The 114,893-nt window shown below is 49.1% G+C and overlaps 2 protein-coding genes across 9 annotated transcripts; both read right to left on the bottom strand.

Moving 5' to 3' along the window:
* Nucleotides 1-2,731: 2,731 nt before the first annotated feature.
* LOC108932815 (ankyrin repeat and LEM domain-containing protein 2-like) lies at nt 2,732-13,068 on the bottom strand. Of its 2 annotated transcripts, none has more exons than XM_018749409.2 (13): nt 12,737-13,068; nt 10,736-11,152; nt 9,981-10,157; nt 8,421-8,614; nt 7,563-7,751; nt 6,720-6,842; nt 6,200-6,263; nt 5,938-6,119; nt 5,637-5,743; nt 5,216-5,379; nt 4,514-5,099; nt 4,227-4,358; nt 2,732-4,074 (listed from the first exon to the last, which is right to left on the bottom strand). In XM_018749409.2, the coding sequence occupies exons 2-13, from the start codon at nt 11,139-11,141 to the stop codon at nt 3,903-3,905; spliced, it is 2,496 nt and encodes an 831-aa protein (XP_018604925.1). In that variant the 5' UTR covers nt 11,142-11,152; nt 12,737-13,068; the 3' UTR covers nt 2,732-3,902. The 2 variants fall into 2 exon arrangements, with proteins under 2 accessions (XP_018604925.1, XP_018604933.1); XM_018749417.2 differs by having other exon boundaries at nt 8,421-8,596.
* Nucleotides 13,069-13,835: 767 nt separating this feature from the next.
* LOC108933130 (autism susceptibility gene 2 protein-like) lies at nt 13,836-97,101 on the bottom strand. 7 transcript variants are annotated; one of them, XM_029253097.1, is made up of 20 exons: nt 96,428-97,101; nt 95,606-96,236; nt 64,171-64,377; nt 57,149-57,250; nt 56,298-56,333; nt 41,416-41,445; nt 25,687-25,735; nt 22,707-23,082; nt 22,288-22,547; nt 21,528-21,763; nt 19,889-19,936; nt 19,477-19,572; nt 19,080-19,151; nt 18,848-18,877; nt 18,585-18,656; nt 18,306-18,459; nt 17,626-17,703; nt 16,864-16,947; nt 16,147-16,384; nt 13,836-16,058 (listed from the first exon to the last, which is right to left on the bottom strand). In XM_029253097.1, the coding sequence occupies exons 2-20, from the start codon at nt 95,885-95,887 to the stop codon at nt 14,972-14,974; spliced, it is 3,537 nt and encodes a 1,178-aa protein (XP_029108930.1). In that variant the 5' UTR covers nt 95,888-96,236; nt 96,428-97,101; the 3' UTR covers nt 13,836-14,971. The 7 variants fall into 7 exon arrangements, with proteins under 7 accessions (XP_029108930.1, XP_029108931.1, XP_029108932.1 ...); XM_029253098.1 differs by having other exon boundaries at nt 18,324-18,459; nt 95,606-97,101; XM_029253099.1 differs by having other exon boundaries at nt 21,549-21,763; nt 95,606-97,101.
* Nucleotides 97,102-114,893: the final 17,792 nt, after the last annotated feature.

The following is a 114,893-nucleotide window of genomic DNA, read 5'->3' as shown; positions in this document are numbered from 1 at the left end:
GGCAATGTTATAGGGTACGGGCATTCTCCCTGATATTAGGAACCAACTGGGCGGGCTTTGCCAGGGCTCTCGCACAGGCGGAAACGGACCGGGACCACGGGGCGGGGAGGAAGCCCACTGCCTCCCAACCACACCGGGTAACAACGGGCCGGATGCTGGGATACCAGACCCCCCCCGCGACCATCTTGTGGCTGGCGCAAGGTGAGTGACTTCCCCCTTAAGCGGTTCCGGGATGATACGCTACGTCACGCGTGCGAACAGATAGAAAAAATAGATGGCTGCTGTCCGGGCTGGACCGGCACGCCATCTTACCCCTACTTTTGTATAGTTCGCGATCGCTACTACCGCGTGCATCGGGACCCAGACACCATGGAGGAGAACCTCCAGTTGTTTGTACGCTACGGTCGCTGGGAACCATTGTTCCGCGGAGCTCATTCTAACCCCCTGGCGGGACACCTCAAACAGGATAAAACCCTAGAGCGGCTCTTGGCGTGGTTCTATTGGCCGGGTATCAGCGGGGATGTCCGTCGGTGGTGTGCCGCGTGCCCAGAATGCCAAAGAGTAAACCCCCCTGCAGTGCCGCGCGTGCTGCTGTGTCCGCTCCCCCTGGTGGGGATGGACATCATAGGGCTTTCAGAGCGGAGCGCGCGGGGCTTCCGGACTGTATTAGTGGTGGTCGATTATGCTACGCGGTACCCCGAGGCGGTCCCCTTGCAGAACATGACGGCACGCACGGTGGCAGAGGCGTTGTTTAAAATATTCACAAGGGTGGGGGTTCCAAAAGTAATTCTCATCGATCAGGGTACCACATTTATGTCCCGCACCCTTATGGATTTGTATAAGTTATTGGGCCGACAGTCTGGTGGAACGCTTTAATTGTACTCTGAAAAATATGATTGCAAAGTTCGTGGCTGAGGACCCCAGACCCTGGGACCAGCTGCTAGACCCCCTGTTGTTTGTGGTGCGCGAGGTGCCCCGGGCATCCACGGGGTTTTCCCCTTTTGAATTATTATACGGGCGTCGTCCGCGCGGGGTCCTGGACATTGTGAAGAAGGCGTGGGAGGACGGTCCCAGCCTCCGTAAAAACGAAGTATAAAACGTCCTAGGCCTGCGAGAGCGGTTAAACACTCTCGGGCGTCTATCACGGGCACACCTCCAACAGGCCCAGAAGAAACAAGCGCGCACGCATACAACAGGGGGGCGCGGCTACAGCGCTTCACCCCGGGTGAGAAAGTTTTGGTCCTGCTTCCCACCTCGCAGTCCAAATTACTCGCGAAGTGGCAAGAACACTTCGTGGTCACACAGCGTATCGGGGCGGTCGACTACGAGGTCCTCCGACTCGACCAAGGGGGCGCGCGCCAGATATACCATCTCAACCTCTTGAAGCGTTGGCAGGAGCCTCCGGTCGCCTCCCTGGCCACCACGGCCCCCCGCCCTAAACGAGAAGCCTCTTTCCGTCAACGTGGGCCCAGGCCTTACAGAGGCCCAACAAAGGGAGGTCGAACAGATGCAACAGGAGTACGCTGATGTGCTCTCCCCTCTGCCAGGCCGGACGTCCCTTGTCCAGCACCGAATACAGCCCCTCGGGGGGGGGGGCGCGCAGTGTGGAGCCGCCGTACCGCGTTCCTGTCCGCAAACGAAAAGCGATACAGGCTGAACTCGACAAAATGCTGCAGATGGGGATCATCGAGGAATCCCACAGCGACTGAAGCAGCCTGGTGGTTCTGGTCCCGAAACCGGATGGCTCCACTCGCTTTTGCGTAGACTACCGTCGGGCCAGTGCGGTCACCAAGTTCGATTCCTACCCCATGCCCCGGGCGGATGAGTTCGTAGTACGGTTTTTACTGAATGTCTATCGCCAGCTCGCCATCGTAAAGTCGAAAAGTCGCCAGTCCAACCATCGTAAGTTGAGGAGCATCTGTACTGGAGTGCTACTGCTTGGGTTCGAATGGCAGTGCTTAGTGGTGGTGCTCTTAATACAGACACTGGAGGAAGACAGATTTCCTTCAAGTGGTTTTATTACTGTGGTCACACTTCTTCCTTAACTATATACTCCCTCTGTGTCATATGTCATATTGACATAAAAAGAAATCACAACTGAAATAGCACATTTAGTACAGCACTAGTACTAATTCTTTTATCTGACACTTTTCTCCAATTCAACTTAGTTTTTAGGTACTTCGGTACCTAAAAGGTAGGTAAGGTGACCTTCATCAAGGGCATGACGACGGAAGAGGGATGTGAACCCCAACCCTTGCGGTGCAAAACTAAACATTATGCTACCTGCCACGTCTCAGTGCTGACTTTAAGGGGTAAAATAGTGTTCACGAAACCAAGGGGCAAACGCAGTAAATTAACAGTACTCCTAGCCGGTCCAGAGGTTGTGTAACGTCAAACATGGAAGGGCTGTACACCGTTACTCATACAACGGCACATGTTTGCATGTGCCGTGAAGTCAAACACACAAGTCGTGATCCCTCAAACACCCATGAGCCACATTATCGAAGTGTCTCCGTCCAGCGTGTACCCTGCCTCGCACCCTATGCTCCTGGTGTAAGCTCTTAACCTCCATGATCCTGTACTCAACAAGGTCTGTCATAATTATCACTCTCTCACCTAACCCAGCAACACAGGGCATAAAGCTGGAGGGGGACACACCCAGGACGGGACACCAATCCATCGCAAGGCACCCCAAACGGGACTCGAACCCCTGACTCACCGGAGAGCAGGACCCGGTCCAACCCACTACGCCACTGCACCCCCCTACTCAACAAGCTGTTACTGATAATTAATGAGTGAGTGAAAATATATCATTAGAAGAGAGCAGACATAATATTATTAAACAAGTATCATTGTCATTATTTAAATTTTTTAAGAAATTGTTTTTTAATCTTAACTGATTTTTTTTGCAAGGGAATTCTTTTTTTTTTTTTTTTACCTACCACATGAAATAATGGCAAATTAGTCCCGTCAAAAAAAGGAATTCACCTAACAGTAACTTCATGAAGCAAATTAACCCATTAATTGAGGGACAGGTGTTTGTCCTCTTCCTCAAAATAAAGCTCACCGCTGTCACATCTAAATGTTGCACAGAATTTTGGGAATAGTGGAGGACAGCTGTCTAAATTTGTGATTATACTTGCAGCTCACATACATCTATTAAAACACAAAGTGCGCTGTAAACAATACTTCCATTAAGGTTGTATACGTGTTTTCTCACTATAATTTTACTCCTGACGTCTTCAGTTTTGATGCGCAACTATGCGTATAATTTTCTGAGATTTATGAAAAGTTACCGTAACCGTTCCTTATCAGACCAGCTACAAGACGGAACGACTACCTATTAACATTATGTTGAAACGTAGCACTCAATCAAAACCATTTCCACGGGTCTGGGCGGTACAGAAATGGTAACAATGGGGTATTTCCGCACTTACTGCCATACCACTGTAGGCAAGGAGCTCAAAGTGGCTTGTGCTCCTTGGTGTGGCTGGGATGGCTGCTGCCCACAGAGATGTTCAGGGTCTGCCAGGTGCCCGCAGGTCTCTCTCCACTCGCTATGCTGCTCAGTACAGCCTGCAGCCAGGGTCTGGCCTCCCGCAGTTGGCCTCCTACCGACCTCCCAACATTCCAGACGCTGCATCCGACTCTTAACATTTTTAAAGAAACTGATGTTTCTGAAATGGATGTTTCTGCCTACATTTTATATGGTTTAGTCTGAAGAAATCTTTGTCAGAGTGAAATGATGCTCTTCTGAGCATAAAGCTTCTTGAAACAGTTGTGTAAACAAACACAAGTCACTACACTAATACACAAAATGCTGCAAGCGCATGAATCGCGATCGCTGGGCATCCGAGACAAATGCTGTCAGGACTGCGGATGTCCGCTGGCTTGAGCGTACCTCATGGCCAGACCGAGGGTTTACTATGGTGGTTTTGGCGAAGGCTCTGGATGAAAACGGAACGGACGGGACTGTAGCGCCTGGGGCGAGGGCTGCCACACGGACGGACAGGGCTGCTGGGAGAACGTGGAGCCGAGCCGGGGATCTTTCCCGCACATCCTGGGCTTGGCCATCTGGAAAAAAAACAGCAGTCAAAACAGTAACAAAATCACTATCCAAGAAATTGAGTGAGTGCAGATAGTCTCGATGGCCATAAATCCTTCATAGGGCATTTGATGCAACAGACTAAAGAGACAGGATAACGGAAGGAATGAAGTTTGCACACCTTTGCATCTGGGGGGGACTGTAACCCTGGACTGTACTCTTCCACCTTTCAATGCAAGGGTACTTCTGAGAGTCAAACTCCACAGTTTCGATCTCAAACAGGACCTCGCAGTCCAGCTTGGTCGGAGACTCCCTGGGAAAAGGAGACGTGACGTTCTGTTATTTTACTGCACTTTCAATGGCTCTGAGCGCCAGGTTGCTAGTGCCTTTCCGGTAACGTTACCGCAGGAGGACACTGCTGGTTGAGTTCATCTTAATCACACAGCTACTGGTAGCCTGATGACTCACCCGTCGATGAAGGGTCCCCTTGCGAGACGTGGTGGAGTCTGTGGCCTCAAGTCCTCCTCGGAGCTTTGTAGGGACTTGTAGGAGGAGGAGGAGGAAGAACATGAGCTGTCAGGATCTTTTTGCGCCACGTTCCAGAACGCAGACCGGGTCCCAGTCATCCCAGCCATATGACAGATACCCTCCTCATCACTCTCGTCAGCTGTGAAATACTCCTCGGAGCTACTGCTGCACGTCTCCTCCGACTCCGAGTCCCCCTGGCCCCTCTCATGCGTGTTCCTTCCTGACGCCAACACCGAAACCTTCTCAAATTCATTCATGAGGTTGGACACTGGAGACGCATGATCTCGACCGAGCCTCTCTGCTTTGGGACCCCTCTCCTCCTCCAGTGGGGAGCACAGCCAGTTCCGACGCTGCTTCTCAGAGCGGCCCTCCTTCAGGCTATCGGTGGCACACGGTCCCGGTGTACTGCTCAGAGAGTTATTCTGCTCGTTTTCCAGAATGTCTTCCCCCAGGTTCAGGGCACTGCCATCCTCTTCATCTAGAAATGCCCCAACGCTAATGGAGTTGCAAACGTTTCTGGGTTTTCCTACAAGACAGGGTGAAAACAAACTCCGCGATTTGACCAGAGAAAGGCAGATACTGCACTCATGCCCCATGCCTCTCAACAAGCAGTCTGGGTAACACAATACAACAGAAAGTTACCATTCCTCTTTTTCTTGGCACCCTGCAAATCTTGTTCGCCACACTCCTTCCTGCTTAAGTATTCCTCCAGCAGCTCCAGGCCATCCTCAGTAGACAGGTTGATGAAGGTGTCCAGAAACTCCCAGTACTCAGCCCAGGGATATCCCAGCTCGTGGGCCAGTTCCCTATTAATACAGACCCAATAACAAAGTGGTACGAATGAGCAACCTGGCACACGCTGCTGGTACAGGGTTTGAGTTTGAAATAACATGAAGTTCATGTCGACATGATATTGCTCTGACTAATCCATCCTGAGCTGCAGAATGGCCACAACAATGGAATAATAACAAAAAGCAGGGTGTCTTCTTTAAACTTATAAGAACACGTACAGCGCTTGCAGACTTTTTCCAAAAGCCCTGCGTCATTCCAAGCGTCTACACACCTGCCGACTCGTTCGGCGCCACGGTCAGGATCAGATTTGAGAATGTTGTGGAAATACGCTGAGCGTTCTTTGGGCGGCGTCTTCCACATTCTTCGAAAATCCCGTGCCTGCAATACAAATACGTTGCACACCATGAGGACCGTACAACATCACCACCTGTGCTTAACCCTCGTACACGTGACAGGATGTACTGTATTTTTACAAAGACCCACAAAGAGCTTCCTGAAACCAACTAAAAACAGAATTTTAAAAAGAAAAAGAAAAATCCTTGAGTCCCTGAGCGAAAAATAAAAGATGGTACCTTAGACTGGCTGAGCGGGCCAACAAACGCTCTCACTGTCATCACAGGATCCTTGGGACTTCCTGAAAGTCCAGGACCCAGATATCTGGGAGCAGCCTCCAGTTGCTCAGGTGACCAAGGGGCTCCAATAACAGGCTGGGCCGAGTTGTCTGCAGCTCTCAGTACGGGCACGTAGAATTGATCTGCATTAACAGCAAAACATGAGCCCAGACAGAGAATACATTAAATACAACATCCGCTATTAAACACCCCTTACATTTACCTTCCAAGTAGCCTTTAATCTTCTGTTTTATTTCTTTGCATTTGTTCTTCCGTTCACAGATGATCTGTCAAAAAGTAAAAAACAAACTTGATAAATCTGTCACCCTGAGCTATAACACATCAAAATTTTTCAAAGTTCTTAGTGATGTCGATTTTTATGTTGATTAAGATGAGCTAAATTTTACCGTTTACAAAAACACCACTAGTTCTTCTAGAGTGTCGGTTTTAATTTGGGACTTTGCGGCCATTGGTAGATTCTAGAAGGCCCCAGAACATTCTAGAAAGCATCTAAAGCATCTACCTAAAAGGTACCGGAATGTTTGGTGCTTGGAACCCGGCGCCAAAATTTGCCAATTTCAAGAATGTGGAATACTCCTCTAAAAACTCACATAAAATACGAACTAACGCCAAAAAGGATGATTAACAAAACTGAATGCAAAATGAGGGGGGAAAAAAAAGACATAAGAAAATTTCTGTGACATTGCGTTACAGGCAAAGAGAAAAAAGCCAATCTGACTTACACTGACAGGCTTCTGATTGTACTTGTTTTTGCAGTTCTTATCGGTGTCTGGATGCGAGCACAGCACGTTGACCACTTCTGCATTCCCGAACTTGCAGGCAAAGTGCAGCGGAGTTTCACAGGCCTACAGATACAGAATTCCTCACATGTCAACGTGCTTTACGTGCCATAACCAACAGAGCTGTGACACCAGTACTCCACGATGACGGAAGCTGATGACTGCGTGACACATGGACGAGACCTGCATACATGAACCGGCACCTAAACTCATCAATTTATTAGAGTCTAATGATTCATGTACCTGTGTTATACATCACTTTATAAGTTGGCTTAAAAGTCTTTTTCTATCTCCAAAGCAGTAGGGGTGGGCAGACACTGGCACTTGGACCCTTAGGGGTTTATATTTCTCCCTGGTTGGGAGTTTTTCTGCTCCGTTCCTCCTTGGACAGTTTGCTTACTTACAGCTTTAATACCTAGTGCAGTTACTGTACTGATTTAATGTGTAGCCAAACTTTTCTTTGCATTACATCTCCTGAGGGGGGAGGGGGGCGCAGCGGGTTTGACCGGGTCCAGCTCTCCGGTGGGTCTGGGGTTCAAATCCCGCTTGGGGTGCCTTGTGATGGACTGGCATCCCGTCCAAGGTGTGTCCCCTCCCCCTCCAGCCCTACGCTCTGTGTTGCTGGGTTAGGCTCCGGCTCCCCGCAACCCCGTATGGGGCAAGCGGTTTCAGACAATGTCTGTGTGTGTGTGTGTGTGTGTGTGTGTACACATCTCCTGATCCTTTCTTCAGCATTCTGTGTTATTGTGTGAGGAAAAACGGGAGCAGGTACTGCTGAGTACGTACCACTTTGTCGGGAGTGTTGAGGTACAAGTCCACGATGTAGCGGATGCGTTTCTGCAGCATGTCCTCCTCATCCTCAGGGTACATGAGGCGCATAAATTCGGGGTCCTCCAGAGTGTCCAGGAGGAGCTCGGCAATCCCGGGCTGGTTCTCTTTCGCAGCCACGTGCAAGACATTGTACCTGCAGCCTTCCTTCAGATATGGACACTGCATTTTACAGATAATTCCTGACCAGCTACGGATGTGCATTAATTACCGCAACCATCTAGGCATCAGTTCACTTTGGTTTTACTGCTTATAATCTGGCAGGGGGGCATGGTGGTGCAGTGGGTTTGGCTGGGTCCTGCTCTCTGGTGGGTCTGGGGTTCGAGTCCCCCTTGGGGTGCCTTCTGACGGACTGGCGTCCCATCCTGGGTCGTTGTCCCCCGCCCGCCTTATGCCCTGTGTTGCCGGGCTAGGCTCCGGCTCACTGCGTCCCCGCTTGGGACAAGCGACTTCAGCAAGTGTGTGTGTGTGTGTGTGTAATCTGGCACGTGTCACCTCCGTGTAAATCTCCATACTGAACTAAATTGTCATTTTTTTTTGTTCCTAAACACCCTTGTATTTCCTATCAGCTCTAAAGGCAGTTCCTCATGTTCATGTGCACCAGCAAAAAACAACAGTATTGGACAAATTGGCTGTGCTTCAGCAACTGTGTCTCTACATCCATACCGCTTTGTCTCTTGTGGAAATGCACTTTTTTTGCTTTGACTTGTGTGTCATTTTGGAGAAAATCATCTGCTCAATGAATAAATGTAAATGCAAATGCTAAAGGTAGCAGGACCATCTGCACAGTAGCTACAGCAGATGGGACTCATGTACCTGCACTATAGTGGGGTTGTCCCCGGAGCCAATCAGATAGCGCGGGTTGCTCCACACAAGTTTCTTGAAGGCTGCCTGTTCCCCATCCTCCACGGCCTTCCTTAGCTTCGCTGTGAGGTCTTGAGTGCGTGGGGTCTTGTAACTGTTGGCCCGCTCACCATTCAGGGGTTCTGCCTCTGGAGAAGTAAGCCTGTCTGATTGGACAGGAGCATCGTTCAGGGGTGCTGACTCCTCGCACCCGGCTCTACGACTGTGACCACATTTCTTACTGCTTTGTGTTCTGCTTTCTCTCTCGGTCATTTCCAGCTCGGTATTTCTTGCCTTTGGGTGCAGACACACACCTCCCAAGTCTACCAAGTGTTCCTCTGACTCACATCCCTGCCACTGCTGCTTCTTTTTACTTTGAATATTACCTTGTTCTACAGAACTTGAGACACACACACACACACACACTTTCTGAACCGCTTGTCCCGTACGGGATCGCGGGGAGCCGGAGCCTACCCGGCAACTCAGGGCGTAAGGCTGGAGGGGGAGGGGACACACCCAGGACGGGACGCCAGTCCGTCGCAAGGCACCCCAAGCGGGACTCAAACCCCAGACCCACTGGAGAGCAGGACCCGGTCCAACCCACTGCGCCACCACGCCCCCCTACAGAACTTTATATTCTACCTATTCGTAACTTTATTAATTCATTTAAAAATATTACTTTACTGTATAACAACAGGGGACACGGTGGCACAGTGGGCTTAGCCGGGTCCTGCTCCCTGGTGAGTCTAGGGTTCAAGCCCTGCTTGGGGTGCCTTGCAATGGACTGACGTCCCATCCTGGGTGGGTCCCCTCCCTTCCAGCCTTGTGCCCTGTGTTGCTGGCTTCTCCAGTTCGCTGCGACCCCACTTGGGACAAGCAGTGTCAGACAGTGTGTGGGTGTATAATAATAATAATAATAATTATGTTCAGTTCAGCATTCTTCTGCCTGTCCTGGTGAGGGTCACAGTGGTAGCAGGCAGAGCAAGTTGGCTCAAACCTTCCCCAGCGACGAGTTCCAGCTCCTCCTGGGGACCTTCAGGCTTTTTCAGACCCACCATGAGTTCAGCATTTCTTGTATTATTGTCATCATCATCATGATCACTATTATTAATTAGTATTTAACAGATGCCTTGGTCCTAAGAAAATTACAGTGCTGGATACACTACAGTAAACTACTCATCCACACAACAGAGCAAAGTAACTGACACAGTCTAACAATAAGGACAATTTAGGTTCACCAGCTGACAATTTTATAAGTTGGCCATGTTAGTAAAGACATCCGATGCACTCAGCAAACCTCCTCTGGGATTTAAGCCTGCAAGTCCAGTTCTACACTCACTACGCTCATTACTCTCCCAATGGTCATGTAAACAGGTCAATGCTGAAACATTAGATGGGTTCTTACAAATAAGATATTTTTAAAATCCAACAACGAGTATGCAGCCGATGGTTAAACGGTAGCAGAGATCACATAACAATCGGTGCATGTTGAAATCAAAGAACGGTAAGCAAAGTCCTCACGAGGCTGCTCACCTGGTTTCTCGGGCAACCCGTCTGGCGTCGATTTGCAAGGCGAAGGACACGAATCACAAATCCCTTTGGAAAACTTTTCTGCGTCTTCTCTGTTAGAATATATTTTGAATCTGGCTCCTCTCATCCTACTCATGGCTTTCATGGCGTCGTTTTTGCTTACGTACACGTGGACATCCTCTGCAGGTCAGAAGCAACGCAACGCTAAGCTCAGAAGACAGTATCGAACAATGCAATGAAATGATTCAGTTGAAGACAGAGCTCCAGTTCCCTTCAAAAAATCTGAAATGGTGAACTTCTCATACTATTTAGGTTAAAATCTTCCCAAAAATCCTAGTACACACTATGTATAAATCCGGTCTTTCAAATGACCTCTCTCTCTCTCTATATATATACGTTAGCTTAACAAATGTCACTTGCAAGTAAATCAGAAGCTATTCTGCGCTACACTGATATTACTGTGAAAAATTACATGTAGGGGGCGTGGTGGCGCAGCAGGTTCAGCCAGTGCCTGTTGTGTGGCGGGTCTGGGGTTCGAGCCCTGCTTGAGGTGCCTAATGACGGACAAGGTATGTCCCTTCTCCCTTCGGCCTTGCGCCCTGTGTTGCCAGGTAGAGCTCTGGCTCGGCGCAACCCCACTCGGGACAAGCGGTTGCTTACGATGGATGGTTGGAAAATTACATGTAAAATGTATGCACCTGTGGGATGTTTGTCTATTAGTGAAGTACAATGAAGGTGGGGGAGCAATGCAGACTCACCCTGCCCAACCAGCCCATCCTCATCAGGACAAACACCATAGAAGAGGGAAGGGGGCTCCTGTGTTGTCCTCGGGGAAGGAACCACACCCTCAGCAGTCCAGCTGGGGGCATCAGTCACTGTTCCTGCTAAGGCTTCCTCTTCTGGAGGGTTGAGTCCCTGGCCGTAGCCAAAATCCCCCTCCTCGCCAACCTTTTCCGTATTAGACGCCTTTCCGCTCGTGCCACCATCTGCGTCGGAAACCTCATCGCTGCCTCCCTGGTTCTCCAAAATGGTGAGCGCCAGCTTCTTCTCAAAGAGCAGCCTGGTGGTGCTGGTGATGGGTCCACACTTGAGCCCTGCCCCCATGATCTCAGCACGGAGCTCATCCGGGCTCAGAGCTCGCAGCCTGCTCAGAATGCTCTCCATCACTCTGGGACCTGGCGGGCAGAACACTTGTATAAAAACACTGGCCCAAGACCAATGAGTCCAAACGACGCATCCAGAACATTCTTCCCTGAGCCATCTGAGTTTCGAATGTTTTTCTTTGCCGTACAGACAAATTTCAACATCCCGCAATCGCGCGCATCTCACAGAGCGGCTTGAGTCATGAGAGACCAGATAAAACCCCACACCAGGGTGCACATTTTTTCAAGGCTGTTCTGTTCAATTTTAATACCATGGATGTTATGAAAATTGTTACTTCCGGGTAACAAATTCTCCGAAAAATTACGACCAAAGAAACGTGACAGTAAAAATCAGTGGTAAATCAACTTGTCAGGTATTACAAGTAATGGAAAAAAATAAATAATCATCAGCTATAATGGAGTCAGTGGAGTAATATACAAATATCACCATATTTCTCTATCAGGTTTATAAATAGCTAATTTATCTCCACTCTCTATAGCCCATCTATGGTCTATAATTCTTAAATATGTACATTTATTCATCTAGCTGATGTGACTTACAAACAATTTTGAATCACCTACAATTATCCATTCATGTAGCTTGGTAATTTTACTTGAGCAAGGTACTTACCCTAGTATTACTCAAGGGTACAAGAGTGAAGAGAGTTGGAAGTGAGACTTTAGCTCGCGAACATCGGGTCCAAAGGCAGCCGCTCTAACCATTACTACACTCCTCATCAGCCCCCACCTTATTCACCGCAGTGACTTACACTGCTAGGTACACTACGGGGTCACTCAATGAAACAGACACTCTTGAAAACACAATCCACCTGAAAAGCATGTCCTTGAACTGTGAGAGGAAACCAGAGCACCCAGAGAACACACAAACTCCACACCGACTGAGCGGGAATCGAACCCACGTCCGATCGTACCACCACCAGGGACTGTGTGTGTGTGTGTGTGTGTGTGTGAGACAGCAGCGCTACTCGCTGGGCCGCCGCGTCGCCAAATTAATCTCTTGTAATGTTGCAAGATGCACGCTGAACACTAAAGGAGTCGTTACAAGTAATAAGAAGAATCACGGTCACGTTGCGAAGGAAGACGAATGAAACTGTCAAGTTCCGCTTGCGCGCAACGCGCATGCGCACTGGTGTCCCGTACCGCTCCTGAGACGCTCTGACGGTCCTCTTGCTTGCATAAAACATTTAACGACAGGGACAGAGTGCCCGCAGTACCGAATTTTGTCTTTTGGAATACTTCTGGTAATTAACTCTTTTCGGCTTCATACCTTAGATATTTCTATGCGCAAGCCAGGACGCTGAAGTCCATTTGCTAAACACAACACAACAAGCACCGCACAGGCACCAGACGACTGGAGTTTCAGGCCAAATCTGTTCGATCCGCCCAGGAAAATTTAAGATGCTCATGTGTTAATCGATTAAGTAAGGAGTATATAAAACTTGACGGACACGACATGATTCCCGCCCCACTGACTCGTCAGCCCTGAGAGATCATAGACTCAGCTCGGACTAACAACACCCCACTTATTAAGATCCACTTCCGCCTGCAGGGACCTTTCACACAGTTTGTAACAGTTGCAGAGTCGAAGTGTTTTACCCCGCCGTCCGCTTTCTACATGTCCTGTCGTGTCGTGTCCCTCTTCCTCTCGCTTTTTCCACGGTGACGTTTCTACATTCCTGTGGGAACTCCGCTCCACACGGACGGGCCGGCGCGCCCCCTGCAGGCAGCTCGGCGTCCGCTTCCTCCGGAACCTGGCTTTCCCCGCAGCCCGAGTCAACGCGATTGGGCTTAATAATTCACAAATCCACAAGTTTCTTTTTTCTTCCTTCTTTCTTCTTGTCCGAATTCTGTGCAGCGTTCCCACTCCACAGATTTCCCAAAGTAATAACCAGCACGGGGAGAAAGGTTTGAACGGTGCCGACTCAAGTCTCAAGGCGACACAGTTGCACTAAAAAACATGGCGATTCCAGCAGCTGTTGGCACAAAATGGCGCCGTTGGGGCACGTGTGTGTCTGCATGACTCATGGTCTTTTCCACCCCTACAAGAGCAGCAGCTGTTGCCTCGCACTGTCCATACAGCCATTACATCTTGTTACATATGCAGAGCTGTACTTCCCCTTAGGTTGGGGGAATAAATGCAGAAAACAATGTCGTTTTCCTCATGATTTGTAACACTCCCACACCTAGTGCCTTATTAGTGTAAAAAAAGGTTGCTCCTTCCACACAAATTTGCTTTGTAAAAGAGCAATCCAAAAGCAAGTATTTAAATTGCAAATTAAAAGAAAAACTCAGATCCCAGGCTGTTTGGATAGATCGTCACGAGGTCTTCTGTTAAACGGCAAAAACGATTTCCGTTCCACAGCGTCTCCGCAGCAGAAAAGCAAAGGGTTCGAGTAGCGATGGCAAAGTGCTGCCCCTTTTGCTTGTCACTGGTGGAAGTATGAGGATCACCCAGCTGCTGGGATGAGGTTGCGGTGGGACTTGCTGGTACCGATTTTCTTCCATGCTGAAACCCAGGCTGCACCTGGAACCGGAGGCACCTACAGGAACCGCAAGGCCCGGGAAAGAGCTCAACATCTCCACCATCCTTCACCCCTCAGGACTGCAGTTACAGACCACAGATGTCACCCAGTTCTCCTCCTCCGCTGGCACCCGCCTTCAACCCAAAGCACCACGCAGAGTCATGACGCAGATCTTAAATCAAACTTTTATTTCATCGTCACCATCATTTTTTTTTCCATTTTTTGCCGTGTAATTTCCTTTAGTTTTTTTTTGCACATCTAAAACTCGTATACAGGAGTCTAAGCAAAACACCACAAAACCACAAGGTCGACACAGAGAGTCTACTGCCGCTGGACCGTTGGTGCCTCCCTTCGCTGTCTGTTCCTCTGGGACTACAAGGGTGTTGGTTTCTGTACAACTGCCTCCATGGCCCGGAAGTCCATGTCACACTACTATCCTTCTGTGATACACCAGATTCACAGAACACGGGCATCCTTAATCGCCCTGCCCCTGTGGGGAGGGTCTCCCCATCATCCCCAGCCAGGGCTTTTCAGTGCTGCTTTGCATAGATCAGAGATTACGTCAAACAGTGGCTCCTTACACCCGCTCTTCTACTGAACCCAAGTTCCACCATCTGCTCTCTCTCACCATAGCGTTCCGTTAGGTGATTCCAATTGGTTTTCATCTAGAAACAATTAAAAAGCCTAATCAACGTAATTTGTAACTATCAACAAGATATTTACATTTTCGTGTTTTTACAGAAACTAAATAAGAGACTTTGTAACATAGATTTGTCTGCATATCTAAATTAAGCAAAAGAAAAACAAACAAAAAACTCTTTACTTTGTTATAGAGTATTTCCAGGTACCAAACATGGTAAAATTGTCAGAAATAAAAATAAAACCATTGCCCATGGGACAGTGTCTCCCTTGGATAAATAAAGAAAGATCTTATATTAAACACCAAAATAAAATACAGTCTTGAGTGAATCTCGCAAAAAAGTACAAATTCATATAAATGACTGTACAGGGAAGATAAGAAATTTACAATATTCAGTATTCAGAAATTCACGTAGCATGTGAAAGATAAAAAAAAATGCCTTAATGACTGATATATTACTATCAAGAACTACTCCTGCAAAGAATGTATTTTCAACTCAATGTTTCTGCAGACTCTCATGCCCAGCAGACATGTCTTGGTTACCTGTGACGTGGATTAGTAGCGCGGTATGATTTATGCCAGCCTCAAAAAGGTGCTGTTAATGTCTGTCAAAGCAGTACGTTGTGCCATTAAAACATTATTAAAATGTGTCGTGTTGTTCTGCGGAAGCTACCGGGCCTCTACCTCCTTGTGGTTACGGGAGGGGGAATAGTCGCGGGGGTCCGGGACTGTCCTTCGTGGGGAGGAGGGCCGGCCGCTGCCTGCGGGAACCAGGGGTGGAGGTGCACCGATCGTGGCAGTGGGGGGCGTTCGGTTCAGAAGCCCACTGTGTGGGGCAGAGGGGCTGAGCCTGGGGTAGTGGAGGCTCCCCAGTGGGGACATGAAGGGGGGCATGTGGGGCAAGTGGCCCTCCATGGGTGACTGGTGCAGCTGGTGCAGCCGTGCACGGTCCAGCTCCTCTCGGAGCCTCAACCGCTCCCTCTCGCGTTCCTGTTCCCGCCGTGCCTCCAGGAGCTGCTGCTCGTGGTGGGCGTAATCGTGCGGCTCGCGGTCCCGATACGCCCGCTCGGGCTCGTACAAGCCTGGGAAGCGGTGGCCCGGGAGCTCCAGGCGGCGCTGGAGGTCCAGACTGCGGTAGGCCTCCCGGATCGGGTCCCATGGGAAAGCCGAATGGGGCAGGCGCTCGCGGCTGGCGCCAAGTGGGCTCACCCCCAGGAACGGCGGCGCGCGACTGCGGTCCAAGCTGCTCAGGCTGCCCATGGGGTGCATGGCACCCATAGACAGAGTCAGCGATTGCGGCAAGTGGGCCCCGTGCAAGGAGCCCGAGACCGATGGGTCGCTGCAGCGAGGGGAGGCCTGGGAAGGATGAGGCAGCAGGTGGGGAGGCAGAGGCCGAGAGGCCGGTTCTGAGCTTGCCGCTGCAACCTCCTGGTCATCCTTGCGCTCCTCTTTGATCTTCAGCTCGTGCTTTGCATAGTGCAGCATTTCTCCAGAAGGCGGCTCCTTGGCTGCGCTGTGCGGCTCATTTAGGAGGGGCTTTGTGTTGGGCGACGGACGCCTCTCCTTGCTCTCTTTCACTTTGACCTCCAGCTCCCTGTGGCGGTCCAACAGCGGATCCTTGTCGGCTTCGCGGAGCCGCTCCACGCTACCACCCTGGTGGCGGACCGTGTCGCTGGAGCTGCTGCGCATGAGGCTGCTGATCTGGTAGCTAGCTGGGGCAGAGGCGGGGGACGAGCGATTCGAATGACGGGACTCCCTGTGCAGCAGCGAGAAAGAGGGAGAGCACGAGTCAGTGCATCCAACAGCAGCCTGCAGGACAAGGCTGAGGCTCCTCCTTTGCTCACCTGTCTTTGTCCCTCTCCTCCTTCAGAACAGCCGAGTCCCTTTTCTCCAGCTCCCTCTCTCTCTCCTTCTCCTGGTCGTGACCTGAGCGGTTGCGCTCCGTGTCTGAGGACTTGGGCCACTGTGGCGGGGTGGGGAAAGATGGTGGGGTCCGATGCAGCCGGTTCCAGGGGTCGTGGTGAGGGCTGCCGAACCCTGGCAACCCGGGGCCCTCCTTGGGTCCGAAAACACCACTAGATGCTTTGAAGAAAGACAACAATACTGTCAACATAAAACCCGTAGCGAAGCTACACTGGACAGCTTGGCAAACACCTACACCTTCCTAGGGAACCATCGACTAATGCATTCCTGCTCGTTACCATGGAGAGAGACACTTTCTGTACATTTACCGCTGCGGAGAGCACTGACAAACAAGTAGGTAGCAGTGCAAACGGGCACGGCACATGACCTAATGTTACAACTGACATGTTTTCTGCAGCTCCCAGACTTCACTTCCGCTCGGGACCAAGTTGCGGGGACCCTCTTCGACTGGACACAGTACTTGGATCCAACTGACTGGTTAACTGTATGATGAAGGCCTGATTCGGAGGGTGGCTGGCTCGTAAACTGGATAAAGTCGGGCTTCGGCTTTTGGTTTGCACAAGTCTGGCATGCCCATCTGCACGCCTTCACAAGGAGCATGTTGGCCCTGGGTACCTCATGTGAAGCGGGGTGCTTACCGAGGGAGGGGCTGCCCAGTCCTCCAAACGCACCGCTCGCAAGGCCGCCCAGGCCACCAAAGGAACTGGGGCGACTTAGGGGATCTGCAAAATGCCAGACAGGGATTAGCTCCTGAGGGTCCACTCAGCTTTTTACAAGCGAGTTCCTCCTTGGTTTTCTAGGTCTGAAACACACACCCCTGCACAATTTACCGGAGCAGTCCAACCTGACTCTGCTCCCTCACAGAGACTAGGATCCCATTCCAAAACGACATCTGGAGACCCTTTTGCACGAGTACTATATTTCACAAAGCCAGACCATATCGGAACTGCCAATCTCAAACCCGGTGAAGGCTTTTAAATTTAAATTTTGTACACTTCAACTTAAATCAGTTTCACTCGTGATAAGCATCTTGCCATCAAGTCCTACTAGGCCCTGGGTGCGAACTAGCGAGTGTGGCGCTGAGGTAACGAAAAGAAAAACAATCGTTTCCGCTGGGTTTTTACGGAGAGCTTGTTTGAGGATCGCAAGAAAGTAGCACAGACCAATTACCGGTTTCTCGCAGTGACCTGAAGCACATAAAAACGGTAAAACGGTGATAAGAGAAACTGCTTTACCTGCCAGTAAGTTACATATGACTGACCTTTTCATTATGGTTATTAATTTTAAATGAACACTAAATCAAATCCAGTCGTGGTTGTTCATCACAGCAGTAGTGTCCAGCGCACAAAGACATGACCATGTAGCAAAGGGGAGCATCGTGTATTCTGGAAGAAACTCACCTCCCAGTGGGCCGGCAGGCAAGAAGTGGCTGTGGTGGGGGGAGGGGCCATACGGTGATGCAGCAGGATGGCCGGAACCTGTCGGAAGAAAAGTCAGAGCTCATGAGTGTGCTACAACAGGAAAAGCTCTTGTAAATGATGCTGTTAGAGATCAGAGTGTGGTTTTGCAAACAATGTCCATCATCACTCTTTCACTCTGCAAGACAGAGGTATTCAGAAAGATTTCAACTGACCTAAAAAACTATGTACACTTTTATATACCTAGTACATTAACAATATATTCAGCAAAATCATGTAAATTTGGTGCTAAATTGGCTGCTAATAACAGCACCTTTGAGCCCTGGTCTAGTCCCAGCCAATGGGAGAAGCAGCAGTCCCTCCCTGAACAGTAAAGCATTCTGAGATTATCGAACGCAAAGAACAGCAATAGGATCAGAGCTTAAATAATGAGAATCCCTTTTCTATAAAAAGATGTTTAAATTGTAGACCAGTTTGAACTGTTCTAAGGACAACAGTGACATCACTTTCAGAGTGAAGGACACACACATTCAAGCACTCCAGTGGAGAGACCATCTGCAAAAGCTCAGTGTTTCTTATTAAAAAGAAAAAACTCAGTGCGCTTTGTGGAAAGGAAGTAAAAACAGCACCAGCTAGTAGTGGACTGCAGGGACGGAACCTACTGTGTCTGGACCCCTGACCTGAGGAGGAAAAGAGGGGTCGGGCCAGGTCGTGGGGGTACGTCAGGCCGGGGAACATGCCCTGGGGGCCCGGAGGGCGGCTCAGCAGATCCAGCTTGCCGCTTGGGTCCAGTTTGTGAGGGTCCAACTGCATCTGCTGTTAGGTACGGGTACAGGAGACGTTAAGGCACAGGAAAGGTGACGGCAAAATGAACAATCAGCCCTGAGCTGCTGTGCGCTCCACCCAAAATCCATTAGCTACCAGCATAAACCTCATCTCACCTTCATCTTTTGCTGATGGTGATGGATCTGCCAGGCAATTTGCACATGGACAGCACACCACTTCCCAGGCTTCTGATGGAGTACAGAAAAGCAAAGGTCAGCTAGCTGGTAAAAACACTTGAATTTGCGGTAGGACAGGTTTACAGGAGGCATTTAGCAAGTCAACACAGAAGGTAAGACCACAGTTAGGGCTGCAGGGCTACCAGTTACATGTTACAGGTTGGCAAAAGTGCCTTTAACCATGACAGCAAAGCTGCCCTTACCCTGACCAGTGTTCTGAAAGGGTCTGAAACCTGCAATTGGAAAAGGAAAAAAGGCATTTTAAATTAAAATTTACAAATGAGTTAAGAAATAGCAAGTTACAATATTTGGATTTTGAAACTGTTAAAATATAAGGAAATATCTATACCTCTACAAAGCAATAGTTGTCATGGCAACACCATGTGATCATCAACTGATGGAATAAAGAAGGTGACCTCAAGAACAAGAGCTTACCCGAGGGTCCTTCTGCAAGAGGGCATGAGGATTAGCCCCAGGGCGCACAGCAATGTCCAAGGGGTTGGAAGACTGGGTCACACAAAGGCACACACGAGCACGCGCGCACACACACACACGGATTACACAGATGACACGTTGCCCAGTTCATTGGCACAGACAGCTTCATTTATACTGAAAATGCATAACCAGTGCAACTATAAGATGCTTAAAAACAATCATACACATTAGCAATAAACGTCCATAGAAAGAACAGCATCTGAACCTGGTCGAAATAGTAAATGTGCTTCTCCAGAATGTTGGAGAAAATGAACACTCTACAGGCTATAAACAACCTGATCTGAGGGGGAGGAGCCCTTTACAATTAGCACAGAGGAGCACATCTGGTTCTTCTCACCTTGGGCTGAAAGGCTCCTTGCAGTGAGCTGAAGGGCCCAGCATGAGGCAGCAGAGGGCCCATGCCTGGCATCCCTGGTGGGCAAGCAGGGAAGAACTGGGAGGGAAGGAGGGAGGGAGACAGAGAGAACGAACAGTGTCAAAACACTGCTGCCGGGGCTTGTGTCCCTCAGGACATTTTGGCAAACACAGCACTTATTTCTCCAACAAGCTCTTCCTTCGTGTGCATCATTTACACTGGTGCACTTGCTTTGACATCGCATTCCTTTCACCACTACCTACACCAGAGAGCATGGGAAGAAATGGAAGCTGATCTTTCTACCGCGCTGTTATTTACTACGGTGAAATGCCGGGAAGGAGGGCTGCTCCGCTCCGCTAGGGAGCTCACAATGCCCACGGGCCTGCTGACTCACACTGTGTCTGAGGAAGGGGTTGTCCAGCTTCGGCGCAAACTTGTCAAACTGAAAAGAGAAAAGTACATTGTCAGCAGTATGTCAACAGACCGCGAGATTGTAGAATGCAAACATAGAATGTGGCAAGAGGGTGAAATACATTGTATTTTTTATTAAAGACTCTCAGGTTTCCACTGTAATTATCTGTGCCTGATATTTGAGTCATTTCCTTGGCTCAAGAAACTACTTCAAGACTCCCACCCACTGCAGACAGGCATGTGGCTATTGAGATGCTGAAGCAGTTATGTGTTGAAAACATATCATGCAGTCTAAACACAATCCTAGCAAGAACAGAGTTCCCCCTCTTCTGTTTTCAGAGATAAGCAAATGCCATCAATCTGAAATAATATAAAATAGCTTCAGATGGAAAAACACAAGACACTGCTGTTTGATTTATGCTGCGATTATCAGAACATAACGGTGCGAAAGAAAAGGTGCAGGAAGAAATGCGTTCTGCTACACAGTCAACTCTTAGAATGGGAACATTTAAATCGTTATTTTCTCCCATTAGAAAAGGTAACATCTGACATGCATCAAAACGAACTCCTTACACGGTGCTGGACATGATCACCTGACAGCTACGATAAACTTTTGCCCATGTGCTGTTTTCTTGTGCTTAGATGCATCTGCATTTTCTGTTGTTTCTAAGGCTCTGTGCTCTTGTGACCAAGTTCTGTACAACAAAATAACAAAATAATGAATTAACACCGCCCTGCATCTGTTTTGCTGACTCAAAACTGACACCTGTTTTCCCATAGTTTTGGGGCGCTGAATCTGAAACAGCCATTTTTGTCTAGCATGTCAAGTTTTTCACAACTTATACTATGCAGTTTTTGGTAATTTCTTTTTGCCAACAACCACTGTGGGAGCAACGACCAGAAGTTTGTCCCCTTTTCAGAGTTTTTGCCAGAAATGGGTGACTGATCTTCCAGTGAGCCAAGTGATATTAACAGAGTATCATCTTGGGTTCGTTTTCACAAGGACTAATAGTGGAATAATAGTGGCTCATGTCTCCCTTCTGTCATCTGTGTAGGACAATATGTCCAGTGCCACAAGAAAGTGCATGGATGATCCAGCAAATATGCAATTTTTGTCTTCATGTCATTTGTTTATGCACTTGCAAGTGTCACACCAATTTAGAATAATATAGAACATATCTGGAAATATGAGAAACCTATTTTGTGCTAGAAGGCGCGGTGGCACAGCAGGTTTGGCTGGATCCTGCTCTCTGGCGGGTCTGGGGTTCGAGTCCCGCTTGGGGTGCCTAGTGACAAACTGGTGCCCTGTCCTGGGTGTGTGTATGTATTTTGTGCAAAAACTTGGCATGATACAATTTTTTTTTTATGGCATTTTTGATATCAGCAGCTTCAAATTAGGTAAAAGAACAAAAACAGTTTTTCCAAGAGGCAGGACAGTGTTAATAAAATGGGAATGATGTGTGTTCACTTAGCCTTACAACCCTTTCAAGTGGGTTGCCGAATGAAAGGCAGTGACCATTTTTAATCGAGTTTTACATGAATGGGTTGCTGAATGCCGATGTTGGTTCTTCTGCGGTCTGTGGGTGATGGGGGTGGGGTGGGTTGGCGTTACTTATCCTCACGTTTTGGCCTGGGGTACGCACCATGGGCGGTGCGGTGGGTGGTGCCATGATGGCACCTGGCGGCAGGCCGACAGGGAAAGGTGTGAAGGTGTGCTGATGCGTGTGCTGATGCTGGTGCGTGTGTTGGTGCTGGTGGAACTCCGTCCTTAGGAGGGAGGGTGCCGGCGGACCCCCGCCTCGCTCCGAGCTCTGGACCAGGAAGCGGTTGTTCAGCTCCTGCCGTAAGAGGTCATGCTCTGAGAAAGAGAAGGTGAGGGATGAGGGGAACAGTGACCGAAAAAAAGAGGAATGAGGGTGAGGACAAGAAAAAGTTGTCAAGCATCCCAATTCTCCCGTTCAGGTTCAGTTTTTGTTTTAATTAATAGAGAAATTTAAAAAATAATAATAAAAAAAAAGTCATCAGTGATTCCACGAGCAGCTTCCAGTGCAGCGACACCTGACAATGTTCAATCAAAATCCCCCACTGACAGACAGTAGGAAGTGGACTGTCTCACACCATGTTTTCACTCTGCTGCTCCTTGACTGAAAGGGGGGGCTGAAGTAGCAAGTGCTACCAACCACACACACACACACACACTTTCTGAACCGCTTGTCCCATATGGGGTTGCAGGGAACCGGAGCCTACCCGGCAACACAGGGTGTAAGCACTTACACTTAAAAGCAGCATCTGGGCAGGGCCTGGCTGCTTATCGCCATGACAACAAAACACCAGCTGTCATTCTGTAAGGCAGTGTGGCATTTCTGCCGAGAGCCTTCTTACCAGGATAGCCAGTTCCAGGGTGGTGTCCCACAATGCTGTTAGATGGCAGGGATGGAGGGGGTGGCAGAGGGGCGGGGCTTGCGAACATTGCCTGGTGACGGTGTGCAGGGCTTGGTAAGGTATAGTGTGAGGCGGAGAGGCTGGAGATGGACACAGGCGGGGCAGGAGAGGGGGTTGCCCGGCTGCTGGCGTGGTGGGATGCAGAGAGCTGATGCCTGGAGAGGGCGTGGCTGCTGGCAGTGCTGCTGCTGCTGCGGCTGCTGCAATGAAAAAGCGAGATGGGCATAGTAAACTGTGAGCAAGGTGACACGGGAGGAAACAGTTATACCTGGTTGAGTAGGAAGTAAGTAATGACAATAATTGCTGGGGACCATTTCTCTTAAGATACAATAGTAGCTAGACCGTCCCCTCACACTGACCTGATGCTGTGCGGACTGTCGCACGGCCGCGAGTGATACGATTGGTGGTTGGCTGCGCCTGGGGTGTGCCTCTGCGGGGGCGGGACTCGTAACTCTGGTTGAGGCTGAGATTGGACCCTCAGCAACGGAGGCGTGGCAACCGGGGGGACTGTTTCTGTCTTGATCGGCCGCGGGGATGGCGAGGCAGCACGGGCACTGGGGGGTGGAGCGGTTGCGGCAGCGGGGGCCGGGGATCCGGCAGGTGGGGACGCGGGAGTTGGGCTGGCAACAGGTGGCCCGAACGGAGCCTCGCTGCTTTGCTCCTGGCTGCGCTGAAGGCCAGATACCCTGCCAGAGGTGCACGTCTTGGAGTCACGGCTCTCATTCGCGGTCAGGCCTGCGAGTGCAAAGATGAACAGGATCTTAGGTCAATAAAATCAGAGGAGGAGCACTGTAAGCAGCAAAGTAGGAATGAACCAATAGCGAGGAAAGGCACCGTGTGCAGCGTTTAGGTGTGTAAGACTGAGACCTGAATATGTTACACTTCCCTTGCATACCATACAGCTGCACTTGCATGTCAAAGGCAGACACATTGGAGACTCTGCCATCAAGGAGCCAGCTACCTCGGGTTTTACAAACCCAAACCCAACGAGCAGCCTGGAAAGAAGCCTGTTTATGGCAACTGGTCAAACAGTTGTTGAACAAAACCCAAGTGCTGAGAATACAACTGGGTGCTAAATATGTGGCTATCTTCAGTGATCTGAGAGACGAGATATCGGCTTTACTGCTGTCTAAGCTGCTCCATCTTGTTTACTTTGTTAAAAGTACAGTGACAAAACCTCAGGCAAATGCTTCAAGTTGAACCTCCCCGTGCCCAGCAGACACGTCCTTGGCCAAGTAGCTGTGTGCCTTAAGAGGGTGAGCAAATACATGCCCTACTTGCCCAAGAGGATCACTGGTGTCTCAATTAAAAGCCTCCAAAGCTCAAGAGCTCCCATCGTGGTCACCTGTCCCCGATCCCTTAATAGCATCAAGAGCCCTAACCTCCCCAGGCTTAGGGGACCTCGATTAAAGGATTTGGAAAGCAAGCACTGGCTTGGAAGGAGTCGCCCCATTCATCAGTACTTCACAGCACTGCTAAAAAGCAAAGTTTTGGCACAAATTATATATTTATTTTATACACAGATACCAATGGTTTGTAGTTACAGGTCATCTTCAGGTGCTCAGCTGCTCTCTGGTTCTTCAGTGCCACGCTAAACACAGCCCAAAATCATCAAGGCGCTGGCTTCTCAACATACGAATGCATCCAGGACCAAAAGTCCATTCCTAACTCAATTTGTTCTTAGACGAACACTAATTTACAACCAACAAAGCTTAGCAATGCTAACATCATAATACAAAAAAAAAAAAAAAAAAAAAGTTTCTACAAACTTCCTGCAGTTGAAGAACCAGCGTAACAATGGACAACTGCAGATCACCAATAAAAAGTAATGAAACCATAAGCAGCACTAGATACTTCCTCAATTTGCTCCCCAGCAGACAACACTGAAGGACACGTATGTAATTAACAGCCAGGAGAAGGTTCTGTGTGTCAAGTCACATGCATGGTATGTCTGTCACTACAAATACTGGAGGGACAGTTTAAGTAATTTATGACACAAACCCTTTAACTGTGGAACGGATGGCCATGGTGCATGCTGGGAAGGATGTAATTGCTTTTCCTCTCCTCCTGAGCTCAGTCTCCTGACTTCAATCACAGGAGGCCATCTCCCGTTAATAATTGAGCGTGCTGCCGCCATCATCCCCCCTCAGCTCAGCCATCCCCGGGCGAGGGGCATACTGGAGGCCATGGGTGGGAACGGGTTCGCAGCGGTCGACTGGCGACAGTGACGGGAATCATCAGAGACTGCTATGTGTTCCAGTAAGAGGTCTTCCATCAAGAGCGTTAAAATCAGTGTTAAATTTACATTCTGTCCAACCCCGCATTGAGATTCGGAACGGAGCGAATGTGAGGACAGGGTGAAATCCCACATCGCCCGGAGCCCACACGACGGTAGCCTGGATACCACTACCACCATGTTTACAGGGGAGGTACACGGCTCCAACTCAACTCTCTCAACTCCTTTTGCCCTCATTATGTGTGTTTGCGGATACGAGGGGTGCTAATCAGCTCCAAATGAAACAACCTATTAAATGCCATCTGCTGCTAAGCTTTCTCAACTTCCCGGCACAGTCCCTAGGAGATGGCACGTCTGAAAAGCACACGATGCTTCGAAATGAAAACCCGGGAACACCAAGCCAAAAATGCTACTTTACACTAAATGTCCCTCTCGCACCATTCCTGCTGAAACGTGCCTTCGCAACCATCATGCCACGCAGGCGGAGCCAAAGAAGCGCTAGGAAACACAGCACACCCAGCCAAGGCTGCCCCGTAACTGGCCCACGCGGCTCGTATGAAACGAGAGCGGCATCTCCTGCAGTGTCAACTTCAGGACAAGCGACTCACACAAGGGACTAAGTAGTGACACCTGATGAGGAGCAAGGAAAACCAGACAGAAATGGCTTAACAGTGGAAACACACGACTAGGGAGCAGTGCACAAAATATGTTTCTCCTCCGAACTAGGAGACAAATATTACAAACACCCTTTTACAGTAACTCGTTATAAAGATGGCATTAAACAGGGCATTTCGAAAGGCTGAGAACTGAGATTTGCATATACTGTTTCTAAATGTAGATAAAAATCCCTCTTCATACCCAGAGGATTTACATGACAAATCAGAGGCGCAGTCTTGCCAAACCATTGTTTGCATTTACTGAAAGTTTAAAACAGAACACTCCCACAACCATGTGAGAGACTCCAGAGTGTCTTATGGCACAGATCCAAAAGTTCCAAAAGCCTCGGTCCTGGGGATGAACAGACATGGACAGCATGTTTGCCCCACTCTCGTTCGACCCCAGAAAACGGTACCCTTGCACAGCAGTGCTGCATGGACACCTACCTTTGTTGACATTGGGGGAGAAGAGCTTCTCTGATCCGCCATCTGAAGCCTGGAAGAAAAGAGACAGTAGGACCATTAGTACTCAGGCAGGGACACAACACGTTTGCTTGCTGCGGGAACCACTTGAAAATAAAATTGATGAGTCGGATCTTGTACAGAAGCCTTGTTCCAAGGGAGCACAGGAAATCCAGCCCAGAAGGCAGAAGCCATGAGGGATTCCTCCATCAAACCCAAACAGAGTTGAGACCCACATTCACCATTAGAATGGGAGAGTGAGACTCCCACTGGACTGAGTCAGGGTTCGAACGCTGCCCTAACCTGAACCCTGTTCCATCCTCAAGCAGACCACCTGGATGGTTCAACTTGAGCACCTCTCCTGTGACCACCGGGGGGCAGTGTTGTACCATCCATGCCCAGAGCCCACATCTGCTCGCTGAACACAAAGGAATCGGGGGTTGGGGTGTGGGGCATCGCCTCCCCACGCACAATTGACTGCTTTTCTCCTACATCCTGAGGCTTGGGTCAAGGACTCCTTGGAGCTTCAGGCTTGCAGGGACGGAGTGTACACACGACCGACATTGCATTCACACACCGCACACTTACGACCGCATTGTTGAAAGGAGGACAAAGAAATGCGGGACTTATCCGGGCTGTCGTTCAGCGCCCACCCGGCCGGCTATGAATGCATGCCATTCTAATTTTTAGGGATCATCAAAGGAGATCTGCTAACAGTGCCTCTCAAAAGGTTACCCGGTGGGGTACACGCACACGGGCACCGCACCGCGCGTAACAACGGCATCGCTACACAAACAACACACTACGGCAAAACCCTCTGTCAGGGGTTCTGGGGGAAGTTTTTTTTTTTTTTTTTTTTTTTTTTTTTTAAAAAATCACCTGTCAGGATTTCAGTCATCGAGTAGCTTCTGCCACTTCCTGTGTGGGTGTCCCTATTAGTGACACGATTGGTTGAGATCAAGGGCCCAATTCAGCGAGCCCCACTCACCACGCAAGTGGGACGTGCAAAAGCAGGGCGGCGCTTGAAAACGTCCCACGTACCTTCATTTTGCCCTCGTGGACACGAGTGAGACAAAAAGGAACCTGGACGCAAAGGACAAGAGTGAAGGAGAAGCAGAACGATGGTCAAACGTAACACACGGGTCACATGAACTCAAATTCCTAGACTAAACTGTGTGTGTGGTGGGGGGGGGGGAAGATCCCCTCCACTCATCTTGAATTCATTACTCAGTTTTGGCAGAACATCTGAAAAACCTCAGCAGAGAGGACAAGTAGACACGAGTGTGTGTTTAGCGCGCGGATTCACACACACCGAATGGGAAGACCCTCCTGCCAGCATCTCTCAGCTCCTCCAAAGGAGAGTGACTGCTGCCTTGAGACTGTGCTGCATTCCTAGTGTGACCATGTGTGTAGAAAAAGCGTTGGAAGGGGTAAGATGTGTGTGAGAGGCACCTGGTGACAGAAAAACAGCACTCGCTCCACGCTTCTTCGACACAGATCAAGTGAACGTGAAATGTAAAATGTGTGAACGTGAATCATTGTCATATAATTTTCAAATCTATCTTTTTTTTTTTGATCACCAGTCAATCATTTTTAACAAATTTAAGTGCCATATTTTTCTTATGTATTTTTCCTGCACAGAGAAAATAAGGAGTCAGACCTCCTTGCACACATCTGGTGTGTGTTGTCCCAGTTTACAAAGCTTTCGGGGGGGGGGGGGGAGGGGGGGGAATGTAGCCGTGCCCTCAGTGACCCTGGCTGACGTTGCGGCTCATGGCGCTCGCACACCAAAATATTTCACATCCCCCGAGGCTGACCTTTCACCTCCATGACAAAGATGGACAGGAGCAGAAAAAGAGGAGGGGAAAGGGGGGGGGGGAAACAGCAAAGATTCATGTTTTCCAAGGAGGAAGTGGACAAATGCAAACGTATGAAAAGAGAGGAAATGCCAGCCATGCTGGATGGGCCTGGGGAGACCAGACGCCCTTGGACAAGGTGGCCGGAAGCCTGACCTTCAGGGGCGTGTGCTAATTGAGCCTGAGGCTTCCCCCGAGAGCCATCGACAGGCCTCTACTTTCTTCCCTCGCTCTGCTCATTAGACACCGTTTTAATGACTCCGTTTCCTCTGGACCGCTGGGAAATGGAGCTCTAGCTCCAGCAAGAGAAGAGCAACGATCCGATTTGGGTCAGCCAGTCAGCACCGGGGAAGGTGTCACACGCTGACCAGGACAACCCCGAATACCAACCACCACCAGAGGAAACCACAACCACGCAATTTTTCCTGGGGCATCACTAGCAAGCTACTGAAATCTTGCAAGGAAACCAAAAAAAAAAAAAAAAAAAAGCATTGTACTGATTCAGAAGTGAAATACTTTCAATGCACCAAACATTAAGAAATAATATTGACATTGCAAGAGTCATACATCTTTTAAAGTTTACTAAAAGCCGACGCTGCGTAAAAAGCCGACAATAAGGGCTGTCGTCAGCGCAAACACACACCGCCTCCGGCAGCTCAGCTGTGTGTTTTCATTAACATGACCTTCTCGCGTGTATTTATGGAAGGTATCGATCGGTTAAGGATTTCAACAAGTCATGGCAGTCAATAGCGATCTTGTTTCAATTAACCCTGTTCAGTTACTGCTCCAGGTTTGATGCCTCAAGTTCCAGGCCGTTCTATAGGTCGGTCTGCGGCCATTTAGTTTAGTCTTGCTGAACATCCTGAACCACGTGAGAGTAAACCTCTGTACTCAACGGGGCAGATGATGAAGCACGATTTCAACCACAGGGCCACCTGTACGTGGGTCAGGCTGGAGCATTTCATGATTTAAAGCATCTCTCTGAGCTGAATTAGCAGCCATCTTTGGCACCATGTGGACTCAAGTGTTGGACACAAAGAAAAACCTCGCTTGGCTGTCAAAGCTCCGTGTGACTCCTACAAGAGAGCTGGAGTACCTCTGACTTCAGGAGCCATGTTCTGCTCCTTGGTGCACTCCCTTGGTGCGAAGGACATGGATGGTCTCTAATCTTACCAGAACGCTAGGAAGTCCCACAAATCAAAGACAAAGTAATCCTTGAGGGACCAAAAACAGCCACAAATCACTCCGTTGATGATCCTGTCATCTGTGGAGGTCTGAACAAAAGGCTTAGAACAACCAGATTGAGGGAGATGGATACCAAGCATTTCAGAGAAGAGCAATGAGTGACAGGCTTGACACAGGTGCGCAAAGGCCACGCTCATGTCCCTCCCAGGTGAAAACCACACACCTGTCGAAACACGACGTGTCTAACACAGGAGATTTGTTGCAACGCCACCAGCACCCCAATCCCGCAATCCCACGAGGCCATTAAAGCTCCGTCAGTAACGCAAGTCCATTATTCTGTTCAGAGACACCCTTGTGGGACGGGTAGCAAAGGTTAGCAGGAAGCACCGCTCGAGGACGGACCTTCTTCTCCATACATTAAAACTTCATGAACAAGTTAATGCAACTGCCTTTTAGCCAATGTGCTTTCCAGCCTGGAAACAAAAACATGACAGCCAAAGCCATCGACAGACCGACCCCCCTCTCTCTCTCTCTCTCTAAACAAACAACCTTGTCAAGAAAAACACCGCATGCCATTAGGGACTCCAGTTAGTTTTTTAAAACTCTGGCATTTCCCTGCCCGTCGCACAGCATGGCTTTACCAAAATCTGAAAGCCTTTAAATATTCCCTGCAAGCCCAACTCGCTCTGCTGGACATCTACAAGAGAGGCTGGCATGCTGCTGGCAGGTTGCCGGTGGCAACAGAAAGGCCGGTTTTCCGCACAGCTCAAACAGAAGCCTTCCCGTTAGCCTGGCAGCCAAAAACTGACCCAAGTCCTTCGTCACATTGATTGTTTAGTTTTGAAGGCGGTCCGAAACAAAGAGCGTGGAGTTAGACAACAAAGAAACGTGACAACTGCCCTCTTCAGTCCTGCTCTGCCAAATCCTGAATTATATGGCTGAGTGACTTTTAACCCCTTCAGCACTTGTGGGTATAAGGGATGCGCCATCGCAATGTTCTGCTGTATGAAGTGGCAGAATTAAGGGCCCTTTATTGGGCAGAGGGAGGGGTTGATGCATGGAAGAGAAAACCACTGGGTTGATGTTTCATAGGAAGGAAGGGAAGTGGAGGGTCATTTTGGAGGACATTTATGGTGCCTCCATGTCTCAAAGACAGCCCACATCACAAATCATCACAATTCAATGCCAGTAAGACATGGCAGCCTTAATCGCCAGAAAAGATTTATTCTGCATTAGACAGCGTGTGTGTATTTCAATAGCAGACATATTTTGTGTTGCTGATGACCATAAATGTCGGTAACGGACAAGTTAACGGTTCGAAAACCACCCAAAGCATGGTTTGAGCATATAAGCGACAACGTTCCTTGGATATATGATTATGAATGAGTATGGAAAAATTTCATGCACCACTGTTACATTTACTGATTTAGATGACACTCTGCCCGCCCCCCAAAGTGACTTACAATGTTAAGCTACTTAGTTATTTACCCCTTTATACAGCTGGGTCATTTCACTGGAGCAATTCAGGAGAGGGACCTTGCTCAAGGTTTTGGAGGGATTCAAACCTGTGATCTGTGGGTCCAAAGACAGCCGCTCTAACCACGCTACCAACTGTACTGTTCCCCTCCCCTCCCCACTTTAACAGGTAATGCTTCAGGCAAAGGCTGAACAACTCAAACACCATTACTTTCACACCAATTTTAAAAAGTCACCTTTCACCTCACATAAGTTACTTTATCTGTTACGTTATGATCGGCTGACATGTACATCATTGACAGTACCAGCAGAAAGCAACACGTTGGTCGGGGTGATGCGGGAAAATGTTTAGATTACAGCGGCCCTGGGGGGGAGGAAGAAAACATGTTCCGCTACATGACATAGGTCACACGGAATCAAAGCAGACAACACGAATCCCGCGCTCTTCCAGTAATTGGCTCGTCTACCTAATGATCCGGTTATCGGCGTTGAGCAAGTCCATCCGCACAAGTTCCTTCCCTCAGCTTGGCCTCACGTAACCACACCTTAGAAAGCCCCCCCCCCCCCCCCCCCGCATTCTCTGCGATCAGCCATAGAAATCGCCAATAACAGGGAGGCCGTTTGCCCGCTTATCAGCCTTCCCACGCAGACCCCACGCTTATCGCCATGCCGAGGGAGATAAAAATAAATGAGCTTTTGAGAGATATGAAAGAGCTTTTCATGCGGGCAATTCCAGCACTGCCTGGGCGGTACCTGGAGACAAGCGCTCGGCTCAGACGATAAAGGCGGCGACGGCAGCTGAGAGGAGAGCGAGCGAGTGAGCGAGCGAGCGCATGCACATACAGGTATGGCCCAGCCAGGTGACACACCATTTTGGTATAGTATTTTCATGAGTGGGAATCCTTAACGGTGCAAGATGGAGACTGCTACAAACCCTCAGGACTGGGAACATTCCAGTAAGGAACATGATGAGCTGAAGGGGAAAACAGGGAAAATGAATGAATTAATGAATGAATGAGAAAAATACCGAAAGAGGATACCAAAGTATGGCAAAAAGGGAAACTGACAGGCCCATCCAGGAGTGTTCATATTTCATGTCACAAAAGGCCTCTGCGCCTCGGTCACCACCCTCCCCCCCATGCATTTATTACTTAAACAATACACCGACTGTACTTTTAAATAACTGCACGCGATCTTATTTCTCTCCGGAAAATCCGATTAAAACCATCGGATTTAAAAAAAGAAAGAAAAAAATGCCACATTCTCACTGCGCGGTGTATCTTCGTCGTCTGGGACCAACTTAGGCCAACAGAGCAGGACCCTCTGGACACCGGGGAGGAGGAGGAGCGCGCGCTCCCGTGTGCCCCCGCGTGCCAGCTGAACGTCACGCAACTGAGCTGCGCGCTTCCCCGCGCTGAGCTGCACTGCACGCGGACGGGTTTCCCCCTACAACCGCCCGAACTCACAGCTGATCCGGGAACGGTGTCCAGACGCCCAATTTCCCAGCGGAACACACACACTTAGTGCGAAAACGCGCGGTCGACACTTATTAAAATCATTCAGGGTTGAGGTGCAAAGTGTGTAAAACGAAAGGTATTCGAAGAGCGTTCTTCAAATGGGGACTCATCACACATCATCACAGAAACCACTTTCATTCACAGAAAAAAAAAATATATATATATATATTTTACAAGATAGGTGAGTTTTTTTTTTTAATGTACCGCTAAGTCGGGCCTCAGAATTTTTTTTTTGTGACTACTACTAGTATTTTTGCAAAAGAACCGTCGTCTTCGACCGCCACAGCGCCCCGCTCCCAAAATACTCACCAAAAAGATGAAAATACTGTTCCCGTTTGCGTACAAAAAACACTCGCAAGCCGGTAAGTAAAGAAGTTCCGAGCAGCCCAAGAAACACAAGACCGGAGACCATGATTCATGATCTTACCGACATGATCTACAGCGGGGTGACGTGCGTTTCCAACACGAAATCCAAGCAAGAAGCAGCAGAACGCAAACATGACAAATTCCAGTGGAGCTCCTCACAAAAGGCTTCACTTCGAAGGCTTTACTCCGAGACTGAGGCTGGGAAAAGCGAGCAGAGACTGAGAGCCCGCAGAGCGAAGGAAGGGACACGACCACCGTCGTCCGTGGGAGTTCACATTCACATCATCATCATCATGTCATTCCGCGTAGAAAAGCGTTCAAACAACAACGTTTACCACAACCATGTTCCAATGAGAGTCTTCATCCACTATTTGCCGCGTTGCTTTTTTACATTGGGTTAAAAGGAAAATACATTTTTAAAATCTTCTATCTTTAAGAACTCAACAAAACAAAAGCAGGGAGGGACTGAGTGACCCCGGATTAGCGCTGAATCCGAGTCACACGACACTCACCCAGCCCGCTCGCCAGATCCTTATCATTCCCACCGCAACATAATCGGATCATTTTCGAGAACAAAAACAAGAGCATCCAGCGATCCTGGACTCAACCGTTTCTTCCCGCTGCCGTCCAAACTGCTCGGTTTTCAACCTGTAAAATCCACCATCGCCCGCGCGCGCGCCCCTCCGCTTCAACACACCCGAAGAGCTCGCGAAAAGAGCCCGGAGCGCGAGCACTGTGGCGCACGGGGCTCCGGGCGCGCGTACGGGAGCGGAGACAAGGACCAGACCTGACTAATCGATGCCGGAGAAGGCGACGCCGCACCGCTGTCCCTTTCAACTTGACAGTGACTCGTATTCAGAGCCCGAGGGGCCGCGTCGCACGTGAACGAGCACGGGAGCGCGCGGAGTCGCCGGATCGCAGCGTCGCCGTTACTATTGTCTCGGCGGCAATCAGAACCAGTTTTTATAAACGCAGCATGGAGCTAAAACCCGCAGCTACAGCGCACAATTTTTTTTTTTAAAAAAAAAAGAAAAAAAAAAAAAAAAGCACGAAAACAACATTCCTCCCACGTTTCTTTTTATGGCATGAATGTTGCATTTATTCAACCTGTTTTAAGTCTGGGGGGGGGGGGGGGGGGGGAATCAAAGTGCTTTCCTAAATCCCTTGCAAAAATATAGTAAAGATTGTTAAAGAACATATTAAAAACAGATTATTTCCAGTATGATGACAGCGCTATATGAGCACTCGCCGAGGTCCTCAGATGTTCCAGCAAGATTATTGGATAAGGACTGCTGGACTTTACTGGTCCCAGTGTGCTAACAAGTTCTCTTACTGCTTTCTTTCTGATCATTCTGAAATACTTCCCTTAAGGAACTTTTGATGAGATAATTATACTTACTCATGTAGCCTGAGCTTTTCTCCAAAGTGACTTAGAATGTTAATCTACTTAGTTATTTGTCAATTTATACCATCTGAGTAATTTTACTGGAGTAATTTAGGGTAAGCACCTTGCTCAATGGTACTACAGCTGGAAGTGGGATTCGAACCCATGACCTTTGGGTACAAAAGGAGCAGCTCTAACCCCTGGGATACCAGCTGTATCATGGCCCATTGGCACGCAGTGAAGGATCCAAAATGCTTTTTGGGGCCATTTTCACCAGTCTTCAAAAGCCACAATAAGAACACTGTTTGAAGTAAATGATACTGGAAACGACACAGGTTCGAAAAGACTACACAATTCTGCCATGAAAACAACCCAAAGATGTTCTGGATTGTTAGCATCATTCGAGATGGTCACGCAGCAACAGGCTTCGGATCTCTTTGGAAACGTTCCCACAGTTGAGGGAACGTGGACCAAGATTTGGACTCCTTGCTACGTCAAAGTCCAGTCGTGAGCTCTATGGTCAGACATGTGCTTTATGATGTTTACCGAAGCCATGGGAGAGGAGGTCAATATCAGAATCAGCTGAGATCCTCACAAACCTTTAAAAAAAAAATCCCATATTTGGGGGGGGGGGGGGGGGGGGGGAATCAAAACTTTACTGTTAAATTTTTAAACTTTAAATTTGTTAAAATCACTAATAAACACAGACACTAATATGCTTGTAACTTTTATATAACGCTTTAAAGAAGTGACCCTCTGAAAAAACCAATTTTGTGCAAATCGCCACATTCAACATTGTTTTTGAAGCCCTTTTACAAACAACCAATCTCCCCAGATGCCAGAGCCCAAAATGTGAGCGGTAATAAAAACAAACGAGTACATTCGCTTCGAAAAGTGTCTTATAATTTCATCTCACAAATTAAGTCACCACTGGCACCGAAGCTGAACGGACGCACAATGGGAACACACACAACTACACACAATATATAACCCAGTGAGACAATCCTGCTGGAATATCGCGGTTCAGCCATCACTTCCTGGTGTGCAGAGGTCTGAGAACTAGAGATGCCAGAAAGGATGTGGAAGGCTCTAGAATGGACAGATCTTTCGTATGGATGTCCTAAGATACTAAGCAAGGAAGGTGCAATATGATAAAAACACATCTGAACAAGGCAGCCCTCTGTATTCACGATAGGAGCAAAGATGGAGGAGGTAGGTGGGTGGGTGTGTGTGTGTGCTGCCCTACATGTTACAGGATGAAAGCAGAAAACTCCTGTGTGGAGGAGGACTCATGAGGGGTCTTCACTGGCCTCCCAACACAGCACAAGGGAGAAGGGAGGAGGCTGGAAACAGAAATTAGATTGCGTTCAAGGAACGGGACGCCTGCCAAAGCCGAAAAAGGTCACTCGACCGGATCCTCCAAAGTTTTTGATGTCGGAACAAGAAGCAAGGTCTCGGGAGCGGAGGGGTGGTTTCACTTGTGAAAAAGCACATTGACGGGGAGCGAATGACGTCGACCGAGTTAGGAATACCGAATCGATCGTCTACGTGTAGAGCGTTCAGTTACTACTAAAAGGAGGACTTTTACAATTTACATTGATGCTTTTTCAGTACTTTTGGGATTTTAGGTCTAGACGACATCTCCACCCCTGCACAGGCAGATGCCAACTGGAACGTACAGTCCTACCATCTCCATTTTCAATTCATTTAGCTGACGCTTTTCTCCAAAGCATCTTATAATATTAATTTCATACAGTAAGTTACTTATAACTGTCTATTCATTTATATAGCTGGGTCATTTATTTTTACCGGAGCAACTTTACGGTAAATACCTTTTGCTCAAGGGCACTACAGCAGGAGGTGGCATTCGAACCTGAGTCCTTTGAGCGAAAGGCAGAAGCTTCAACTACTCCGCCACCTGGTGCCTGCATCATTTTCCCCGTTGTGCCTTTGACAGTCCTGATGGCTTTGACAGAGAAGGAAGCCAAAGCTCAGCTTTGTCTGGTAAACACTTTATAGGGAAATCAAATCCAATTGCATTCAGAAGGCTTGAAACTAAGTGTTTGCATGTGGTGGCAAATTAGAACTGGCTGACATCTGCAGGAAAGGGGGTAGGTGGGTGGGTGGCTGACAGACACACACACACACACACACACACACACACACACACACACACACCTGCTCTAGCTGTGAAACTAGGAGGTAAGATATGCAATTGCTGTCTCTAAAAATAAATCAAGAAACTCACAAATGTGGTAAGAAACAAGGAATGGTGGAGACCCATGCCACGGGCTCTACGGTAGTTCTCGTGCTGCTCAAGTCGTCCATATGCATCGCCTCCTGCTTTTTTTGGACGAAACGCTGGCTGCGCTCACGTCGGCGCTCAGAGCTACTCAAAGACCTGCCGGATCCCTTCCAGGTTGGAACAGATCGAAGCTCTCCTGCTCCCTCAGAGTGACAGCCGACAACATCGACGACTCGGAGGCTGAATAACGTTCAGAAACGTGCGATGAATAACCTGAGTGCCGGTTGTGTTGACAGAGGCATCGGGGATCTTTAGTGAATCTTGCTCTGCCAAATTCCTCACACACGCGCACACACGGTCATTAACATGGGAGGATCAAGACACCCAAAAGAGCTAGTGGTGGGGAGCCGTCAAAGCTGTTGATCTAACTGCGACGTCTATCGTTCGGTCGACAACTGTCAAAAGTACAGCGGAATTACTACTTTTAACGCAGAGTTGCAGTGTGTTCGGCGGCGGGATGATCACCTGGACAAAAAGCTGGAGTGGAACCAATCCTTGGAAATGTTGTAGAGTGAATACTCTATTTCTGCAGCCCAATGTGCAAAATTACTGGAGTATTAACTCTTCAAAACATTAATGAATAAAACTTGTAAACAAAAGTTTAAAAAAGCATGACAATCTATGGCATAACAATATTATTGTACATTAGCAATATGATATCCGATTCCAAAATCGGCTTTCAGGAAGCTGCGATTTTCCAACACAAACCCCAAAAACTCTAGATGAGCTTCACACCTGTTCTTAGAGCCCCTGCACATGGAATTTAAATAACTCTAAATAACAAAAGCAAATCAGAATAATTTTTGCAATTTTTTTTTTTTTTATATTATATGGAATACGTTGCATGTGCTCTGTAGGGGGGGAAAAAACACTATAAAGACTTTTAAAAAAAAAAAAAAAAAAAAAAATAATTTTGTAGCTTCAAAAGTCTCCTACAAACTCAATGATCACATCCTACAAATGTCCAGATTTTAATCTTCCGAACAGACAGCAACCGTTTCCACAGACTTGCATGTGCAGCGCAGTGCAGTTGTGTGGAGCTCCTCACAAAGGCTTCACTTCGAAGGCTTCAGACCCCCCCCCCCCAACCGTTCCATACGCGCCTCTCCACTGGTGTGTGTTGGATCAACTGCTACTACCCGCTGGTCATCAACCAGTTTAAAAGACCACAGGTCTCGCTCACACACAACTGCCCTACAGACGGAGGAAACATCCCGGGAAAGTGCCATCTGAAAGCTGGCATAATTGCAGAATACACTCAAATCTGAGAGCATCATCTGCCAAAAATGGGTGATTAGCTTACGGAAAAATGAGAGAACCCAACTCACAATAATAATTAAAAGTCCATTTTTGGTCACATGCACAAATGCTTTGCGGTTTAAGACCAACCCCCTAGTAGTGTGTACGCTGCATGCTAGAGAGTAAACTAAGGAGCAGCAAAGAGAGCCAGAAGCAGAGGTAAGGACACACTGCACAACATTGAGTGACGTCTCTATAAAAGTCATCTTCAGTTTACCCTAAAATTTACTATAACAACTAATAAGTTACAGGGCAGCTGGTAGTGTAATGGGTAGAGCTACTGTCTTTGGGCCCAAAGGTTGCAGGTTCAATCCCCACCTCCAGCTGTAGTACCCTTGAGCAAGGTACCTACCCTAATTTGTTCCGGTAAAATTACCCAGCTGTATAAATGGGTAAATAACACTAAGTCGGTTAGGAAAAAAGCATCAGCTAAATGAATCGATGTAAATGTAATAACTTGAATGAATTCACTTTGCTTACAAGGCTGCAAGCGCACTCTAGCGAAACCTTCACTGGTATCTGCGGAGTTTATTTCTTGGGAGACACAGAAAGAGGGAAAAGGACACGAATATTTCAAACCCGCGCTTTGCGGCGTTTCAACACGGATCCGCATTGGCTCCAGAAGTGGGATCATTACGGATCGCTCTTGTCTCCGCACAGCCCTTTTACCCAAATTACACCAAGGCCTGTGCCTGACAGCGGGAATTTTAGACCTGAAAGGGTGTTTGGTCAGGCTCCACGAGCAGGACGGAGTGAGACACCCCTCCTTACCCGCTCAGCCAGACAGCACCTGGGCCAAGACGACTTTGTCAAACGCGATCCAGGCCCTGAAATTACTTCCCTTTGACACAGGAGCCCAGTCTTTTCACGGTAGATTAACCCAATTCTGAAACGGCTCTTTTTCCATGCGCTCAGCCTCTGTGGGCGTCGCTGCTGCTGAGACACAAGGGCGCTACTGTCTGCCGGGCTCCCGCAGGGATGTTTAGCATCCCGCCGCTAACCCCACGGGTGGCTGTGCACTCATTAATGAGGCCCGCAAGAGATTTGGTGGAAGCCAGCATTCAGAGAGCGCTTGATCCGGCCCGTTCTAAGAGACGCGGGGCCAGCTGAGCGAAAGCACACCGTGCCGGCGGTAAAACCCACCGGTGGTCGTATGGAACAGCAGCACCGTCTGGCTTACGAAGGGCACGGACGCGAGGGACAGCCACAGCGCACCAGGTGTTGTAGGAGGAGCCGCCTTCCAAACATCTCAAGAACTTCCTGAGGGAGTAACATGCACCTTGGGTGGAAAATCCGACTCCCCCGTACCAAGGAAATAAGGCAGGAATAATTTTAGTAAAATATCAGCCATTGTATGACGGCTTGTCGAGTTTGTTGTCGTCTGGTCGTTTAGGGATGTAGGTTTAGTCACAGCAACGCAAGTTTGGACTGGGCTCACATGATGCGGCCAGGCAATAAGATCATCATCACAGCAGGATGCCAAACAAGCAGGCCCTCCACAAACAACTCGTCGCACTCATAAAAAAAGAAGAAAAAAAAAAAGGGGGTGGGGGGGCTGCCTGACAGCCGCTCTGCCGCCTGCCATATGGAGCCTCTTTTCGCTCCATAATCCACCCGTCATTAAAACGCTCCATGGCAGTTTACAGCTTGTTTTCCCCGCACAGATGTGCTGCAAATCTTCAGATGCTCCCTGCTGATCAAAGGGCTCCAGCTCTCCGTCTCTCGCCCTCCTCGCTCCGTAGGACCCGAGACGAGCGCTGCGTCACGGCGCGGAGTTTCCACGCGGGGCCGCTGCCTCGTTTGCCCACAGGAGCCCTCAGTCCATCCGCAGGATGCTTCTCCACGGAGACGAGCAGTGATTTTGACAGCTGGAACCAAAATCGCGCCGCAAGCTCTTCGCAACTTTGGACTCCCCTGCCCTCTCCAGAGCTCGAGTTCTGCAGCGGTCAGCGAACCACGTCCAAAATACCAGGGTAAGGCAGGCTGCACCTACAAGCACCCTGATTTTTTGCAAGGGGTTGCTGCTGTTACACCACCTGCCCGCATCAAACTCCAACACACAACAGGACTTGACACAACTATCTGAGTCTTATTTACCGCTGTGCAAAGAGCAAAAGGTCAGCTATGCTGCACAGAGACATTTCTTCCAAAACCTTTTAGGTGAAGACACTTCTGGCACATCTTGCTCTCTGACTTTTATTGACACACCTACAAAGCTGCATTGAACATACAGAGCCAACACGCCAGCTGGGAACTGATTTCAGGAGACAGATGTGCGTGACCGGCGGCCATCCAGGCTCCAGGGCGGCAGTTGCTGTGGGGGGGTTGGGGGTGGTGTGGTCCCTTCCATCTGATACAAGACCACAGGGACTCTGCACCGAAACCCCCCTCCGAATTGCATAGAGACAGCAGGGGTCTCCCACTGGGAAGGCACTGACGCGCAAATACACGCAACCGCATTTTACCACAGTTAAACTAACGGACATACACACATTCCCTCCACATAGAACGACATGCAGCAACCTGCACTGACATACTCACACACACACACACACACACACACACACAATTATAAACATGCTACTCGATATGTCTGCGCTACTTTAATTTCACGTACCCTCTAAAGGAAGTGAAAGCAGGTGCAGTAAAATCCACAACTCGATCCCACATTCAGAGGCCATCAGCGAGCGTGAGCCTCAGTGGCCCAGATGGCGTTGAGACCCAGGCCAGGAGTAAGAACACACACCTACCTGACACAGAACGACCGCGTTACGCAGCAGTTCCAGCCGACGCTTTCGCCGAGGCCACGATGCTCAGTTTCTAGACTATTCCACCGAGGCACGAGCCCTCCGTAAATTACAAGGCAGCGATATTCTAAGTACTCCGAAATCCCACGCGGCTGAACCAACCATCGGCGGGATGGGGGGGGGAGGGAGGCCAAACCAACGCTGTAGTGTGGCAGGCAAAATAGAGGAAAATTACACTGTACCGTTAACTAATTATAGCTCTGTTTTGCCAGTAGGACAAATTAGATTGAGGTTTTGGACTCGTTTCCTATTTCTAACACTTTACCATAAATTTACCCTTGACTGGTTTGTGCTGCAGCGAAAAATGTGAATCCCTCGGGTCACCTCTTTCAAAGCACATGACAATATGGTAAGCCAGAGGAACTTAAAGGGGGTAAAGAACGTGATTAGTATTAATTGAGGGGAAAAAAAACACAGTCCAGGTCAATCATCTTGTCTCGACTTAGTACATAGGGTAAAACTGGCTTCCCTGGCTGTGCAGCAATAACGGTCCCTTTCCTTTAATGGTAGCTTTAGATGCGCAAGCGCTGCTTTGCATAGGCGAGACGAGATGATCAAAAGCACACAGGAGCCATACTTACTCAGTAGAAGGGTCTGGAACATGTTGTGCGTGCAGCATCGGAAGCCAGATGTTCAACATCAACTCACGATTACCATAGTGCTTTGTTATTTTAGTGCTACAGAGGCAGCAGGTATTCCCATGGTAAGGGCTGCACACACTGCTACTCAGAATCCCCAGTTAAAGTGCCACTCCTGCTGTAGTGCTCTAGAGAAAGATGCTTACCCTGAACTGATACAGTAAAAAAAAAAAAAAAAAAAACCTACTGTATAAAGAGTTAAATCACTGTAAAGTTGGGGGGGATCAATAATAAAACATCTATTTAGCAATATTAGACAATGCAAATGGTTGTCGTAACAAAGAGCATCTAAGTATTTTCAGTTTTCTGTGGCTTAGAACAGGAACTTGTGACTATCAAATGCCCGATAGCGCAGAATTACAAACGCATGACATGTTAAATGTGGTTTATACTTAACTGACTTTTCTCCCCACCCCCTGCATTTTCTGAAAGTCAAGCGTTTTATGCACTTTTCTCAGTTTTGGAGCCTGATGAGAAACATTAGCATCACCTGTTCTGTATTTAAACAGCAGCCCAGCCCGAAGGTTTCAAATTTCCAACGGACAGAAGAGTCACGGTGCCAACTGCAAAAAAGCAGTGCGTTTCACTCGGACGCTGGAATTTCCTCTCGCGGTTAACCCTTTACAGTACACCGTTGAGTTATTGTCTCTGCTTCGCTTCTCATTAGAACTCCGAGATGTGGGCAGATCACCGGGTCACAGACTCCCACCTTCATTCCACACAAAGAGGAATCGTGGGAACAGCAGCGGCGCCGCCGAGCCGACGCTTCTGGGAACTTATCTCATTCCTTTAGAGCCGCAAACACGGCCTTAACCCGTTTGATCATTCGCTACCTTCCCCCTAGAAACACTAGGAGACGGAGAAGAGTCTTTGGGTCTTACCTTATCATCAACGTCACTCTCGCTGTCACACTGCAAAAGAAGAAGACAAAAGCATTAGTTTCCAGAGGCCAAATCACTGTCTCATTACACACACGTTCACCTGTAAATGGAGCGAGAGAAGATGAGGATGAATGGAACCAGCGACACTATTATTCTTTATTCAGCCGATACCTTTGTTCAAGGCATCTTACGGTATCCGCCGTGTTACGGTACATTCATTCATTCATTCAAGGGTACGAGGCAGCAATCCGTTTTAGATTAACGACATTTCTGTAGCGAGGAGTGCAATTAATACGAGATCAGTCTATTAGACATGGAAATATTGTTCTAAATGTAATTATAACAAAACGACAGACCGAACAAAAGCACAGCGGAGCGAAGGCAGAACAGCCCTAATGTGTCAGGCTAACAGGCAGCTCTCGAAAAGGTGCGAGGGGGTCAGGAGCCCGGGTGCGGATGTGATGCTGAGAAACGCAGCACTTTATTTCAACGCATTTTATAGACCGTCCCGATCTTGGGTTGGTGGCCAGGAAGGTGTTGTGCGGAGACAAACGGTCCAGCTCTAATAAAAGCACAGCTATTCCATCATCAGAAGGCACTCAATTGTTCAAAAACTGGGAATTTTTGGCCACCAAAGTTAACAGTCCTACTTGTATTGTTTAGGCATTGTACGTTCTGTTATATACACACACGAGGACATCACAACTCTGCACTGGGAAAAGAAAATCCAAGACATTCAAAAAAAAATAAAAAAATTCAAAAATTAAAAAAAAAAAAAGTGAAACCAACATTAAAGATTTCTTCCATCATCCTGAAATTGTCCCACTGATATTACATTTATTTATTCAGCTGATGTTTTTCTCCGAAGTGACTTACAATGTTAAGGTTACAATTATTAAAATTACAAACTTACTATTTAGTCATTTATACAGCTTGGTAATTTCTACTGGAGTAACCTTGCTCAAGGGTACTATAGCTGGAGGAAGGGATCGAACCTGCAACCTTTGGATCAAAAAGAAGCAGTAACTCCAACCACTACGCGACCCCATTCCCAAATTATTTCACATTATTATGTTATGATATTGCTGTTCTGACGAGACTGTCATTTCAGCCTGCTGTCTATGACTTGATGTGCATCCAGTTCTACGGCTCCAACCGAAGGATCACCTTTGGAGTTCACTGAACCTGAGGTCAAATTCCCTCAAAAATCATTAAGATATAATCAGACTGCAACATTCTGCACTGAATGTTCTGACACTTCCTTAGCAGCTCAAATGGATCAAGTTGAGTCAAAACCAGCAGGGTGGAAGAACACCACAGTGGGGCCAGGTGAAGACCTACCTGGTCCAAAAAGCTGCCTTTTACAAAGAAAACACTGCAAGGAGAGTCAAGCTGCAGCAGCACTTGGTTGAATGCGATTACATTTCTGCTGACATGGTGTTGAAAGCAACAGTTGTAAGGTTGAGGGTGCACATTCCACACATGTGGTGCACAAGTTCATATGTAGCTGCTTATCTCATCTCTTTGCAGGAAACGCAAACCGCAAGTTTCGGGGGTAAATGTGTGACAGCACTTAGCTATGCGCACCCATATGCTGCATGCAAACCCAACATGCATCAGGTCTCCTCCTTATAGATTATCTTTAAAAAAATTAAATTAAAAAAGATAATGAAATCAACGACAGCCTACATTCACTGGACTCTGTGCAAAGCAACTCAGTTCACGTGACTGTTCCGGAACCCGCAATGAAATAAAAAACTGTAATTCTACAACTCTGGGGTTGCAGTTTGGGAAACTGTGCCTATTCTCCAATATGTACTTCATGACAATATATGGAGTTCCCACATATAAACATCTCCATGTAGCTGCAGTGAATCCTGAGACAATAGTTCCTACAACAAATAAAATCATGACCTCAAAAGAGTGGAAACTGAGACATGAGTGTAAAATTCTGGTTCATTTTGAATCCTACCTTATCAAAGCTGTGAAACGAATGCATTCAATGCAATTCCTCTCACTATAGCCTCTTGGAAAGAAGAGGTTGACCTTGAACTTCAATTAGAAGCTAATTTCAAGTAATGACATATTTCTGCATTCTGGGGTAAATATAGACACAGTAGGGCTGGCATTCTGTCCTTTCAGTTAAACCCACTGCTATTTCTTTGGGGAGGCGTTTGCTGTACTGCCTGGGAATTTCATACAGCTCCAACACTCCTCTGCCTGCCACCCCACGTCCCTTGGCCGAATTCTTGGCCGTTTAGTCACTTCCGGGTTACACGTGCTTATCTGAAACAGCTACGAATACATGCAGAGTAGTTCACTATTGTTCCCAATTTAAAGTGTATTGCACCCTTATATTAAACGTTAAAACTACAAATGTCCAAAGATATAAAAATTTTTCGGTTTATTTTTAATTGCTTTTTCTTGACATGTCTATTTTCATAGATTTCTGTCTTGGAGGGAAAACGCCACCTGCATTTCCGAACACAGCCATTAGTTGGCAGCAAAGTGCATCCAAACACATGTGGGGTTGGATTAAGTCAACTCACATCTGCAGTATTTACAACTTCTATCTGGTGTCATTGATTAATGGCAAGATGACCGACACCGCAAATGTTTATGTAACAAAACAAAACAAAACAAAACAAAAAAAAAAAAAAAAAAAAAAAAAGAGCTTTCAGACAAATTAATGTGTTAAAGTCTTACACTGCATTTTATACTTACAAGACTTTTACAGAAACTATCCAGCAAATAAACTAAAGTATGTCTATTATTACACTTATTAACTGAACAGATCATGATGCAAACAAAGCGGTGAGATGTTGACAAACATTGCACGCGCTGATGTAATGAATTCATCCACAATCGGCAGGGAGTGAAAGGCGGAAAAGCAGACAATTTTAACGTTGTTGCAAACTAATAAAATAAACTGCCCACAGTTTACCCTGCCTAGTGCGCTATGTTTCCAGGAAAGAGGTTGAAGAAACGGATCAGTATTACTAAGCTTTTACCAGTTCTGATGCAGAGCTAAAAGTGACTTTGGAGTGACATACAAATCAATTTACAGACAGACTTCCTGTCCTAATTGTGTTTGTGAAATGAGGACCCTGTGTTCCTGCACCAAATTCGACTTGCAGCATCAAGCTATATTAGATTAGCTAAAGAACGAATATAACAAGTTAGACGCAAAGGACCTTTGCGGTCGGAAGGGTGGTCTTTTAGACCACGTTCAGGTGGCCTCAAAGTACAGCGGCAAACACAAGCAAGCCACTTTGCACAACTACGACTCAAATGATCCCCAAGTGGCCGAGGCGGCAAGGAACTATAACCTATATCCAACAGCACTTGAGACAATAAATCCGCCCCAGTCCGGGCTGCAAAACAAAAGCCTCGCCCACTCAGCCTCTGCCATGTCCCACATCGCCACCAGAAATCAACACACTTCTCCCCATAAAGAGGAGAGGTGTAGTACATCTGCGTAGTCAGGTAAAGGCTGGCAGGATGCTGAACGTGAGCCAACCGATCCACGGTTGAATGACAGCCGGCCGCTGGCCTTTACCGTTCGCTCCAGCCTTCTCATAACGGTGAGCTAAGAAGTCGTCCGATGAACTACATCACAAGCAGTCACAGTTCTGTGGCTTGACAGCTCAGGCTAAAGAAGAGTGTCAACAGCCCTTCAACAAGACTAGGGCTTTCCCTGTTCTAATAATTCACAAAACCAGCTGCAAAATACCACATAGTACCCAGTTTTTACAGCCAGAAGGAAAAGCATCAGAGCAGTTCCACAGCAGAATCTTAAGCTGTGTAGAAGACACGAGATGTTGGGGCAGTACGAGAGAAACGAGCCATCGTATCTCCACTAAGCACCATTAATACGGGGCCTTTCTGCATTTTTTCCCCTACAATGATTGCTTTGATTGTGGTAATGCAGCCTAACTTCCCGTAGATTGTAATCAGAGCCTGTGCAATGCAGCCGTGATGAAAGGGCTCACATTCTGACCACAAACTAAATTGCAGAAGAAACCAAAACGCAAATATCGGCAAGCAGAGGCCAAAACGCTTTCTGGCAGGAAGTAACACCTGATGTGGAAAAACTCACCTCCGTCTGCACAAGTCACTGAGAAGCCATGAATTTGGATTTCAACATGCGAACCGAGGTGCATCCAGTCCCAATTCAAAAGGGTCAACATCACAAAACGTCATACAAGTAGATGCGTCTTCGTACGAATTTACCCCCATAAACGGCGCTCTTGCCTGCGCTTCGGTACAAATCCTCAGCGTTTAGCCGAGATGATGTTCCGCATGTTATTTTCATGCGTGCTGTTGATCAGAGGAAGTGTACAGGCCCTTCAGCTGAAATAATAATGAAACTTAATCTTCGAGAAAGATAAACCCTGCAGAAAAGGGAGAAAAACTCTTCCCCCGTAACATTTATACATAATACATATGGACAATCCACAAAAGACGTGCACAAATTTCCAGCTATGCTTTTACTGCACTTATGCTGAAAAACCAATATTCCGTTTTCTCTCAGCCCAACAGCTTGCTACTTTTAATAACAAGCCTTCAAAGAGATTATGTTTTTAAAAAAACAAACAAACAAAACGCTGTGGCTTTTCACACAGGATGGTAATTATAGGACACGAGTTAGACAAATTGCCAATTAATAAGAAGTTATGCCAGGGTGACCCATTGGCCTGCAGGTCTGCGTCGCCGTGGGAGACGCCTGCAAAAACAAACAGCTGCAAATATGTAATCCCCGCTTATGACTATGTAAACATGACTGATCCCCAAAAAAAGAACGAACGAAGAGCGAACTCCGGGAAGAGAGAGGCATGCCTACAGCCCGCATAACAGAATACACAATGTACATCTGCCACTGCATTTGTAATAGCTTTGGGGGGGGGGGGGGGCCTCTCTTTGAAGAATCCAGCACAATATTCACACTCAAAAATGCAAACGGGAATCACGAATCTCTAATGGGCTGCATCGCTAGCGAAGAAACAGGGATAAAAGGGGGAAAAATTATTCTACAGCTATTTCAATGATTAATGCCGTTAGATGACTTCTCATTTTCACCCTAATTTGATTCAATTTGGGAAAAATGACATCTCGATTAATAATGAGCACAGCTGTGCAATTTACTTCTCATGCATCACGGAAAATTACGCGGGAACAAATTTCCGAGCGGGTCCGCAACACAGCCACCCACGCAGCCCGGCGCACGATGCTGCGATTGAGGATTATTGACGGGAGTTCTTTTCTCTTGTACGGAACAAGCCGGGGTGGGTGCGACAAACTGGAACGGTGTTTCCTGCGACAGCGACAGGGAGCGGAGAGCGCCGGACGTTTTCCGGGACGCATCGCGCCCTGGTCAGCGAGTGGAGACGGAAGCCATCGGAACCTCTGGTAGGAAACCAGCTTGTCGCAGATCCAAAAAGGAAAATCTGATCTCTAACGGGTACAGCTGGTAGCGTAGTGGTTAGAGCTGCTGCCTTTGCACCCAAAGGTCACAGGTTCGAATCCCACCTCTAGTTGTAGTACCTTTGAACTAAGTGCTTACTATTAAATTACCCAGCTGTAGAAATGGGTAGATCTTTTTAAAGGAGCTTTACGTTGCAAGAAAAGCATCAGATAAATGAATAAATGGACGTGAAAGCAAGCAAAAATTAGAGGGGTTGCGAACACCCCCTCCCAGCAGGCCGCTGCAGCAACATCCATACGGAGCACATTGCACTTTCGCTCAGGACACGGTAAACGCAGTTCCGTTTGCCCTCTTCTTTTACCAGGAACAGGTATGAAAGCAATTAGCTGCATTTTTACCCTCTCGCCTCACGCCCTGAATGGACCCCTTTATCTCGGCCGTCGACAAAGCCTGAAGATCTGAGATTTGCTCGCAGCCGTCATCTGGCCTCTGTGATTTACGCTTAAGAAAACCATTTCCACATTTCTCGCAACCATGGACCTTTTCCCCTCAGCTCCTGTTCCAAGAACAATTCGGGGTGGGGGTTCTGAGATGGAGCCGGTTCCGAACAGCCGACTCAAACCTCGGGAAAGCCTTTCGCGGCGACCAGCAGGGGAAGGGACTGACCTCGACAAGCAAGCGATAAACCGGAGTTCCGAAAGTCCACAATGCCGTACAGATGTTGCAGGGGTACGAGGAGGGGGGGGGGCGTCTCGCCCGGCTCGTGCCTCCTGAAGGGGAGCGACTGTTCACCCGCTGCTGGAAAACCCGGAGTTCGCCTTCGTATCAGTTCCAGTTCACCGGACGGAAGGAGTCGGGATCAAGGTGTGTGTGTGTGTGTGTGTGTGAGCACAAGTGTATGCAAATGGAACTCAACACAAAAGGATCATTCAGCTTATTCTGTGTGTGAGAGTATGAAGAAATTGTTTCAACGTCTGTCTTCTATTTCAGAGGGTGCGGTCAGTGAGCGAGTGACTGAGTGAGTGAGTAACCTATACCTGATCCTGTCAATCCTGTCATTTCACTCTTACACAACAGACAAGGTGTGTGTGTGTGTGTGTGTGTGTGTGTGTGTGAGGAAACCGACCAGCTTTTGAACTCAAGGCATGAGTGACGCTAGAAATGAAGCGGATCCCGTACACCTGGACGAACGTGTTGGAACGCGAGCCGGAAAAGGAGCCAAAGCGGAAGAAATAGGTAGCTTGAGATACGGACGTGAGGTTCGACCACACAACCGCAGGCGTAAACCGCGGGGTGGAAAATGAATCGGAAAAACCAACGAGAACGAAAAGGCTCTTCCGGCTGCGATTAAAGAGAGGGGCAAAACGCGGAACGCAATTTCAAGAGGGGTCGAGAAGGTTTAGTGCCTTACTTTCGATATTCTGGAAACTTCCTCCAATAAAGTGAAAATCTGACGTCGATATTCCTTATTGGCTACTGACAGAAAATCACTGGAACCTCAAACAAGCATTAATTCATTTAGCTTATGAATTTCTCCAGAACTTACATACAGCAAGGTCATTTTTATGATCCCAATAGACTTTTAATCTATTTACCTGACGCTTTGCTGCAAAGCGACTTACAATGTTAATCAACTGACAATTATTCACCCATTTGTACAGCTGGGTAATTTTAGTGGAGTAATTTAGGGTAAGAACCTTGCTCGAGGATACTACCGCTGGAGGGGAGAGTCGAACCCGCAACCTTTGGGTCCAAAGGCAGCAGCTGCGACGCTAAACTGCGAGCCGTCAAAGTTCAGGATAAGAATTTTTGACAAGGGTGCAAGAGAAGGAGTGGCCATTCGAACCGAGCTTTTTCGAGCGCAAGGCGGCATCTCTAACCAACACGCGAGCAGCTGCTGTATCTTACAAGAGAGACGCTGCAGATGCACCAGGAGCAAAACTAAATCAATTCCTCGCTTCCTGGAACACTCAATACGAAACTCGAGAAAATCTAAGTCAGCCACTTTCAAAAGCGCGCCAATTAATTTCAGCATTTTCACATCCAGCCAACTGCAAGTGCGGGGCAGGGGGTGGGGGGGGTGGGGCAAGATCCTGTTCTAAAACTGAAAACGGGCAGTGTGGCAGATAGCCGCCAACACCACGTGTCCACCGCCCAGTGTCTACGCACATCTGGCCCAGGTAGCCACTGCGATTCAGCGAACCCCAACTGAGCCCAGGTGGCTGCTGGGAGACCCACACGGTGGCGTCTCAGAGCGCTGCCGCCATCCCGTCGAAGGATCTCCAGACGAAGCGAGGCCGTCATTTCGGAGAGGTCTTCGCCACGCCGGAAGGGTAAGCCGGGCAAAGCAAGCGATTTGGACGCTGCGGAGAGGAAGGAAACGCGGGGAAAAGGAGATTAAGGCTAAGCTCCCTACAGATGTAGGAACGCAAGAGGAGAGCGACTCGCTGATGCAGGAATGACAGGAGCCATTTTGTTGCTGGCGACGAGGCACGACTCCGGAGCTCAAATAGGTACGAGGCAGAGGATCGGCGGGGGTGGGGTAGGGTAGGGGGGTGGGGGTACTGGATGCTGTTAACAAAAAGGAGAAGCACAGCTGTGTCAGAGAGAAGACCGATTGGTTAAAATAAAGGGCGGGACTGGTATAGAGCCCGCCCCCCTCCTTGCTGTCATGATCAGGCTCCTTCCACATGCGCACACGCACAAATATGTATCTTACAAGCCTTATTTCAGCCCAAGAGTCCTCCTCTTACTCCAAACACATAAAATTCCACTTGTTTCCAGTCCATTTCCCTCCCAGAAGCAGCAGTTTTGGGGCCGGAACTACGTCTACGACACATCCAAACATTGTATCTGTGCTCACGAGTCAAGATCTGTCTCCAGGACATTGTGGAGTAACCAATCGGCGCCAAAAGACAAACGCCAAAATGACAGGCTAGGGCTAAGGCTCACTCCGAAGCAGGCGCCTTACGCTCTCGTCTCAAACGCAGGACATCTCGGGGTGGTTTCGCTGGAATAAATGTCTTGGACGTGGAGAAGGTTTCCCGCATCCTCTATGCGGAAGGTCAACGGGCCAAAAAAGAAATCCCCCTCGCCCGGTGTGGCCGGACAGGGGTGCCGTACGGCGGCGGACGCTTGGCGGGACCACGCACTGGTGCAAAGAGCACAGCGAAGCTCAGACCGCGAGGATGAAGAGACCGCGTCGCGCAGAACGGCGCATCGTGCCAGGTGGCGTGGGTGGGCGGATGGGTGGGGAATCCGGGAGCTCGCGGCTGGGCTTCCTGGTAGCGCTGAGGGCAAATGTTGCGGTTTTGAAGTCACCTTCCAGGAAACAGCGTGTCACAAAATCCAAACTCGGCTCAAGCGAACAAAGGCCCAGAGCAGGAACAAACACGGTGATGAGAAGAGGGAGCGTGTGCCGTGCGTCCGAACCGCTTTTATATTCTCTGTGACATTTAATAATGGATAAGCAAATTATAATTGGTGGGGGGGGGGGGGCACATATCACTGTGTGTGTGTATATACACGAGCGTGTAAATCCAAACAGCTGATGACCAAGCTCATAGTCCATAGTCATAAACCACTGTCACACATGGGCAGCAGGTGGCGTAGTGGCTAGAGCTGCTGCCTTACACTTAAAGGACTCAAGTATGAACCCACCTCCTACTGTAACACCCTTAAGCAAGGTACTTACCCTACACTGCGCCAGTGAAATTACAGTGCAGTGATACATTAATGAAAATGACCCTGCTGTATAAGTGAGTAAATTGCTGTATGTAGCATAACAGAAGTCACTGTGAAGAAAACAGCCTGTTGAATAAATAAATAAGGTTTACATATTTGCAAAGACAATTTATTCATTTTATAAGTTTATTGTAAGAACCAATATTTAGATTTTATAGGTTTATCTTAATATTTCACACAAGAACAATGACCGTCCCTAGAGGGTTAACACTTCCCAGCATCGCTGTATTCGAACTGAAGATGCTGGGCTGTGGGGCTGGACTCTCAAAAGCGCAGCTTTCGGCGACAGGAGCGTCCAAAGTGAACTTTGTTCAAAGAAAACTTTGACCAGGAGTCTTATTAATGTGTTGATAGTGTAACGTAGCGGGAAATGTAGCATCTTGGTAGTGAAACACACACACACACACACTTTATCATCGTCGTTTTCCCACTTTACAGAAAGCGCACACACCGCCCAGTCCAGGATGCCGTGTGTGATTTGTGTTTTGGCTGCTGAACAGGAGCGGTGGTCCGCTCTGGTTTCCTACACACGTTGCATCACCATCGGAACAGCAGTGAATCTCGTTTATATTTATAGACCAGATAAGAGAGGGGGACACACTTTTTCCCCTTGAAACAACTTATTTAAGGGGTGCTGGTCACTCCATTTTTCCCCAGAGCCATAAATTAAATCATCATAACACAGAACACTATCTTGTATTGTAGAGCAGTATGTATAAGATTCACTTTTTGCAGTCACTCAATTTCTCTCTCCTGCTTGGATTGAAAGGCTTAGTACCGTGTGCAATGTCCCTCCCCCCCCCCAGTCCAACGTGTGATTTAGTCCTCTCTATCGAAACGTCTCAGGCGCTGTAAACCACCCCCATGAGAAGAAGGAAAATTGTGTCAGGATTACAAGACAGAGGGTTGCACATGAATTATTCAACGCGCCGTCAGACACTGCGCCTGGTAGCCCCTTTCGGCACGTGATATCGCCCTGTTCTAAAACGTGTGTGCGCGCGCGCGCAGAAATCAAAGCTCTAGGCATCTCTGTACATTGATACAGTGCTGCTGCAAAGTGTGAACGTTATAGGGATGGTCATTATTCTTGGGTAAAATAGAAAAATAAACTTAGAAAATGAGTAAATTACTATGATTTACACCCCTGATTCTATTTACCTACTTGGTTTAATCAGTGAAACTTGGGCTTCACTTATTTTTACACCTGCACTACTTGTGTGCTTCTACTACACACGATATCCTCTAAAGCAACATATGGAAGCGGTCTTTGGAATTGGAACCATGGTAAAAATGACGGATGCAGGGGGTTCACATACTGTCAAACAGTACATGAAACACAAAGACAAGGAAAACACCAGAATCCTGTATGAAATTATATACTACTATGAGGCAAGGAGTTGAAAACCACGAGTATGAAGCTGCTGCAAGGAGATGTTTGTTGGTTTTAATTCCAACGTATCTGGCTGAACTGATCAAAGTGGCAGTGAAATACATTTACTGCTTACATTTACTTATTTTTCTATCAGACACTTTTCTCCAAAGCAACTTTCAATGAACTCTATCTGGTGTCATCAGCCCACACACCTCATTCACCGCAGTGACTTGCACTGCTAGATACACTACTTACTCTGGGTCACTCATCCATACATCAGTGGAACACACACACACTCTGTCACTCACACACTATGGGTGAACCTCAACAGCATGTCTTTGGACTGTGGGAGGAAACCAGAGCACCGAGAGTAAACCCATACATACACAGGGAGAACATGCAAACTCCACACAGACTGAGTGGGCATCGAACCCACGTCCTCTTGCACCCTCCAGGCACTGTAAGACAGCAGCGCTACTCACTGTGCCACCGTGTGTATATTCTCTCAAAGAGAGCGCAAAACAACGCAGGAAAACGAAGTGAAACCTTCACGTCGCCGCCGTTCGATTCCCAGCAAAGTGCCGGAAACGTCACAATCACTGCACTAATTAAGTCAATAGGAGCAGCGAGGAAAGGAGACTCGAGCACATGGCCTTGTGGGAGCGGAATGCGACACCTGCGATCGCCGATCGACACGTGTGGTGCTCCACCGGGATACGGAGGGTCTGAGTCATGCCGCTGACGTCACACGAGCGCTGCTTTGGTAATGGAATTAGCACGGCCGTTACCGCGGTCTCGAACGAGGAGACGTGAACCATCTGTCAGCCCAACGCCAAGGGCGACGTCCGTGGCGCTCACCGTGAGTGTAATGGAGAGTGGCATCATGGGTAATATACACGGAACACACCACAATGAAGAGTGGCAGCATGAGTAATGCGAACGCATAAAAGTGCCATTCGAGCCGCAACGAGCAGCAGCATTGTGGGTAACGAAAGTAAAATTACACCGTGGGCGGGGGGGGGGCAGTAAGTGAAGAAATGAAAAACAGCATTTTGTGAAACATGAATCTACGACCTAACTGGCATGACGACTATGATGCAGTGCACCATGGGTAAACACGATGGGGCAGCAGCAGGATTTGGACCCAACAGGTTCAAATCCCACCTCCAGCTGTAGCACCCTTGAACTTACCCTAAATTGCTCCAGTAAAAAATGACCCAGATGTATAAATGGGTAAATAACTAAGATCAGCTAAATGAATAAAAGTAAACATAAAGAAGTGAGTAACTTACAATGTTAAGCTGCACTGGAGAAATGAGTAAATGTAAATACAGCAGTAGGTGGCGCAGCGGTTCGAAACACTGCCAGAAAAGCATCAGCTAAAGGAAGTGCGACTATAACCCAGTGGGTGAGGAGAGAAGGACAGAAAAGTCCTTGACTGTTTCGCAGACACTCTATGTGCTCCTGCAGTTAAGAGGGTGCCCTCCTGCTCCTGTACACGTGTATACACACACACACACACACACACACACACACACACACACACACACACACCTCCAGGCTGCTGTCGATAAACCCACAACTCGTTACAGGCAATCGCCCCCCCAGCCAGTCCTCGTATTTGGGGGACATACAGCCGACGTCATCCCCAGCGCTACGCGGCAGCACGTCGAACCCTTGACCGACGGATTATCCGCCCGTCCGGCTCCAGTGTCAAGCGCTTCGAATTTTGTGCTGAAAAGTAGGCGCCGAACAGCCCTGCTGATACTGTCTGCCGTGGCAAACGCTGTGCTTCGCACCTTGCGCAACCTCATGATAGGAAGTGGGTTGTTCCTCCTTCGCACCGGGTCCCAACGGCGTGCAAACCGCATCGGGTGGGGCTGGAGGTGGTGGTGTGGGGGGGGTGGAGTCGCGATGTGAAAACCACAGCGCTGTGGGGTCAGAGGAGAGGTTTGAACACACTGTAGCCTTGAGGTCTTGCTTTCTACATGACTGAGCTTCGTAAACTGTTTGCTTCGCTGCTAACACACACTGACAGCACGGTGGCAACTGAGCGCGCTCGCTCTCTCTCTCTTCGCTCGCCCCCTTCGGCACACACACCTTAACAAGCTGCTAACCTGGCCGCTCGGCACGAAGTCCCCAAATGCTTCCTCTGAGAAAGCCACCCCCAGCCATCCGATACAGTCCACTTTTACCAGAATAATCTCTCTCACACACACACACAGTGCTGTTGATCCTCGCTGTGTCGTAACCCACCGTAAGACAGCGAAACATTCCAGAAATTACATTTACGTTTATGGGTGACACAGTGGCACAGTGAGTAGTGCTGCGGTGCGCGAGTGGTTCAAGAGGACATGGGTTTGATCCCCGCTCAATCTGTGTGGCCTTTGTGCGTTCTCTTCGTGTTTGTGTGGATTTCTTCCGGGTGCTCTGGTTTCCTCCCACACTCCAACGACATGCGTTAAGATGGATTGGTGACTCAAGTCACCCAGTGCGTGAGTGACGCCCTCTCGTGTTTCACTGATGTATGGATCAGTGACTCATGGCAAGTAGTGTAAATAGCAGTGTAAGTTACCTTGGTGATTAAGGTGCGTGGGCTGTATAGATGTAACACTATATTGAGTTCACTTGAAGTCGCTTTGGAGAGAAGTGTCTGATCCAACTAACACTTTTCTCCAAAGCGATTTACAACATTAGCCTTCCTAAAATTATTTACCTATTCGTAGAGCTGGGCAATTTTACTGGAGATATTTATGGTAAGTACCTTGTTCAAGGGTATTGCAGCTGGAGGTGGGATTCAAACCTGTGACCTTTGGCTCCAAGGGCAGCAGTTTTAACCATAAATAAATTAATTAAATATGAGCCCATACAACGTATTTATTATTTTTTTTGGGAGGTCAAGACCTGATCATGCACTACACCCCAACCACACCGCTACGCTCCTCCACAACCGGCCGCTTGGTGGTCCCACTCATACAAGGTTCAAAAGCAAAAGCACAAAGGTTTTTGGTTCCAGCTCCAACGTGGTGGAACGACCTCCCCCTCAGAACTGCTGAATCCCTGTCCACATTTAAAAGGGGTCTTAAAACTCACCTCTTCCAGACTCACTTCACCCATCATCGCCTAAGTTCATGTAAGGCGTAAATGTTCATGCACCATAACTTTAAGATCACTCCCAGATAAACCTTTACACAGCTACTCCTGTAATGTAACAAATGTAAAAAAAAAAAAAAAAAAAAAAAAAAAAAAAAAAAAAAAAAAAATTAATAGCAAAGTGATCAGGAATTGTCGAGACAAAAGTTTTATGCAGCTACTCGTGTGATGAACATTGGTTTATATGATGGAAAGAAAAACTGCACAAACTGCAAACACGTCTGCATCCAAGTGTCTCTTTCTGTTAATGTAATGAACAGATTGTATTTTCTATGATATGTTTGTCGCTTTGGAGAAAAGTGTTTGAAATACTTTAGCATGTATTCATTTGTTTTAAAAAAAAATAATAATTGCACGGAAACAATGCCATGCGGAGCCATTTCCAGGTCACATATCACCGCTGCTATAATTCTCTTTATTGATGGAAATACTTTCTGCACGAAAGAGCTCCTGCCACAGCTGTAAACCCAGAGATCGATGTTTGTCCAAGAGGCTCTCTCTGCACAGGGGAAGCGTCGAAGAAGGGCACCGTTCACCGGACACGGTCACCCACCATCTCTCAGTCTCCAGCAGCCGGGGGACAAACGTAATGATTCGAACAAATTACCGTTCCCTTCTGGGAACGTCTCACGTAGCCGAATACACGGGTCGAGTCAGAGGAAGGAGGCCGGTCCGAATGAGCCGCCGCGGTTTCCCTCTGTCGGCGGGAGCCCATCGCAGCTGCTCCACGACTTCGTTTCCAGGGAAACCGCAAACTCGCAAGGTTTTCCCCAAAAACCACATTTGCCGTTGTGACCCAGGATGGACGTTTGTACCACGATCCCAGCGAACAGCAGGAGATGACAGATCCCACCCCCTCCCTGTGCGATGAGCTCCAGTCGTGTGCTGTGCAGATAGAACCAACACCCAGCACCCCCCACCTGCACAGGTCGCGAGCGCTGAAAACGTGATTCTCGTATGCTGGACATCCACTAAGAGAGCCGCCAGAGAGGGAAAAGTAAGGCAGACTGCAAGGCCGCATGAACAGATGGTGGGTGGGTGTGTGTGTGTGTGTGTGTGTGTGTGTGTGTGTGTGTGTGTGTGTGTGTGTGTGCGCGCGCCGAACACAACCCGAACGGGCCGGCATGAGTCCGGCATCTGAAACCTGACAAAAATCACTCGAGAGCCAAGAAATAAATGACGACTTACCGAATATCCCCGTCCTGACAGCGAATGGGTGGAGCTCTGTGGGGGGGGGAGAGCAAAAATTTTGGTTTTATTTCTTTTTTAAATATTTCATATATTAGGAACATGACACGTTGGGGGAGGGAGACGACGGACTTCCTATAGCTGCATCGTCCGGTATCAGATGCCTGCTAAACAGCTCATTCATCTTCAATGGAACGGAATTTTCATTTTTTATTCATTTATTTATTTTTCCGGGAGGACAGCACAGGGAGAAGCGGAGCAGGCAGACAGACGTCAACGAGAAACGAAATGAAACGCAGCAGCTCTGCTCCACAGAAACAGGCGGAGCTTCTCTGCCTCCATCTAACAGCTTCCTTCTCCTCCGGCGTGAGATTAGAGAGACGTGCTCCACCGGCGCCGCTTGGAGCGTCTCTCTTCTCCGTCGCTTCCGCCTGTCGTAGCTGTCAGCGAAACGGCGCTTTCGTCCGCCGACACCGCCGCGCGTCTGCTCGCGCTTCGTTACGGCGGCCCGTTTCGCGCGCGCATCACACGCGAGGAGAAAGCGTGACGGAGGAAGAGAGGGTTGACGGGAGCAAGACGGAAGGCAGAGGAAGCCGTAGGGCCCAGTAGGGGTCTCCGGTCCTCACACGCTTGTCTAGTGCTGCCATTCGGGGGCTTCGCGATCCCTACCCCCCCACGGGATGCCGGTTCAACCCCTCTATAATATTGGGCTCTCGGAACCCGGGCGACCGCGGAGATGTGCCGGACGCGCCGATGACCAGGAGCCCACGCCCAAGACGGACGTCGCACCTCCGCCCATCTCGGCGGCGCTCGCGAAGGAGGGGTGTGCGGTAAAGGCAGCGGTACTTTACCTCGCTAAGGGGGTCCCGGGAGTCGCTCCGGTCGGGTCTCCTCGACGCTCCCATCGCTTCGCCGTGGCCGTTCCCGTCAGGTCGGCCCAGCCAGCCCTTCCCCTGAAGACGCGCGACACAGGCAGGTTAGGGTCGCGTCATCCGACACGCACGTTAGTGACGCCAACACTCTCGCCGCATCGCGCATCTTCGACAAACGTGGACGTTTCGGTTTGGGTTTCTTCTTGGCGTCACACACCCTCTCTCGTCTTTTACCGACATCGCATTTTGTCAGGAACCTCGGAAACACAAACCGTTTCCTTGGCGACCACTACGACAACAGCTCTCCGGACTGAAGGAATTTTTATTTATAAACACCACAACGCAACTAAATTGTTCAACCTTCTTATTTACGCCCATTTTTGCGTTGATTATGATCGTGATTATCAAGTTTAGCAATTACAGAAACACCACTAGTCCTTCTGGAGTGTCAGTTTTAGCTACGGAATCTCGCCTTGACTATTTCTATTAAAATTTTTAAAAAATTTCACAATTTTTGCACACACTTATAAGGAACACTACTGAGATTTTAAATTAAATTAAATTAACAAAAAAAGCTAATTTTCTGCATGTGCCAGAATATTTTAGAACAGCCTAGAAAAAAAGCACTGAAACATAGGTGCTGGAAGATTCTAGAAGCACCAGTACATTGTCAAAAAAGCACCAGATCCTACATTTACATGTACTTATTTAACAAAACACTTTTTTCCAAAGCGACAGACATCTCATAGAAAACTGTGTGTCCTAACCCTAACGCATCGTTTTTACTATACAATGTAACAAATATTGTTAATTTTTCTTCATTTTCTATTCACTTTTCTTACATTAAACATAGTTTGGTGTCACTTCATATGTCCGTTTTCAGAAAAATATTCAACATTCTGGAAAAGACTGAAATTTGACTCTGGGTTCCAATCACTGAATATTCCCGCACCTTTTAGGACCTGATGCTTCTCGGAATGTTTTTTTTTTTTTTTGTATTTTCTGGAATGTTCCGGTGCCTTCTAGAATGGCTGTAAGATACCAAATTAAGTGTCACACTACAAGAATTAGTGGTATTTTTGTAATCAGACAACTTTAATCGTAATGCAAGAAAAAGGAGAACTATAAAACATTTTGTTACACTGTGTAATGTTTTCCCTCTATGTTTCAGAGGAGCACTTTTTTGGGTCATGTAAACAGAAACCTCACAGAGTGGCTGCCACAAAATTAGAGTGCAAGTCCAATTAAAATTACAATACACTGGTAGGCAGTGTAACACCGCCTTGTCAGGCTCTCCATACCCAGTTGTGTAGTTTTCCCCCCAAATGCCACCCAGTCACCCTTATGTTAAGTGACAAGCGCAGGGTCATCAGTTCACACTGAACCAGCCTAGGGTGCAAGGGGGTGGGGTCCTAATGGGTTTACGCTGCCGGCAAGGTGGACGAGTCACGCACACCTGGCTGGCGATAAAGGAACCCTGGGAAATCGACATCCTTGGGGGTGGGGTTTAAGCCAGCGCGTGACGCTCAGTATTACGAAGAGCGGATCTGGAGAAACGTGTTACACTCCTTACCACCAGGGGGCAGTAACACCCCTCTGCTGGACTAAGTCTTCTTACAAGTTATTTCCTTTGCAAGGCAGAGAAACATTTTATTTCCCCTTAACAGTTATTTTATAGAGCAGCTGCTTAAAGACCAGGCGCTTATTCATGACTCCTTCCATTAACTTCACCGATTAATCCCCTTTAACCAGCAGGTGGCGTAGCGGCAAAGTAGCTGGTAGCACAAAGAGGACAGCGTGGGTCCAGAGTCCATGACGGAATTGTTACCGGAGCCTACGGCTGAGGACCTGAACCCGAAAGGTGGTACATTCTTAAACGAGGACACGTTTTAAGTTTAGTGCAGTTGATGATGATAAGACTGAGGACAAAACAGAGTGAGCAGGGTGTATGGTGAAAAGCACCCACCAGTTGAAACGACATTCATCGCACAAACGGGGCACCCGGTACCCCCATCCCAGGTGTGCTCCGATTCGTCACTTCCAGGGATTCCACTATACAGCAACCCAGCAAACACGGTAAAGCACAGTACACAGTGGTATATCACCTCCTATGGCAAGGTAAGTGTGTAGTGCAATGAGTGTAATCAGAGTAAGTCAGCCACTGTGAGACAAGTGTTTCGGGGGGTGAGCAGCCCCCACTCGACCCACAGACACCAGACGGGTTCGTAGCCCTTTCTCCTATTCATCTCAAGACTCTACGATGCTTTTCGCCTCGACGTTTTCAGCACCGTTGAACTTCCCACATCTTTGTAACACCAGTAAAATAAACCTTGATGGCGTCCTGATGAGGCTTCCTGCCCGAGGAGCCAGGGCGACTTCAACACACAGGAGGTTAATATTTTAAAGCGCGACGAGAAACAGTTCTACAGAGAAGTTGCATCTCTCCAGCTCTTCTCAAATGCAAAATTTAAATTATTTCATTATTTAGATAATTAATTATAATTGGCTTCCGTCAGAAAACGGACGATTTTAATCATCCACCCGCACGGGGCGGATGGTTTTGCCACGTCACATGCCTGGACCTGGGACAAAAAAAAATTAACCATATGTTTCACACATCCTAACTGTTGCCTGAGTGTTTTCATTACACACATCACACACGCTATTCGTTTCATCGACACTTACAATGTGAACTTTGTCTGCTGCGGTCCTCACGACGACTCGCCCGTTTCCACAGCTGAGTAGTTTTTACTGCACGTTTACACTACATTTATTTTTTAAACAACTCACAATGTAAAGCTTTATACAAGTATTTACCAACTTATACACCTGGGTTATTTTACTGGAGCAAACTAGGGATTCGAACCCGTGACCTTTGGGTCTAAAGGCAGCAGCTTTAACCACTACGCTACCAGCTCCCCCCATACCTGCAATTCCAGTCTGCAGCGGGAGGTACTCTTCCCACAGACCTACAGAGGTGGGGGGAGCGGGGAGGTGTGCGTTTGTGTCACGGATAACAAACATCTGTTTCAACAACAGCACTAATCTGATTTAATAGAAACTGGTTCACATCCAGCCCAGTTTCCTTCCAGTCACGGACAATTAACAGCTGGGTGGGGTTTAGAAACATCCCGCTGCTTCATTGAACAGGCACGGTGAAATGACTGCATGCTCAGGTACACACACACACACACACACACACACACACACACGCTGCACCGAGCGAATGAGCCGTGCATATTCCGTTAAGACGGCGCTGCGGCGCTTATGGATTTTGGGGGATCCGAAAATGATTTCCTAACAGAACGCGGTCAAAGACAAGTAGCAAACATATCGACTGAATGTGCAGCGTGGGGTAAAGATTCAGGAACCATGTAATAATGTAGTATTGATCAGCCATCTTATGTAATCGGAAGCACCGGACTCATTGTTCGGGCCGCGGTCCTCTTCCTCGGAGCGCGTGGCTAGATCAATGCCCTTCCTGTCTGGTCCTGTGGAAGCCCTGGGAGCGTGTTGAGCGTGTGGTGCACGTGCCTCCCTGCAAGTCTGTGGAAGTACAAAGCATATCTTTCCATCCGGTTCCTGTTTACTCTGCTCCGCCCCTCCCTGTAGGCCTATGCACTGTGTACCGTCTTCATTTTTGGTGCGTGCGGTGCGCGTGCGCGCTTCTCCAAAAACCCAACGGTACTCCACAGCTCGTCTCCGATCTCGGAATTCACGCTGGGAACGCGGTGCGTTGCCGACTACGGTTCAAGGCTGCCTCGTGGTCGGTCCCCTGGGAGCAAAGAGCCCAGAGGGAGACGAAAAGAACGCAATCCCAAGTGGAGCCGTGACAAAATGGTCCAGATGCGAGTTCAAGTGCAGAGTCTCCAGGTGAGGGTGGAGAATCCATGGTACCATGACTCGGGGAGCACCTTCAACACCGCCCATCTGCGTACAGCTGAAAAGCATCAATACAGCACATATTCACTTGGCTTCCACCCTGGGCCTGGATCCCCCTTCCTACTGTTCCCAGCTACTGATCTCTTTGGTACTTTCCAGCCAGTCTTAACGACACTTGCTACGTCGAGGTCGACTCGTGTCATCACGTCGCACTCTGGGTATCTGGTGGACTCCAATTATTCCTGAATCCAGTAAACGAGGTTAAATGCTGTAAACGTAGGAGCAGAAGAGCTCCAAAACCCTGCCTTCGTTCCATTCGACGTCCTGCCGCTGGCCGGCGCCACCAAACCCCACCGGCGTCTCCAACAGCCAATCCTGGGAAAGGCAAGGAAAGGCAAACGGGCAGGACTCCCTGTAGAGGTTTCTTAGCCGCTCCTCCATTCCTCCCTCTGGACCGAAACACGAGTCCCACCCATTACAAAACCTAAATTTCGGACATCGCGCTGCTCCATTCGCACCTTTTCAGCGCGCCGTCGGCTACGATCTCCGCGCTGCGAGTCCCGTCCGTTAAGCCTGGTACATTTTAATGTGCATTTCTTCACGGACCGCTCGCTCCGGGACAGGAATATCAATCCACGGCGCCGGCGTGACATAGTTACCTGCGACAGGACTATCCATCTAGTGCAGATCTCCGTGTGACACAGCTCAGCGCCCAGGAATATTCATCTACATCAATTTTCGAGGGGCGTTTACTTCTGCAGGGATGTCAATCCACATCAAATCATGAAGTGGAGCGCTTGCTAAATGATTAATCTCGATCCCTGACGTACGGCAGGAACGGGCCTGTCATTAGCGTGATGGGTGTCCTGCCCGCGCCACACTTCCCAGTCGGGTCACTCGGTGCAGAAGGCTTCGGGAAGCGGAGAGAGGACCTGACGTGTTCTTGACCGAGATCATCCGCCATTCGCATTCTTACGCTTCCAGCGGCTCTAATTCATCGTTCTCGGCCTGGCAGGACCTTCTCGCCATACCTTTGAGGCTCAGCAGCAAAAAGCTCCCTCCCTGGTCACCACCGGGAGGGGAAAAGGTTTCCGACAAAGTGTTATCAGCGTACAGGAGCTTGCTGCTGCCCGACGCTGTTCGACCGCACATTTAACCCCAGCTAATCTGATCTACTTCGCAGCGAGGGGGGAAAAAAAAATGGCACGGAAAACACTTGGCAGATAAAGCTGACCACCTCTGCGTAATCCTCGTGGCTTCCTGCGGAGTCTGGTTCTGTAGGCAGGGGAGCCAATGAGAGGGCAGCGGGCGCGGCCCACGAGCGGCGGGAAAACAGCCCGGTTCGCAGCCCGCCGGCGATGCGGTAAACGCTTTGGCGACAGGTCGTCATCTCGACGCAACACGATTCCGGGGGGATTTCCAGCAGGGCCCGAGGAATTGAGCGCGAGGGACTCGCATACTTTTGAGTTAGAGAGTCTATTTCTGCGCCGGTGTGTAACCCGAGAGCAACGACACTAAACGGCGCGTTCGATAAAAGCGATGAGTTCTTTGATATTGTGATCGATTCCTACAAGGTGATGTCATCCTCCTGGAAAACCTCGGAACGATCCCCATCGAGCGTGCGCAAAACTAAAAATAGAGGGAATTCAAAAGCTAATAGAGGTATCATTTCAAGATCCCTTTTAATACTCCGGGGCTGTACTCCCCCCTCCCCGGCCGACACTTGCCCATGTCAACTTGCAATTTAAATGTTCAGCTGCGCTCGGTTTACACGCCGGTAAACTGAGATCGGCAGTTGTTACTCATTCGGCCAGCCCTGCTGTCACGTTCGCAGATTTACCTCGCTGGCTCCCAGAATGCCCTACGATCACCACGGAGCACTCCTCAAAGTTCTTTGCGTGAACACGCTCGATTAAGAGCGCACTGGACGTCCTCTGCCCCCGTGCGGCAATAGTTACCGTTCCCGGGAGGGAGACCAGCACGCACAGCCGTCTTCATATCTGCAGCTCCATGGCTTCCCAAGGACATTCGGGCAGCAGATAAAAACAGCAGGGCTCCGACCTGTCGCGGCTCCGGCCCGATGACGGGCGGAACTGTACTTCAGGGACGCCGGGGTTCCAGGAAAAGTCTTTGAGAAAACCCAACGGGAGCCACCGACGGGCCTCTCGAAAAGCCATCCGGCCTCCACGTTCCAACACCTATTGTATCCTCAGCCGTACCGTTCCCAAGCCGACTGCTGCTCTCACTCCCTCCACGAGACCAGAACCAGATGCACAGAACACACGCGGGTCAAACGCTCCAAGTCCACGACACCTGCGCTTAACTGTTCAATCGTCATGAAGATAAATGTGTAGAAGCCACTTAAGCGTCAAGCGTAAATCTAAGTCACCTCAGTTGACCTGGGGACATTGGGGTCATCATGGCTTTCTTGTTCCCATAATTTTGGTTTCCAAACTTCCCATTATGCCATGGGAATAGTTCACTTACACCGCATGAAGGTAAAAACACTACGGGTCCTGCGTTTCATCAACACATTCTACACCTTGTTTGAGAGCCAACTTACCAGCTCGGCCCCCACCAAGACCACTTGTATGGGTCCAACCAAGAGTTCTTCCCATCAAACCTTAGGGGTGTGATGTCACCAACCACAACGGAACGGCAACGTTGCTGTCAACACGTCAGCCCGTCTTCATTTCAAACAACAAAGAACCCTCTCAAACATTCGCTGTGGGCTGGCGCTCGGAGAAGCACATTCCGATTTCGCACCGCTGTGGGATCACCCTGGGTCACCATCCCCTTGCTCCACTGCCACACTTAGGCTGAACGTTGGGGAGCAAAGATGAACTGACAGGAAACCGCCCTCCAGCCCAACCGAACAAAACAACAACCCTTTATTAAGATCTTTATTTCATACTAACCTCACATCGGCATCGATGTTAAGCGAGAGAAGATGTTCCCCACCGAATCCCAGTTCACAGTGAAGAACACATTCCAGGAGCAGCCCACACACTGAGGGCCATAATTAACGTTTCTCCGAAACTATGACCGACAGCATCGCCCATCTCGGCTATCGACAGGACTACCGTGTGCAAACGGTCATTGACGTGCCAAACCACTACCTGCTGGCTCTTCTTCGAGTAGGTTTTCATCTTCCCCCGGTCGTTCCTGCGGTCACGCTCCGAGCCCGTCCCGCGGTCCAGAAGGCCATGCTCGTGAAGACCGTTCTCCACACCGTTCTCCGCCCGAGGCCTCTTCGCTGGCTGCCTGTCCCATGTCTCCCTTCCATCGGACACCCTGAGGCTCATCGTCTTCTTCTGCAGGACCAGCTGGGGGATAAAACCAGAAAAGCATGAGTCAGCTTCCGGAAGGCGCGCCGCTTGGGATAAAATCTCAGCGAGCGCCACGAGTAAATCACACTCGAGCGAACAACTTTAAACTCTGGACACCTGAGCCGCACCCCCCCCGCTCCCGCACTTTGGCCGCTGCCAGTTCCCTCAGAGGTGCCGGAGTCGTCCCAAAACTGTCTGAGCAGCAGGGCTCAAACGAACGGTTGCCTGGTGCCCCCATCCGCCCTGCGCACGTTGGCAGACCCGGCATCTGGGCCACGCAAGGGAAACGAGGCATGCGGAGCCTTGTAAATACCACCGGGTGCCTCACAGAGGGGCAGGCGCCTCTCGAGACCCCACGTGCTGCCAAACAGATGGGTTCTTTGAAGGCGCCGGCGGCAAAGCCACATACCTCAAGACTCCAACGAACGCTAGTCTCTGCTTCATTTCCCCTCGAAGATCACAAATCCTGTCTCAGGCTGATTTATTAACATGATTATTACTACTACTACTTTGATTGTAGAAGAGATAAAGCTGATCATGTCACTTGAAGCTCAGTCAATGAAACTACACCTATCATACTTTGGCCATATGTTGATATGTTAACAATAATGGGGACAACACTGGAAGTGCTCGCCAAATTTACATTTATTTATTTAGCAGATGCTTTTCTCCAAAGCAACTTACAATGAACTCTAGGTAGTGTTTCCAACCCAGACACCTTATTCACTGTGGTGACTTACACTGCTAGATACACTACTTACACTGGCTCACTCATCCATACATCAGTGGAACACACACACACTATGGATGAACCTGAACACCACATCTTCAGACTGTGGGAGGAAACCAGAGAACCCGGAGGAGACCCACGCAGACACGGGGGAGAACATACAAACTCCCCACAGACCGAGTGAGGATCGAACCCACGTCCTCTCACACCACCCAGGCGCCGTGAGACAGCAGCGCCATTCGCTGTGCCACCGTGTTGCCCAAATTAACACAAAACATATTTCTTTTTAGATCTTTAACTCAAGTCACCATGACTCGAACCCGAATCGATGGCACTTTACTACTACTATTTTCCGGACCCACTGGAGCGAGGATTTCAAGGGCCAAGGTTTGCCGACTCCTTTCCATGGGTCGCAGTGGGAAGAGCTTGGAGCTTGACGTCAACGTACCCGAGCAACTCGAGTGAACTCAGCCTTTGTGGGGGAAGCGATGGCAATAATTACAGGGAATTTGTCTTCGACTGACAAAGAGACACCAGGGCACTGAGTAGGAGGAGCCAAGGTCAGTCAGAGCCAGAACAGCCAAAACGACCAGGTGATGGCAAAGATTACCACGCTACTTGCACAAAGGGCTGCTCTTAAGCCCCATGAGGCCTGTGGACATAGGTGCTGATGTCAAAGTGTTGGAAACCGAGTGGATGTGTCCTCTTCCGTTTTATGCCATTGAAGATGATCACGTGTTCATTCTCTCCAAAAAACCAACAGAAGGAAATTTGGGGTCGGGGGGTGGAATTTAAGTAAAAATACACCTACAAAAAAAGCTTTTTGGGACAGCCAGTAGCGTAGTGGTTAGAGCTACCGCCTTTGGACCCAAAGTTGCAGGTTCAAGTCTCAACTCCAGTTGTAGTACCCTTGAGCAAGGCACAAGCTGTAAATTGCTCCAGTTTAAAAACATACCCAGCTGGATTATGGGTAAATAATTCTAAGTAGATTATGTTCAGAGTGACTTACAATATTAAACATAAAATACTGTGATGGGAAGAAAAGAATTGTAAAATGGGTAACTTTCATTTGGATTTTTAAGAACATATAAAACACAGAGGAGACTGGAGATGCTCACAGCCAGGAAAGGACCAAAAAAAGATGCAGACCACCATGGAGACCCTCCAACACTCCACCTGGGAGCATCATGAGGGGACTGTGGTTATATTTAGTTCACTAGGACGGCAGGGGGGCTCGTACCCACCACAACAGTGCAATAATCTCAGCTGGGCCATATGACACACGTTACCACGGCAACAGCAGGGCAAGCCCAGTCTTTCCGGGATCTGTCGGCTCTCCCGGGTATTGTAAACGCTCCGAAAGATCAGCGCCGTCTTCGGCTGAGATGGAGGCAGAAGGACCACTCTAGGAGCTTCCGGAGGCGTTACAATGTGCCGTGTGTGTGTGTGGGGGGGGGGGGGGGGGTGACTCAATAACTCCTTCACATGGCGTTTTCCAAGCACACAGTTGGCACCAGGGAACATACCCAAAGGAGGGTTCTTCAGAGACCCTACAGGCTCCGCAGATGGTTCCGAGTGTGGGCTGTGCTGACTGCCTGGAAAGTACCATGGGAATGGTCGTGGCTTCCAAGTACCACAGATCCTGTGATGCGCAGCCAACCAATGAGAAAGTGGTTTTCATTAATGCCGATTATGGGAAGGAAACAAGTTATGGCAACGTCTCACACGGCTCTCAAATATTATACGGGGGCAATCCAGAAACTTCCGAGCAAGAGGTGCCAAAGGAGGCTCCGCCACTAGGTTAGAGAAAGAGACAGAACCCCCCGGCAACAACTTCACATCAAAATATGTAGCAATACATTTATATCTCACATCTCACCTTTGATGAGTTGGAAAATTTATAAAAGAGCCAGTTGAATAAGTAAATATTCACACGTCTGCGAAGCTCTTTTCTTCACAAGTGACTTCTGTTAAATACTAACACTGATTTACTCACTCACTATACAGCAGGGTCATTTTTGTCACCGAATCACTGTACTGTACTTTTACTGGAGCAATGCACGGTAAATACCTTGCTAAGGGGTACTGCGGTAGAAGGTTGGGATTCAAAGCTGGGTCCTTCAAGTGCAATATGGCAGCTATGACCACCATGGTACCTTCTGTCACTTACCCTTACTGGAGGTGTAAAACACCCCTCCACTCCCCAACAGCAGCAGGGGTGTGTTAGGGGAGCAGAGCACCAAAAGTGCTCCATTTAGTCATCATTCGCAGCACTGATACCCAGCTCAAGCGTCGCAGGGTCGTGCACAAAGACAGGGAATGTGATCGGAGCTTTGGCAGAGCCCGTCTGACCCCACGTACCGGCCCGCAGCCGACACACCTCGCACCCCCCGTGCGCGTCTCGCAAAGCGGCGCCTCTGTCTGAAGGGCAGCTGCCAGCCAGGATGCTCTGGGATGTGCATCACGATGACTGAACAAGTGCAAGATCACCGTCTGTCCCAATGGTGGGTGGAACAGGTGCGCAGACAATCACACCCAGTACGGGGAGCCCTTCTGCATACTGCTGGGGTGTGCGCAACAAGCAGGAACACAGTTGCCACCAACAGAGCATCTCCTACTGAACGCCCATAAACAAACACTGCTGGCTGCTTTAATGCAGTACAGAGCACTAAAGGAAACCATGTTATTGGAGGCCTGGGGGTGATGCTGCACCCCAAATGATGTCCTTCACTCCAACTGCGCTTCTCCAAAAGTGAGCAATAATGCAAAAGCGATGTTATATAAATAAATGGCTCTCTCTCTCTCTCCCTCTCTCCTTCCAGAGCAAGGCTACGTAAATGTTGGCCCGGGTCCCAGGCCCAGAGAGCTGGGAGACAATGGGGCGGCACCAGGTCTCCTTAATGGATCTGACAGGAACTCAGCAGACCCGTGTGCTACTCGCTCTCCCCCCCCTCCATTATTACACCCTTTATTCAGCTGCATGGTAAACTGACATGTGCGTCTGACACTGTTTACCCAGCTGGTCCTTCTAATGAAGTGCTTCCACTGAACATCTCAAGTCCTTCAAGAGTCTGACAACAAGGCTATTCAGGAGACTTCAACCAGCATCGCTTTTGGCCACTGTTAGAGGCCGTCGAATCGCTGACGCTCGGTAACCGCAACTCCAGAACTTTCTGTCATCCACTTTAAATTTTAAGCGCCGCGTTACGTTGGTGTCGGCACGGACGATGTACACGGGCATGGTAAAAGGACAAAGGGAGGCGTTTCGATCAAGTGACACTGAGCTTTCGCATCTCACAGTAGAGCTGCTGCCTTGCACGGGTTCGAATGCCACCTCCAGCTCTAGTAGCCTTGAACAAGATGCTTGCTCTAAAAACTGCTGTAACAGGCTGCAGCGTGCAGCAGTGGAGGACCAGTATGAGAAATCAAACTAAATTTTTCTGTTGAATAAACACACATTGCAGTCATGCAAATAAGCACAGGCTAATTTTTTTTTTTTTAAATTTTTTTCCTCCTCCCCCCACAAGCATGTGAGCTGTACCTCCATATTTAGGCGTTTTCTTTCTCGGTCGAAGGACAGCGCTCCGGTGGCTCGGCTTGCCTGGAGACCACAGAGAATAGGCACTTTGCGGCAAAATTGCTCCTATTGTCTCTAATTATGCATCTAATTAGGATGTGTCACCATAATAAATCACCATGCAAATTGCGCCTTTCAACTCATCCGCTGTCTAATTGCCCAGAGAGGCGACCAAACTGACGAATCATTAATATCAACTGGGAGGAAGAGACGCTGGAGAAGAAGGTAGATAAGCAGAGATAAACACAAGACGCACATTCAATAGCCATGGAGACTCCTTAATGGACCTGGGTGGGGGGGGGGACCGTCCTGGTAACCTATCGGAGAAAGCCTCTCGCTTAGGTACAAAACACCGGTAGCGAACCGAAACTGTCTCATTTCCATCTACCTACAATTATTTACCCATTTATACAGCTGGTTAATTTTACTGGAGCAATTTAGGGTAAGTACTTTGCTCAAGGGTACTACAACTGGAGGGGACATTCAAACCTGTGACCCTCGGGTGCAAAAGCAGCAGTTCTAACCGCTACTCTAGCGGCTGGCCATGAACAGCTGTACACTTACACACACTCCTCGTAGGTTCTGAGCCGCGGTTTCGGATGCGGGTTCCAACTGGGCTTGGTCTGAAGACACGTTCCACGTAAACTAGCGACCCTAAACAGCCCTTATAACACAGGAACAGCTTACGGAACCCCAATGAGGGACCCCCAGCGCCGGACCAAAAAGCAGCTGCGTTCAGTTGGACCCAGGTTGGGCAAATCCAACCCGATGAGCAGGTACTGCTGAAACACTCCAGTGACTTCGGGGTCATCGTGCGACGCCACTGATTTTGCGAGAAGACCACCACGAGGTCGACCCGGACAAACCAGATCACCTTGAACCTCGATCAGCCGCACTCGCCCAACACGGCCAGAACAGCGAGGAACGAGATCTAAGAGCGAACGGTTGCAGGTTCAGACTCCGAAGCAAAGTCCTCTCCTTATTTCAGCTCCTTAAATCTGAGCGTCTCAGTCCACGCACTCGGGGGGCTGGCCTGCATAAATCGAGACACCCTCACTGTCACAGAGGCTATTACAATGATAATGAAAACAATCACACTGCACTTTCAGCAAAATTGCATATTTTAAAGGAAAAAAAAAAAAGTCTTCAGGCTCAAGAGATTTCTCGATGCAAAACGGCGTAGGTACGTCGCTCCAAATGAGCAGATGTCGGGGAAAATTAGCAGCTCTTCCATGAATTCGCGAGGTCTCTAATAAGTAAACACATTTTGACAGGCATTCCACCTCTCAGAAATTACAATGTCAAACCTTCCCCGATCGATTCTAATGGGCCTTGAAACCCTACGACAGATGGAGCCGGGTTAACGCAGTACCGTCGGATTACGCCGATTGGAACGCGTGATAAAGGAAGCCAGATGAACGCACGTGGTCGCAGCTACACTTCAGATCTTGCCAGCTAGGATCTCCTCGTGCAACTGGGTCCAAACGCCGATCGAACGGCCCAACGGTGTATAATGGCCACTTCTCACGGAAGGGCTGCGTTTCACAAGTTGATCCTGTTCTTCGTTCCGCAGGCCGCTCGTGAGCCGAACACCGCTTGTCAAAAACGCGATCGTGGGACCGCCGGTCACGAAACACCTCCCAGACCTGTGTCCAGCGGTTCCCTTGTCCAGCAGGGCGGAAAGTGGATCACTGGCACCGAGAGGATAATTAACGCAACTAGCGTTTTCACTTCCTCTTCCAACAAAGGCCTCTTAGAGGAAATGAACAGCTCATGAGGGATTTCCGCGGTCACAGGTGGTCAACAGACCATCTGACCAGAGATCGGCGAAAAGACAATGGACGAGGTTTCAAAAGCACACACCAGTCGTAAGCGATCAGAACAGTCCGTGTCAGCAAAGGGAAAGAAGGTCTTGGAGACTTTTTGGGATCCAAGAATCTGGACATAAATGTGGGGTTGGGGGGCTATTAGAGGTGTGCCATGAACATACAGTAAGTGCATATCATAGGGAAGGTGAAAATATTTTACGTTTATTCATTTACCTTATGCATTGCTCCAAAGCAACTTACAATGTTAATCTGCTTACAGTTATTTACGCATTTATACAACTAGGTAATTTTATTGGTGTAATTTAGGGTAAGTACCTTGCTCAAGGGTATTACAGCTGGAGGTGGCATTCAGAACCTGTGACCTTTGGCTCCAAAGGTGTTAGCTCTAACCACTACACTACCAGCTGCCCCATTTCACATTATTTCTTCTATATGATTAAATATTATACAACAAACATGATCCACTAACCAGAGAAACGAAGCAGAACAGACAACCCAGACGTCCAATAGAGTTAAACCCCTCTCTGCATTTGAGGACACAAGTAAATGGTGTAAGAAACACCAAATCACGGGTCTCCAATACGCCGTGGCACCGAACAGGTGTAAAAAAGGACGCTTTCCGGTGGTGACTGGAAACACACAGCGGATGGTGATCAAGTCAAAAACAAAACGCGATCCCGAGTTCTGCAGGCGAACCAAACACTGGGCCACACGGTTTTCCCACCTGCTGCTAGAGGGGGTGTCACCTCTCCCCTGAAGACGTGTTTACATCCTGCTCCATCGCCCGCGAGACCCCCACCGCTCCGGGGACGGCCGCAAGGGCGAGGTCGCATGCGTGCGTGGCGCTGTGGAGGAAGTGACGTGCTGCGGGCCTGGGTGCGCGGCCACCGCAGCCTTTGTTCACCACGTTCACATCCTCCCAATTGTCTGACTTCAGACTAGGGTGCTGTCTGCACCGCACACGGCGTAAACAAGCTGCAAACCTCTTCGAGCCGGTCGGCCAAATTAGAACACGCAGTTCTTGCGCAAAACGCGGTGCCGGCTCATGCCGACACACGTCTCCCGTCAAACAAGTACCATGCTCAAGAGTGCTACGGTACAGGGGAATAAAGGGGGGGCTTCACAGGGCAACGTTCAGATCTCCCCCCCCCCATCTTTAATCGCTACAGTACCTGCTGTGTCTGTCTTGCGCTACGCTGCAAAAAACTAACGACGTTTCTAATTATGGGGAATAAACCAAGTGTCTAAACACTCATGTTGACTGAAAACTGGTACGAAAACATCGTTCTGCGAATAGGCCCGAGAACAAGTGGATTCACTGATTATTGGTCCAAATATTATTGCTCCAGCAGCTGTGTGCAACACTACATTGGGGTGTTGGACCATAGTACATCTTCACATGTCACTACACACACTCATATCTACACTTTACATGTATTTGTTTAGCTGATGCTTTTGTCCCAAGGAATTTACACCATTAATCTACTTTTATTTACTCAATTATACAGCTGGGTAATTCAGGGTAAGTAACTTGCTCAAGGGTACTACGGTACTACGGGTGACACGGTGCATAGCGCTGCTGTCTCACAGCGCCTGGGTGGTGCGAGAGGACATGGGTTCGATCTCCACTCAGTCTGTGTGGAGTTTGCATGTTCTCCCAGCGTCTGTGTACGTTTACTCCGGGTGCTCTGGTTTCCTCCCACACTCCAGAGACATGCTGTTCAGGCTCCCCCCCAGTGTGTTCCACTGATGTATGGATGAGTGACTCAGTATAAGTAGTGCATCTAGCAGCGTAAGTTTTTTTTCCTCCCCTGGAAGATATCATGGATGGAGCTCTTTTGGCTTCCACACCTGACTTTAGGACAGAATTTCAGAAACAAACAGCGTCAACATCATCCACGCTGAAATGGCAATTTTCCCGTCTTTCACCGGAAGACTCTCTCCCGGGGAGACCTACGAGACCTGTGGGTTGCACACTTCATCTGGTGCGGCAGCAGAACATTTGTGGATGTCGTGCGACACACCACGCTGGCATCCAGGGTCATCACCCAACACTGTAAAAATCACATCAACCCCACCTGACCTCCACAGTCCGGGATACCACACATCCCTCTCGACAAACGCTTCTTTGCACTGCAAAAAGAACACTCCCCCCCCGACACCATCTGTCAAACCTCAGACATGTCCATCATCCACGACCTGGGCGAACAGCCTCCATGACCACAGAGGAACTGCACTTTCCACCTGCTACCCCCAACCAAAAGCCGATCATCTCCGCAACCGCGCACATCAAGCGAAGCTCCTGCCTCAAGCAGACCTCGTTCACATCCCACAATGCGACCAGCGTCTGATCTGGAAGACATTAATTGGATCCAGTTGCCTCCTCCACAGCTCCCTTCTTAATTATAGGTTCTTGGCTTCAGCATTAACTGGGAGAAGTTCTTCCACGATGGCAGGCAGAGGAGAAGAGCCTCTCAAGAGCCCCCGCTTCATTTAGAACGAGGAACCGGGCTTCGGAACGTGACAAGTCAGCTGAGGACCCCTCGCTTCAAAGGAATTCTCCATCGCTCCTCGTCTTCAGGCCTACCTCTATTGGGCAAACGAGGGTCCGAAAGCTCCAATCTGGCACGTTTGAGAGACGGTGTAAAAGTACTGTCCGTACCCTGTAATTGCGGGGTTTCACTTTACATCAACACTTCGATGAAGAGCAAACAAATGTACCTGCAATCACTGCTGAAGTCACGTCTGACGCCGTCTCTCTGTAGTCACAAGCTTACCTCACATACATGAACACCCCCCCCACCAAAGGTAAGGTAAAAGGGGCATTTTTAATCTCCTGATCTTAAAGCAGCCTTTTTCCCCACTTCCTTTATCCAAACCATCAGAGAGCCGTATTAACCTTTCCGTACCTTATTTGTGCTTAAGATCATTCCAGTGGCTCGGCGGGAGCAGCGGATTGCTGCGAAATGGAAGGACCTTGCCGGGGGGTGGGGGGGTGGGGGGGCTGGGTGAAAGTCCTTAAAGCCAGAGGTGATTAAACGCCTAATTAGCTACGCTTACCCAGTGACAGGCCACAGACGTGGCAGGATGCCCACAGAGACTAGCAGGTCATTAAACGAAGCCCTCCTTCCCACTAATGATGTAGGAAGGAGACGTGGGCGTCGAAAGGACCGCAGGTGGATTCTGGCTCAATAAAACTGCAGTTTACACTAAACAGAGGGAAGGTTCGAGTCCCAGGAGGAGCCTTCGGAAACAGCTGCATTGCGCAAGGGGGACCCAACCATTCGTTGCGTAAAAAGCAGCTGCCTTTGGACCCAAAGGTCACAGGTTTGAATCCCACCTCCAGCTGGAGTACTCTTGAACAAGGTACTTAGCCTAAATTGCTCCAGTAAAAATTACCCATCTGTATAAATGGGTAAAAAATTCTAAGTAGCTTAACACTAAGTCGATTTGGCGAAAAGCAGCAGCTAAATCAACAGATGTAAATGTAACGTGGTGAAAAAGCGTGGTCGAGCTGCATGTCACACTATTTCCTACCTCTAGACTGACACTGACACACACACAAAAACACAACCTGTCCACGAAGCCGAGAGTAGCTACCGCCAGCTCGAGCAGGGAACCTCCAGCCGAATCGGCCGCGCCGTGCCGGATGTTTATCACCGGACTCGAGGCTCCACCGGACAGCCAGCAGAGCGATAATGTGGTGCGTGTCAGTGGGTGTCGCTGCGGGGGCCGTTTCCGCTTATTGATGGCACCCCATACCCGGGCCTGGAGCAATGAATAAATTCCGAAGAAGCACTTCAACGGTATTTATGGCTGCCGCCGACAGAAGCGTTTCGCCTCCTACCTGCTTGCGGGACAGAGGGCGGAAGATGCAGTGAAAATGGACACACACACACACACACACACACACACACACACACACACACACACACACCCACACCCACCCATCCCAAGCGGTCAGCAAACACGGGCGATGAGACACCCTCATTCACACGGAGGTCAACTCCGGGGATTCTCCCAACCAAGGGAACCGCCCCCTTGCACCGCGAGCACCGGCGGCGTAGTGCCAAGAACGATGCAGGTGCAACGAGCACAAACCTTCATCTCCTCCAACATCTTGCCAAGCACAGCTTAACCTCTCCCAGCGAAAACATGAAAAGACTCCATCACGCCAGCAAAGACAAAGACGATATTTATCTTAATTATCTGTCACATTACCGTAATGACCAGCGTCCCAGTGCCCGTGCCGGCGAGTTAAACACTCGAGCGGATCTTCGTTCCGGCAGGACGCCGACAGAGACTGGCGCGACACCGCCAAGCCCATTAGCCTCTGCGCCGACCCGTCTCTCGGCGTCTTGTTTATGCAAGAGCTCCTCGGGGCCATCAATTGGCAGCCCCCCGTTCAAGGCGCAATTTCCGGAGAACGAAACGATCTATTACTTCACAACTTGGTCCTCGGAGCAGCACCGCACAGGCTCCAGGAGAAACATGACAAGCGTGACAGTTCCCGGAGCCATATGCCAGGGGGTCTAGGGATGTGCGTGGTAAAGTACCGTTTCGGTCCTCCAATCACGACAATCAGAAAATACGACAACGTCCCTACCTGGGTTCTCTCGAAACGCGATCAACGCGTCAAAACGGCGATTGGTTAAAAGATGGTCGTGGAGCAAAGACGCAGCAGAAGAAATGATGAGCGCTATGTAAAAAGCAGGTACAAGCGGTGACATGAGGTGAGAAAACGACAAAGGGACTGACAGCAAGAGAACCGAGCTGATTAAGTGGAAGCCTTGTAAAAAAGCAGGAAAACCTCCCCGCTGAGCTGCACTTTACCTGCCGTTACCATGTACACCCCTCCAGGTCTGCTATCCTCATACAAGGACAGGGGCAACACTTTCCCCCACCTGCCCCAAGACCAATGGCAGGAGCCAAAGCACAACCTTTCAGTGGCCCCGCCCCCTTTTCCACGGGGGGGGGTTGGTTTGTAAAACGAAAGTATATTATTTCATTGCTTGCCACAGCACAGCTGTCTTCTCATCAGCCCTGGCTTGTGTGTCCACCAGCAGCCCACCCAGACACCCACACCCACACCCACAGAGAGAGAGAGAGACAGACTGATTTCCGGATTTTCCGAGACATCTGCCTTGTTAAAAATCAATATGGACATTCCGAATGTCATCACACTGCAACAAAACAGAAAATCCCTTCCCCTCCTGGGAGATTTCACACCCCCTCCTTCCACCTCCAGTTTATTTAAAAAAAAAAAAAAAAAAAAAAAAAAAAAAAGACAGACACACAAAAGAGCCAAAGGAGTGATCTTCCCGGCTTGTGCGACTGTAGAGGCGTTTGCAGCCTGGCAGATGGTGGACGGAGGAGAAGCTGAGATCTTAAGCCTCCGTTCTGGCTCAGGAGGCAGGAAGCGGTGGGCAGAGACATGAGTCCGAAGCCTCCGTACACGCAAACGGATCCCATCCCCCCCTCGAGCGAAAGGAACGGGCTTCGCCGTCGATCACCGGTCATAAGGGTTCGAACGTTCAAACTGAAATATGTGACACTAACCAGCAAAGTGAGTCTCCTGGGATCTCTCATCCACCTGATGACACGCAATCCTAGTAGGAGAACACCCAAAAAAAAAAGTGCACCTGTCCTCGGAGAAACATATTAGCTAAAAAGATTAATCACCTAAAGGGATTAATTTAAGACTTTACAAATATCGTGTTCTCTGCAGCAGCACAATCTGCATACAATATATACTGAACGAACCCTTTAATAAAGGTCATATTTCCTCCTGCTTTAAGTGCCCTCATTCATCCAAAAAGTTTCACCGAACATGGTAGGACAGCTGGTACAGTAGCGGTTAGAGCTGCTACCTTTGGATCTGAAGGTTGCAGGTTCGAATGCAACTTCCAGCTGTAGTACCCTTGAGAAAAGTACTTATGCAGCTGTACAAATGGGGAAATTATAGGTACATTAACACTGTGATTCACCTTGGAGGAAATCAGCAGCTAAATAAACGGAAATATAGCGCGAGGCTACAGCCACCACTGGAAATTTCCCACAACTGACCAACTGACTGATGATGTCACTTCCTGTTTGGGGGAGGCAGCGTCGATGGGCCGTTACCTGTATTTTGAGCCTACCTATCACCACTTAGTGAGTTCGAGACCCCAGCAGGACCCCATCAAAGACACCACACTGACTAACACTCGGTTCACACACTCTACATTACATTTGTGAGATTATAGTATTGAACAGATACGTGATTTACAGTTAATGATGCCGACGCTTTTATCCAAAGTGAATTACAATGTCAATTTACTTAGTTATATAGCCAGGTAATTTCACTGGAGCAATTTAGGGTAAGTGCCTTGCTCAAGTGTCCTACAGCTGGAGACTGTATTCGAACCATGAACCAAGAAGGCAGACGTAACCGCTACGCTATATGCTGCCTCAGCAGATTTAACGCCAATCTTCCATACATTGTGATTTCTACCAGAGAGTCCAATTGTGGAAGAGCAGCAATGAGAACCTCAACCAGACTTAAAAAAAAAAAAAAGATTGAGGGCTGTTCAGGGGTCACTTCTGCTCCACCCGTCCGCTGAAACGCCCCTTTCGCCAGCAGACGTCTTCGGAGGACGCACTGCCGGGGTGCCCGTATTCCATACCACCCCTCTGTGACAAATCCAGAGGACGCGGTGCAAGGAAAGCTGCGAAGGCCCACTAAGCAAGCAGGCGAAGCTCGAGGAGCACTCCAGCGTCCCGGCACAACCCCTCTTGGGACGCAGGAAACATCGTGCCGGATCCGAGCGACGTCCACGTTCGGAAGGGCGTCCTTGGAAAGACTAGGTCCCATTACCGCGAGGTCACCTGAAGACATCGACCGCTCGCTCCCTGCCATTAAAACCTCAATGACGACATTTCCACTGCAGAAGGCGGTCAGATAGGAGACAAAAGTCACCTCCATTACGATGATCGAGGCCCAAGTTGTCACGATACAAAAAATAAAAAGGGTTGAAAACCGCATCAAAACTCAAATGATTATTTGTACGCATTGGAAAGAACCCACGTTAGAAGGAGTGCAGCTCTTCAGTGGGGAGGAGGTTTATTTTAAAAAGCTATTTCACATGAAGCGGCTGCCTACAGAAGCTCCCGGAAGGGAGAGGAGAAAGGCGCTCGGCTCCAGTGAGCCTAAGCCCTCTTCGAGGCGGAAGCAGACTATAAAAATAAAATAAAATAAAATTAAAAAAAACCGGGGGGGGGAGGCCCTCGCCACAGTAATCCAATATGAAGACATCCACCCCCGCGATGGTACCATTACCTCTGGCGCACGACAACCCCAGACAGCGAGAGGGCGGGCCGGCCGAGGCGCGAGGGGCCAGCGGAGCGTCTTTATCGGCTCAGAACGGGGTGGGAACGGCATCCTATTACATACGCCAGAGCCCGTCTTTCTTCCTGCGCCGCTCTCCTCTTCCACGGGGTGTTTAAGGAGTCGGGCGGACGTGACTCGCATGCTTCCTTCGGGACTCCTCTCCCAGATGTACGGGCTCCACCAAAGACGCACGCCAGAGCCAAACCCAGCATCTATCAGTCGAGGAGGCACTTCAGTCGCAAGGGGTCGATCGAGGTCATATCGGCGCACTGTCCACCCACTCCAACAGCTGGATATTTCCAGATGCACGATAAACATCTGCCTATGGCTTCCAGAGCAAGTTAGGCTGTGTGGGATCTGACCCCGTGACCCCCTGGTCACATGCTGATTTTCCCTCATCAGCCCAGCACTTCCTGCATTACGAACAAAAACGTAAACACCCCGCATAACAATGACTGCGAGATGATTGCTAAAAGAGCTGGCTTCTGACCAAACGGTTGCAGGTTCAAGACCTAGCAGGTGATCTAGTATTCCATCAGCTAAGATTCTGGAAGAAAAGCTTGCGTGAAGCAAACACACTATGTTGAGGGGAGTTTTTTTTCCATTAAAGGTCAAAAACAGCACTTTTTATGGGGTAGACAGGAAAGAGGCTCAAGTTCCACACAAATCCAGGCAGAGAGGAAGCAACCGGCAGAACTCGGAACCAAGCCAAGCGGATATTTTTTTGGGCAGAGGGGAAAGATGTGGGGGGGGGGGGGCACAGCGGCACAGCAGGTTTGGCCAGGTCCTGCTCCCTGGTGGGTCTAGGGTTCGAATCCCACTTGGAGTGCCTTGCGATGAACTGCTATCCCATCCTGGGTGCGTCCCCTCCTCCTCCAGCCTTGCACCCCGTGTTGCTGGGTTGGGATCCGGCTCGCCGCGACCCAGCCCGGGACAAGCGGTTTCAGCAAGCGTGCGTGCGTAAGATGTGGGCCCATTTGCCCACGCTATTACACCTATGTGCTCTCGGAGTGGTGTACGGTCGGTCCGCTGCAGGTGACAATCCCCCAAGTGTGTGCAAGAACATTACCAACATCCTCACTTCCCGTTACCCAGCCTGCGTGACCCACACACGCTTCACACTTGATACTCCGGTACACCGCAGCAGCTCAGTGTTTGGTTTTGCTCCGAGACCTCGCAGCCATTCCCAGAGGGTGCTTCTCCGGCTGTTCCCCCACCTGCGGAGCCCCCCGCATCGCGCTGCCGCGTCATTGCTGCGCAGGGCTCGCCGGGCGCGGCTCCGCAGCCCGGCAACAGCAAGGAGCGCGGGTGCGTCCGCCCACCCTTGCCCCATCGATGTTGGCCGAGCCATTATTTGTGACGAACGCCGTCGCCCTGCGGTCCGCACAGACGCCACCGGTTCACCGCCGCGTCACGCAGCCTGCTCAGAAGACGCCGTTTATCCGAAGTTGCTTGTCCGACCCACAATTTCACCCGTTTTCCCAGCTACGTGTTCAGCGAGCCGTTTCACCGGCCGTTGCTGGGGTTTCAAATATGCCCTGTTCCTCCACCAGTAACAAACTCGCCTCCCTCCTCCCGTCCGCTCATTTCCTCCGAGGAGCACGAGGCAGTTAACTAGAAGTGCCTACGAACTTCACGGCCGCGCTGATGCAATAGAGTGCGGCTCGGTGGAAACAAGAATGGCTTCAAATGACGAGAGAAAGTCAAAAACAACGTAACACCACACCAAGACCATGGGCTATTATGCCCTCATTTGTATTCCGATCGAAGCATCCAGGTACCACGCTCTAGGACTTGGAGTACAATCTCTCGAAAGACAAGCGAACGACGACGACGACAAGATTTCATCCATCGAGCCACAGCCAATGAATGACCACATCATGCATGTAATGCAGAGCCATGGCAGTCCAGAGCCTATACTGGAAATATGGGGCATGAAGCAGGGTACACCCTGGATGGGATGCCAGTCCATCTCAGTGAAATCGCATCCATTCCTTTGTACATTCTACATGAACTACACTACCCAACTCACCTGAAATACATCTTTTGACTGTGGAAGGAAACCAGAGCACCTGGAGGAACCCCATACAAACATGCCAAGAACACGCAAACTCCACACAAAATCAGTTGGATTCAAACCCAAATACAAACCAAGAGCCATGAGGCCTAAGCGCTGCCAACTCAAAAAGGCACAACTATGCTGCATTTTTCTTTTTGAACGAAGCAACAGACCTGTTTAATAAGAGGGTCCTCAACTTATAAACACAACTAGGACAAGCCTGTTCATAACTTGATCAAAGTAAATGTAACGGCAACGTGAGAACTGATAAAACTTTTATTAAACTGAGACTCCCTCAATACATTTAAAAAAAAAAAAAAAAAAAAAAAAAACTGAAAATGTGATGAACCAAAAAGTAAGACCTTCATGCATATATTACATTTTCATCAAGTTCTTGTCCAAATCTGGGATGCGGTGGTCCACAGTCTATCCTGGAAACAGTCTGCAAGGCTGACTGGGGCATGAGGCAGGGTACGCCCTGGATGGGATGCAACTGGGGGGGGAAAAAAAAAAACATGAAGTGTACTGCATAGTAAGTGGGGGAGTGGCGCCCAACCTCCCATTTAACATCAGCGTCAATCAACGCACGACAAACACGTACCGCATTCCTCAGCATCGGGCCACTTTCACTTTCAGTTTATTCCACCACCTATGTAATGAGTAAAAGTGCAGACGTTACAGTAAATCTTCGATTCAACGGAGCCCGAGTCAAAGGATTTCACATTTAAACAGAACCGATGGGTCATACTTTGGTACCTCCCTCTTTACTTTCCGGTTCACGTGTCCGTACTCCAGTACATCCCCCAATACTCCGCTCCATATCTCGGCGCGTATGCGGTTTGTCGGTCGTGCTGCGAACATATGCATCTACTGCATTCGAGACACGTAATATGTAGCAAAGCGCGTCTTTTTATGCAAATACCGCCACCGTTGCCCTTCAAAACATACCACGTCGTCGTTTAAACTTTTGATTTCGTATAGGTGCTATTTTACAGGTTCAGATTTCACCGACGTTCCGCAACATCTAAACTTTCCTCCCGCAGTTTCCTGGTTACGCAATACGCCACTTAAACTATGACTGGTGCAAAAAATACCGAAGAATCGCTGGTAGAAATTGGGAGACGCAGAAAATTTGCGTTACCATTTACGGTCACGCTGCTCTCACCTTACGGAGGCGCGGGTGAGATGCAAAACAATCCCTCGGTCTTCAGTCACAGATCGTTCTTGCCGCTCGGTCACGGAAATAGCGTCACCTGTGCTTTAATACTTCCCTGTACGTTCCGATATCGTGAAATCGGAACGCGAGCGGAAAGGGGCCGCCGCCTGCTGCCGGGACGCATTCCGAACGCAAACGCTCCACGTTCGATATGGAGATGATCAAGCTTAAGAAATACAAAAGGTGGAACGATCTCATGAGCAGCAGCACGTGAACTTGGTCTCCGTTTTGACAGCGAACTCCATGGCGAAAGATGCTTCCTGTATGAAAGAACTCAAAGGGCCTGGCCCATTGTGGTCTACAATACCAACAAAACGGCGTTCTGTGCCACACAGGAAATTAAAAAGCTATTAATATCAAATACAATTTTCCATGTGTGTTTTCTATAAAAGAAACTGATGTCATCTGATCTGTTCCGATGGCACGTTGCGCCCCGTGTCACTTTCCGCCTTCCCTGCAGCTCCAGCCATTGGAATTGCCAAGCACCAAGAGGGCGCAACGTGTCACCTGAAGAAATTCCAGCGAAAATTTGTCTTTTTTCCTGTTTGGAACTGGGAACAGATGGCAATGATCCAAGACGACGTGGCGACAAGAGCATTTTCTGAATTTGGTGCAAAGTGGGCTCCGACGTTCAAGTTCATACAACATTCGTTTTACACAAAGACCTGAAATATGTACAGTTTGAGCTGGTACCAGCGCTTATGCAGCGTATAAAATCTCTGCACGGACATCTCCTTTCACAGAAATAAGGCGACCGAGACATGACGTTTTATGAAAAGGATCCAGGAGCTTTGGAATCGAAACCCAGAGCCGCGAGCGTTCGGTTGCAGCGAACGCACGAGCTGCACCGTCACGCACCCGCAGCCAAAGAGCGAACAACTGACCGTGTCCTCTGACGACTGGTTACCCAGATGGGAAATCGCGAGCTCCACTTCGATGCATTTGACTCCAAGCTGGTAGCTACAAGTTTCTCTCCAGCGTCGACGACCGAATACGACAAAGAACGTGAAGTTAAATGTCACAACATCGCTCCCGATCTCGTTCTAAATGCGCTGCGGACAAAAGCACTTAGAGCATTAAAAGGAGAGAAGTCTGCTGGTGGCTAAGGCCATCTCTGCAATAAAACGGTTCCCTCAAAGGCTCTTTGAGGGCCTCTAAGGAGGGCTGTTGTGCCACCCGCCCCCGCGCTGCTCCACAGCTCGCGCTTCATTGGGCTGTAAAAGAGCCAGCTGGACCTCCCCCAGCTACAATTGCAGGACCCGTGTCGGACAAAGACCGCAGTCTGGAGTCCCGGGGCTGCGGCGGCCGTGCCAGACAGCCAAGGTGGGGCCCTGACTGCAGAGCCACAGCAGGGGAAGGGTGCGTCCCCAAAAAAAAGTAGGATTGCCTGGGTGGTGCGAGAGGACATGGGTTCGATGCCCACTCTGTGTGGAGTCTGCATGTTCTCCCCCGTGCTTACGCGGGACATCGGTGCTCATCACAGACATGAAAAACATTAATCTAGTGGCACGGCGAGTAGCACTGCTGCCTCACAATGCTTGGGTGGTGTGAGAGGACATGGGTTCGATGCTCACCCAGCCTGTGTGGATTTTGCATGCTCTCCCCGTGTCTGCATGGGTTTCCTCGGGGTGCTCTGGTTTCCTCCCACAGTCCAAAGACATGTTGTTCAGGTTCACCCATAGTGTGTGTGTGTGTGTGTGTGTGTGTGTGAGAGAGAGAGTGACAGAGTGAATGCGTTCCACTTATGTATGGATGAGTGACCCAGTGTAAGTAGCGTATCTAGCAGTGTAAGTCACCACGGTGAATAAGGGGCGTGAGCTGATAACACTATTACATAGAGTTCATCGGACGTCGCTTTGGAGAAAAGCATCTGCTAAATAAACGAATCCAAAAATGCCTTTCCACCGCAGTACGACAGCATTGATCCGACACACTGGAACAACAGGTAAAGGCCCAATCAAATCCCAGTGCTTCAGGGAGATGCAAGAACACACCTTGGATGCAGCTCAGCACTATTTGGACCCAGAGAGATGTAGCAAAAAAAAAAAAAAAAACAGCTGAGAAGATTCCAGCCAAGTCACCAGCAGCATTAGAGGGGTTTTCAGCGTTCAGCAAACATTTCCACATGACTGGCTGCAGGAAAGCTGAAGATTTTGAGTAGTAGAGAGGATGTAACTTATGGGTGGGACAGGACACAGGAGACTGAATACTGAGGGGTTAGAACAGCAGCTTGTTTTATAATAAGCTCTGCAGCAATATCTTAAAGGCACTGCGGTCGTATCCTGGGCAACCTGGGAATCGACTTAACTAAACCCCCAGATCCACGGTCCTATAGATCAGCGGGGTTCAACTTGTGCCAGAGCCGAATGCAGACTAGCCAAGGCCAAGGCTCCGGTCCCCAGAGGAAACGCTCGCCGAAGTCCCCCCTGGCTGGGCCTGAACGCTGGCTGACCCTTCAGCAATTCTCCACTCTGCCGCTTCCGGTAACCACACGGGAAGGGAGGAGGATTAGATTTGACTCATTTCCAGAAAGCAATAAGGACCGCTGCACAACGAGACAAAATGACTGCAACAGGATGCAAGTCTGGATTCGGGATTCAGAAACGAAGCAAATCCCCCGCGCGAACTAAACGAGCGACGCGCAGCCCGAGGGGCCGGAGCCCCGCGCGTATCGGCCCGCGGCACGAGAAACGCGGGGACCTACCCTCGCGGGCCTCCCGCATTCCGCGGACAAAAAACACGACAGTTGCGGAGCGAGGTGGGGAAACGGCGAAAGGGTGCCGACGAGCCAATTAGCGCGCGCCACTTCATTAGGGCTTCCATTAACCTTTTCGTATCGCCATAGATGCCACCTCAATCACGTTGACAGCTGTCAGTTCGCTCCACGGCCTGCAGTTAAAGGGGGACGCCGTAGCTGCTCGGTCCAATTACGAGCGCAATAAATCTTTAATGCTATGATGAACAGCCTACCGTACAGTAATTACCCGTTCAAAAATCCAATACGGGGGAAAAAGGCCCCTTTCCTGTAGGGATTACAGAGAAAGCATTCATGGTAGTTTGACGGAAAATCGGCTCGTTCTTTTTTATCCATTATCGCTCCCCCCTCCAAACCCACCCTAGCCGTTCCGTTTCCTCTACGGAAACACCCTTTGGAGCGTCTTCAAGAAGCCTGCTGCCTGGTGACGGGGGCCGGTCCTCCCATCCACCCAGCAGGGGTGTCCATCTCCAAATCGTACGCATCGGGGGCGTCCAGCCCACCCTTTCAAGTGATGCAGCCTGTGAGAGCATTGTAAATTATTCAATTGTACTATACCTAGCAGAAGTACTGCAAATTGTGTTGGGTCACGTGGTAAGACGGTTAACGCACCCACCCGAGGGTCGGCGACGGAACGGCGGCTCAGTCGTCCTCAGCGGCAGCAGTTAGCCTTTCTGAACGTTAGTATTTATCCCACCCTGAACGCTGGAAACGAGACGAATTTGACGAATGTGAAATATTTCTGCTGAGACCAAGGAACCCGTTATCTCCTTTTTTCGCCCCCATTTGTCATTCAGTGAAACGCTTTCTGTTCTCACAGAATATAATCGCTGAAGGACATTATGACACAAAACACACATCTACATTTGACGAATTTCAAAGCCACTTTTGCGAAAACAAGGTATCTGTAGTAAAAAGTAAACTCCGGGTACAGCTATGATTCCCCCCCCCCCCGGAGCGTCTCCTCCCAGTTGAAAAAAACCACCAAGAAATCAAAACAATTACACAACAATTTTAGCAGAGTTGATGTGTCCTGAAAAAGGAGATAAAAAAAAAAGCAGTTTAGTAAAATAATCTTATTGAAACAGACTAAGGCACATTGCACTGACCTGTTAGCCAGTTCCTCTCTGTCCAGCTTCTACAATAGTTTGCCAAGAAATGCACCCAAAATCCACGGCTATCATAAATAATAATGATGATCATATGCTCATCTGTCTTTGTGAAGTTGTTACTGTAATTAATTGTTGAATTGTGTTTTGTACTTTATGCACTTTGCCACTGTAATGTTTACTAGTTTACACAGCATTATGAGAAATCTACTGTACTCAAATCTCCTCTGCATCTAGATCTCTCCTGTTGGTGTGATACACTTGTATGATAAAATCATTTTAAATGTAGACATTTAAATGTGAGCACGCCACTGATCTGTACGCACAGGGCCCTCAAACCCGTTCACGGCAACGATTGTGACCCTTGGCGAAAAAAGGTCGGAAACCCTGGCCGACTGCATTAAAAGTGCAGCGGGGGTGGTGCTACGAGGTAAACGTTTACCACGCTTAAGTCGCTAGGATCACGATGGTCAACGTGTGTCTGGCAGCGACAACCGCTGGGATTCTTTCTGAAAAGAGACGCACGCGGGACGCGTGGGACAGACGAACTCGGTGCAGGAGGAGTTAAATAATGGAGCATCTCGAGCATGCGTCATGTAACCACGTGGCCTCTCAGCCCGCTCCTCCAGCTCGGGTTCGAGTGCCGAGCAAAGAACCGACGAGTCGCATAATAAACGCGGCCCTCTGGCAAGCAGCTGCAAAACTCAGAGTCCTCGCCTGACAACCCGCCTCCACACGAAATGACAGAGGATGTGGTCTACCTCTAAACGCTAGAGATGAAGCCCGGCCCACCTTTAGCACATTCATTCCTCTACAGGGCACCACCTGTAATGCTTAGATCCCCCTTCATTGACTAGATCTAGTTCCACCCAAGCAAAGGCGTTCCACCAGCTGCGGGGCGGTGCGCAGGGAACCCGCGAGTACGAAAGAGTCGACAGAAAGCGGAGGGATGGGGATTTGGGTTTCACGGAAAAGATGTGCCGGTCGGAATGGAGTCGACGTGACAGCAGGAGCGTCGCTACATAATTTCAGCGACGGGAAGGGTTTCAGGTTGCAAGGTGAACCATTCGAGTAGACGTACGGCATCGCCGCGTGGCATCGGCGCCTTCTGATGTCACCCAGACGGCGTAGAAGCGGAAAACGGAGGAAAGGATGGGGTGAAACATCCACGTGTCAGATGGTAACTCGCAGAGCGAACGATACGCTGTCCGTCCCTCTTCCCGTGCGGCGAAAGCCACCCGAGAGGACAAAGGCACGTTCTACAACCTCACCTTACCATAGGGCAGTATTTTAAAGGACGTGGCAGTAAAACTTCTCAGTCGTGTGTTGGAGAAGGCACGTTACGGGGTGGGTGGGACCGTAATCGGGCAATGCTGCGGAGCAGTTATGACTTCTAGATGAAAGGGCGCTTAAAAACAAATACCAACACCCATTTCAGAAGGGAAGAAATTGCTTTCACACCTCATTTGGCAAAAGGGAGAATAAAAAAGAAAAGATTTTAAACACACTGGTTTACTCAACTCGCTGGTAACCACAGGCCAAGCGCTACATCACTAATTATATAAGGAACTAATTAAGCTGTCAAGTTTAGTGTAACAGACAAAAAAAGGGTGGTGGTGGGGGGTGAATAACCAGGTTTCGAAGCTGGGATTTTTTTTTCCATTCCAATTCAAGTGAAATGACAAAAAGATGCCCTCACGCATCCTTGGAGAGGCCAAAACAAAACAAGGTATTAAATCAAATTACAGGCACCCTTTCGCGAGATGAAAACACTCCCTGGGCAGATGAGAATGAGCCGCCTCGCCCTGCGGAGGGATTGCGGGACGAGCACCTTCCCGGCACCGCTCCATTAGTCCTCCGACATTTAGGTCTGATGTCACACCTGCAACCGAGAAGCACATTTTAACATCCTTACAGCAGCTCGCACGAAGACCGCGACCGAAGGGACACGCGAACGCGAGGCGATCTCGAGCGCGGAACTCCGAAAAGCTCGGCGCAGAGGGAGGAAGGGTTAAATTTCCTCCGCGTTCGGACTTTGAGCGCACGGAAAAGGATCCTCGCAAGGACGGGCGCTGCAGGTTCCGCTCGGCGTCAGCGCACGCAGCAGACCCACAGGACGGGATGGCAAAAAGACAGGGAGTACACACGACCTGCTCACAGACTCCCTGTCACTGTGCGCACCCCAGTAGGAAAACACCATCAGAGCCAAGTTCTACTTTACCCCGTTACCGCGTTGTTTGGATGACACCGACGGTCGCGCAGCAGAGCCCTTTCCTCGAGTCCGCTCCTCTCCTCCCGGTTCACCTGGCTGGACTCGTCGTGTGACGCACGTGGTTTATAAAGCCTGGCCTTGTCCTGTAGATGTTCCTTCGGTGCAATGCATTATGGTACACCGGGAGCAGAGAACGTGGCTAAGAAACTGACAGTGGGCTCAGCTGAGGGCATAAGGCCACAAAGCCTTTAAAAAAATGACTGCAACCAAAAATTGCATGTTCCGATCTCATGGGGTACTTAACCTAATTTGCTTTAGCAAGCAATCCACATATATAAATGAGAATTAAAAAGCGGGCGCTCAATTAGAGGTCTTGGATAGCAGACCCACAGCCACAGCAGATCATTTGAAATGTTGGAAGGAATCTTGAGTTTTTCCTGGTTAGGAAGTGTAGGGGAGCTGGAAATCCAGCTCTGGTTCCACGTCAGTGACAAAACAACTCGAAAGGGGAAGGGGGGGGGGCGCGCACAGCGTCGAGACATCCTTGCCAACAACGACCGCGGTTATTTGAGAAGCCTGACTTTTCAATGTGTGGGACTTCCCCCCACCCCCATTACTCGGAGCAGCCAAATCTTAGGTGGAGATCCCGCTCTTAGCTGCGGCTTTGGAAAACCCACGGCCTCGAAGAGGCATCTGGACACCAGATCAGCCTCTGCATGCGGCCAACTGGCCAGGACCGCAAGCCTCCGTTTGGCAAGCGCACCTAGGACACCGAAATCGACCGAGTTACCCCCTAGAAGGATACACCCATAACAAAGAAGGTCATTGATCCGGTCCTCCTGCCCTCATTATCACATGCTTCCCACCCTCTCGCCGCCTTAATTCACTTCGAACCCTGCAGTTTTAGCATTGTGCTTTTTTCTGATCCAATCATTCGTGACCCATGAAGGCACACGGGCACAAAAATCCATGCATGACATGATACTTCTGTTCCTCTGCTCCAGACCATCCTCCAGAGAGCCAGATGCTGACCTCCTACTGACCTTTGCACCACACCCCAGGGAAATAAAGGTCATCGGTGACATCATCGCGAGACCCGGACACGTGCGGCAGATGGGCCTGGCTTCCGCGGTGCCAGACGCCGGCGAACCTGCCGCGTAACCACTTAACAGCCGCACGCGGACAACAGAATCTGACGACAAACAGCTCCCTCCCAAAGGACACGGCAGACAGCAACGGACATCATCCGCCTTGGCTGTAAAAACAAAAAGCAGCATCATAAAGCGAGGTCCTTCGTAGGCAGAGAGCTCTCCGAACTGCTACCTGGAATCGAGTCAGAGAGTACGATCACAGTTCCTGCCTCGTGGCAAGTGGCGCCAACCAGACCTGCACACAGGAGCATCACCTGGAATTTGTATTGAACACACCCATAAAAACGTCCATGATGAGATCAGGTGTCCTTCGCCTATTGCAGCGATGTCGCCTGGAGTCTTTGTGACAGCCCGTCCACCAGGAACGCCTCGGTACACGCTCTCCGGCATAACCGCGCGTACAGGGTCGCTATTCCTTCGGACAGACCTCTACAGTTTCGCACATATCTGGAGAGGGCTCTTCAGCCTAGCCAAAAAAGAGGAGAACGCAGAAGTCCTCCGAAAAACAAAAATCTAAAAATAAAGAACCGCTGTGGAATTCGAGCCTCTGAGCGCAGCTTTACGGCTGGAGGCACGTGAGGGGCGAGCCGCACTTCTGACCGTCGCTGTGATTTCACAGGCCCGCCCGCGGACGCCCGCATTTCGGCACGAGAGCGGCCGGGGCTCGACACGAGATCCGAGCGCGCGACGGGAGCGCAGGAAGCCGGACGACAGGACCGCTCATCTTGACACGAAGCAAAGGCGGAGTCCTGCCTCGGAGCAGAGGGATTAGCTGGGGGGCCGGGGCGGCGGCCAGGAGCACTCGAACCCCAACCACCTACTGCCACTGTCCCCTTTTAGCAGCAAAAAGAGAAAAACGCCTCCGCTTATGCAAGAATTGCAGCAAAATACGGCAACAGACAATGAAGTTTTGTTTAGAATTGATGTACTTCCTTTCGTGACAACAGTATGGTACACCTCTCTAGGAGACGCCCCACCGCAATCAGACAGGCTGACGGCGACATTACCAGGGTGAGGTCAGGTGATTTCCCTCACCCTGTTGGTGTCCAGCTCCCTCCACACACAAATCACTGCAATCTCTCTCCATTCCACCCCCCAAAAAAAAAAAATCTGGTATCACGCATGAACCCTTCTGATGCAGACTGCATAATACGGCAAGTTTCCCAAAATCTAGAAAATGCAAATAGATCCAAAAACACACATTTGCTTTTAAAAGTATACATGCTTTTCAAAATACGAAGACGGAGCACTGAGATTTGAAATTTACACCTAATTAAAAGTACACCGGCTCATCAAGTTGCAAATGATCAAGTCATTAATTTTTAACAATCAGTTACAATAGCTTTAAATATTTCCTAAAATGTAGTAACGATCTGTCTGCTTGCCCACACTGACTATTTTATTTATCGTAGCTACAGCTGAGATTTTTACAGCACTCAGCTTGTAAATAAACCTAGTGATGTGTGGATCAACGCTGTCTTGACTGGAACATGTGGTAGAGGTGAACTGACAGTTATGGGGGGAGAGTTACAAACAGCTTTAAAGCCCCAACTGCGTTAAAAAGTGATGGGTCAGTATTTTTGCTGAGGCGTACAGCAAAGCGGCCTTGTCAAGATGAAGGCGCAAGAGTGAAACCCACACAAGCGGTACAAACATCTCTTCTCCACAGGTAGAAAAGACCTCCCAGGCACCCAGGATTCTCCTCCTGTATTCAAGAACACATCTCCGACTGCTTCGGAATAGAGCTGTTCCTCGCTACCTTGCGACAAATTAATCTTTTGGACACGTTTAGCTGACTCGAATTACTCACGTTCACACGGTACAATTAAAGCGTCTGAAATCTCTACATCTGATTCCGAGGGAAATTAAAAACGATATAATCGTTACGTCCAACGGTACGGCGAGTCGAACAAGCGGGCTAGTGAGGTGTGTCGATATCAAAGAGGACGGATTGGTTCGAACCAGATGGCCGGCGATGCATTTCAGTAGAGGATGGATTGGTTCGAACCAGATGGCCGGTGAGGCACGTCCGCTGCAGAGACCACGTTGCAGGTTTAAACCAGATGGCCGGTGATGCATGTCGAAGGCAGAGAGAATGGATTCGTTTAAACTAGATGGCCACCGAAGCGTGCTGGTGACGGAAAGTCGACCTTTTGTCGACACGTCCCATCATCACCCCCTTACGCCCACCTAGCGAATGAGACATCTGCAGAGGAACCTTTCAGGAACCTCCCCCCCGTCACAGTCAACGTGCTGAATCACCGATTGCGATGTCATCATACCACATATGCCAAAGAATACCCGAGTCGTGACCGTTCGGTGGGATTGTGGAAGACCGGAAGGCTGCGAGACACCCAATACAAGCAGGACAGGTTGAACCCGCAAGGTAAGTTCTTATTTGGTTTCATTTATCCGAAGACAATCTTGAACGGAACTACGACCCCCCCTTTGGCTTCTTGCAGAGCACTGATCAGGGAAGACGACCAGCACCGGGGATCAGGACTGAAGATGATGGTTGTCAAGATCTAAAGGTTCCACATCTGAAATCTGGAGAACAGGATTTGTGGCCATTACAGTGAGACAGTTGAGATGTATCGAGAATAAAGAAGAAGTGTACAATGGCATTTACTACGCAAACACAGTAACGTCCATCTAAGGACAGAGGCACTAAGACATTTTTGCTTAAAGCGATATAACGTCTATTCTATCATCAGACCAAAATCAAAGAGAAAAATTCTGCCTTCAAGAGCAGCAAACAAAGACCACAGCTCAACACTTGTGTCATTCAGTACCAAGACCCCCCCCAACACACACACACACACACACACGTGCTCCACAAAACACTTTTACTGGAGAAGTCTTTTAGATAAAATAACTTTCTGTTCTAGGAGAGACTCCTTAAAAGTCCACAAGACAAAGAGTGCTTTAAAATACTGGTTCAAACCAGTCTCTGAGAACCTCAACAGAAGCTGGGCTGTTAGCGATTCTTAAGCGCTTTAACAAATCAGCTATATGTGCGACGGATTATTCGGACCAAAACGCGCTACGGTTCTTTTACGCATTTGTTTAACGGCATGACGGTGCGCTGGCGTGGTAACGCAAGGCTTCGATCGGCAACGGGGGAAAAGGGAACACGCAGAGCTCAGCGTTTTGAGCGAGGCGTCACCTTTAATCAATCGAACCCTTTCCAAGGGTCTTGCTTGATGCGACCCGTTTGACCGCCGGGCGATTTCCACACCGCTTCGCATGAACATGCGGCTCTCCGCGGGAGGCGCGAACATGCAAAAGACCTGCTTGGGCTCCGATTTGACCTCCAACGCGATCCCAGCCGCGCTGAGGCCTCGAGAAGGTTCCGGAAGGCACGGGTGCAAGCCGGTAGCATAGCGGTTAAAAAAGAAAAAAAAAAAAGCTGCCTCCGCATCCGAACGTCCCGGGTTCAAATCCCCACCCGCGGCCGCAGCACCCTTCACCGAGGCACTCGCCCGAACTGCTCCGGTAAAAATTACCCTGCTGTACAAACTGAAACTTGTGAGTCGCTTCGGAGGAAAAAAATCCCACAAAAATTAATACGGTAAAGAGCAACGGGGGTAACAACGCGTAAAGAAAATGCACGCCGGCCCTTGTTACCCGCTCAACGGCATACAGTTCAAGCTCCTTATGTCTCATAATCTGCGCCGAGAGTCTTTCAAAGCCGTGCTGCCAATCAGGGCGTAATTCATCCTGCGTTTCAGTAAACAGGGCCCTGTGCCAAAGGCTATATTATTCAGGAGCGATGATTAAGAGCAGAGGGGGAAAAATGTGGTTGAATGGGTAAATAGGGTGGAATTAGCACCCAATAAATCAGACTTAAACTCCGTGCTTTGCAAAAACAACATGCTTCCTCTAACTGCTGGCTTGGCCGGCCCAGATGTAGATAGGGAAAGCCAACAAACACGCACACTTACACACACGCAGGAAAGGCCTTAGTTTCGCAGAATACGTACCGAGGTCCGGAACGTGGGCAGAGAAGGGGAGGGAGGGGGGAGAAAGGGAAAAAAAAAAAAAAAGAAAAAGGCAAAGCTGACCGGTTTACTCCAAATACACTGCAGTCCCACTAGGTTAAACAAACCGCTTCTTATGCACACTGCCCACGTTCACAAGGATGTAAAACTAAAATCGGGTTTCCGGGGGACATGGAAGAATGTGAGATTCTACATCATGTGACACCTGGGAAGGAAAGAAAATGCAAAGATTTTTTTTTTTTTTTTTAAATGAAAATGTCAGCCCTCCAGAAAGCGAACTCCCCGACGACTGCGGCCTCCACACCTGCACGTGGGACATTTTTGAGGCACGTTTTGTCGAGAAACCGCCCTGCGGGTCACTGCCGTGAGTCAAGCGCTCCGGAGGAGGAGGAGATGGGTAACCGGAGAGCAACGTTAAAGATTACTTTTTTATTTATTTATTGGGAGCAATAACCAGGAGGGGCGGCAGTGCGTCAGCAGCGTGTCAGCAGTGTGTCCCGTTACCCTCCGGACACCGACACACAAACACTCCGCTGTGCATCCTACACCCACCCCCCCCAAAACCGATCCCAGCACCCACCTCCAAGGCAGCGCAAAACAAGCGTCGGCTTTTAACTTCGTCGAACAGCCTTTTAGTGGCCGAAGGCACTCCGCCAGTCTTCAAATGAGCTTCTGCAATCTGCTCCTTGTTCTCGCTAAGCGATACGTTTCCTCCGCTTCAAAATCACAGAAACATTAATAAAGCCGTCGGGGGGGGGGCGGTCTGACGCTACAGACAGCAGCGTAGGGTCTTCCCGTTACCGAGCGCATATATCCCTCCTTACGAGTTTCATCAGAGAAAGAAAAACTGTTGACAGCTGTGCAGCAGAGATTTTTTCTTTGACCGAACGTCAGGAACAGGAATCACCGATGCTGGTGTGTACGTTTGTTCCGAAATGCTGTACATTTAACCAAAAATTTTTAAAGTTTATGGTTCTGTCATGAGATCCGGTTATGGGGGGGGGGGGGCAGACAGCAGTGGAAGGGACCAAATGATGCTTCAACAGTTAATAATATTATTATTAAGGTCTGCAAAAGCCTGGCTGATGACAGGCGGCTCGAGGCGTCGCAGCCCACAGCCGTCGCTTCACGCAAAGTGAGAACGCATCACGGTTTCGCAGGAGGTTAGGGGGGTGCACCCTCCGTGCCTCGCATTACTAGGAAATCATCCCTTTCCTCCGATGTGTGTCATCGCCCCCAGCCCCCCCCACACACACACGCTCCCCAGGGTGCAGCACCTTCCGGGATGCGGCAGCGGCGGATCCGAAGCTCCGGGCCATTAACAGAGAGCTAATTAATCTCAACGCCTCGGCGGCCTTTGACACGGCACAAAACCGAGGGCCTGGAAGCCGAGAGGAGGCGTGTTCATTCACGCACGCGATCCGGGTTCGTGCGGGGCAGGAGAACCAGAACGGCGGTCGGCGACGGAACGAAGACGGCCATCGCCCGTCATCCTAGGCGAGGCGGAGAACCTTACGCACTTGACGGAGTGCAGCTGGGCCCTCTGGTGTGTGACCCTGCATACGGTGTCATTAATATGGTTTATTTGTCACTCCAGCAGCTAAGAGACCCTAAGAGAAAGGTAAATAACACGTCGATGTTTTTTTTTTTTTTTTTAAACCCCAGCAACCTCTGAAGGTAGATGACACGATACGCCAATATATCCACGCCGTCACTATTTACACGTCTTGCTCAACGGCGCGTTTAAGACGAGCCTTTCCTGTCCGCGTCTTCCACGGAGATCTTTGTTAGACGGTTACGATCCACACAAGTAACCAAAACATCCAGCAGGCCAAACACACATTTTGATATCGTCAAAGATGTTCCGGGAAAATAAACAAACTGGGACATGGGCAGAAGTGGCGGCTCTGTTTGATTTGCTCCTTTCCTGACAACGTGCAGCAGCAGCACATGACAAATTCTGACACGCCACTGCACCCCCCCCCCCATAAACAGCGAACCCTGGAAATATGCATCGTCTGACAATTTTTTGCAGGCATACCTTAAAAACCTGTCAAAAAAAAAAAAAAAAAAAAAGTCAGACAAGGCTGGGGGAGCCACTGGGGGTGTAAATTCCCAGAAAGAAGAACCAGGCACAGCTGTATTGCTGCAACCGAACCGAAACTCCACTTAGGGCATCTAAAGGCCTGGGCCCCCCGCCCTTTTTTTTTTTCTCTCTTCTTTAAACAAACACACAAAAATAAAAAAAAAAAAACGCATAACAGTGTAAACTATCCGACAGGACAATCCAGGACACAAACTGAACGCGGCAGCCTGCGAAACGCGTTACCCTTTATTATTACCCAACATTTACAGGTTGGGAAACGGGACAATGGCAGGTAAAAAAAAAAAAAAAAAACACATAAGTTTGGCTTCCTGCCCCGTTATTTACCACTGCCCTTACCGTGGTATTACAGCCGGCTTTGTGAACGTAACAAAATTGGATCTGGGCGACATGTTTGTACATGTAAAAGGGGTAGAACATGAATGAGTCATGGAAGGAGATAGTGGGAGGTCAGAACCACAATTATTAATAATTTGGTCACGTGGCATAATGGCCTCCTGTATTTACATATTTCTGAGTGTGGACACACAGCCTCTGACGAATTATTTACTCATTTACAGAGAAGTGTATTTTTACTGGAGGAATTCAGGGTAAGTACCTTGCTCCAGGGTACTGCACCGGGAGTGGGATCTGAACCAATGCGCACCTGCTGCTCCCTCATCATCGTGTCCTGTTAGGATCGGGCACAGGACATGTCCCCAGGTGAGGTGTCCCGCCACTACTACGGCCCGTGTCCTGGGACCCCCAATGAAGAGGAGGTGCTGCCCAAGCAGGAGCCCCGGCGCTCGAACCCGCAGCCGCCTCGTGCCACGGCTCATCCGCGCGCCCATTATCGGCCCCGGCGATCAATATCGCGCTCGATATCCGCTCGTGTGTCCGATTGTCAGTCACAGTAACGGGCCAGAGCTCCGAGAGGGCGGCCGCTCCTCTGCGCGCACCGCCGTTACGTAACGGGGCACAAAGAGCTCGCGCCGAGGCTCGCGGCGGACACGATCGGGGGGGCGATGTAGCGTCCCGACAAAGATTCCTTGGTCGGGGGGGGGGGGCAGAGTAGCGCGTATACACACAGACACACACACAGACAGACACTCACACACCTTCCCGCCGTCTTACCTCCAGTGAATCGAGGCTCACGAAGCTCGTTATAGCAAAGCCGTCGATGATGTCCTCTTCCTGGGAGCACGAGCCGCGTCTCTTCCGGCGCGGGGGGCGCGAAGCCCGACCGCCGGCTGTCACGCCGCATTTCTGTCGGTCCTGCGACGCGCGGCTCCTGCCGGGGCTCCGCTCTCGCTCGGAGCCCGACGAGGGGCTGCGGTCGCTCCTGCCCGCCAGCTCCCGTCTGCGGACTCGGTCCCGCTGGGAGCGCGAGCGCCGGCTCTTCAGCTTCCCATCCATGTTGGAAGGGCGCCGCAGGGGGAACGAGCGACGGCGGCGCTCTTACGATGGATCGCAACCCCTCCCTGGCGGAATCGACGGTTGAAACGCCAACGAAGGAGGGGAGAGGTGGTGGTGGAGGGGGGGGGAATCGCGAAACAGGCGGATCCGCGAATTTCCACGCGAAACCGGAGCGCTCCGATTCGGAGAATGACCTTGAATGGGAGCCTATCGGACCTCGCGAGCGAACATTTCCGCGGAGCTCGCGACGCCGGCGGCGAACGATCCGAACCCGAGCGGCGCTCCTCGGTATTCCTCCTCACGACACGGCGCTTGGCTTGCCTTTGTCCGGGGTTCGGTCTGCGAGTTTCTAGAAAAAGAAAAAAAAAAAAAAAAAGAAAAAGAAAAAAAAACCCACCGCGGAACAGTTACACGGATCTAGGGAAAATGTAAACGTTTCGCTCGCGCTGCAACTTTACTTGATCGGAGACGAACGAACGAACGGAGGGAGGAAGAGCTGCTGCATACAGCAGAAAACACAATAATAAATCACATCGTTACCTCGTCGTGTCCACCACTCTATCCATGACCCGACCGCCGCGTAGGAAATATCATTTAAAAATGATAAAAAGAAAACATCGGCGTGCACAAAATATGCCTACAAACGCTCCGATTCCGCACATAAAACAACAATCCGCCGCCGACGGCTAGCTTAGCTAGTGATATTCACAAGTTTCACCACAGAGTCAGCCGCTTTCTCTCCTTTTCCGAGTTGCGCTAACACTTAAGACAGTTTTGAACGGGGGTGCGATCATATATCGCGGATCCCTCAATCCGCCGGATCGTGATGTTTTCAAAAATTCACTGTGTTCGGCTGCGAAAAAGATTCATAACATCCCCACCCCCCGCGTTCAAGCCACATCCATTTCAAAGGAAAAGACACCATCGGATATTCCCAGGCCTGCGGTACTTTATACATCCATTCTCCGTCTCCGTCTCCGTCCTGGGCGATCCGGCCGCTCCTGGGGTGGGTCGCTTCTTTCCCGCTTCCTTTCCCTACGAATCTTTCGATAAGTGCCTCTTTGTTTAAAGAAAAAGAAAATGCAGCTTTTTAGTCCGATCTCGTCCGTTTTCCCTGCGTCTGAAATTGAAGTCACTCGGTGCGGTGAAAAAGCCCCACAGTAGAGACAGCTGACGTACTTCCGCCACCTCTGCGATCGCCACAGGAAGTGAGCCTCGCTATTCACTGCATATTTAAAAAAAAAAAAAAGAAAAAAAATTTAAAAGAAAAAAAAAAAAAAAACTAATTTTGTCTGCGAAATGAGTTCGCGTGCGAAAAACGATGCGGTCGTTTATCCGCTTCTCCTCGGTTCGCGGCGTCGTTCCTTTGTCTGTTCGCCTCCTGTTGAGTTGGTTGGTCGTGCGCTTCAGAACCCGCAGTTTGTCCGTATCTGTCAGCAGTCAGTCAGTCAGTCAGGCGACACAATCGCAATGCCCCGCAGCGCAAACTTTCGCTCAAAAACACCCCTTCTAATGGGCTTCTGCGTTTTATTCTGTGTCGTGTCAGCTAAACGCGTATGTAAGGTGCTCAAAAACTTTTTTTTTTTTTTTCCAAAACCTCAAATTGAATTTCGGTTTTACTAAGTGAGTGTGGACACGAGCTTTGACGAAAGTGTCACAGAAAATCCCAACACGAACGTGACATCTGATCTGATGTCCCGTTTTCACTCATCGCCACACACACACGCACCGTCCCTCCAGTGTTTGTTTGTATTGATTCTGGAGGTTCTCCGTTACCACCTTTCAAGACCCGGGCAGCTCTTATGTTATGTCTCTGTTGAGATGCAGCAACCCTCCTCCTCCCCCCCCATCAGCAAACCCTGAGCGCCCATTTTGAGAAAATACTTCAAAAGCAGACAGTGTCACAAGTTATCTGGGCATCGCGCTATGATGAAACCGGCCCTGGATTTTATCTGTTTCCGGAGCCAGCCGGTTTACCGCGATTGACCGGAGCAATCGATGAGCGTAATTTTCCCACAAGAACATTTTCGTCACCTCAACTCGGTGACAGATCCCGCCTGTGAGCGTGCGGCACCATCGCCGCACTTGGCAATTTACCAGCAGTCTTCGGTTCTTCGGTCGTACCTGGATTCGCGGCGCCGCACCCGGGTTAAATGTTTGCCCCGCATAAATTGTCATGATCCTTTTGAATTCCGTAGGCCGTTAGGAAAAGAAATTTGCCCATAATCTAATAATCTTTTGTTCCAGTTATTGCTCTGCTTGGGTTCACTTGATAATATATTTTAAGAAACTGCGAAGGAAGCTTGCGGCTTTTGTTAGAGACGAGCTCTTCCGTAGCCATGGAAACTCCACACGGTTCCGAATCTTCGGACGGGCCTCTATTTCACATCACGCGGAAATGCCGCGGAACCCCCGCACAAGTCTTTCCAGGCGGGGGTTCCGGCGCGTTCCGGCGCGTCCCAGGCGTGCGGCGAAGGATTTTTGAGAAGGCAGAGGGTGGGGTTCGTTCCAGAAAGGATCCATATCGCCTCTTACCGAATAACTCAAGCTCACGCAAACAGAGGTCAACCAAACAATCGTTGTAGGGTCTTCTCTTGCAAAGCTCTGTCCGGGTGCCTCGGCGCGTCTCCAACCGTCTTCCCGAGACCGAGACCAATGCGCCGGATTCCGAGCTCGGTCCCGTTACAGGTTCTGAGAAATTCAACAATAGCGCACAGTCCAAGCTGCAAGCAATTTTACCATCTGCGCCACACGGAATACTTGGCTCCTGGTGCAGACCTCTTGGTGCTAACTGGACTCTTGCCCAGGGTGGAGTGTGTGTGTGTGAATGGAGGATTGGACGGAGGTTTTGCGCAGACAAATGCGCTCAAAACAGCCACATTAAAAACAGGTCTGATGTGGTTTTCTGCTTTCGTTTGTTTAAAAAAAAAGTTTGGTCGCCACTACCAGGCATCACTTCACACGGAATATTATTTACGGGTTTTCAGACTGCATCTGTTGGACCGAGGCGCCTTCTTCATATGCGGCAGGCCCCTGTCATGTGCCACCCAGGAATACTTTTCCTTGAACTCATTGCGCGCCCTTGGCGCCTTGTGTTCCACTTATGTTCAAAGCATCTAAACAATGCTGTCTTGAGGAGAAATATGTTTCTAAAGCAGTTTAAAGCAAAAAGTAATAATTATCATACCGTCACACAGAAAGAAGACGGATTTCAATTACAGTAGGCCTACTTAATAGGGTAAAATATAGCGGCGCCATTTCCGATTCGTTTTCGGTTTTATAATTCATTTGTGCGTCTGTCGTAAATGCTTCCATTTGGCTGAATGTTGCTTTTGTGTAGGGTTATACATTTTCCAGCAGCGGAATATAAGAAAACCGTTTGAATTTGAATGTGTGACTGACGTGTCTCTGAAAATGACAGCGGAGAGACGTAGGAAGTCAAAGCGATCAACCGGAGCTGCTATCATAGCCCTTTTCGGTGCCTGCAAACATGGTTAAAGAGAAAAATAAATAAGTAGATACATGACAGGTACACACTTGAGCAAAGTAAAACTGAAGAGCTGAAAAAGGTAAAAGTGTTGTACTCTTCACATATTCTGGGCTTTCCACCACTGGGGCAGTTTGTTTCCATCACCTTATGCAATATTTCTTCATAACTGGAAATCCAACAGTTTCATATGTATTTTATGAAATGTGTAGAATGTCTGTTTAACAATATCCAGTTTTCTTCTAAATTAATTCAAAGAAATCCCTTGAGTATGTAATTTTTTTTTCTATTGAAAATAAGAACAAGTATGAATATAACCAGTTCTTTTATTCAGCTTGTCCACTTTGTTGAGTCCTCAACCTTCAACCCCAGAACACAATATTATCAAGATGAACATGACAAGTGAATAATAGCTGAGCAAGAGGGAGCTTTCACAGGCCTGTAGAAGGACAGTAAGTCAATAGACATGCTTGTTTGATCTCTGCGATGTGATGCAATTTAAATGTATGTTATACATCAAATTCTGACTCTCTTATTTTCAGTGATTCTGTGGATTACAGACCAAGATGTGTTCCCGTGTTTGCAGCTTTCTATTCTAGGAAAGCACCAGCCATTGACACTTGTAACAGTAAAAAATATAGTAAAAATATTGTAGTACGGTATGTTTCTCCTAACAAAATATCTGCTAAGATATTAAATAATGCAATGCTTAAGCAATAGAAGGGCCTGGACTTCAGTGGAACATGTTGCATATCAAACAGATGTGTGTCTTTTCAAGGAAGTTGAGCTCTCTTTACTCTTGGTATATTTCTCTTGGTGCACTTCATCATCTGGACTGCTGTGGTGGTGTCTGATTCAGGAAACATGTGGGAAGTTGAATGACTTGATTAAAGTTGATCTGATTACGAAGACAACAAAAAAATCCTGAAAGAAAAATCTGAGATTTATTTTTACATTTTTAAGCCCTAAAATAGACCTGTACTCTTGAAACAGACATTTTCCATTTCTGTCCTCATATATTCCTAAAGGTGATTAAACTGGGTGACACCTGCCCGTTATTTGCTTGACTCACCGTGTAAATTTGCATGTGAATCATATTGGAAAATATTTTCCCATTACGGAAACATTACTAAAAGATAACAAACATAAGTATCATGCATGCAAAATGTTTTCAGAATTTTTTCACAACCTTTAGAACATTTACATGTATTAATTTACCAGAGGTTTTTTTTCCCCCCCCGAACCAACTTTATATAATGGTGTCATTTAGCCATTGGAAATCACTGCTGCTGAGTTTATTGGAGTTAATTTACCACTAAGCAGTATGTTGTCTCATTTAAATTACTAATATAAATGATTCTTCATCGGCATATCTTTGTGAAAATGACTACCGATGGTGCGATCATTTGTCATAAGTAGGTGTCACCAAGTGACTCTACCAGGTGTCTCACCGAACCCTTCCATTGTCAGATATGTGAAAATGCTGTCACCACATCCTGTTCTCCTTCAGCACGTCGCTGCCTTTCCTTCGGTTCATGTCAAGGTTTTTCTTCTCTCATTTAGCGTGGGGTGAAGAGTATTGCTTCAACAGTGAAGGGATGGAGATGATTGCGTCGGGTAGCATCTGTTCCAACGGGTAATTCAAGACCCCCCCTTAACTTTCCTTCTGAAACGATCTTAGTACCTCCCAGAAATTGTACCGCGGGTAGGTTTCTTTTGGCATTATGTGTATCAGATGAGGGCATACTGAACCAAATGCTGTCTTACACAACATTGTTAACCTCTGACCTCCAGTCCTGAATGAAATCTCTCATTTCTCTTTAGAGCTTCCAGAGTAGAGTGTCACAAGTAGGAGGCTTCTTATCTAAATGCGAAATTGTACCGAGGCTGATGCATTCCAAGGTTGTGACTCAGAAGGCTACAAAGGGGTATTTACATTCCTCCCGGTTCGCCTGCTGAAGCACAACAAACCACGTGTCTATCCTTCATGCAAACAAAATGGAAGAGTCAGCAAAGTGTTCTGGCTGGTGCCCAAAAGACAGTCTGCTTCTGAATGTTTCCTAGAGTCCAGATTAAACATGAGGCCTAGAACTCAACGTGTGGAATTTGCAGCACGGCTACAACGCGTCTCCGTCTCTCCTAAAGCACCCATTTTAGGACAGTCCAAACTACAGCAGTGACCCTATCACATCAGCGCCCCCCACCCCCACCGACCGACCGACCTGCCCGCACTCGTCGGCCTGTAAAAGGTCACGATGCTATTTGATGAAATCAGCGAACATGACAGGATTAAGCATCTTATCTTCTGCATGATTGAAAGGTTTAAAGGGTAGCCAGAACGGTAACAGCCACTGTTTCTCGTACACAATTTACTCCATCGACTGTCTACCATTTCTCTGCATTTTTCAGTCACATACATCATTCACTATGTCTTACTATGGCGCGACGGGACGAGGCTCCGACACCTTCCCCCGACACCGCGGAGCTGTAACTCTCTGTCCTCATATATTCCTAAAGGTGATTAAACTGGGTGACACCTCCCCTCGATATGCTTCGCTCCCCCATGTAAATCTGCACGTGAATCATATCGCAAAATATCTTCGCATTATGGAAACCGTCATGGTAACAACTGTCTTTATACAACTGTCACGGTAAGAACAAGAGTAATAAAGCTGCGTGCTGTATTTTTCAGGTGGGAACCAAGGCGTGGCCTAATCGCGAAAGGTCAGCCGTCTTCCCGATGCACGGCGGCGCTGAAATTCTGCCTAGGAGGCGAGCGCCTCCATTTCAGGGCGTTTATTGCACGTGTGAAACCCGCCGCTGATGGAGGAGCCTCATCGTTCGGTGGAGCCTCGTCCTCGTGACCGCACCGAGAGAGGAAGCTATACCAGGGCTAAGAGGATGTGGCTTCTCAGGGTCTTGCTTTTGTTAGACAGCGGTGAGGTGGAGGGGGGGGGGCAGCGGCGGGGATGGGGCAAGAGGAAGCCAACTCTGTGAAGAACAGCCTTCACAGCGGCTACTTTTCTTACAAAATGGCCGCCACCTGCTTGGACCGAGCAGGGTCGCTCCGCTTCGTTGACATTTTGTGCCCGAGCGCCGATGCCCGAGCCACGTCGCCCCGTTGTCCGGATCTTTCCGTTCGCCCCGCCTACCCCGCTCTCCGCGCGCTCCGTAACTTTAATGGGCCCCTGCTCTTCGGCTAAGGTGCGCCAAGAGGCGTCCTTTGCCTCCGGTTTAATGGTTTGTTTACCAGGCTCCGAGATGTACACCTGCGGTGTAATTTGCAGCCAGCTTCACGCCGGATAAAAGCGTCTCTCCGCACGATAGTGCGGCTGTCAGGTAACTAAATAAATCATAATACTCTCGCGCTGCCACGCAAAAGTGTTTTCCTCTCTTAATGACCCCGAGGCCCCTTTAAAGCTGTTAGTTAAGTGCGCTGCGCTCCGCCAGATCAAACATCCACACCAGCACCGTCGAGATCTGAGCGGAATAATATGGGCTTTGATAGCGGCTGTCTATCTTTAAAGAGCGCCGCTTTCATCCGTCTCATAATGGTCCCGCCCCCGCCCCCTGCCGCGTTTTGTATTCGCCGCAAAGGTGACAGATGAATTTTCTCCTTTTAATTGCGCGCCCCAGTCGGCGGGGGGCGCCCTGCTGCGTCGCGCCTTCCTTCCCGTAGCGACCCCCGCCCGCTCTTTTCGAGCCCTCGTTCGGTCGGGGTCGCCGCGGCGGGTCCGAGCGACGAGAGCGCACCGGCGCTAGCGAAAGCGCGAACGAACGCACGCCTCCCGCGCACGAGCGCCGCACGCTAATCGGAACAGCGCGACGGGCATCGACGGGAGGTGAACCGACTAACAGCTGGACCGCTTCCGTAAATATCCAGCCGTATCAACAGCTGCCTTGGACAGAGGCTTCCGCTGAGCAAAATAAATAATGTAACGCGACACCTGTGAGCCGGAGGATGGTTCAAAGCTTTTTGAAAGAGGCCTTAGATGTCTTTTTACACAAATCAGATTTGGCTCTGCTAATAAGTACTCAAAGAACAATTAGCAGGAGCATCTAAATCCAGCCCCGCTGTTGGCTTTCGCACGGATTTGAAAGGCAGCTCGAGCATGCAAATTTAGCTAATTACCATGATGCATACCGTCTTATAAAAATTCAGCTCGCCCCTGCTCTTCGGAGCTTCTTCGGTTCGAAGGAAGACGCGGCTTCTGTCGACGGAGTCGACCCTACCGAGGCGATTGACGCAAAACCCGCGTCTTCACCCGACGCGCTGCCAGGGTTCGGGATTCCGCAGCCGATTTTGGTGCAAAACGGCTCCCGCGTTCCCTCGGCGGCAGAGTGTCTAAACTGCTCCTTCTACCATCTATGCATGTCCTCCTTGTCTTTTAATCTTGGTGTGAAAAACCACACCGCCACCATTGTGGTTCACTTTCAGTTCCCATTGCCAAATGTGGAGTCATTTTGTCGGTCCTCATGACCGACCTCTTTCATCATTCGCTTCACGAGCTTCTGGATTCGGTTTGACTGTATATCCCTGGCTCTTCTGCTCCTAACTCTGTTCTCCCAGAAAAATTTCGTTCGCTTCGCGCGGCAAATGCCGCCACCCGTGCGTTTAAGAAACCGACGGCGGGCGGGTCTCCCGCAACCCAGCCGTAAGGTTACGTTTTTCCCGCGTGCTAAATAGCACGAAAATGGCATCTGCTTTAATGACCACGTTTCTGTTAACTACGTGACGGACTGCGATGACTTAAGGAAAGAGAGCACATTTTATTAGTGACCAAAAACTTTGCCGTCATAAAAAAAAAAAAAAAAACTCAACCGCTTGTGTTGAGAGAAGAAAAATAGGGCAGACTCGGAGAACCATTTGTTCATTCCCATCGCCGATGGATTAGCTATGGGCTAATCTTCATGAGTAATGACCCAGACACACCCGGAACGGATGGCCCGGTGCGTGCCAAGCAGCCTTTACAGGCTTCCTCTGGGGACCGAGATATCGAAGCCCAGCACCATCCCATCAATCCCTTACCACCACTCCCAGGATGGAGTTTATGCGCTCTGTTCAGTCACTGGCGAAGGCCTTACATTCCTCTAGGATCAGTTAGGATGGATCAGGCTATGGCTACGGGGGATGGGTCTGCGTTTATTGCACAGATTCCGTTACTGCGAGACATCTCGGTTTACAGTACAACTCGGCACTATTTGCTCTAGCGTGGATCGGACTTGGAACGAGAGTCTCTGCTAACTGGATCTAGGTGCCTCTTCTAAATCTGTGCTAAATAAATAAATAGGACCTGGACCGGGAGGGGCGTCTCGGTGTCGACCACGCAGGAGCTACGGGGCAAAATAAAACAGCCGCCATTGTGAGAAAGCTGCCATTTAAAACGAAATTGTTTTGGCCTAGTTTGAAACCTAAATTAGCGTGCGTGCACCTAACATGATGTCTAAATTAAAGCTCTCTCGACCTACTTTGCTACTTAAATCAACACCGACTATCCAGCTATCCAATTCGACTTCGTCTCAATTTAATTTGCTACCCGAACGCAGTCTACCTGATCTCACCTGGTCGTCAGCTAATGGAGGTGCTCCCGTCATGCCACGATACCCGTGGCACGCATACATTTTCTCGACAGCAAAAGAAGACCGCGTCGGAGCGGAAAGTGTAGCCGATCGCCTGGCCCGCCTGCCCTCGCACAGCCCAGCTTAGTTGGCGGCAAGCGACGTCGCCGGAAGGTCACTGGTATTCCGATGGCCCGTTTCTCGAACGAGCGGAATCCGAATGGCGACGGAGAATGACGATGGGTCACTTGAATCCGTACGTACATCTATAAGTGGTGCCTGAGAGCACGTATACCTCAGCAGGACTCTGCACATCATGCATTTGCACCAAAAAATCCTGCTTTAGTCACATCCAATCCCAAATTTAAGAAAATAAATCCTTAGTTCTTAAAATGAATTAGGATTTCTCAGTCAAAATGACATTTACATATTGAGACAGATTTAACAAGCTTTGCAGCACCCCTGCATAGGCACTTCATTTCTCGCTTTGCCCTGCGCAAAGCATTTCTTTCCTAACCTTCTCCCCGAAGGCCTTTTTTTTCCCTGACAGACAGCTGATCCCTTCACTTTCGTGCTCCCTTGTGTTTTTCTCGCTGGCTTTTCGCCTACATTAATTAAGAGGAGAACGCCAAACAAAAGCAGCGCCGGCCAAGTAGCGGAAAGAGACACGCTAAGAGTGTGTTTGTTTGAGGGGAGCTGCAGGTGAAACAGGGAGCAGGGGGTCTGGATGCTGCATCGCGACTGACCTTTGCTTTCAGAACCGGGACACAATGACGGGCCCTCGGCTGCCGACGGACAGCTGAAGTTCCCTCTCTAGGTGGAACGGTGGCACAGCGAGTAGCGCTGGTGTCTCTCAGCATCTGGGTGGCGTGGAGGACGTGGGTTCGATCCTGCTCAGTCTGTGCGGAGTTTGCATGTTCTCCCTGTGTCTGTGTGGATTCCCTCTGGGTGCTCTGGTTTCCTCCCACACTCCAAAGACATGCTGTTCAGGGTCACCCATAGTGTGTGAGTGACTGACAGAGAGAATGTGTGTGTTCCACTGATGTATGGATGAGTGACTCAGTGTAAGTAGTGTATCTAGCAGTGTAAGTCACCGCGGTGAATAAGGTGTGTGGGCTGGTAACACTACACAGAGTTCACTGGAAGTTACTTTGGAGAAAAGCGTCTGATAAATAAATAAGTGTAAATGTAGTCCGGCCTTGTCGGCAGAAGAGCAACGAACGCGAATAAGACGCGATGCAACATTTATGACCGCATGCCCCGGCTGCCCCCCGTGGGCCGATAACGGGCCCGAATGAGAGGAGCTACATGGCGGAGACGTTATTTTTACAATCTGACAACAGCTGCGCGTCTCCCTGAGCTGAGAGTGGTTCCGACTCAACGTTTCAAGCAGCGCGACTGTCAGCCGTGTCGTAGCACAGTTTGCCCTCAGACATTTTTTTTTTTGGCCAGGAAACCACTTACAGCCATAATCTCCCCGCCACTTCTCTGCGCTAAAACTACGTGTCAATGAAAGAGGAATCGGGGGTGAAGTGCATCTGCACCTCAGATGCACAAAGGGAAGTCATCTTCCGTCCAAGTTCAGTTTTTCACTTCTGCACTTTTGTAGTCTTCATTGACTGCGGGTAAAATACATCAGACACAGCAAAGGCTAAATCACTACCATCAATATCCGAAACAATCTCTTTTATTCGAACACCGTGCGGCCGCTGCGCTTACAAGTCTTTTCTAAGCAATGCTTTTATAACGTTACTCTGAAATTATTTGCGGCACCTCCAAAGTGGCAGCTGACACCGAGGCAAGCGCGACTCGGAACAGATCGTTTTCGCCGTTTCCGCGCAATTCGTAACAGGATGTGCCGTTTGTCTGTTGAGGAATTCGAGCGCATTGAATCTGCATTTCAGAGAGATAAAAGCAAACGTTCGTCCGTCTGATTTCAGGGTCCCGGCGTTTTATTGCAAGGATCACGTTTGTTCTTCCCGCCACACCTGGCTCTCATCTCTGTGGTTTCTCAGCTTTTGTAAACACCTGTTTGTGTCTGGAGCTGCAGACGCACCTGTTTATCGCCATATCCTCTCGGCGGGGGCGAAGGGTGAATACCGAGCGAAGAAAAATGACTCGCGGAGAGAGCAAGGTGTTTCTACCGCAAACCCGGCTGCTTCTACAAAGGCATCATCTTGTTCAGCGCCTCCTGCCATTCGAGGTCGTCCATCACTTGCTGGGGTGCTCCTTTAATTAATAATGATGGGACTGGCTTGTCAGGATTATTCATCAGCCGAGTTCCCACGCGCCCTTGCGACGGTACGCTAAGCAAGGAGCCGTGGGAGATGAGACAGTCGAACGGTTCGGGCCGCGCGCTTCCGTCTTGAGCTCGGATTTCACAGCACGTCACTCCACTTTAGAGCAACATGAGGCCTAGTGCCTAAGGAAGCAGATCTACGGTCCTTCGGACAAGAGGTTAAAAACCCTAAGACAGATTTGTTGAAACTTCAAAGAGTTTCTCAGCTTGAATCTCTTTTATAAACATGTCGCCTTGTAAGTCCATGCTTTGCCAATTGCTTTCAAAGAAGATATTTACTAAGAAAATTAACGTCACTCAAAGAGGCATCTCGTGCAAATCTATCGGCTATTTATTGAAAACAATTCAGTGAGCTTTTGACTTTTACAGATACTGGTATCAATGCGAGGGGGTGCGGTGGCGCAGTGGGTTGGACTGCAGTCCTACTCTCCGGTGGGTCTGGGGTTCGAGTCCCGCTTGGGGTGCCTTGTGACGGACTGGCGTCCCGTCCTGGGTGCGTCCCCTTCCCCCTCCGGCCTTACGCCCTGTGTTGCCGGGTAGGCTCCGGTTCCCCGTGACCCCGTAAGGGACAAGCGGTTCTGAAAATGTGTGTGTGTGTGGTATCAATGCAGCAGTATAATATTGTGGCGCACAGCACCGCAGGTTTGGATGGGGCAAAGAAGGATGCAGAGACAGCGGTCATCTTGAACGTTTTAGTAGAACACAGGAAGATAATGCTCTCAATCCAAGAACCCTGTTTTCTCCAGAAACTACACCTCAAGCCAGCCTTCCCAATCTGTTAAGCACCCCAAGCTCTCTCCCAAATGCCTGGCGAACACAGTCACCCCATCATTTCCTCCAGGAGTGCCCCCAGTGGTTGCACACCCACATTTCACATTTTTCCCACACTGCAACTACTTACATTTAACAAGTTTCCCGCCCAAATCAGTAACACGTGTCGTTACAATATCTAAAACAAAGCACTGCAGTGGATTTTGAGAAGAACGCGTACCTCCTCCTCTGCTCGGGATTTTTGAGATGCGCCTTTTGTCATCTCCCTTGACATAAATGCACTAATTCTCTGCATGCGCAGCTCAGATCTGGTTTGTGAACCACAACTTAAAGTTTCATCTTGTGAAAACTGAAACGGCACTAGGGGCCAGAAGAAGGAGATCTTCACTAAGTATATCTACTTCTTTTATCGCTGGCTTGGCTTTCACCTATGGTTCAAATACGCAACTGATTAGAGCAGCTTCGAAAACCACATTTTAAACTTCAGAAACTGGTGCAATTGTATTAGGTACTAGGTTTCAGTCAACGTTTCATGCAACGACCACCTTTTTGTCCCTAAGTGGCATTGTTTAATGGTTTTGCCGTAGACAACCGGCAGATGGTCCAGGCTTGAAGACTCTATTGCAATCAACTTTCAAGGTGTGTCATAGGTTTAGTCAATCTGATCACTAACCAGCATTAATTCCATGATTGGTGCCCTCTTGTCGGCCCTGTAACAGCTGCTTGTCAATCAAGCTTCAAAAGCGTCTGCTCAATCAATGTAAATGTAAATGCTTACAACCATTTTTTGTTCAGGCCGGTTGCATTTCCTCTCCGGAACTGTGTTGCCAGGAAACAGTGCAGACGGGGGTTGGGGGAGCTGTGATATAAATGAAAATCTGGCTGGCACGAGATAAAGCTGTACCCAGAACACCTTAGAAACGGTTTAGAAATGATTTAGCAACGCGCCACAAACAGACAGTTATGCTGTGCGAAAGGTGACGTCACGTTGAGCGTTGAATGACCGCAGAAGAAGGGGCGGCAGAGTGTCCCTGTTTCTTAAACGGAGATCATTCGAAAATATGTAGATCTCAGTAGAAGGCAGCCGGAGGCATTATTACTACGTAAAGAGGAACAACCCCTGTCCACTCAAGGTCAAGTGCACCACGGTGCATTCAAAATGATCCCTCTAACTTTCATTTAAAGTCAAAGTTGATTTCCATTTGTCAGTTAGGAGGTCATGGAGTGTCACCTTGCTCTTGGACTTGATCCAATGTCCAGTGACTGAGCCTCTGAGTTGTAAATCTTGGGCCTACAGCACATCCCTTCTGTGTGGATTGGAGCGGTTCCCATACTATAGTGTGAAAACTGGTACGGTGTACTGGAGCTGGTGGGATGGGTCTGATCTGTACTTCGCCTGTGAAGGAGTCAAGAACAAAATGCATGGAAGACGGAACTCTACACGATCAGCCTTGGAACCAATGCCCATCTGTTGCGTTCCAGTGAATTACAACTAAAATTTCCCCATTCTGTATTTAAAGGAGTGTTTGCTGCTGCTGCTGCTGATGCCATCGAGTCAAATGTGACCCATAGCGACCATCTGCGTGGTTTTTATGGGAAGGGAGGGAGTGCGTGGGGCTGGATGGCTCCTTGGTGGGTCCCGGCACTGGACATCTCCTGTCGGGCTCTCTGACTCAGGACGCTGCCTGGATGGGTCCTGCGGTTGGATGCATGCCTAATGGAGCTCTGCCAGGCAACCATACAGTGGCACTGAGCCAGGGGTGTGTACTCACCGCTGGAGCGTTTCGCAGGAGTTCTTGCTATGATCCCCAGCGGGTATGCAGCTCTTGTTTAGGAAAGGGTGACCTTTGATATTTATGACTGTCCACTGCGGTGCACTGGCAGGCCATGCAGGCTACCGTGGCCAAACGCCCACGACCACGTAATGCAAACACAGGCGCAACGCAAACAAAGTCAGCTTCTCTTGTTTCCGTCACGATGCCACGGAGAAGAGGAATGAGCTTTGCGGGAAACTGGATATACACAACCAAACAACGCTTTATATGCATGACCACAAGCAAAATACAGATACAAGGATATCCCTGTTTAAAGCGCCTCTTACGTAATCCTCCTTACTGCTGCTTTCTGTGGCGTGGAAAGTTGCACCAGCTTGATCTGGTCTATTTAACACCAAGATGTGTGGGCTGTTAAATGATGAAATCTGTTAAATAGATGCTGCGGAAACTGATAACGTATCCCAGTATTCGGTGTCGTGTGGTGCGGGTTCGGCTTCGCTTTGCGTGTGCTGTTTGGGTGTCGTCATTTACGCTCCATTTGGACAGGAATGTATTGTCAAGAAGGGGGGGGGGTTCGGTGGCGCAGCGGGCTTGGCCGGGTCCTGCTCTCTGGCGGGTCTGGGGTTCGAGTCCCGCTTGAGGTGCCCTGTGATGGACTGGCGTCCCGTCCTGGGTGTGTCCCCTCCCCCTCCGGCCTTACGCCCCGTGTTGCCGGGTTAGGCTTCGGCTCAGGCTCCGGCTCAGGCTCCGGCTCGCCGCGACCCCGCTCAGGGCAAGCGGCTTCAGCCAATGTGTGTGTGTATATTTTCAAGGAGTCCTAACAGTTTCCTTTGCAGAGGTGATTTACAGTCCTTTCCAACGAAGCCTCCTGAGCAGTTAGAAATCTGCACTATAGCTGTTTTCACCTAATTTCGAAATGAGCTTTTTTGGATTTTTTTTTTTTCCCCCCCTTCTCTTGCCTACTCGTCAGAGTTAAGACGGATTAAAATGACAAAGCGGTTTCCCGTCTCTCTCAATTCGGTATTAAGACAAAGGGTCTCCTTGGAGGAATGTCTCGGATTCTCCGCCGAGGCTCAGTTTGTTCTCGTTGTTTCGCCGGTGCGGTGAGGAAAGTACGCCGCAGAGTCCCAGTGTAGAACGAAAGAGAAGAAGTCTCAGAGACTTTCCTTACCTCGTCGTGCTTTCGTGTTATAAAGAATAGAAAATGTAATATGTGTCGGAATGCACGACAGTACAATATAATGCGTGTCATCATGTAAAACAGTACGATGTAACGTGAGAATATGAAACAATAGAATACAACTTGTGTAAGACTGTGAAACAGTCAAATATGTCAGACTGTAGAAGAGTAGAATATAATGTGTCAGAATGTAAAACGGTAGGATGTAACGTGTGTCATAATGTAAAACGGTGCAATATAACGTGCCATAATGTAAAACAATGGAATAAGCGTCAGAATGCACAACAGTAGGATATAATATGTGTCAGTCTATAAAACAATAGAATATAACATGTTTCAGACTGTAAAACAGTTGAGTTTCACACTGGGAGCCCCATGTGGCCTCAATAATATGGGACCCCTCACAGCGGGGAGTGAGACCACATACATGAAACAGGATCCATGTGAGGTACCTCCCAGGTGGTCCCGGGTGGCTTTCACCCAATTACACAGCTGGATGTTCACTGAAGCAATGTAAGGCTCTCTAAAAATACCGCACTGTAAGTGCTGGCGGCTCTCCATTTCTGACTATGAGTCATCGTGATTTTCGTTTGGGTTTTCGCTGTCTGCGTGCCAGAAGTGTGTTGATTGTGTGCTCAAAGCGCCGTGTTCCTTAAACACATTAGGTCCTTTAAAGTTTTTGTAAAGTGTTGAGTAAAACGTAGGATAGGGGAAAAAAAAACAATCATTGCTAGGAAGGCGACCGGGATTCATTGATATTTTGATAAAGTTTTATACAGCTACTCGTGTGATGACGATTGGTTCGTATGATGGAAAGAAAGAAACTAACTGGAGTTAAGAATCACACGTCTGCATCCAAGTGTCTCTTTCTGCTGATGTAACGAACGCGTTGTATTTTCTATGAGATGTACGTCGCTTTGGAGAAAAGCGTCTGATAAATGAAAACGTAAAAGTAAAAGGAGAAGGAGAAGTCGCACCTGAGGTCGACACCGGTCTTTCGCTGTGCTTGTACCGCTGCCAGGCCCACTAAGTTCCAGCTTGAACCGCCATCCTGGGGCTTTAGCCTCTTCCCAAAGGCAGGCGTCCTTCGGCCCTGGCTTCTCCACGTATGGCTTCACGAGAACCGGCACAAGGGGATGGGACCTGGAGCGTAAATGTAAGCCATTTACACCTGCAGCTATACTACACTACTCAACACTACACTACGCTACACATTTCTAACTACAGGGACATACTGAAGCCAGTGAAACGCTCTTGAATGTATAGGACATGAGAGAAAATTGTGGATTTGCTGTGACCTCAGGTAATGAGAGAGCAGCTATATTAATGAAAGAGTATAAAAACACGAATAGGACAAACCGCACAAGAAATTGGAGCGGTACGGTTTTCGGCGAGGAGCTGACTTACTGCTGCCATCCACTTTCGCTGAAATATTCATCAACAGACACCTGAAGCTTCCCAACGTGAGCATAAAAGCCTTGCTGCCTTCCTGTTTACAACCACCGCCGAGGCGATAAACCGCTTTTCGGCAGTGGATAAAATGATCTCTCTGCAGAATCTCGGTGTGGAGCGCATGATAGTTTTCGTAAAAGCCTCAGGCCTCCGACTGGAGACGACAGAGGGGGGACGGTTTATGGCTTAGACACCTGGCCTTTCCACATGCTGCACCTCTGGACCTTAAAGATATTACGGTTTCTCTGACACCGTTCCCGCCGTAACCTCTTTTGACATCATTCGATAACGTTTCAGTCAGAAAAGAAGGGAACTGCCTAAAGATCCATCTGATAATTTACTCTGAAGTCACTTACAACATTAAGGTACTTATAATCATTTACCTCTTTATACAGTTGGGTAATTTTACTGGAGCAATGTTGGGTTAGTATGTTGCTTGGTAGAATTACAGCTAAAGGTGGGATTGAACCTACAACCATTTGGTCCAAAGGCAGCTGTGATAACCACTACGCTACCAGCTGCCCCATAAATAGGGTTGTTCAAATGGTGCTAATGCAAATTTATACTCCCACAGGCTGAGCCGTTGGAGAGAAATTGGGTTGCGGTTCTTATTCCGAAGAGCTTCTATTCTAGAGTTCTGGGCGCTCCAGCAAAGACTCATCCAGACTTAATTAGGTCTAATTGCACTAAATCAGGCGATTGCTGTTGTGTCCTTGAGCAGGAAACTTTACCTGAACCGCCCCAATAAATACCCGGCTACATGAAATCATAATCCGTGGAAGCGATCTGAACCGCAGTAAGAAAAGAAATAATTGCACCGGAAAATTAAGAAGATGGATGGTTTAAAGATCACAGTCAACTCTTTGAGTAGATGCATGCAAGAAAGGGAGTGATGACGTGTCAAAAAGTGAGCATAGTACGCGTGTGGCTTCAACGAGTCCGAGGAGGGTGGGTTTGCACAAGGGCAGCAGATAGACTCGTGCCATCACTCTTCCATGAGTTCAACCTGAACTGCTTAACTTGTTTGTTCAATATTTCAAATTGCTGCCTGCTGTGGGGCTTTTTGGGGTGTTTTACTGGAGCAGAACCTCACGTGATGCTACGGAATAGGAAATAAACAGGGCTTGGTGAACACGGCAACTATAGATGGGACAGCTGGGTAGCGTAGTAGTTAGGATCACAAGTTCAAATCCCACCTGCAGCTATAGTACCCATGAGCAAAGTACTTACCCTGAATTGCTCCAGTAAAGTTACCGAGCTGTGTAAATGGGTAAATCGCTGTATGTAGCCCAACAATATAAGATGCTTTTGGAGAAGAGTGTCAGCAAAACCAATAAATGTAGCTGTGGTCTGAGATCAGAGTAGATGACACTTGGCTTCTGCTTTACTTGAAGAAAGCGAAGAAAAGCAAAAACAAACAAAGACTTCGTGTAGAGCGTTGGGCAACACATGAACGATAAGGAGAAAGGAAATGAGGCAGGAAATGAAGTACGGTTTAAAAAAGAGAGCGGCTCGAACTGAAGAGCAGATCGGAGGAGGAGTGGCCTTAGACCAAGGGTTCGGTACGAAAGGCGCCGTTTGGCTCGTCGAGCTCAAGCTCTGTTCGCATCTTGAATCTCGACCTGCTTCTCAGCGGACGCCTTATGCGTAACATCCAAAGCCGTTAGTATTCAAACCCTGACGTTTTATTTGCGATTTTAAGTCGGAGTAGCAGTTCATTGCTTAAGAAGACGGAAGCTAATTAAGAGACCGAAGATGGGACGCCTAAGAACAGGTTTCTACGACACCTAGTTCTCGTCTTCCAGCGATGGGAGCGAGACAAACACCTGATTCAGCAGGGAAGCAGCTGCGTCCGATGACAAGGCCGTTAGCGGAAAAGAATCCCAGATCGCCGAACCCTGCTTCGCTTGGCAGGTGTGACGCCGGCTGTTGGAGGAGAAACCTTAAGCGGTGCCTCCAAGAGTTCTTGGGAGGGAGGGAGAGGAGTTGTCACCGACCTCAGAAAATGCTGGCTTAACAAAACAGCGGCCCAACTGCTTGGCTAAGCACGGGTATTGATATGACGACGCCACATCGCCCCAGGGCTTCTGCTGAAGTGTTTCACAGCCGACCGCGCAAACAGATCAATAGGGCAAGGTTGCTGTCCCTCCGCCCTGCCCCCCCCTCCAAGCCTCCCATCCCCAAGACTAACGGGGAGGTTAAAGAGTCATTGGAGTGAAGCTCTGCTTATTACTGGTACATGCAGATTCACCGACTGCAACCGTCCTTTTCCTGTACACCGAAGGGCACTTGACGCAAATAAAAAAGGATTAGAAAACGAAACTCAGCACTTCAGACTGAGTGTAATTACCCACAGTCCTCCTCTGGTGAATGTGCAATGAGCTCACCTCTGCCTCGAACAGCTGCTTGCTCTCCAGGGTGCATAGGTTTCCATACCATTGCCGGCCCGAGGCTAGATCGGTGCCGAGCTCGGAGAGCATTGT

The sequence above is a fragment of the Scleropages formosus genome, chromosome 6 (genome assembly GCF_900964775.1).
Source record: "Scleropages formosus chromosome 6, fSclFor1.1, whole genome shotgun sequence".
In the NCBI taxonomy this organism is placed as follows: domain Eukaryota; kingdom Metazoa; phylum Chordata; class Actinopteri; order Osteoglossiformes; family Osteoglossidae; genus Scleropages; species Scleropages formosus.
The sequence above is the reverse complement of the archived record's forward strand: the minus strand, read 5'-3'. Positions and strand labels throughout refer to the sequence as shown.

What these genes read in the sequence shown, in the direction of transcription:
- LOC108932815 (XM_018749409.2), bottom strand. Translation starts at nt 11,141, where the DNA reads ATGGAGAGCATTCTGAGCAGGCTGCGAGCTCTGAGCCCGGATGAGCTC. An exon ending in CGGGTTGCCCGAGAAACCAG is followed by an intron (nt 8,615 to 9,980) that starts GTGAGCAGCCTC and finishes CTGTCCAATCAG; the next exon opens with ACAGGCTTACTTCTCCAGAG. An exon ending in GGCGCCGAACGAGTCGGCAG is followed by an intron (nt 5,380 to 5,636) that starts GTGTGTAGACGC and finishes CTGTATTAATAG; the next exon opens with GGAACTGGCCCACGAGCTGG.
- LOC108933130 (XM_029253097.1), bottom strand. Translation starts at nt 95,887, where the DNA reads ATGGATGGGAAGCTGAAGAGCCGGCGCTCGCGCTCCCAGCGGGACCGA. An exon ending in CCCTGGAACTGGCTATCCTG is followed by an intron (nt 21,764 to 22,287) that starts GTAAGAAGGCTC and finishes TCTCTTTCTCAG; the next exon opens with AGCATGACCTCTTACGGCAG. An exon ending in AAGGAGCCTTTCAGCCCAAG is followed by an intron (nt 19,152 to 19,476) that starts GTGAGAAGAACC and finishes TGTGTGACCCAG; the next exon opens with TCTTCCAACCCCTTGGACAT.